Source organism: Salvia splendens, chromosome 7 (genome assembly GCF_004379255.2).
Source record: "Salvia splendens isolate huo1 chromosome 7, SspV2, whole genome shotgun sequence".
NCBI classification, from domain to species: Eukaryota; Viridiplantae; Streptophyta; class Magnoliopsida; order Lamiales; family Lamiaceae; genus Salvia; species Salvia splendens.
The window spans coordinates 5,291,543-5,413,438 of record NC_056038.1 but is presented as its reverse complement, the minus strand read 5'-3'; the positions used below and the strand labels follow the sequence as shown (position 1 = coordinate 5,413,438).

General features: G+C 35.8%; 14 protein-coding genes, 1 non-coding gene and 1 pseudogene across 21 annotated transcripts in view; 5 read left to right on the top strand and 11 right to left on the bottom strand.

Moving 5' to 3' along the window:
- The first annotated feature begins 449 nt into the window (after positions 1 to 449).
- On the top strand, positions 450 to 7,917 carry LOC121811099 (DDT domain-containing protein PTM-like). The gene is made up of 11 exons (XM_042211897.1): positions 450 to 626; positions 909 to 1,762; positions 2,189 to 2,869; positions 3,039 to 3,337; positions 3,443 to 4,233; positions 4,404 to 4,686; positions 4,835 to 4,959; positions 5,037 to 5,485; positions 5,571 to 5,599; positions 6,040 to 6,552; positions 6,642 to 7,917. The coding sequence occupies exons 2-11, from the start codon at positions 942 to 944 to the stop codon at positions 7,589 to 7,591; spliced, it is 4,941 nt and encodes a 1,646-aa protein (XP_042067831.1). The 5' UTR covers positions 450 to 626; positions 909 to 941; the 3' UTR covers positions 7,592 to 7,917.
- A 395-nt stretch (positions 7,918 to 8,312) lies between these two features.
- On the bottom strand, positions 8,313 to 13,177 carry LOC121811083 (BTB/POZ domain-containing protein At3g44820-like). Of its 2 annotated transcripts, none has more exons than XM_042211868.1 (5): positions 12,905 to 13,177; positions 12,287 to 12,468; positions 11,054 to 11,123; positions 9,554 to 10,762; positions 8,313 to 9,408 (listed from the first exon to the last, which is right to left on the bottom strand). In XM_042211868.1, exons 2-5 carry the CDS (start codon positions 12,334 to 12,336, stop codon positions 8,836 to 8,838), a joined length of 1,902 nt encoding a protein of 633 aa, XP_042067802.1. In that variant the 5' UTR covers positions 12,337 to 12,468; positions 12,905 to 13,177; the 3' UTR covers positions 8,313 to 8,835. The 2 variants fall into 2 exon arrangements, with proteins under 2 accessions (XP_042067802.1, XP_042067803.1); XM_042211869.1 differs by lacking the exon at positions 12,905 to 13,177 and having other exon boundaries at positions 9,554 to 10,566; positions 10,663 to 10,762; positions 12,287 to 12,897.
- A 679-nt stretch (positions 13,178 to 13,856) lies between these two features.
- Positions 13,857 to 14,051, bottom strand: LOC121742809. Its single transcript, XR_006038145.1, has one exon. It is a non-coding gene; the product is annotated as a U2 spliceosomal RNA (small nuclear RNA).
- Positions 14,052 to 16,072: 2,021 nt separating this feature from the next.
- LOC121742214 (UDP-D-apiose/UDP-D-xylose synthase 1-like) lies at positions 16,073 to 19,541 on the bottom strand. The gene is made up of 9 exons (XM_042135295.1): positions 19,086 to 19,541; positions 18,594 to 18,686; positions 18,374 to 18,481; positions 17,670 to 17,784; positions 17,452 to 17,585; positions 17,255 to 17,356; positions 17,084 to 17,176; positions 16,836 to 16,971; positions 16,073 to 16,758 (listed from the first exon to the last, which is right to left on the bottom strand). The coding sequence occupies exons 1-9, from the start codon at positions 19,353 to 19,355 to the stop codon at positions 16,646 to 16,648; spliced, it is 1,164 nt and encodes a 387-aa protein (XP_041991229.1). The 5' UTR covers positions 19,356 to 19,541; the 3' UTR covers positions 16,073 to 16,645.
- A 1,406-nt stretch (positions 19,542 to 20,947) lies between these two features.
- Positions 20,948 to 22,509, top strand: LOC121741748 (GDSL esterase/lipase At5g22810-like). Its single transcript, XM_042134631.1, has 5 exons — positions 20,948 to 21,185; positions 21,232 to 21,386; positions 21,473 to 21,706; positions 21,787 to 22,042; positions 22,153 to 22,509. Exons 1-5 carry the CDS (start codon positions 20,948 to 20,950, stop codon positions 22,344 to 22,346), a joined length of 1,077 nt encoding a protein of 358 aa, XP_041990565.1. The 3' UTR covers positions 22,347 to 22,509.
- Positions 22,510 to 22,563: 54 nt separating this feature from the next.
- LOC121742073 lies at positions 22,564 to 27,623 on the bottom strand (annotated as a pseudogene).
- A 59-nt stretch (positions 27,624 to 27,682) lies between these two features.
- LOC121742075 (magnesium transporter MRS2-11, chloroplastic-like) lies at positions 27,683 to 33,202 on the top strand. Of its 2 annotated transcripts, none has more exons than XM_042135108.1 (13): positions 27,683 to 28,268; positions 28,546 to 28,618; positions 28,775 to 28,845; positions 29,210 to 29,295; positions 29,410 to 29,500; positions 30,307 to 30,375; positions 30,851 to 30,931; positions 31,021 to 31,183; positions 31,294 to 31,339; positions 31,826 to 31,906; positions 32,007 to 32,089; positions 32,499 to 32,542; positions 32,649 to 33,202. In XM_042135108.1, exons 1-13 carry the CDS (start codon positions 27,873 to 27,875, stop codon positions 32,742 to 32,744), a joined length of 1,380 nt encoding a protein of 459 aa, XP_041991042.1. In that variant the 5' UTR covers positions 27,683 to 27,872; the 3' UTR covers positions 32,745 to 33,202. The 2 variants fall into 2 exon arrangements, with proteins under 2 accessions (XP_041991042.1, XP_041991041.1); XM_042135107.1 differs by having other exon boundaries at positions 30,851 to 30,955.
- Positions 33,203 to 33,289: 87 nt separating this feature from the next.
- LOC121742074 (SRSF protein kinase 2-like) lies at positions 33,290 to 36,984 on the bottom strand. 2 transcript variants are annotated; one of them, XM_042135105.1, is made up of 4 exons: positions 36,602 to 36,984; positions 35,027 to 35,995; positions 34,346 to 34,393; positions 33,290 to 34,197 (listed from the first exon to the last, which is right to left on the bottom strand). In XM_042135105.1, exons 1-4 carry the CDS (start codon positions 36,815 to 36,817, stop codon positions 33,811 to 33,813), a joined length of 1,620 nt encoding a protein of 539 aa, XP_041991039.1. In that variant the 5' UTR covers positions 36,818 to 36,984; the 3' UTR covers positions 33,290 to 33,810. The 2 variants fall into 2 exon arrangements, with proteins under 2 accessions (XP_041991039.1, XP_041991040.1); XM_042135106.1 differs by having other exon boundaries at positions 35,027 to 35,985; positions 36,602 to 36,735.
- Positions 36,985 to 46,839: 9,855 nt separating this feature from the next.
- Positions 46,840 to 48,144, bottom strand: LOC121741381 (agmatine hydroxycinnamoyltransferase 1-like). Its single transcript, XM_042134105.1, has one exon. The coding sequence runs from the start codon at positions 48,142 to 48,144 to the stop codon at positions 46,840 to 46,842; it is 1,305 nt and encodes a 434-aa protein (XP_041990039.1).
- Positions 48,145 to 50,364: 2,220 nt separating this feature from the next.
- Positions 50,365 to 55,165, bottom strand: LOC121811513 (aspartic proteinase 36-like). Of its 2 annotated transcripts, none has more exons than XM_042212392.1 (10): positions 54,671 to 55,165; positions 54,218 to 54,347; positions 53,872 to 54,119; positions 53,553 to 53,780; positions 52,180 to 52,342; positions 51,990 to 52,063; positions 51,805 to 51,901; positions 51,602 to 51,668; positions 50,984 to 51,055; positions 50,365 to 50,751 (listed from the first exon to the last, which is right to left on the bottom strand). In XM_042212392.1, exons 1-10 carry the CDS (start codon positions 54,898 to 54,900, stop codon positions 50,573 to 50,575), a joined length of 1,488 nt encoding a protein of 495 aa, XP_042068326.1. In that variant the 5' UTR covers positions 54,901 to 55,165; the 3' UTR covers positions 50,365 to 50,572. The 2 variants fall into 2 exon arrangements, with proteins under 2 accessions (XP_042068326.1, XP_042068327.1); XM_042212393.1 differs by having other exon boundaries at positions 54,676 to 54,831.
- A 4,308-nt stretch (positions 55,166 to 59,473) lies between these two features.
- On the bottom strand, positions 59,474 to 68,297 carry LOC121742305 (vacuolar protein sorting-associated protein 41 homolog). The gene is made up of 19 exons (XM_042135413.1): positions 67,967 to 68,297; positions 66,880 to 67,149; positions 66,601 to 66,780; positions 66,233 to 66,490; positions 65,393 to 65,525; positions 65,166 to 65,256; positions 64,123 to 64,225; positions 63,551 to 63,651; positions 63,376 to 63,469; positions 63,114 to 63,269; positions 62,975 to 63,037; positions 62,410 to 62,475; positions 61,908 to 62,108; positions 61,028 to 61,105; positions 60,832 to 60,951; positions 60,675 to 60,755; positions 60,499 to 60,584; positions 60,236 to 60,317; positions 59,474 to 60,159 (listed from the first exon to the last, which is right to left on the bottom strand). The coding sequence occupies exons 1-19, from the start codon at positions 68,201 to 68,203 to the stop codon at positions 59,725 to 59,727; spliced, it is 2,835 nt and encodes a 944-aa protein (XP_041991347.1). The 5' UTR covers positions 68,204 to 68,297; the 3' UTR covers positions 59,474 to 59,724.
- Positions 68,298 to 87,759: 19,462 nt separating this feature from the next.
- LOC121811097 lies at positions 87,760 to 92,115 on the bottom strand. Of its 3 annotated transcripts, XM_042211894.1 has the most exons (9): positions 91,984 to 92,115; positions 90,680 to 91,628; positions 90,186 to 90,301; positions 89,238 to 90,062; positions 88,873 to 89,149; positions 88,441 to 88,606; positions 88,261 to 88,366; positions 87,991 to 88,178; positions 87,760 to 87,909 (listed from the first exon to the last, which is right to left on the bottom strand). In XM_042211894.1, the coding sequence occupies exons 2-8, from the start codon at positions 91,466 to 91,468 to the stop codon at positions 88,061 to 88,063; spliced, it is 2,397 nt and encodes a 798-aa protein (XP_042067828.1). In that variant the 5' UTR covers positions 91,469 to 91,628; positions 91,984 to 92,115; the 3' UTR covers positions 87,760 to 87,909; positions 87,991 to 88,060. The 3 variants fall into 3 exon arrangements, with proteins under 3 accessions (XP_042067828.1, XP_042067827.1, XP_042067829.1); XM_042211893.1 differs by lacking the exon at positions 91,984 to 92,115 and having other exon boundaries at positions 90,680 to 91,681; XM_042211895.1 differs by lacking the exon at positions 91,984 to 92,115 and having other exon boundaries at positions 87,760 to 87,906; positions 90,680 to 91,681.
- A 9,949-nt stretch (positions 92,116 to 102,064) lies between these two features.
- LOC121742447 lies at positions 102,065 to 109,514 on the top strand. The gene is made up of 19 exons (XM_042135582.1): positions 102,065 to 102,273; positions 103,579 to 104,556; positions 104,637 to 104,723; positions 104,792 to 104,993; positions 105,129 to 105,237; positions 105,316 to 105,438; positions 105,572 to 105,653; positions 105,822 to 105,881; positions 105,982 to 106,034; positions 106,354 to 106,520; positions 106,834 to 107,047; positions 107,349 to 107,406; positions 107,514 to 107,570; positions 107,659 to 107,904; positions 108,426 to 108,493; positions 108,588 to 108,644; positions 108,729 to 108,822; positions 108,916 to 109,056; positions 109,161 to 109,514. Exons 2-19 carry the CDS (start codon positions 103,582 to 103,584, stop codon positions 109,254 to 109,256), a joined length of 2,889 nt encoding a protein of 962 aa, XP_041991516.1. The 5' UTR covers positions 102,065 to 102,273; positions 103,579 to 103,581; the 3' UTR covers positions 109,257 to 109,514.
- A 480-nt stretch (positions 109,515 to 109,994) lies between these two features.
- Positions 109,995 to 111,298, top strand: LOC121811309 (cyclin-dependent kinases regulatory subunit 1). Its single transcript, XM_042212145.1, has 4 exons — positions 109,995 to 110,132; positions 110,246 to 110,343; positions 110,419 to 110,479; positions 110,939 to 111,298. Exons 2-4 carry the CDS (start codon positions 110,291 to 110,293, stop codon positions 111,059 to 111,061), a joined length of 237 nt encoding a protein of 78 aa, XP_042068079.1. The 5' UTR covers positions 109,995 to 110,132; positions 110,246 to 110,290; the 3' UTR covers positions 111,062 to 111,298.
- A 2,365-nt stretch (positions 111,299 to 113,663) lies between these two features.
- Positions 113,664 to 115,396, bottom strand: LOC121740924 (protein SENSITIVE TO PROTON RHIZOTOXICITY 2-like). The gene is made up of 2 exons (XM_042133584.1): positions 114,931 to 115,396; positions 113,664 to 114,467 (listed from the first exon to the last, which is right to left on the bottom strand). The coding sequence occupies exons 1-2, from the start codon at positions 115,317 to 115,319 to the stop codon at positions 113,879 to 113,881; spliced, it is 978 nt and encodes a 325-aa protein (XP_041989518.1). The 5' UTR covers positions 115,320 to 115,396; the 3' UTR covers positions 113,664 to 113,878.
- A 5,959-nt stretch (positions 115,397 to 121,355) lies between these two features.
- The window catches only part of LOC121811531 (zinc finger protein ZAT5-like), a 1,116-nt gene continuing 575 nt past the window's right edge, over positions 121,356 to 121,896 (bottom strand). The window contains exon 1 of the mRNA XM_042212412.1: positions 121,356 to 121,896. This exon is cut by the window's right edge and continues 575 nt beyond it. Within this exon, the coding sequence (XP_042068346.1) occupies positions 121,489 to 121,896 (408 nt within the window). The 3' untranslated portion in view covers positions 121,356 to 121,488.

The window sequence follows — 121,896 nt, the reverse complement described above, 5'->3', positions numbered from 1 at the left end:
TGTTGTTATTTCCGAAGTAGAATCTGCATTCAATGGCGCTTATTAACTAAAAAATTGAACCGTTTTCTCCACTCACAAATTTCCACCAAATTTGTTGTCAAGTAGTACTATAGATTTTTTATACTTATATTAATAATTTGATGCACTAATTTTATGGGATAAATAATTGAGTCAATTTAATTTAGTGGAAAAAAGAGCACTTTTTAAGGCCACGGCCCACGAGAACTAACCATTGTTTTTATTTAAACCGAGTAACTTAAATATTGATACGATAAATTTGATGGCACCACCAATCCACATTACAAATTTTTAGATGTTAATTGTTACTTAAGCATATCATTACCGTAAATAATACTAATAATATTATCTTACCAATAAATCAAACTTCTGAGAAACTCCTTTTTTTAATCATTCAGCAGCAAATATTGACTCGGGAGTGCAGCCCGAGTTAGTGGCCCACCCGACTCACAACGAGTCATGAGTGTGGCGGCGAACTCGTGGGTTTAGGGCTTTACTCTCTCTCTCTCTCTCTCTCTTGTTCAGGAAAATCTGGTAAGGCTATTTACCATTGCAATCCCGCGATTTCATCTCGCCGCAAACTTCATCGCTTGTCTCTCTGAGAAAAGGTAATTACGATATAATTCATTGTTTATGGCGGGTGACTGAAACCTCTTTCAACTTCTCGGCCATAGTTTATACTTGTATTGAATGCTTATTTAGTGCATTGCTTCTTTTTTTTCCTTCTAGAGGAAAACCTAAAACTGTTAAAACAAAGGTGCAGTATTTTTTTTGCTTGAACTGCCAATGCGATCAGATGCATTGAGGTTTACTGTCGTTTCGGATTTGATGAGATATGTTCAGGAGAATTCCTGGCAAATAGATTTCATTGATGAGCTTTTTAATTTTAGGTTTTGGTCCAGGCGTTGAGTTACCATTAGTGTATGATGGAGACGGTGGTGGTTGAGCCGGAGAGTCGCCGGGGGAGAAAACGGAAGGTAAATAACGTGCAAACTGCGGCGGAAGACGTTGGTGGAAGAAAGAAGGTGATGCATACGAGGTCATTCGAATTGGTTGGAAGATATATGCTGAAAGAGTTCAAGGGGAGTGGAGTTCTTCTAGGAAGGATTGTGGATTATGATTCAGGTTTGTACAGGATAAACTACGAGGGTGATCTTTGTGAGGATTTGAACAGCATAAAAGTCAAATCACTTCTGGTGGAAGAAGGCGATTTAACTGATGAATGGTCTAAGAGAAAGGAAATGCTGAACCAACTTTTGTCGAGTAAAGATGTGAACTCGAACACTGCAACTGCTACTGATGCACGAGAGCTGGGAAAAGCAAATTCCATTGATTCATCATCATTGAGTGGAATGACCTATTCTTGTAGTGCTCATGATGGGATTGTCAAAGTTCAGAGTGATGAGGTTGGTGCTGATTCTTTGAGTGGTTCGTGTGAGGGTGCTCAAGGGGGGGAGACTAAACAGCCACCTGTTCCACCGCCAGATCTGCCTCCTTCGTCTGGTCATATTGGCGTTCCGGAGGAGTGTGTCTCACATCTTCTTTCTGTATATAGTTTCTTGCGATCATTCAGTGTGCGGTTGTTTCTGTACCCTTTTGCACTGGATGATTTTGTGGGGGCACTCAATTGCTCTGTTGCAAACACATTGTTGGACTCAGTTCATGTTGCTCTTATGTGTTTCCTAAAGCGCCAACTTGAGAAGATCCACACAGATGGTTCTGGGCTTGCATCAAAAGTTCTGAGGTACTTATTGAACATTTGCTATTTTAACTTATTTTCCTGAGTGCTCAAAAATTTGTTTTTCAGTTCTAGTTAAGTTCAAACTTTATTGTTGGAAGAATTTATACTCTTTTGACATTTGTACTGAATTAAGCATGTTGCCTAGTGGTTTTCTTCGGCTGGTTTATTATATTTGGAGTATTTTTCTCAGTATATGACTAACAATTCAGCTTCTTTATCTTGAATTAGTTATGCATTATTGACACCACCTGTTAGACTAGTTACACCATCTACGTTGATGTTCATGAGATTATTGTTTCACTTATTAAATTGAAGATGGTCATGTCTATGCATCCTCTGTGCAAGCCCCTTCACTTTGATGCTGCAACATTCAATTCACTTTGTGATTAATCTATTTTGTTGTTGTTGTTGTTGTTGTTGTACATTCAGGTCCCTGGATTGGAGCTTGCTTGATACATTAACTTGGCCAATTTACTTGGTCAATTATCTGATAGCAATGGGTCATAAAAATGGAGATGACTGGAAAGAGTTATATGCACATTGCCTGGAGAGAGATTATTATACTTTATCTGTAGGTAAGAAGCTGATCACTTTGCAGATTTTATGCGATGATGTTCTGGATACTGAAGAGCTCAGAGCAGAAATGGACATGCGTGAGGTAGCAGAAATTGCAAAGGACATAGATCCGGGCACAGAGTTGGGCGCATGTGAACCTGCAAGAATTCTTCCTGGAGACTCCAAAACTTCTGACTGCATGGACATAGAAGCTGCACAAAGAGCTGAAAACCATCAGACAAAAAAATCTCTTGATGATCTCCATACAGAGTCTCTAGTTGGTGGAGCAGTTGAGGACGGTAATGGTGATGAATGCCGCCTTTGTGGTATGGATGGAGTTTTAGTTTGCTGCGATGGATGCCCAATGGCTTACCATTCAAGATGCTTAGGATTGAACAAGATGCCTGTTTCCAATGTATCATGGTACTGTCCTGAGTGCAAAGTCAGTGAAAACGACCCCAAAATTCTGCGGAGGACAACATTGAGGGGAGGGGATGTTTTTGGTGTTGATCCAACTGGACAAGTCTTTGTCGCTTCTTGTGACCATTTACTTGTGTATGCATCTACTTTCATGCTATCTTATTGCTTACATTTCAAGCTCTCTATTAGTATTTCTTTTTGCAATAGATATCCATTTGAGTTATCTATTAATGCCATTTGTGTTCTCTCTATTTTCTCTTTACTATTAATATTACTTGATTTTTCCGCTCTGTAAATTTTTCAGAGTGAAGACCTCAGTTTATTCTGGAACTTGTCCAAGATACTATAATAGACACCATATTCCTGGAGTCCTTAATGTTCTTAATGCGAATCCAGATAATGCTTCTGTCTATTCAGAAATATGCCAGGGGATAATGCAATATTGGGAATTATCTGCAGATACCATACCATCCAATTGGAAATCTGGAATTGGTTTAGAATTTCCGAACGATGGAAGTGGCCCGTGCATTGCACGATTGGTTGATATGCTGGACAAAGTCCCTGAAACGACCGAGGTTCAAAATCATGCAACTTGTGCCACTGGTAATTCTGCTGAAATGACTGGTTCTTGTCTTAGAAACCGTGTTCAGCAACCTGTTTCAAGTGAGAGTTCTTTTGATAATGTGACAAAATCAAACTGTCTTGTAGGTTCTGTAAGACAACAGTTTGAAATCTTGAAAACAATGGTAGCCGAACCTGCTTCGTCTAGTAGTTTAATTGGTAGGCCTGAGAGTCCTTATGAATCAACCCAACAAAGCAACTCAAATATGACAGAGGCTGTTTCCTCAAGAAGTAGCAATATTAGTGCTCTAAGTGATGCTCCCTTAGAAGCCAACGGATCGCTTGTTAGCCAGGAACTTGATAATAAAATTGGATCTACTTGTGGAAGTCCAGCTCGTTGGTGCTCATACAAGGGCTCTTCCTTCAAAAAAACTGGTTACATGAATCACTATTTGCATGGAGATTTCTCTGCATCTGCAGCTGCTAACTTGGCCATTCTTTCACATGAAGGAAGTCAAGTTTCTGAGTCTCAACAAGCTGTTAGCATCAGCTATGCAGATCAGGTAAAGGCTATCTCTACAGCAGCTATGGGATTTTCCTGGCCCAATGTGGACAACAAACTTGCTGCAGTCCCTCGCGAAAGATGTAGCTGGTGCTTTTCTTGTAAGGCTTCTGTAACAAGCAAGAGAGAGTGCTTGCTAAATGCAGCTGCTTCAAATGCCACCAGAGGGGTGATGAAGGTACTTGCTGGTGTTCGGCCTGTAAAGAATGGTCGGGACGACAGACTTTCTGGCATCGCAGCCTATATTATGTTTATGGAGGAGAGCTTAAGTGGCCTACTTCTCGGTCCCTTCCTTAATGACACTTTCAGGAAACAATGGCGCAGACAACTTGAACAGGCCGCCAATTGCTCTGAAATGAAGATCCTTTTGCTTGAAGTAAGCATTTATCGATTTTGTATATGTCTGTGTTCCATATCTTAGGATATTTTAAATTTCATTGCACGCCCTTGCTGCACTATTTGATTGCCAATTTTCTGTTTTCCATGTTTTTTTGTTTGTTTCAAACCTTTATGCTTCTAGTTGAATAATCATGTATATCATCACAGCTTGAGGAGAATATGCGCCCCATTGCCTTTTCCGGAGATTGGATGAAACTTGTTGATTGTTTTTCTACTCAATCCTCCACTTCTGAGATTGCAACTGGATCAACTCAGAAATGTAGGCCAGGCAGGCGAGGCAAGAAACGACCTGATATGGTTGAAGCTGTAGTGGATGGTTTCCTGAATAAACCAACTAAGTTCACCTGGTGGCGGGGAGGTATAATGTCGAAGCTTATGTTCCAAAGAGGGATTCTTCCAAGCTCATTTATCAAAAAGCCAGCCCGTCAAGGTAACATTTGTAGTCCACCTCTACATAGTTATTAAAGAGTTTAATGCTTATATTCCTCTTTGTTTGATGAAGGTTGGGATGTTTTCTTTCTCTATCCGATAATATTTCAGATCCAAAATAGGTCACTAATATGTTATAAGTAAAGCAGGTGGTAAAAAGAAGATACCCGGTGTACGATATGTTGAAGGAAATGAAATCCCCAGAATTAGCAGGCAGCTCTTCTGGCGTTCCGCAGTAGAAATAAGTAGGAGTGTGGCACATCTTGCACTTCAGGTACCATTATATTCTTATAATGGAATTTGTATACTTGTCGTACCTTGGTACTTTACGATAAAGTTTTCTTGTCTCAGGTGAGATACTTTAATCTACATGTGCGATGGGGTGATCTTGGTCGTCCAGAGCAAATGCCCGGTGATGGAAAAGGCTCAGAGGCAGAATCATCCGCTTTTAGAAATGCTGTTATCCATGCTAAGAAGATAGTGGGACATGAAGTTAGATACTGTGTTGGATTTGGTTGTAGGAAACACCTGCCGTCGCGTGTTATGAAAAATATAGTGCAAACAGAGAAAATCCTGGAAAGTGGGAAGGAAAGATACTGGTTCTCTGAGACCTTCATCCCCTTGTATCTAATTAGAGAATATGAACGAAAAGCAGAGAAAGCCAAGTCTGTGAATGTGCTTTCCAAACTGCAGAAAAGACAGTTGAAGGCTTCCCGTGAAAATATATTCTCTGCTCTCTTATTGGAGATGGGTAACACAGTCAAGAGTTGTTGTTCGTGTCATCAAGATGTCTCCTATAGGTACTTTGAATTTTCTAGTTTTCTCGACTTTTATCTTTTTTCAGTCCTTATGTTAACTAGTCTGGTTTCGATGTTTGACATTCAGGAGTGCTGTGAAGTGCCATGCATGTCAAGGTATTTTTCAATAACCGATGTTCTGTTTTATAATTTCTTTCTTTGTGGGTTGTTATTTATGATGATAGAAAATGTTAACTCTTACTACCTGAAGAAACGAATATTGGTGCACATAGAGGTTGAAAAAAGAGAGATGATTACCACAAAGCTAAGCTATTTTACCTATCTGTTAAATCCTACATACTTAATGAGGAATTGCTCCACAGCAAATCAGATTCGGAATGAAGTTCTTTTTTAGTTGATAGTTTCTTCCTTTTTCTTAATTATCTACACTTCAACACGTATCCCAATGTGTAAATATTTCTTTATTATTATTATTTTTAGTATTATTATTATTACTTTTACAGTTGTGAATGAGAACTCTTCTGATACACAAATTATGTGGTCTTATTATTTGTGGTCACTCATGAAAACCTCAATTACCCTCTTTCATTTGCCAGGATTTTGTCATCAGCAATGTGCCACCACTTCAACAGTAAATAAAAGTGAGGATACTGACTTTGTAGTTATCTGCAAGCAATGCTTTGAAACTCAGGTGGCTACTCAAGTTGATAGTAGCAGTGAATCTGCCACAAGTCCTTTGCTCCCTCAAGCACCAGACGTTTCTAAGCCAGCTATTCCTAAGGATGTAAACTCAGTATGCCATGAAGAATCATTGATAAATAGTCCTGCAGTTACAACGACAAATGCTATTCCTAAGGATGTAAACTCGGTATCCCATAAAGGATCATTGATAAATCGTCCTGCAGTAACAAAGACAGAGACAAATGCAAGATCAAATTGGGGTCTCATATGGAGGAAGAGGTTTTCTGAAGACACTGGCTTTGACTTCAGATCAAGAAACATTCTTCTGAGTGGTAACACAGATAGGGATTTGATGAAACCTGTTTGCCATCTTTGTGATCAGCCATATACTGGTGATGCAATGTATATTTGTTGTGAATCATGCAAAAGTAAGAGAATAATTATTATCAGTCCTTTTTGTAATTTCTTTTATTGCTCCTAAATTATTATTAATGTTTTCGCGTTGTGCCCGTGGCAGATTGGTTTCATGCTGATGCTTTAGAGCTTGACGAGTCTAAGATTTTTTCTGTTGTGGGATATAAGTGCTGCAAATGCCGAAGGATCAAGTCTCCCGTGTGTCCTTACTCGAATCTACCAAAAAAGATTGTATCGAAGGGGAAAATAGAGCACCAACAAGCTTCCAAGCTGAAGATTCCTGCAATGGCCTTTAACCGTGATATGATCCTAGCGCATCTTGAAGAAGTTCCAACAGCTTCCAAATTACTCCAAAAGCCTAAAGCCATCATTGTATCAGCAGCAGCAGCAGCAACAAATAATCCTCTTCTCGCTTCTCTTGATAAATCTAAGCAATGCACTGATGGGAAGTCAGAACTGAATAGTGGATGGAAAAATGCAAATGCATCTGATCCTGAGCCTAGAAAGTTGCCAGTCAGGAGACATGGTAATCGAGAAATAGATGTCCAATGTCAGGAGGGTGCCTGTCCGTTTGAAGCATCTTTGCCTTTTGAAGAAAATGCTCTTAATTCCACACTGGAGATGCTCATAAGGAGAAGTACAAGACAAGAGACCAAGTTAGCAACCAAATCTTTCAGGAATGAAGAAGTAACAAAACCTACAGAGGCAAATCCTTTAACCCCAGTGCAGGATTCGTTATCCATGCAGCAGTTTGCTTCTCAAGATTTCTTTGATCTTGAAACCAATGTGGGTGGCCATGTGAATAGCGAGGAGCCCTCTACAGTTCCCAAAAATGGAATAACTGAAACATTCCATGATCAGGAAAAGCTGATTGCGTCTTCAGAAACATCTAAACAGATAGTGTCTTGTAAACTGTGTTCTAAAAACGAACCACCGATAGATCTTTCTTGCGAGATTTGTGGTATAAATCTTCATAAAACTTGCTCGCCCTGGTATGAATCATCCTCGAATGAGGATGACTGGAGGTGTGGCAGTTGTCGCGATTGGAGCTAGCAGCAATTTGGTTCATGCATCAGCCTATTATGCACTGATGATGAAACCGTATGCTTGATCATGTTGCCAATTTATTGGGAGACAAATGACAATGGAGATGCACTATGGCCACTGATTTTTCTTCAAAGTTGATGGATAAAGCAGGGTTTTTGGGTGCTTATCCTAATATTTTTTGACCTTTTACAGGTAATTGATACAACTGTACATTGCAGTTGCCCATTTTTGTCAACAAATATATACACAACTATCTATTCATTTAGATTAAAATTGAGAAGCCTAATCTGCTGTATTTTTGCGTCTTCACTGCACTTTGTAATACTATAACATTTGGAATGTTACATATCCCCTTGTCTCATTCAAGATGTCCACCTTTTCTTTTTAGTTTGCTTCACTCAAGATGTCTACTTTTTATATTTGGAAATAAATCTCTCTTTCTTCTCTCATTAAAATATTCAACTATTTTTTTCTCTCTACTTATTCTACTAATAACTCCTAAATTTTTGTGCTACTAAAAAATGTGGACATCTTAAGTGGGACGTAGGGAGTACTATTCAAAATTTGAAAAGTTTTGAGTAATTGAATATGCAACAAAGCAAAACAAAGTATTTCACTGTCGTTACCGGTTATGATGCAATGAATAGTTCTTTGTGATATGGATACTAATTTCAAAACCATCGATCACACTCAGTTGTAGACTGATAGTGCTCGAATCATACAAAAAAATACCAATAATTGTTTCGATTCGACACAATGAGCGGTTTTACCAATAATGCTATAATAAAAAAAACGAACCAAGATTCTTGAAAAATCTATGCTTTCAAACTATACATTCAACCTGTAACTGTATCACATACATAAGATTCAAACTATACATTCAGCTTTTGTGAATGCTGTGAAAACCGGGGAAAAAACTCTAGTAGGTAGTTTAAAACTCGATATCATTGACTGCATTGTTACATAAAAAAAATTAAGGTAAAACTCATCTGCTAGAATTTTTTCCCCAGCCCAGTTCACCATCTAAAGCTATGTCTTGCTATGTCTAAAGAAGCTTTTTTACCTTCTCCAAACTATGGACAAACACTGTCTTCTCAACATTTGCTTCACGCACTGCAAGAGAAAGAAACCGAGCTTACCACCTTGTGATTGACAAGCCCCTACTCCCATGGCTGCCCGTTCGCTGCAAGTAAAGCAGTCTTGCCCAGCTTTGTCAGAGCACGAATCAAGATATACAGACGTCTAAATACTCAAAACTGGGAGAAGCTTTTTCTATGTCTAGGGTTCTTGATGGATGGTCGTGCCTGCTCGACTGATGCTCTTGGAGTTGGTGTCCCACTCCCAACGACATCTTGTTGGGCATCTGAAGCCTGAGGAAGTAGTTTGCATCCAGTCCCTCTAGGAACAAGGCGTGGAGAGCTAATGTAACTGTTTGACTTGGTTGCCTTTTTCATCTCTTCCTTGATTTTACTGAACTCTTCTTCTAGTTCACCAACTCTAGACCTCATCCGTTCCATATCTACTTTCAGCACCTGGTTCTCACGAACGACTGTTACCCATCCATCTCGATGGGCCCTTTGCCCAGCAGCTTCGTTAGGAATGGCCAGAGAAGCTGTGGGGGCACTTTCAGCATCGAGAACATTTAGGCAGCCAGCTAAGGCCGTCCGCAGTTGCATCTGCTCGAAGAACAAGACTTGTAGTACGATTCTGAGTGGAAGCCTCTCGTTTTGAGATGCGTGTGCGCAAGCATCGATCGAGAGTTTCTGAAAATCAATAATGTTGCAGAGCTGCTCCCGCTCTTTATCCGAAAGCCAGGGATGTGCCTGCAGAATTTCACGAACATTTTTCAAGAAATTAGACATACCGGAAAGGGGCATAACTCCTTACTGGAGAAACAAGAACAGACGAAATTTCTAACCTAAATGAACACAAAGAAACATATAACTATGCCAAGGAGGTCATTCAAACCTTAATGTATATATCCAGTGCTCGGTATAGCCCATCGTGCAAAGATCTCAAAGATTCTGGCAATGCTTCTGCGAGTGCACGTAATTTTCCAGGTTTCAAGTTTACATCGGAAGCAACCTCTGCCACATAATTATCTATCAATTTCGCAACTCTCTTGAAACGCCCAGATGATGGTGATGTGTCAAGGTCGGCTGATAATGGAGATATTGAAGCTGCACTCGGCTCAGAGGATACAAAATGGCGAATCATCCTTTCAACACAATCGGTGTTGTATAAAGTATCAGAATCAGAATAGTTAGGTATCAGTAGACCATCCAGGGTTGCCAAATCGAGCTGTATGCCTATTCTCCTTTCCAGAGAATCCTGGCATGTATTGTTAACCCCCAAGATCAACGCAACACGTAAAAGTCCCAGCAGAAAACGGCAAAAAGATTTTCCCTTCTTCTCGGGCAGCAGTTTGATAACACTTCGCAAAAGAGCATCTTGATTGACATTAGCAGGTGTCATGCTGAAACTAGCTACTGTCCTCGACAGACCACTCTGTCCTCCCTGCCATCGGCCCAACCCTGGAAGATACTTTTTACAATAATACATTATGGAGCGTGCTAAATTCTCCAGACTTATTCCTTTGGCTTCCATTGTCTGAATCAGCCTCTCAAACAACTCGACACAGAGATATGATACATCCTCAAACCACCAGTTGGATTCATTACTATGGATCTTTGCACCGGTATTTATCCCGTTCCACAGAATGCTCCCACCAGGACTTTGTAGGCTACCATACATCATCATAGGCCATCCAAACAATGAGGGATCCGTACAGATCATTACAGACAATGCATTGATACATCTACTTATAATTTGAAGTTTGTCTGCTCTTGGAATAACTAGTTCACAGCTCTGGAGAGCCAAAATGCAATCCTTCCAGTCTTTTAAGATATGCTTATGGAAATAACTTTCTGACTTGGACAATAAATTGTCTTCACCATAATCATCAGTCATCGAAAGATAACCTGCAGCACAGTACAAAATTACTATGTTCTTGGGTGTGAAATCTACCCTCCCACCATAGCAGAATTTGACCACAATGGAAAACGTTTCGGCACCACCTGGAAACTCTTCAAGAGGTACTGTCAATGTCATATCAGTGGAACTTTCACAATCTTCAAAGATAGTTGCTATCTTCCCACATCTTGAAATAAGAGGAAACTGGAGCATATACACTTCTATTAGAGTCCAAATATAATATTGCACAGAAGAGAGTTCTCAATAGAAGCCTAGGCTGCCAAAAGATGCTACCCAAATGATTGTGGTTAAGTAAATCAAAATCCACGAAATATGATTCTAAAGAAACACACACATGTTTCCTGATATTCTTAGTATAAGATACTAGCATATAAACAAATAGGAAAAGAAGAACTAGTTTTCTTTGCACATCCAATGCCAACCTATAAGCAAGATACTTGTCAATGGCTCTCCAAAATAAATAAATAAAGATACCTTGTGAAGATGGAACTTTACTTCATCCACCACTACTGTTATATCACTTTGCAAACTTGAAATGTAGTACCTGACAGAAAAAGAATTCATAGTGAGAACATTTCACATCAATTGCATCTTCTTAGAAAATAAAAACGATACAAGCTAATACAAGACATTTTTTATACAGATGAAAATGCCAGGCTAAGAACAAGTATATTTTATTATGCTTGCCACAGCCTTCATCGTTTCACAAAAGTTATGATACACAGGATAAGGTAGTCAATTTTTGAAAGAAACTGAAGTATGATAGAATGGTATACAGAGGAAGACCTGATTTGACGATTAACTCATCCGATACTACCCGATGTACATTTTAGCCACAAAACTCACTCAAATTGACTATCGAATAGCCTACCCCCTCCATATCACATGCTAGAAGAATCATTATTCAGCATACATGTACATTTCTTCCACTAGGATCATACTATCATCCAAATAGCAACAAGAAAGGCCAGCATTTTTCATATAATAATACACAATCCTATAGACTGAAAGAAAGGTATAAGCTGAATAATTTCACATACATGCTCCTAGTGAGGAATGTACATGATTATGCTCAACCAGAACAAACTGAAAACCATAAGAGTTCACAAAGGGTGAAACTGATGCAGTGCATACAATCTCATAGTTAGACAATTTATGATTGCCGCCGCTTTGAGAAATAGTAATAGGTTAAACCACAAGAACATTGCCAAAATGCCACTGAATCAGGTGTAACTAGTCCACTTAGCTTTTATTGGCCAAAATCTCAACGAAGTTAACAAATACAAAAGACGACCCTGCCTTAGAGACACAGAACCATTGATTGCATGATGCTTAATTTGACTGTGATTAAATCGACTTACGCATTCCGCTAATCCTAACTCGATGATATCTATTACAGTGCAATCCTTTCTTGAGCTTGTTACCTCTATCATTCGTCCAACAATAATTCTGTTTCCTTTTTGTTTGTTTAGAGTGATTATCTCTAACCGTACTTTCAAAACTCTGATTTTGTTAATATTTGGTGATTATAAAATACCCCAGAAAAAAAAATGTCACCTGCATATGATGAATTATAGTGTAGTAGTAAATAACAAGACTTCACACATTAAATTGCTCGAGTAATTACAGAAAGAGTCAGCCAGGGAGGTTTGGAGCTCTCAGTGATCAAGAATAAACAATTGGAGAGAGAGAGAGAGAGAGAGTTACCAGTGATCTCCTTCACGATGGAATCCAGAAGTTTTCCCAGGAGGAGCCATCAGTCGGTAAAAGGCTTTTCTTCAAGAAAACTCCTCCCTTTTCTCCAATAAAGGCATCAATTCAATTCAAATTCATTCTCCCCCTCTAAACAATAAAGCCAGAGGGCTACCATCATGTCAATTTTGAGTTCACTTCAGAAACATCAGAGATTATCATTATTCTCACAGCTCAGCAATCCATTAATTTAAGCAGCCATCAATAAACAATAAACCCCACCAAATGTAACCAAAATAAAACCCACCAAAAGCAGGCCACCAACCATCACAACTCACAACCACAGATTGAATAATCCCAAGTTTTTAAAAGATCGAAAAAAGAAAAATTTGGAAAAATAAAGGACCAGGATTTGCTCGGTCAAATTAGAGTCATTATTATGATTAGCGAAAACAAACAGCAATTATGGAAAGCCCAACCTACATTCCTAAAGATGCGGCCACTATATGGGACATACTTTACTCTATTAAGACAGGATCCAAGACAAGAAAACGGCTTGAATAAAATACTACTCCATGATAGAACCAAAAAGGAAAAAGGTATCGATTTCTCTCAATATTCGTATATACTCACATTTAAAGGGTAATATTTTCTAGTACTTCCTTTTCAGCACAAGATGTGTTAAATGACGATGCATTAGTTTAAAAATGTTGTAATAACATGATTAAAGGCGTAAAGATGGACAAAGAAACATGGGAATCATAATATCGACTGAGAGCAGTGGGAGGTTTGTGGTGTGACATGTGCAAGTGCAGTGGGCATTTGGTCGAATAGGTGGCGTGCAAGGGACGGCACACAATGGTCCAAGATCACAGGTCATTGTTCTAGTGCGCAACTTGGACAATATTCCAATTGTAGAATGTCAAAATAACAAGCTTGTGCACATTCAATTCAAACTCCTTCGGTTTATTCTACTGTTATTGAGCTAACCACTTATCATAATTTTGTGATATAGTACTACTAAAAATCTCATTTGACCCATTTGTTTTCAATGGAACTGTACTGACAACAAGAAAAATAACTCATACATTAGCAACATTAAATTTTTCAAAAGAAGTATTTAAACAATAATGGTCTATTCATCCTTCCTTTATACATTCGATGTGGGAATAAAATTTCCATAAGCTCCTCTACATCTAATGCTCTAAAAAAGCTGCTTCACCTATGATATGAATTGTGGTACAACAATTCTAACATAGCCAATCTCACCGAAATGTTATTCTATCAGTGCACAAGTTTTCTTGGAGCCATCTCGCTTAGACGCGGTCCGACTACTGTCCGAGACTCTTATATTTATGCAGTTCATTATTGCAACCACTTCTACTATGTTCTCCATCATCCCTTCGCTTAAATGATCTCTCCGCCTCCTACATCTGCTCCTCCATGTCTAATTTGTCAAGGAGTGTGGTTGATTCCCTTCTATCCAAATTGTTGGAGGAGAAAAACTCATCTCCTCCAACTCGTTAAAGATGGCTATGCATTTATCCAAATTCAGCATTTTCTACATAAATTTCATCTCCAATTGGTGGGGCGCGCCTGGCCAATGCAATAGTGCAACGCAAAGGCGACGCATGAAGACCCAAGTAGCAAGCTACTTTAATGGATCTTACCCTCAAAAAATAAATTTAATATCGTGTAGACCAATGGTCTACATATCAGATATTAAACTGATAAGAACAGATACTACACTTGATCTTAGCCAAAAGGCCGAGAAAGGTATGAGATTTCCTAAGACTGGCCCATGGTTTTATACTATGTCATATGCACTTCCTTTTATACATTCGATGTGGGATGAACTCACTTATACAAAATTCCAATAACCCCAAACAGTACACTACATCTTATCTAAAGCTGCTTCAAAACTTCACAGAAATATAATTCCAGTAACCTCAATTAGGATTATCGTACAACAATTCTAACAAAACCCATTTCTGAATGGGACCATGTTAACCTCTATGAAATCTGGCATCAAATTTAGTTTTGTGAGACATGATCAACTGGAGCAGCTTGCGTATTGTCTTCTCCGACATGATCATACCGTCTCCAATGTACCTCAGACCTAACTTCAGGAACGGAACGGAATCTCTCAGCATTTCTTAATTACATCATTGCTAATTTTTAATCCAACTTTATAGCATATCACAAATGAAAGTAATGTTATGGTTGAAAACAGTTGAGGATGTTTTAATGGCAAAATTTGGTGGTGTTAAAATTGCTATCGTATTTACAATCGTGTGAAAACTTATAATTTTGGATAACATTATGTAATTTTCCAACAATTAGTGTATAAAAATGGTACTACAATTGATGGATCTAGCTAGTAACAATTCAACAATCTACACTGTCATGTGTGATTTACTGATTTAAGAATTCTGGAACATTCGCCACTATCTTCGAACTATTTACAGCTCAAATTCAATACAGGAATACATATACCAAAAGAATGTAAGTTGGTGAATCCAATAGTATATGCTAGTTGTTGCAAATTTTAATAATGGTTGTTGCAAAAATTAATTCATGGGTCACCCTCGACTGAATGAGTTAAACTACATAGTTAGGGTGACTGATTTGGTGAATGTTTTCAGGTAAGTATAATGACATTAAATGTTGATCTGCAGCTAGTGCCCATGCTGCTACAACAAGCTCAGGAAAATTCTTTGCGATATTCCCCGCAAGTCTCTCTCATCACAATCACCATGATCAACTCAAGTTTGCTTGCACACCACATACAAATGCCATCAATTTGTCATCACATATGTTCAACATCTATATACCCACAATATAAACACTAGTAGTATATGATATTTCTAACACAAATATTCTTTTTTGCACTGTACAAGTTAGAGATCGAGTATATGATATGAACAAAAATCAAGTGATGATCACGGTGGCTTGCTGCAACCCAGAGAAAATTCGATAAAAATTAGTATGTAGCAAGGGTCACAAAGTTATAAAAAGCATAATTATATCATTGTGCGGATGTTGTAGTAAAAAAAACACCAATTGGAACTTGAGAGAAAGCAAGTACTACTACTTGCATAAGGAATAAAATATCGGGCACAGTTGTCGAAAACAATTAAGTATGTTTTCGAATTACCCTTAACTTCAATATATATAGTTACCCCAAGTTCAACATGTATAATGCCGAACAAATTATGTACTAGGAGTAATATCCAAGTATTTTCTGAATTTGCAAGCAGTTGTAGTTTAATGAAGTATATTGCAGAGTCTAACGGCCCAAGTGCAATGTATGCAATGCTTATAAAATGTGTATTTTCCAAATTATATGTATATGTAATACAATTGTCAATCGCCACATTTTACCCTTCAATGCTCTATTTGTGTGTAAATAATAAACACAAATTAATTAAATCTCCACCATCCATTTTGTTTATTTAATGAGGGATTGCGTTAGTGTGCTAACTAATTTACAGTAATAACTAATAACTTTCAATTTTGTGTATTAAAATTATCAACACAAAAACATAATTATATCAATACAACATGTAAATTTAAATATCAATACAAAGACATAAGTTTATCAACACAAGAATATTGATAAATATATGTCTTTGTGTTGATATTTTTAACATACAAAATTGATATTAGTTATTACTATAAGTATTTGATCACTATGAAGTACAATTGAATAAAATGGTACTCAACTATATGGGGTATTTATTTTATATGATAAGCCGAGCCTTTCTAAAAAAAGGTCTGAGCTTCGCCTAACTCATCTTCTTAAAAATAACGTTTCAGCTTTCAATAAAAAAAGATTTGGAAATCCAATATGTGCATGTCATTCAAAATCTCTAACTGTGTTCACTTTAGAGGCTCTAAAGCATATGATCAAAAGAGAAAATTTTGTTGGAGGGCAAAGAGACCGGCTGGTCGTGTAATGGACCCTGAGATATCTGCGATATATAATTGTGCATATAAAAAGTCGGTTAAAGACTGCACAGATATGCCAAGAAAGGTAAATAAAAGCTTACTCGCGCAACCCTGAAGAGTACTTCAGCAATACACTACATCACCTTTTTGTTCACTCTTCTTAAAATATCAATGCAATCTTTGATCGATTTTCTATATGCACCATCAGAAATCACAGCTGCCCCAGAGTATTACAAGACACTACAGGTCTCTTTGCCCTCCTTTGAGCAACTTTTTTCCTCTTTTGATCCTGCTTGAGCATATTAACGAGAGCCTTTACAGGGAACACAGTGAGATTTATGGTGTATACAACTCAGATGAAACCATACAATGATCATTCGAAAACAAGATACAAACAGGCAGCACATCTTAGTTTCATACTTCTTAAGTCGTTGCCGGTTTTGAGGTAGCCTTCTTTACAGCTTCTGCGTACGTCCGGTGTTGGTAAGTAAGAGTCGACTCGAGCAAGTCCCACAGTGATGTCTTTGGGTTCCAACCTGAGAAACACAGATACAAATTTAGGAGAAGAGCATCTCTAACATGAACCAGTTTTGGTAAAACAACAGTACACTACCAAGTTGTCTGTTGATTATGGTCATGTCAGGAATTCTCTTGTCACTGTCATCGTATCCTTCACCATAGAATTCTTTCGAGCTTATATCAATCGTAGGTGCATCCAGTGGAGGTTCTCCACTAACCTTTGAGTAAACCTGTGTGTGCATTAAACAGGAGAGAGATATTAAGAAAATTATCCAAAGTCACCTGAAAGAAAAGACAAGTGCATGAAAAAGGCTTGACAGTAAAAAATGTGTTTGAATTTACCTGAGTCATCATCTCAGCAAGCTGCCTGACAGTAACTTCATTGTTAGGATTGCCAACGTTAAATATCTGACCATTAGCCCTGGATGGATTTTCCTGAGAATTCACTTGATTTAACAACACTCACACAGAAAATGTAATACACGTCATTCAGAAGGCATAACTAAGACATACAATCATCAAATGGACAGCTTCGATGGCATCTTTGATGTAAACAAAAGTTCTCTGAGATTCACCTCCATCCACAAGCTTCAGTGGTTCACGCCTTAAGAGATTCTGGGCAGACAAAAAACCAGCAAAATGAAAAATGACACAAGTTCATACCAGTATATAATAGGAAGAATGTTCATGACAAAAAAAAACAGTATTACATTGCTAAAGCAGGCAAGAACTCTTGGAACACCCTCACTTGGACCATCAATTCCAGGTATAAAGTCCATCCTGGGACCAATCCAGTTGAAAGGCCTAACAATTGTAAATTCAAGACCATTTTCTGCACCCTCAGCTGTAGAACAAGAATATAAGAATACAGTTAACATGACACTTCAAATTTACTAATGTCCCACAAAAATATAGACACACTGTTCACCATATATCAGTCTCTCAACCAACTGCTTTGCACATGCATATGACCATCTCTGTTTCTCAATGGGGCCAAAGATGCAAGGGGAGGAATCTTCCGATAGAACATAGTAAGCAGGATCCTGATGCAAGAAGATGGTGAATGTTCAGAAAATCCATCCAAGCAAAACAGAACAGCCCCATTGGTTATAATTTGGTAAAGCACTTTGCAAGAAGCAAGTGAACAGAAATAATTGGACATAATAGTAAACAATCAAATGAGAAAAGAGCTTACATTTAGCATCTGGCTAAACTTATCTAGAAGAGCAAAATTGGATGTTTTATCTATTAACTTTATAATGTTTCTACTTTGATCACAATTACTTGTGCATATAACATTACAATGATCCCACGTAAAAATTATTACACAAATTTTCAATAAAAGCTTTCCAGGAGTTGACTAGCACTACAGATGGTAGGTGTTAGGACAACATTTCCCATCACCTACAACTGACTCAAAGTTGCAAAAACAAAGCTTAGATTTCCAGGGAAATGTTTTACTCATAATAATTTAAATATTTTTATGATGGTAAAACAAAGAATCACATTTTAGTGGCGATGTTATTCAAATTGCACAAAGTCATTCTTAAAATATGAGACACAAGATTTCTTGATCTAAACTGGTGGAGAAAAGGCACTTCAGTATTGGAGGATATGAAAGCAAACTCTCACCTGTCGCAATGGGCTATCTTTGGGTAAAAAGCAACCAATTGTTTTCCCATAAACTTCACAAGTGGAGAAATGAATGAGGCGTTTTCCATTTTCCGAGCAGTATTTAATCTAAACCAAAACAATCAATCAACTTCAAATTACAGTGATCCATTTGGTCTACTTTTTACATGAAAAATTAGAAAACCAAAAGCGCAAATCAGTTATAACACGAAAAACTTACTATGGGGAGAGCATCAATGAAGTTGCTGTAGATTGTATCAAGAGGGCGCGTATTGTAGTCTGCTGGAGTGCATATAGCAGCGAGATTTATAATCTGTCACATCAGAATATATATAGAATCGGTTTAGGGTTAATAATTAGAATTAAAGCATGGATTATACGTATTTAAACAACCATAGACAAATACGAGGATTTAAGAGAATCATCATTTTCGAATACTCTCTGCGAAGCTGAAAAATAAGAAAGAAACAAAAAAAAAGAAATTAAAATTTACATAGAGATCTTAGTAGACCGCTCTAGATTTAGTAAGTAGCAGCACATAATGTCACTTCAATTACTTGCTACTATCATCATACATCTTCCTACATTGAAATCAACCGGGAGAATTCCAGTGCAATGTCAGTATCTTAAGCAAAAACTACTTAAGCAGGATCTACTAAAGCAAACCTAGTTAACAACTAAAAATAAAGAGAAACAAACGATGGAAAATTACAAGATCCGCCATCCGAATGAGGCCTTCGAGGCGAGAATCGTTCTTAATGTTGAGGCGGTGGAACTGAATGCGATCCGCCCAGGGCAGCGACGACGGCTCGAAGAGGTGCTTGATCTTGTCGCTATAGACATCGACCGCCAGAACCTTGTGCTGCGTCTCGGCCATAAGCTTCTCGCAGAGGTGCGAGCCGATGAAGCCGCCGGCGCCGATCATGCATATGGTGAGCGGCTTGATCGGATTCCCGTCGAGATCTACTCTAGCGCTCGCCATTGCTTGCACCGACAGTTTGTTCGGCGGTGATCGAGATGGATGGGTGATTGCAGATAATGCGCGTGAGAATGTTGGGGATTTACGGTTTATGGATTTGTTCGTTGCTGCATTATTCAGCTTCAAGATATATGCTCTACTGCAGGAAGTGGGACCTACTAAACTTATTAACTTCTTGCTTAGTCGATTCGGAGTCGAATTTCCACCGATTAATAAGATATGCCAGCCTCCATTGTGAGTGCTGCTAATGGCTAATGATAATTATTACTGATCATTTAATGGAGTGCAAAATTAATCTTCGTTCTATTTAATAATACTACAAAATAATTTAAAATACATACATCCTAATTTTAATGGAGTATTATTGTCGGATAGAGTTAGTTCCCTGATGGATGATGATGAGATTAACTGATTAACAAATTTGATGAAATTGTCATTATGTGTCTTGCATATGTAATATACTGATATTCATCATAATTCGAATTGGGCTAAATACATACTTCCTAATTACTCGTACTAAAGGAACCCTATACTTGTATGATAAATGAATTATACTAAGAAACAAATAAAGTGATTCTGGAAGAAAATTGATCACTTTTATATATATATTTGGATTTGTCAAAATCGATTTTGGATCGGACTAATCATGATACGACACAAATTGTAGTTAGATGAGAGATGTAAACCAACCTTGTTCGAGTTACATATCATATGAATTTACTTTGCAAGTTACAAATCTTGATGGACCCTCAAAAAAACCTCAAGCCCGAGTTTTTTTCATGAAATAATAAAACTGCAAACCAAACAATCTATCAACAAATTATATTCTCCTTAGGCTTAAGTAGTTATAAAAGCTAACCATATCTTGACTTGCCATATCTATCGTCATCCAAAGTAAACAGGTCCATAACAAACAAACGTCAAACTAACCCCATTGAATGTGTGTGACAAATAGGATTGATTCGAAATATACGTTCATCGAATGCAATATCCATCCATCATTTCTAACGCTGAACACCTAATATTTTGTGAAAAATCTGGAGTATTATACAAAAAGGTGTAAAGATAGAAATGAAGATGATGTTTTAGTCTTGTGATCTCTCCAAGAAGGGTGTTTAACTATGTAACATGTGGGTGCCTAGATATCTCATTAAAGAATCAAGAAACTCCCACACACCACCTAACAGCCCTTACTTATTTAAAGAGTAATCAAATGAAGCTTGCCCTGTATAACTAACTAATCACTCGAATTTCTACAACTTCCCCTTAAGAAGTACTAGTAGTACGTACTACTACTATTTGTTTAATTCAAGTTCATCTTACACAAGTAGAAATAGTGGTAAAGCATGTCCAGCTCATTGCAGAGCACAAGAAGACACGCCACTTAACTTAGTTACCTTCCCTCCTTAAATTAATCACCTTTTGACTAACAATGCCATCTTCATTCACAAGCCTTTTAATTTTATTTTATTTTGCTCAGTTAAGATATGCATGGATTTTGAAGTGGCACACGATCTTAGATGTAGCCATCTCAACCAATTAGGCCTCTTTAAATACCACCCAGAAATTCCTTATCAAACATCTGCAAGGAAACCATGAGTATCAAAAACATCTCAAGTTTTACTATCATCTACATTTTCCTCGTTACCGTTGCAAATGCACAGCCTTTGGTTCCTGCACTCCTCATATTTGGGGACTCAGTTGTTGATGTAGGCAACAACAACAATCTTCAAACCATTCTCAAAGCCAATTTCCCGCCTTACGGGCGAGACTTCATCAAACACAAACCAACCGGTAGATTCTGTAACGGGAAGCTTGCTTCCGACTACACTGGTAAACAATTTCCATAACCACCTAAATCAACTACTTTTGTCAACAGCTGCTTTTCCTACTAACAATGCAGCTGAGAACCTCGGGTTTACCTCATATCCTACGGCCTACCTCAGCAAGCAAGCCAATGGGAAGCATCTCCTGATTGGGGCTAACTTTGCCTCTGGCTCATTAGGCTACTACGACACCACAGCAAAAATCTATGTAAGCATAGTGAATAATTTGCATGGTCTATTGATGTAAAAGGAAAAAACAATCTGACTTCATCGAGTTTTTGATCTCCTACGTAGGAAACGATCCCATTAAGCAAACAGGTGGAGCTATACAAAGAATACCAGAAGAAGCTCACAACACTCGTGGGACAATCCAATGCTACAACCATCATAAATGGATCGATACATTTCCTTAGCAGTGGAAGCAGTGATTTTGTTCAGAACTACTACATTAATCCTCTTTTATACGAAAAGTACACTCCACTTCAATTCATAGACATTCTCTTGCAGTCTTACACCAAATTTGTGCAGGTTTTCAATTTCTGATGCTTGAAACACACAGATCTAGCCATACACATGAGATAATAAATAAACTGTGCTTATGAATTTAGGAGTTGTACAATTTGGGAGCAAGAAAGATTGGAGTGACAACATTGCCCCCACTTGGATGTGTGCCTGCAGTTATCACCATATTTGGCGAGGACAGTAACGAATGTGTCGAAAAGTTCAATAAAGTGGCAGTTTCATTCAACAAAAAGCTCAACTCCACTTCCCAGAAACTGCAGACCAAGCTATCTGGTCTTAATCTTGTAGTTTTGGATATCTACCAGCCTCTTCATGACCTTGTCAGGCGCCCTACTGATTACGGTGAGCACTTGTAGGGGCTAGTCGCATTTATAAAACTGAAACACAAGATCTAATACTATTCTTTGAACATGTGGAGAAAAGAAAATTAGTGTTTTATAATATATTTTCAGGTTTCTTTGAATCAAGAAAGGCATGGTGTGGGACAGGGTTGGTGGAGACATCTATACTGTGCAATGCAGAGTCGGTTGGAACATGTAGGAATGCAAGTGAATATGTTTTCTGGGATGGCTTTCACCCCACTCATGCTGCTAACAAGATTTTGTCTGATGATTTGCTGACTGCTGGCCTCTCTCTCATCTCCTAATTTGAGACATATTTTTTCTATTTCAAGACTGTTTTTCTAAGTTGGCAGTTTCAATCCGGTCTGTTGTATTGGTCGTAAGTATTGTGTGATGTTCATGTATAAATAATACTACTACTGGGAGTGTAATCTGTTTTAATCTACATTTATTTGGTGTTTGATGCAATATTTCTTCATAACCACCAGTAATAGTAATTTAATTTTTAGGGGACTAGTAATGTATCATAACTTGTGCTACTCATTTGCATATAATACATAATTAAACTGTACACTATTTTGCATTCAACATGATACTGATCTGAAATATGTGTATTGTGAAGTTAACCTCCACGCTTTATAGATGTGTGAGAAAATGTGAACATCACGTAGCAGCAATGGTGGGCAACAAGCCATTGTAGCGAAGAAACGCATCTGGTGTTGGTTCGCGACCTCGAAACTCCAGGAAGACCTGATAGATTTAGTGTTAGGTTGTTGAAGGATATTAGGACTTAGAAGAGATAAATGGTCCAATTATGTGGAGGCAGCATGCATAAGTAGAGAGTTTCCCAGTAAAAACTAATGAAACCATTTGTTCAAATACCTCATTTGGGGCCTTCCCACCTCCAAGGGCAAGAATGGTTTCACGAAATTTACTGCCCATTTCTCTAAGAGACTGTCACAACACACATTATGGAGCTTATCAGACATGGTGTGAGGTGTCCGTATGTATTCATGCAGAATATGATAAATACCTTTCAGAACTTAAAGACAGAAGATTGCCATAAATTAAGCACCTGGCATATTTAGCTACTATATATGTATGGAATACTTCACCTGATCATTGTCCAACCCAGCCTCCTCAAATGCGGAGAAAGCATCCGCGGATAATACCTCTGCCCACTGGACACAAAAACATTTGATTGGAAGAGAGTGAGAGATGTTTCAATCTGATTTTATTACTATTTAAGTACGAAACTGATTTTATTACTATTTAAGTACCTAGCACTTATCCTGTAATTGTTAATAGGGCCGGACTATTGCGAAAATACCACTTAAAACATCCACAAATGAATCCAATTACCTGATAACTGTAATATCCTGCTGCGTATTTATCTGGAAATTGAAACTTCAATGAGAATAAATTTCTGTAAACAATAAGATGTTAAGGCCGTATCAGACACAAACAAAAACAAGCATACTAACCTGCAAAGATATGACTGAAACTACAAAGAAATCTGTCTTCTGGCAGCAACGGAATAGGATGAGTCCTCTTACCAATTTCTTGATCCACGTCATATATAGATTCAAGTCCACCTGGAACATAGGTTGAGTGTAGTTCCAAATCCACAGAAGCATAACGCAGCTGCAGATCCCACACCATGTCAAGTTATTGATTAAAATGCAAAGGTGCAACAACACAAACACACTCTTTACCTGACGAAGCAGTAGGGTACCTGCCCTAAATGTCCTTGCCCGAAGAATTCTTAAGCATGTGTTTTCTGGTAGAGGTTCTCCACTTTCATAATGCTTGGCGATGCCCAATATGGTTTCCCTGAAAATAAAACATTAACTTTGTATTGATAGGTCATAGATATAGACGAACTAATTAGAAGTGTCCATGATGGCTCATAGATAAGGAAAGAAAGGGAGAAGTGTTTCACCTCTGGTAACACCAGTTCTCCATAAATAGAGAAGGGATCTCCACAGCATCCCATTCTATCCCTTGATTGCCGGACACTAAGCCTTCATCTTGTTTGGTCAGCAAAAGCTGAAGTGCATGGCCAAACTCATGGAATACTGCCTCAACCTAATTGACTGAGCGGTTAATCAACATGTCGAGAAAATGTGACCCTCTAAATGGGATCTAAACTACAAGAGGCCTAGCAGTCATTGTACCTCGCGTATGGTCATGAGACTTGGCTTATCCTTTGTTGGTGGAGTAAGATTGCAAACAATATTTGTAATTGGCAACCGGGGACGGGTATTGTCACTTGAACATACACCACTCCTACCAACAACCAAATCAGCCCATGCACCGCCACGTTTCTCTGAGGGACGAGAGTATGGATCAAAGTAAAAGTACGCAATGGGAGCATTTGAAGAATCTTTCACTTGGTAGAAGCTGACATCTTTATTCCAGACCTTTCAAATTGCAATGCATAAAATGTTCTGCCTCCATAAGTAGAAAGCAAGTTCAAGAGTTTTTAGAAGTTTTACCGGAGCTGTGCCATTAGCCGGTTCAATGTCTACCCCAAATAGCTTCTTTGTCAGGTTGAATAGCCCTTCCATTACCTTTGGCAATGGGAAATAATGGCGCAGCTCTTCCTGCACAAGTTGAGAGATTGAAGGAAATAGAACAAAGATCTAACTACTTGATTTATTCACATTTAACCATTGTACGTGAAACATATCCCGCCTCGGAAGTTAAGTAGGCTTGAAATCTTAAGGTAAATTTGACAGAAATGTGGAGGAGAAGCCAACCTCATCGAAGTCATATCTTGATTCTCGAAGCCTTTCACTCCAGAAGTTAATATCCCATTGATTCAAATCATTTGCCTCTTGAGCACCTTTCTCTCTAGCATAATCTCGTAGCTCTTCCAAGTCTAAAGAATTGTATCAAACCAATCAGGAAAAAGTGCTTGTTGCAAAACATGACAAGCTGAATCTACTCACCTTGAATGGCAGAACCCCAAGAAGCCTCATGAAGCTTGTATATAAGATCCTTTGCTTTATCAACAGTGGCCATTTTCATCTCTAAACTCACCTAATATTTGAATTCTGTTTCAGTCTTTCTCGAGAAAATAACAGCAAAATGGGTCAAGCAAGCATTCTAGCTACATCAGTACCTCAGCATAGTTCTTGAGCCCAAGAAGTTTTGCTTTCTCCAATCTGAGTTCCAGAACACGTTCAATAATAGGTGTGTTATTCGGAGGTCCATCTGACGCACGAGTAACATATGCACGGAGAATTTCCTCTCTTATTGATTTGTTGCAAGCATGTTGTAGCACAGATCGATAAATTGGGCCATCCAAGGACCATCTTCAGCTGTGGCATTCTCATATCCCTAATATTTAAAGAATCACAAGTATGAAATGCAATCAAACTATAGCAAAATCTGCTAAAACTTGGAACTCTTATGATACCTTGTCAGTGGCGGTCTTTGCAGTTATACTAAGGGTGGTCACAGGCAAGCCTTCTATTTCCCTTTTATCTGTAATAACTTTTTCAAAATTTTTTGTAGCATCTAGAATGTTCTCTTCAAAATTTTGAGCAAGTTTCTCCAGCTCCTGAAGGTCACAGTGCAATGAATTAGATGAGTAGAACCTCAATTATCATATTCTCTGACAAATATGACAAAAAAAAAAGAAGATAAAATCCTATTTTCTTTTTATAAGAAAGCACCTGCTCTATTTCATTGAAACGTTCTCTACTGGTATCTTCGAGAGAAACTCCATACAAAACTGCTTCTTTCAACTTCACTGCATAAAATAGAGCTAATAATGAATCAAGGTAGGTTCAAATGCAAAACAGCACTAGCTATGTTCAAGACTCATCATTCAAAGAATGCCCCAAACAAGCTCACAGTCGACTACTCGTTTGCGTGCATCGCTCAGATTTTCCCAATCTGGAGAGTCTTTGATGGCCTTGAAGGCCTTGTATATGAGCTTGCTCTGTCTTAATTTCAGCTGGAACCCAACCTTCTTTGGCTGCAAATGATATGAACATAAGGAAAAAGGGCTTTTTCTTTTTTTGTTCTAGAATAGAACTTAGATTCCGTGTTTGTTCTAGACTTTTTTTTTGTTCCGGATTTGGGAGAGACGCATGACCCTCATGCGTCACCTTTTAATGAGACGCATGACGATTATGCGTCTTTTATAGAGACGCATGAGGGACATGCGTCTCTCAATTTTTTCGAATTTTAATTGAAAGACGCATAAGGGTCATGCGTCTTAGGGTAAAACGCATGACACTCATGCGTCTCTCCATAAAACATCAAATGGCTTTGTAGTTCAGTGGTAAGAATACCATATTGGGGCTGTGGAGACTTGGGTTCGAATCCCAGCAGCCACACCACAATTTTTAGGTTATCCTTACTCCAATATTTATTGAAATTTATTAATAATTAATTAATGCATATAACTATTACTAGTACTTTTAGTTTTTGTGGGCAATCCAAATGAGGAAACAAGACTATTGCATGTGGAAAAACAAGACGATCCAAGATCAATGCGCATCATAGCTATTTGATATTTATAGTACTCAGCATCCAGAGTAAAAAACTATCTACAAAATCTGCTATTACTAAGTGAAAATTAATTAATGACTTGGGAATGAGTAAAACCATAAAATGCTAAAAACTTAACCTAGTGTGGCTGCTGGGATTCGAACCCAAGTCTCCACAGCCACAATATGGTATTCTTACCACTGAACTACAAAGCCATTTGATGTTTTATGGAGAGACGCATGAGTGTCATGCGTTTTACCCTAAGACGCATGACCCTCATGCGTCTTTCAATTAAAATTCGAAAAAATTGAGAGACGCATGTCCCTCATGCGTCTCTATAAAAGACGCATAATCGTCATGCGTCTCCTTAAAAGGTGACGCATGAGAGTCATGCGTCTCTCCCAAATCCGGAACAAAAAAAAAGTCTAGAACAAACAAGGAATCTAAGTTCTATTCTAGAACAAAAAAAGAAAAAACCCTAAGGAAAAAAGAAGGAAAAAGTCACCAAAACAAACCAAGAATCACATACTTGAACTAGTTGAATTGCAGCCCTGAGCTGAGGGCAATCCTTGACAGAGTTGAGATGATTCACAATCCCCCAAACAACTGATAACCTATCTATAATCTTCTCGAGAGGCACAACCAGTCCTGGCCATGTCGGCTCCACTGTTTTCTCCAATTCATCCAAATCCTTCTCCTAAAATTTTAGGTCAACGCACAATCCAAAAAATGTGAATCGTGTACTGGGTAAGATATGAGAATTGACCAAAACATGAGAGGAAGTTGCAACTCACGAGTTCGATCAGCAAGGTTTCAATTGCGGGGCAGATGTGATTTGGCTCTATCACATCGTACGGCGGGAAAATGAAGTCTTGGAGCAATGGATTCTCAACTGCTGCCATCGAAGATAGTTTGATGAAGCAAAATTTGAAGGTGAGTCAATGAAATTGAGGATAGATATTGATCAACCCGGATTCCAAAATAGCACTCCTACTACTATAGTTTAAGTTGATTAATTTTGAAAGAGGCGCCGGCTTTGACTGTTATTTCATCATTCAGTTGGATATTGGATATTGGATATTGGATATACTGTGTTTTTATTGTTATTGACAAGTGGAAACCTTTTTCGCCACAGCCACAACAAAACCATTTCCAACCACCACTTACAGTCTCTCTCTCACTAAAACATCTCTCTACCAATATACACACAGCTACAGACTTCTCGTGAATCTAGACTTTGATTGGATTTTTGCGTGGATATATAGCTATATACACGGATGTAGCGTCGCAATCTCAATTTTCCTTGTATTCGTCTCTCTACAACAATGGCGTCTCCGACTCCGCTCTCGTCGCCGCATTCTCCAAATCCCTTGCAATTGCCGCTACACTCCCCTCACTTCCGCCTTATCTTGGCTGGAATTTCGCTATCGCAGTCGAAGCAAAAAATTTCGCGCCAATTATTGTTGTGGCAGCAGCAGCAGCAGCCGCGGAGGAGCTGGGATCCCCTGCGCCACGTCGGAGCTAAGGAAGTTGTGATAAAGTGTTTCGCGGAATCGGCGGAGGAAATTGAAAGTTCAGGTGAATCTGTGTTGGATAAGGATGGGGAAGATGGGGTCTCTGACGAGGAGGTCGGTATAGTTCAGGATTTTCCCAACGGTGCTGCCATTTCGCAGAGGACCTCGGATTCTCTCTCCCTTGGGATTCGCGAGCCAGTGTATGAGGTCAAGCCGCTTTGTCTTCAGAGTTTCTGGTTGTTGATTTTGATATGGTAAATAGTGAATATTGGAAGATAAGACTTCGACATTTTGGGAAGATGAAGAAAATTGATTGAAGCGTGAAATTTCTAAAAATAGATAATGAAGAAAAACGAAGTTTTGTGTAGCTTGTCTTCAATAATTGTGGTCGAATACTAAGTATAGTAGTGGAAAACAAACCTGAATTTGATTCAATGGAAGGACTTGTTTTTTTGGTCTATGCTCACTCATTCACCCTCAACAGGTTGTGGAAGTGAAGTCTAGTGGAATCGTATCCAAACGGAAAATTAGTAGGAGACACTTGTTAAAATCAAGTGGTGCGTACAAGTTTTTTTCATGGCAACCTGGTTTTCTCAATAAACTATAAGAGACATGTTTATTCAACATTTAGTACTCCAGTAGTAGTAAAATTTCCACTTGTAATCTCTTTTCTGATGAACTCTGTTTCGCTTCTGTGGAAATATCTTTTTCAGGTCTCCGACCTCGAGATGTTAGGAGCGTTGATCCATCGTTGTGGTTAACCAATACAATGCCTGTAATATTGGTAAAAAACTACGACCTGCCATTGTTCACTTGTGTAATTACTCATATTACCTTGTAATCAGATTTGCATTCAACTTATTTTATGTGCAGTGTTCTTGCCTAGGCAAGAGCGCTTAAATGGAAACCATTATTTGGCATTAGATTTTGGAGGATGGAAAATGTTATGAAACTAGTTTGTCTGAACTTGAATATACATACTTTGCATTGTTTATTCTGCCCGTCTCACTGATATAAAGGTTTGTTTATTTCTGTTTGTTAATATCAATGAAACAGATTACTTTTATTTTCTGTACTTTTCAACCTTTTTTGAATTCTCTAACCAATTGGTTCATAATGACTGTAAACCTTATTTCTAATTCAATCAGGTGCGGGAATATGCAATTTTGCTGAACTTGGGATCTTTACGAGCAATTGCAATGCAAGAATGTGTTTACATATTCAATTATAACCGGTATTCTCTCTCCCCCCCCCCCCCCCCCACACCTTCTATGAACTTTTCTTGTCAATTCTGTATAGGTTTGCACACAATCTCAGCTAAGCAATATGTTATTTTTGGAACTTACAGGAGAGCAGGAAAAGCATTTATTGATGCGTTGTTACCCCGCCTAAACCCGAAAAACATGAATGGAGGGCCCTCAATGCCATTTGTGCTTGAGGTAGATTTCCTCATGAATTACCTTTCTGAATCAGAGCACTTTGCTCTTTGCAAATAAAAAATTCTCCATGAGTACTTGGTCCTGTGGATTACAGAGCCATTCTAAACCCCATTGCCTGTCCTATAAATATTAACCCCATTTGATTTGTCATTTACACTAGGAGTTTAGTTAGGCCAGTTCCTACCGAGCTCAATCTGAATCTGTACATAGACGTATTGCCTTACACAAAAAAAAACTTCTGGATACTTATCCCATGATATAGAAAAGTTAAAAGGATGAGTGGTAATTTCTTTTATGACCAATGCTAGTTGTATTCTTTGACTGGTTTAACCAAGCGTTGCTCATTGCCCTTCATTTCTAACAAAGCTTTCTAAAAGGATGAATGCACAAGTTTTTCACATGATGTTTTCCAACTTTATTGAATATTCACGTGCAATGGTTCAGAGGTTTGAGTTGATTCAATACAATCAACTGTAGATATTACCACAGTCCCAGGTCTCCTTGAAGAGTCATCTGTTTAAGGGGGTTATTGGCTTTTTTTTATGCATGGTAGGAAATTGTTCACCTGACAATAGTCTTCTCTCTTGGAGGGGCATTAATTGAATCATGGCACTGAAGCAACATTTGACAACTTGAAATCTTGCTTGAACGTAAAAAGTCATAAAGATTCTTTAGCACATCTATAGGCACTACTAAGTCCTACATGCAGCTTGGTCTGGGTCATCCTTTCATTACATAACAATGTGCTTTAATGGTAGTTTATATTTTAAATAGCCTGACAGGTTTTCATTGTGATATTCTTTCAGGTAGTTGAGGCGGCACTACATTCTCGAATGCAACGCCTCGAACAGAGATTAATGGATTTAGAACCGCGTGTAAGTAGGAGAAATAACTGAATATTTTCGGATTATTTCTTCTCCTTCTATGCTGAAACCTTTTAGGTGGTTCTTCTATTCATCCCTGCCCTGCTTCTAGTGTCAAAAAATGTATGTAAACTTGAATTGTTTCATTGCAAAGAACATCATCGAACAAATTTACAAGATGCCTGATTCCTGTTACCAACTTCCTGGATAACGAATACCTAAACCTTTATTAAGATCTTGGTGCTTGAAACCCCTTTTCTCATCACACTAGTTTTGTGCTACAGCAGTTCTGATTCATAGTTGAACTACAGAAGGAGCCAGAAAGCACTGCTTTCTACTGCCAGCTCAAACATAGATATTTATTGGAATTGTTTTACGAAAGCAAAATCTACTTATCTTGTGCTTATATAGGAATATTCCAAGCCCACTTTTATTTACAGCTATGATGGATTGTCTGTAATTTCCTTTACTATTACTCTTCTTGCAGGTCCAAAATTTGCTTGAGGTTCTTCCTAATCGATTGACTGCCAACATACTGGAGGAACTTCGAATTAGCAAACAAACACTAGTACAATTTATTCTGGCTATCTTGGTATTGGCTAAAATGTACTGATCAACTCATAACTAGCTACTCACACGCTTTTTTGGTGACTAAAGGTAGAATTGGGCTCAAAGGCTGGGGCTTTGAAGCAAATGTTGCTTGATATCCTTGAGGATACCCATGAAATACGGAGAATATGTATTATGGGAAGAAACTGCACTCTGTCAAAAACTGACGGTATGGAATGCTCTGTTCCCTTGGAGAAAGAGATAGCTGAGGGTAAGTCTTGTACAGTTAGATTCATGCAAAGATGAATTACATCTATAAGTACAGACGTCACTTCAGTTTGTACAAGCAGCTGTCTGAGTATTGGTCCTTGTGTTTCTCAGAAGAGGAAGAAGAGATTGACATGCTGTTGGAAAATTATCTCCAAAGGTAATCCCGTGGCATCCTATTATGAAAGTGTAGGGGACTTCTCATAATGGAAAGGTAAATAGATAAAGGAGGAGACAATGCAAATACCGAAGTATAGATGGCTCTACTGGCACTTCTTTGAATCTTTTCCTAGTGCTACACCTTATGTCTATAAATTGGTTGATCACCCAGGGGCCGAGGGAGGGGGGGTCTCTTTGAAAAAATTTGTTCAAGAATGTCCCATTATTGTGCTCAGGAAAGGAAACACTCCCTTGTTGTTGTCATAGCTAAATCTTTTAGGGGAAAGAAGAGACTTTTCTTTGCCCAAGTACTTCCCTTTCTCTTGACTGCATTCATTCTGCTGAGAAACCTTAGAGATGATATGCTAAGTTTCTGTGATTCTATGATTTGTTAATAATGAGTGGGTCTCTGTAGAAGTTGAGGTTACAGTAGGTGGTTCTGTTGTACTTTGGTAGTTAGCAGACTGATTATTTCATGTAATGACAGATGTGAATCTTGTCATGGTCAAGCAGAGAGGCTTCTTGATTCAGCAAAGGAAATGGAAGATTCAATTGCTGTTAACCTGAGGTTTGTTATTTGCCATTGCTTCTTCTTTTTCTTTGTTGTTTTTCTATGCCAACACCAAAGATTCCTGTAATTGTATATGTTAATCATTTTATGAAATCAGCTCTCGGAGACTTGAAGTAAGCAGAGTGGAACTGCTCCTTCAGGTTGGGGCATTATGCGTCGGAGTTGGTGCCCTAGTTGCAGGTATTGGCTGATAACTAGTTATTTTAGTCATGCATCATCTTGGCACTGTATACTCCTGGGCATTTAATAAATAATTTAACGGAACTGGTTTTCTCCTAGTTTGCCAAATGATGTTGAACGCTGGAGGCTTATGATCAATTCGAATGCTCCTTGAAATCCTCATTAAGTTTAGTTACATAAGCACATGATATGTAAATGTTGGTGAAGTCTATGAACAAGTGTGCCTCTGTATTCAGTTTCATAGCCGTTTAGAAGGTGAAACTGACCAAGAAGCCTAAACAAACAAAATCTCAGTTCAAGATACATATGTTGGTTGCTACATTTTTTGTTATTGTCATAACATGAGATAATTTTGCATGCTACAGCATTTACTAAAAAATTCATGCTAACATCACACCAAAACTGACAGGTATATTTGGCATGAACTTGAGATCTTATCTCGAGGAACGTGTGGTACGATCAACTTGTTCTCCCTCATTTTACATTACTATCATCCTCTCTCAGGCACATACCCGCTTGCTTATCATATTATTTCATCTGGTGAAAACTTGTATTGCAGTTCGCCTTTTGGCTAACAACAGCAGCAATTTTAGTGGGTGCTCTGCTGGGATTCTCTCTCATGTATGCATACCTCAGGCAAAAGAAGATATTGTAAACATTAGAGAAGGCCCACGTTACACTATTGTTTCCAAGCACAATTTTGGTTGATATGATTGGGGATACATACAAGGTTATATGAAGGTGTTGGTATTTATACTGTCAAAGAGCCCCTACAGTCCTCAGATGCTTATGCAACGCAATGTTCCATCCTCCGGTGGTAACTCGACAGGAAGCATGTGACTACTGAACAAGAGGATTCTGACTAATTCATTGGTGAGGTGGCTGTGGTGTGTGTGTGTGACTACCTCTTTGAAGGCAAGGTCGCAGTCCATAGCTCGCTCTATTGCTTATTCACGTTCATGGTCCGATATTTACCTCGTAGCTAAATAATGTTAGTGTTGATTGTGCACATTATGTTTGTATGAAGCTTAGAATGAGTGATGATGCAGGAAAAAAGAAAAGATCAATTGTCATCTAAAATGCACCATATTAAGCCACACAACTGTTCATCTACTTCTCTACTTTTTAGTGACTTTTAAGAAACCTGTTGGTGTGCTGTTGCTATGTTTTGTTGCGCAGTCAAGCAGCTTGCAAATCACATAAAGGAGAGACTGAAATTATGAGAGCTCAATTGCTTACAATGAATAATAAGATACAATGTCAATCAAGTTACAACTCTTCTGGCAAGAGGTACTATTATTTTCTCTAGCTACATATTGCCCAGCATATAAGCACACACACACACACCACCACCACCACCATACACAGTATTAGACTCAGGAACAGGCAGACACCAACGAAGGTTAGCCAGAGAGCAAAATTAAACCAGCAAAATGTACAGATAAGACCAGTCATATGACAGCCCTAGTTATCGAAGTAATCAAATAATCATACCACGGACAACAAGCAAAAACCCATGCTCTGTCCGCCTGGCTGTGTATTAAGTGTTGTACACTTGTACTGTGTTATAATAGCTTTCCCGTTATTTTTCTCACTTGATCTCAACAATTGGAAAGAGAAACACTGTCCACATAATTATAGAGGCCACAAGAGTATGGCTGCCCAAGCAAGCTTCATACAAGATCAACGTGTAAGTGACTGAATACGATACCAGATCATGATCAGTTGTTCTTTATGGTAGTCCTTGATGATCCATCAATAGCAATATTTCCCACTCTTACCTCCATTGCCTCCCTCTCATCCTTGTCCCTCTTCTTATCGGAACTACCATTTTCTAGTTCCTTGAGTTGAGAGGTCGATGGGGCTAATTGACTAGGGCCACCACTTATCCATGGATGATTAAGACATTGGGCGGCTGTCAGCCTTTTCTCAGGCACAAAATCTAGTATCTGGATAAGGAAATCAGCCATCTCACTAGCATCGTGTTCACGGAACTCATATTTCTCCGAAAGCACCTTCACGAGAGGCCAAACTCTCAATCTTCTAATATGTCTTAAATCTCCAAATCTATTAAAGAAGTCTCGAGAGTAACGTCCGCCCAAAGCAACCTATTTTTTAGGTCATGTAGAAAACATGAATTTGGAGTAAATACACGGCCAAGATTAAAAAATTGACTGAACATATAGATTTAACAGTTTTTAGTTTCGGGCCAGTAGCCGGTGGGATAAGCAACTCAACAGCCAGAATTCTCCTCACCTTGCGTGGCATCATTCCAAGAAGTTCCATCATCAGGGCCAAATGATCCTACAAAAAAGGGAACAATATATAATCAATTAGCATCACAAATAACAACACATGTAGATTAAGACTATGAAAGTCAATGGTCAGGAAATGATTTCAGAGACTTGGTGCATCAACAAAAGACAAAGATCAGGAGAAAAAGAAGAAAAGTAAGCACCATCTTATCACAACAGGAGATATTCATTAAGGCACCAATTTACATATACACAGAAGCTACATTCCTGCAACTTCACGAACAGTATACTTTCATAATTCGTACGACACGACTCTAACAAAACTAGTTCAGAAAGCAACGAGCCACGTAAAAAAATATAACCTGTAAAATAAGCAACTTAATGGACCTACACCAGTCATACTCAAATCGAGAACAACCATATAGAAACCAAGGAGTTGAAAGCAACTTTACATTAGAGTTTGTCCAATTGAGAGCAAAATCAACAAACCATGCTAACTGGTAATGAACAAATGAAATAGTTATCACAAATCAATCTGAACCAATGCAGACAGTATCAGAGAAGTTAACACTAATCATGGTATGAAACATAATAGGATCAAGGAGACACCAGTCAGAAACCTACAAGCAACGGGACATGCTATTGCTGAAAAAAGGGAAATAAAAATAATATGAAAGCAAACCTCATCACGATCAAAGTTTTCACCACTGTGTGGGTCAAAAAGGACATCGCCGGTGGCCAGCTCAAAGCAGATGCAAGCAAATGACCACATATCAGCTGATGTTGAGTACTTAGATCCCAAAATAACCTCCGGGCATCTGTACTGTCTTGTCTGAATATCACTGGTGAATTGTTTGTGTATCCAACATGCACTTCCAAAATCAACCAATTTGCACTTTAGATCAACCTCAGCCAAGAGCTTCTGCCTTGCAGACCGGCTACCCCTCTTGATATCCTTAGTCCCAGTATACCCATCACTAATTTCATCATTGTTTTCTGCTCCAAGAATTGAAGCATCACATCTTCCCTCTCCATTGGATTTGTCACCTTCATGAGAATCTTCAGGCCCACTTGCCTCATTATCTAGCTCAGCTTCCTCAGAAGCTTCATTCCCAGCACATCTACTCACTGCTGGATTAGCCTTTCTCCTGGTTTGCGTTTTCTGGTTTTTAGGTAGGTCACTGCATGACCCTTTAACATCTTTTGAAGTCTGAGATTCAAATGCAATCTTTCCCTTACTGGTAGGGAGGATGAGAGGTGCCTCTGATTTAGTAGGATCTTTAGACGGATCGATCCTGGAAAGAAGCAATATGTTCTCTGGTTTCAGATCTGTGTGTATGATTGATAATTTACGATGCAGATAATCCAGTCCCACTAAAATGTGGAAACAAATTTCTTTAACCTTGTGAAGGGGAAGCCCTCGGTAAGCTGAATACTTAATTAAGGTTAGAAGATTGTCTCCCAAGTATTCAAAGACCATACACACATGCTGACCATTTGGCCCTGAATGCTTAAAGTGATCCAAAAGTTTCACAACACATTTTTTATCATCTGGATCTCCCTCATCAATCTCTTTTAAAATAGTGATCTCATCCATTGCTGCTTCAGTGTAGTGTTGTGCGCTCTTTTGAACCTTCAGAGCTACATGTATCTATCACCAGATTCATGAGTATAAAATTATAAATTTGCAAGTTACGAACGATAAAAATATAATAGAGGTATGAGTTTTTGGTAAGGTAGGATTTTTTCAAAATTGGTTTGCATTCCTCATATCTTTGCAAATAACTTTTCCTATAATGTCACTGAATTAAAGCAGTGATACCAATCAAATCAAAATATAATCAAGCATCCACCTAACTCATCATCTAACACATCAAAATGCTTGCTTTTTTAAAAATTAAAAATTGTTCAAAAGAAAGATCGGGTAAATGAAACAATATATTACACCTTCAATAACAGAATGACAAAAGGCATATGGCAAACAATCATGAGAATTCATGTGCCGTAGCCGAAATTGTTTCCCTTTATTTTCTGGAATGAAACCAAAACAAAAGAATAATTAACTCAAGACAAAAAAGTTATTTACGCATTAGATAGCTGATAGCATAATAATTGATTAAACATCATCACCAAATTTACAACAAAACTTTTTTTATAGAACAAAAAAATAAGAAATCAAATTAGCATATCGCAGACTTAAATTAAAGTTCAAAATCGGACTTATAACTAGAAAAGTAGAGGGAATGGAGAAAATTACAGATTTCTGAATGTCCCAAGCTAGCCAGACGGTGGAAAAATGGCCCCAGCCAAGCTTGCTCTGAACGACATATCTTCCATGCTTAAATGTATCTCCGATCCGCACGGCGTGATATCCGCCGCGCCTGTAGTCCTCCGTTCCCTCATCCTCCGACGTGTAGTCGCTCGTCTCGCTCCGATCACCGCTGTTCCTCTCGCGCGCCGCCTCTTCCGCCATCCGCGAATCAAAAGCAATAGAAAGCTGCAGATTTCAATGCGATTAACCAGAAATGGCAGCTCTGATTAGGGTTTATATTGGAGTGAGGAAGACGGATAGTAATTTCACTCTTTCGCTCTGTGTAGTTTATAATTTGTTTATCATGTTCCAACTTCCAACTATATAATTATCTTCAATCATATTAATAGGAGTAGTAATTTTCACAAAACAGTCATTAATAATTTATACTTTCCTTCTGCCCAAAGTCATGTAATTGTGATCATTTTTTGGAATGTTAATCAGACCAACTCTTTTATGTTCAAAAGTTGACCATCAAATTATTAATGCTGATCTTTTTATTAAAAAAATTTCGACCATAACTTAAACTTTTAGATTTTTGGTTAACTTATGGAATCAGTGCGATATAAAGTTCACATAAAACTAATTTTATAGTGTATTTTTCTTAGTTATTGTATTTTTGTATATCTGTATCAATCATATGACATGAAATTATATGTTTAGCATATTTTTTTTACAGAATTTCGATTTGTTAAGCTAACTTATAGGAGTATAACTTATCAATCCATTCGGTCCGACCTAATATAATTTTAGACTGAACTATATAAACGGTACTTGATCTTTCACTTTCGCACGTAAATGGTATATGATCTTTGTTTTATATCATTTTTTGTATCTATAAATCATATTTTTGGTAGCTGATGTTATATTCATCCCAAAATGCCCAATAAACAAGTACATTTTTTCATTTATGTCATAGAGGATATTTTAGGCATACATAAAATTACTACCAAAAGTGATATTATAGTATCTTCTCTCATTCTCCTCACTCTTTATACTATTATTATTATTTTAATATTTGAATTAATAATTAATTTATTTTTTAATATCATTCAAATATACTTAATTATAATTATAGCTATAATTATATTTAATTATTATGATAATATTATTATTATAATACTAAAAACTAGTATTAATTAATAAATAATTATAGTATAATTATATAAATTATGAATCATATAATATCATGTAATAATAATAATTATTATTATTATATTTATTTTACATTAAATTGGTAGCTAATCAATACAACCTTAATAAAAATAAAAATTTAACATTGTGAATTATATTCATAGTGATATAAAGAATTGAATATTTTTAGTGAGGTGTTTCAACTTTAAAATGAGTATAAAATAATTTAATAAAAAATACTCAATTGATTTAATTACTTTAAATAATTAATTTAATTAGATATTTTGTTCTTGATTTATATTACGAATGCAATTAGATGTATGTATAAACACTAAAAAGAAAGAAAAAAAATAAGGGAAAAGAAAAAAGAAGTAAGAAGAAACATAAACTAAGCAGAAAAAAAAAGAAAGAAGAAAGGAAGATAAAATACTAAAAAGAAAGAAGAAAAAGAAAAAAGAAAGAATAAGAAACTAAAGAAGAAAAAAAGAAATAAGAAAGGAAGAAAGAAAAATAATCACATGTTTGGTACTATTTAATTGAAATTTCCAAAATATTCTTCATAACAAAAAAATCACATGTTTGGTACCTAGAATTATTTTTGTCACAAGGTACCAAAAGCGATATAAAATAAAGACAAGGTACCTTTATGTGCGAAAGTGAAAGATAAGGTACCATTTACGTAGTTCACTCATAATTTTATACCGTAACAAGTCGATCATAATCTACTAGTTATCTAATTTATTTCAGTCTAATCAGCAAAGTTTAAGATTAAATTGACTTTTCATATCACGTGTTAATCTTTGGCTTTAGATCATAGCAATTTATTTTGACATGAATTTGATATCTACAGTGTACTTAAAGCATCTCAACAAGGAAAGGTAAATGAAAGAGGTATATTATCTATTTACTTTCTCATAAAGTGTAATATACCTTTTCAAAAAACAACACATTCCAAAGGGAAAATGTATGTAGAAAGGTAAATCATTGTGATATGGTAGTTAATTAAATAAAGGTAAAAATAAACCATACGATTTCACAAACACTCCTATTTGATCTAGAAACTAAGGAAAATTGTGATATATGTAAACAATTTTTTTCATAATATATGAATTTAAGACGCGTGTAGTTAATTAAATACTAGTACAGTTTTATATTTTTTTAATCTGGTATGGGTAAAATCATAATGTTTGATTAAACCATTCATTACGAAGATAGGGGTATAATCTTTGAGCCAACATTTTGGAAAGACTTCGTTGAAGAGATTTAATTTCGGTTCAAAAAATTCAATATGGAAAGGTTACTGTCCACAAAAATAAAAAATATAAAGGCAAAGTTGATGCAAAACGTTGAGAAAAGAATGAATAAAATTGCTTTAAACTTTAAAATAAATATACGGTGGTGGATATATAATAATGATATGCTACGTTACTTATGTGAGCTTCTTATGTAATCATCTCTCTCGTTTGACGCACGTTTAGCATTGTTCATTTCAATTAATATAAAACATTTAGTTTGATTCTAATGTATTAAAAAATGTTATTGAAATTATTTCACAAAATCCATAAAAATCAAAGTTTGATTTGTTATTTTATTAGTTTATTTGAAATTATAGAAAAACGAGCAAATCGAGCTTTGATTTTTATGAATTTGTGAAATTAAAATTTTCAATAACATTTTTAATATATTAGAATCAAACTAAATATATAAATCGAAACAAATAATGTCAAACGTGCGTCAAATGATAATGATGCTTACATGATATATACAACATATCATTCCTCAGTGGGTATATTCTTATATTCTATTTTATATTGTAAATAAAATAATCTTTGTCTTTGTGTTTTTTAGAATTAGGGATGAGATGAATTAAGATTTGTACCCACGTTTAATAGTAGGCAAACTGTGGTTATCATTTCTATATCATGTAGACATTGATATCAAGATTTTGTAAATATCATGTGACTCTCATATTCAACGGGAAGCATATATTCAAAGGAATATAAATGAATAAAATATATAATCTTTTACAATAAAAGACAATATTCCATTCATCTCTACAATATAGTCTGATTTTGTCAATTTAGCCCATCTACCAAAATTTATCCATTTTTGCTCTTGTAATTATTTTACACTATTAATAATGTAGGTCAATACAATTTACAAACAATAGTTTAACTATATTACATCAAGTATAGAAAATCGTCTGACATTTAAAGAGAGTATTTTTTTTAATTGCTATTCACCAGATGATTATTTCATAAATTTCATGTGCTAATTTGTAGATATCTACAAAATGAGAGTAGTATAAGTAGTTGGTGGGTGGTCGCATGAGTAGTAGGCCCTACCTTATGGGTTGGGTTAAATACAAGAAAATGATAACAAATCGATTAAGCTGTGGACCGAGTTCAATTATTCTGTTGCGCATGCGACTTTACGAATATTAAATATTTTGAGTTATTCAACTTTTCTTTAAATGCAGCACCTATTTTCATTTTCAGTGACTTCGACAGTATCATAATCATATATCCTTTAATAAGGTTAATAATTGCCCACAATTTTATACCCCATATTTCGATTATCGCATTAATGTTCCCATATTTCAATTTGTTAGTGTAAATTATAATTTCTAATATTTTGAGGTGTTAATTTGGTGACAAAATGAAAAAGGTTGAGATTATTTTAAATGTTTCAAAAGTAGTATGTTAGTGTATCAAATTAGTTAAGACTTTGGGTTTATTTAAGCATAACGGGCCCAATGGTTTGCTACTATTATAGGAGCGCAGCCCAATAGGCCTTCAACCTTACTCACCATCTTCTCAACACATTTTTTTTTATTGTTTCTGCATTTACAGTATACGATCTTAAATACCACTCTGATTATTTTATTTTCCTTTGTGGTTAATAAATATGCATTAATTAAAATAAATGAAGAAAAATTCCATAAACAAAGGCCGGCAGGCAGCAGAGTTAGCATACCATAATAATTATAAGTGATTAATCTAGAAAAAAATAAATTTAAGAGGCCATTAGAGAACGAGAACAGATTAAATTATAGTATTTCATTTCCCTTTTCTTTACAAATATTATGTTTCAACTGTAACGTTTTATTTGTTTATGTACACCAACCATTATCTTTTTTACAAAAGCCAATACATATGTTTGCACACCATTGTTCATCTTGTATCCACGAATTAATATGCAATGAGTTATTGTTAGAAAATTTCAACAATCTTTTTTCTTAAAGAAGAGTTTTGCAACCATAGCTGTTGATTGACATATTAGAGTTTAAGTGGTGTTTTCCTCGTATTCATTATTTGTAATTGTTTTCATATATCTAACTCATTAATTTTGGGTCATTAAAAATAATTGGTGAAATTCATTATTTAAAACAATCTCAATGGATAGAAGTGAGACTTTTAATAGTAAATTATTATTTTTGATACAATTATAAGGTAAAAAAAAGTTAAAATAAAACTTAGATCATTATTAAAATTACTGATAAATTAAATTAAATTTCCAAAATTTGCCAGACTCAGTAATAATTTTGTCCCAATGTTTCTATCCCAAAGCATCTGGTTTTGATCTTTGTAGTATGGTTTGATATCAACTATTTATTCACTATTCAATATCATATTGATAACAAATCTCCCAAAATCATACTGATAAGGATTAATATAGTTTCACTCATTACAAAAGAGAATCATATTGATAAGCATTAATATAGTTTCAGTCATTATGAATGGATTGATATAGTTTGGAGAAAATATTTAAGAGGCTAATATGGTCGTACAAAAAGGATTTAGAAGACTTGATGATTTGACCCAACTAAAAACAATTCACTTTTCAATTTCTAAAGATGATTTGACCCAACTAAAAACAATTCACTTTTCAATTTCTGAACTTGTGCAAAATCATGTAATATATATATGGTCATCTTCTAATGCTTATAACACTATAATCTAAAATTAAGATTAAATCTACACCTTTAGATTTTGAAATGAGTGGATGAGATTAAAGCTCACAAATTTCAATAAATAGTAGACAATATCGTCATTATGTTATCATATGATCATTTTCGTGAGTGTTTTTTTATATCGACATAGTGTATTACAAATATCAACAATATGACATGAGAATATCAACACAAGTACAAGAAAATATCAACACAGTTTTATTGATATTTTACCTACATTATATTGAGATTTTGCATACACTATATTAATTTTTTTTTGCATTTGTTGATAAAATCTGTTTATCAACATGTACAAAAATTGAAATATAATTTATCAAATTTCATCACCCGAACATCATCGGAACATATGCAATTGAGATCTCGTCGGAATCCTTATAAAATTATCTTTAATTTGATATATTTTTTGCGAAAAAATAATTTAAATCGAGAGAGTTATGTAAATTTAAAGTTTTAAGATGATTTTGGTGAGAGAGAATTGACATTAATAGCCTTTAAATTTATTTAATATTTTTTTAATTTAAAATATAATCCATGTGGCATTATTTCCACCCATAGATCTCCTAATTTAATGACTAAGATTTTATCTTAATTTTGCTAATTAGTTAGCAATTGATAACTCCCTTATAGAGTCCCATTATTCACAAATTCACTCTTAAAGACCGAACTAGATATCAAATTAGGGCCCTTAGATCTAGGGTTTAATGGATGAGATTAGACCATGCTATATTAATTTCGCTCCTTCATTAGGTAGACAATTTACTTCAATGCAGGGGTATTTCGGTCAAAACATATATGAGCTCATCCCCTAACCCATCTCATCTTCTCTTATTTCCTCCGTCTAAATCTCTCCTCCATCCATCTCTCTCTCTCTCTAAACAAAATTGAAATCCCTAGAACTCGTCGTCCTCAACGCATTTGGCCCTCCTTCGCGGTACCGCTGCCGTTGCCGGCGTGAGACGGCATGTGCTGCCGTCACTCTCACGGCTGTCACGCCCTTTCAGCGCCGTCACCTGACCATAGTCGCAGATGCGTCGTACCAGCCACCATCGGTTTGCGGTCGGAGTTGTCTGGCTCCACCTCTGCCCATTTCCACTCGAAGCTACGTTGTCGTCATCTCCTTCATTGCTGCTGTCGAGTGACCACCATGGACAGAACTGCCTCGCTGCTGTTTCTGAGTACAAATAACTCTTGGATCCTGAAATGATGGCCATAAAAAAAATGCGATGAGCAAGTGAGATTGGTGCGGAAAATGTGACGCATTTTGTTTGATTACTCAATCCATTTGTTCAATTATTAGGGCAGAGTTTTGGTTTTCGGAAGCTGAAGGCTCTTCCGTGGACACTGCAGAAACGAAGTATTTGTAGAAGAATTTGGAGTCCTATTGGATGAAGTAAAAACCTAGTATAATAAAGTATTAACTTTTTGGAATGAAGTAATAAACCTACTGGAATAAATTATGCTATTATTTACAGTGAATAAAGTAAAAAAAATCAATGAATTTGAAAGAAACATGTGTTGAATCATGTGAAAACCTATTGGAATGAACTAAAATCCTATTTGAATTAAGTAATGACACATTTGAATGAAGTAATAAACCTACTGGAATAAAGTAAAAATACGTTCATTTCCAATTTATTACTTAATGGATGGAATGGAGTAATACACTTACTTGAATGAAGTATAAACGTACTAGAAAGAAGTAAAAATATATTCATTTTCAATTTATTACGTATTGGATTGAAGTAATAAACCTATTGGAATGAAGTAAACACCTACTAAAATGAAGTATACCTACTGGAAATAAGTTCTGCACTGGTATTTTTCAATTTATTAGTACAATATATGTTATACGTCAATATTAATAGTCATTTGGTTCTTTTCATTTCTAATATTATTCAATCATTATATATTAATTCATTTAACCAAGCTATTACTTAATGCAGATAGTTCCGTCACTTCATCTATTAGTTTGTAATTTATTACTTCATTTATTTGTTTTCTGACAATATAATGATACATTTATTTGTTTGTAATTTGTTACTTCATTCCAGTAGTTTTGATACTTCATTTCAGTGGTTAATTACTTCATTACATGTGGTTATAACTTCATCAAGTACGTTATTTAGTTCATTACAAATATAATTTTTCGCAAACTATGCATACAACACGGTTCAATTCATATTACTTCATTACTTGATGTTATTACTCCATCAAGTGCGTTATTTAGTTCATTAAAATTATAATTCTTCACAAACTATGCATATAATACAATTATGTTCATATCACTACATTATTTTAGGTTATAACTTCATCAAGTGCGTTATTTAGTTCATTACAATATTAATTCTTCGCAAACTATACACACAACACAGTTCTCCAACTGCTCTTCTCCACTCCCCAAAATTCCTTCAATCTACAGCGACGATTTTCACCAGAAACCCTTCTAAATCAAACCGGATGACGATAAATTGTTCTCAAAGCTTCTCTAGCCCGAATCAAGCAATATATGCATTTTTAATGGATGAGATGAGATGATGTAGTGAAAATTTTCGCATTCATTAGGTAGTCAAATTACTTCAACCGAGGGTATTTTTGTCAAATTACATTTATAGTTTATTATTTCATCCAGTAGATTTATTACATCATTCTAATAGTTAATTACTTCATTCTAGTAGATTATTACTTCATTCCACTTTGAATTTGAATTTGTTTAACCTTTTTACAAAATTTAAAGCGAATAGACTCTGAAATGTTTTCAAAATGAAGTATTTATTCTTTATTATGATGTATGTCAATGCTGATGAAATTATAACCTCATTTAATAATGTAATGGAGTTAAGTAATAACCCAATTGAAGTTCAATGAAGTAAGATCCTATTGCGATGAAGTGGTATACTTGTTGAATGAAGTAAATGCACATATGAACGAAGTAGTGATCACTCTTGTTCATATGCTCAAGAATCCCTTAAAGTAATAATCTAGTTGAATGAAGTGATAAAACTATTTAAATGAAGTAATAGAATAGAATAAAATGAACTATTAATGATCTAGTCAAATGAAGTAATATGAGCTGCTTCACCATCCCCACCTCCAATTGCACCAATCAGTTCACAATCTTTCATGACAAAATATGAGCTGCTTCAGCACCCCCTTCTCTGTAAAAAAAAACACACTGCCATCTTTATTCTCTCACTAGTCTCTGTCTAAACCTTTATATACTCTTTTACTTATATCCGATTGTATCCAGATTCACGAAAATGCCGCCGCCGCCGCCGCACCACTGCCTCCTCACGCCGCCGCCGCGCTGGCGCTTATCTTCGTATCTGTCGTCCTCTATCGGAAGATCACCCGCAAGAGGACCGTTCCGGCAGATCTGATGATGCCTCCGTTTCCGCCGCATCGCTTCTCCTACTCGCTCCTCCGACTGCACAACGATGGCGGCATTGTCGGCTGAACGGCGATGGCGGCTGAACGCCAACAGCAGCGGCAGCGAGACCTTCTCCGAGACAGCAGCGGCGTCACAAAAGGAAGGCAACGGTGAGATGAAGGAAGGATGGAGAAAGATAGATTTCATCTTCCAAAATGACCCTTTTATCAATAAAAAATCAGATAATATGTTATTATTAATAAGCATTAGATGTGATTAATAGATGGATGAGATTTGGTCTCTAGTTCGGTCTTTAAGAAGGGTTCGACATTGATCACAACTCCCCCCTTATATATATATAGGCAATCTTCTTATATGTTACTCCTAATATTTTCTACTCTATTCTTTTATATTATAGTATTATCTAGATTCTACTATATAATTATAGAGAATTCTCCTACATAACATTTCTATTATATAATATCTAGTTATTTCTATAAAAAAATCAAGTTTATTTAATTTCTTTTATTTCAGCATATTTCTGACCAGCAATTCAAAACCATACCAAACATAATTTGCTCAAATAGTCAAATGCATGTCACGATATCAATGCAAAGTCCAAATCGATCTCTACCACGTTCAAATAAACTAGATATAAGTTTGCCGTTTTGTTTTTTAAGTTGCAGTGTGCCAAATTGCCAATCAATTTGGTATGTAAATAATGTAATGATGGAAAACAAGAAGTAAGTGTGATTTATAACTTTATTAATTTGTAATTTTGTTCAAAAGATGTAAGACGTTGCAATTCGTGCAAAATAATCGTGAGATACCATAAATTAATCATCTACATTATATCAAGTTGCTTACAACAAACACTAATGTAAGATATATAAAGATAATAACTCAGAGATTGGTAAATTTGCTGTGTTATTTTTTATTATTTTCAAGTGAGTGGAAAGATATTGCAAATCATATTTAAATTTAATAACTATATATTATTAAAAGATTCATGAGATGTATCAAACCTATAGAGAAACAATATATATTGAGTCAACTACAAAAAATTGTATCTGATGAATGTTATTTACATATTTGCAGTATCTCGTGAAAATTAATTACACTAGAGAATTATGGTGAAAGAGTTTATTATATTTGAAGTACTATTTTTGTACTGGTCTCAGTCTTTTTTTCTCCCTTTTATATTTACATTTTTTTTGCTTTAGATGGCAGTTTGGTTAACAAAAATTTCAGACTGCGTTTGCATTCGTATCTAGAAATTAAAAATTTTTAAAAGGGGCTCTGAATTGGAATAGTATCATTTGTACAATTTTAATGAGCTATATAACGGTAGATGACAATACAAAAAGATACTCCAGCAAAGGATCTTACCATATACTAGTACTTAACTACTAATTTAAATAAGTAGTGGTAGGTAATACTTATTCTTCTATCTTCTTATTCTTTATTTGAAAGTTGAAACTGTTTTCAACTTTGCATGCACCAGATCTTACTTCCCTACGTGGAGGACACAACCTTCAAATAGTAGCTAGAAAATAGCCTTTTTCAAATATCACAAAGTATTTTTCATAACAGAAACAAATTGTTGCAATTCCTAACACAAAGTTACAAGTAGAGGGTATCAAGCTATACCTTACAAGTGGTATACATTATCCAAAATATAAAACCCATTATGAATGTGCAATATTAATTCTATTCTAAGGTATAACAAATTTCTTTGAAAATTTTGTAATTTTCTTGAAATAGAGGAACGAAAACGTCGATACTTCCATCGCCGGAGAAGGAGGGGAGAAGGAATATGATCCCCTCTATGGGCGAGAAGGAGGGCAAGAATATGTATGGCGTTCCACTTCCCAAATCAAGATCATAAAATGGGAACCTTAACCAACTATTAACTTCCAAATTAGGCCACAATATCATTTCTTCTGTGTCTGCGTTCGGAACAAGATCTTCCGCCTTCACCTCGTGATTGGCAAAGTCGATGAACGATTTGAAGTAGTCGTCGTTCACATTCGTAACTGCCTCGTGCAAAATATTGGCCGCGTAGGGGAGAGGCGCGTCTAAGAGGTCGTCCACTTTGGCCTTTGCAAATGCCCACAACACCAAATTCCCAAAATATTCATTTGGAACCCTAGGGTTTAGTCGCGCCCGGCCGTCCACTGAGATCCTCAGTTGGGTGGTCTCGGATTCGTTCAAGCCGCGCGCCTTTGTAACAACTCTCCATAGATGAGCCAAGAGGCTCTCGAAAGTGCTAAAAGGCTTCTTCGATCCATTCATCGAAGAAGCCCTAGCTTTGACCTTGGAGAGAAATTCCGAGGTGAAGTGAACTTTGTGTGCCACGATGTCCTCCACATTATGATCTATCAAAGGGTACACTTTCTTGAAGTTTTTAGATATGTATTCCGCCCCTCTATGTTGAAAGTCAACTTTAGGGGGACTTCGAGGGGAGAATATTGTACGATCATTAAATGGCAATGATGTAATTTCAAGTCCCCTCGAAGCTAACCCCCATGCTACCAAAAAGTTGCTTGTGGCATGACCATCCGCCACGAGGTGGTGGGCGGTGAAGCCCACCACCATCGAGCCACATGAGAATCTGGTGAGCTGAACTTGAAGGAGCTCTACCACGCCCTCCAAACTAGGGTGCATGCTTAGCAAAGACGCGGAAGGGCTGAAAGTGACGGATTGATCTAGATCGCGATCAACCGATGCCTCCACAAACCTAACACCCTCATCATTCAAAAGAATGATAGGATCGCCATTGCTATCTTTGCTGAGCCTCCCGGCCCACCCACGATACGCGGCCAACGCCTTCCTTAGGCCTTGCTCGATGGTTGCATTGGGCGGGGTTGGAGGGCGATATGCGTAAACGACAGCTACATGTTGATCGTAGGTCACCTTATCGAAAACGGATAAAGGGATATAGTCTGTCGTTGGAGGAGGGTTGCCTACATACAAAGGCTTAATAAGCTTTGAACTTCCTATTTTGATTTTCATGGTTGCCTTGGGAATTTATTATTAGGCAATGATGTTATAATTTGGTTTGAGCTTTGTGGATGATGTATTAGGGGGTTTATATACTAGAGATATATGCACTTTGCATTCTTTAATCATGAAACTCTATGCTGTAACTAAAATACCAATAATCAATTATATTAATTTGTTATGATTTTAGGCATGGAAGATTGGAGGTCTGACCCTCTTGAAAATTATCCTAATTTAGACAGCCAACGATTTGCAAAAGTCATCCCATGTCTTGGTTCTTTGTGTGCATCTGTTTCATTTAGTTTGGTAGAAACTTAGGGTTTTTATATTATTAATGTTTTGACCTGTGAGCAAATAATGGAAATATTTTATTACGTGAATGAAGGCCAGAATTGAGGTCTATTGAAACGAGAAAATTAGATAAGGTGGAAGAAGATGATAAGTGATTAAATATAGTGTAGGAATCTTGATATGGTTCTAGTTTTTTATATTACACTAGTTTATTAATGACTACTATGTTATAATTGGGTATATATGGATCAACAAAATTTGAATTATAGTGTCAAATATAAATAATAAAAAAAGATTAAGCAAAAAAAAAAGTCACCATTCATGTAATTTCATGCAATCCGGCAATAATAAGAGAATGCACCTAAGACTGCTCCCACTGTATTAATCATAATTATTTTAATATAACAATAATATGTAGATGACCAACTTATCTTTTTGTAGATGAATCACTTAATAAAATAAAATAGAAGAAAATTAGTTGTTATAACATATTAATATTCTGTTGCTTCACTGTGAAATTAAATTTTCAACATTAAAAGGTACGCATGTCATAACCATATATTAAATAGACCACTAGAAAATTGACATTTGCTCTTGCAATATACTAGTATAACATAATAAAGAAATTGTAGTTATATTGATTTAGGTCTTGGTAGTGTCTGAGGCGTTTTTATTTGATAAAGATATATGTATATAGTACATGATTGTTACTACATATTTTAATTAGTAGTTTGAACAACTATCCGATTGAGAAAACTAACAATATTTCAAAGCGTATTAGGTTTATAATAGTATTACATTTGAAACAACATTCCCAATCAAAGAGGTTACTTTACTAATTAAAATAGCAATATTGTTACAATTGGGAAAGTTTCTATATTATCCTTCCTCTTTGACCATTTACCTCACTAGTACTAACAGTTAAGTAAATGTATATATATAGTCAATAGATTCAACTCTTTTTGACAAAGAGGGTAACCCACAATTAGTCACACATTTAAATCCTTAGTGCTCTTCATAATATTCACAATAAGAATTTAAGTAGTCAAATTATTCCTTGAGTTACTTTATTTTGATGAGTAATAGTATACTCTCTTATAGGAAACAGTCCTTTAAATGAAGGATTAATAATGTATGCTTTGACAAAATATCAAGGCCACATATATATAAAAATTGGGTGGAAATAAGAAACTAAAAATAACATGGAAATGTTCGATGAATATGTTGCATAGTACCGACACATAATTTGTAAACAAATAAATAAACACCGACGACTTTCAGTGAAGAGCATTGTGTTTCCTACAAAATTAAAATAATATTTGACTTCATATGGTGAGTTAATGGGATGCCATGAATGGACAATTCAGATAATTGGACATTAAATTATGAATGGAATGGTTTAATTACATGCTATTATCTAGGAAATAATTAACACAATATGGATTGTTATATTCAATTGTCAAATTATATATGTAGAGCAGGCAGTGTTATGTTCCCTTTCCTCTGGGAGTATATAATGTTCACCCTTTATTTTGATTCTTTTATTCAATTTTATTGAAAAGGGCTTTTCAAAAATCTCAAAAGTAATTGCACTCGATTAATTTATTTTAATTTTTCCAGAATCATATGCATTCTATTGTTCCCTTATATTTGTTGAATATGTGGTCGAGTGATATAAGACTCGTTCATCCTTAACTAAATGGTCAGAGGATCGATCACTGCCTTTGGGTATGGAGCAGCCTTAATTCCTTGGACCAGCAGTCTCACCGATCGAGGTGCCTACAAGTAAGTGTGGGGAATAGTCACTAAGCCCGCCGGTCCCTTGGTAATTACCAAACAAAAAAAAAAGAGAATGAAAAACACCATAAGCATTATATTAGCCAATAAACTGATAGATTAGTAAATTAAAGCATCAAAATTATACATTACAGAAATAACAAATGCACCTGTATAAAAGAGATGTATTCATGAATGGCTTTTGTTCTGTACAACAATGTTAAGAGTATTTTCTGTACTAATGAAGTAAGAAACTGAAACAGTGCACGAAAATTGCCAAGTACTATAACCTAGCTTTTACCAATGCCTATAATATAGTAATCCGATATGACATAAGAAATACTATATGTATTCAAAAATATGTATTGGTACATCATAAAAATGATGGCAACAGAACACCAAAGAATATACTGTGCAATAAGAGTCCTATAGCCATGTTTAACAACAGACTGCAAGGCTTGCAACGTGGTGAGCTATTGTTGTCAAATTGTCCGGCATTGACAAACTTGGTCGGGCCTGTGTTGCTTGTGGAGACGTTCACAGACGACGAGCCTACACACATGGATTCGTATGAGATGAAGGAGTGCGAGAGGAAGAATCATAGGGTAGATTTGAGAAATTATCCCTCATGTTAACTCCCCAAAGTTGAGGTAACAACAATATTAAGATATCGAGTTAATACAGGATTGGGTAGAAATCAGGTAAACAAGAACATGATGAACAAAAGGCAGTATGCAAAATGCAGAATTATAGTGTTATATATGAGGGTGGTAACCAAACTTACAGTCATAGTTTGCCCATCCGATTCTTTGGCCAGCCAAATCGTACACAACGATTTTATCTTTCAAGACAAGGTCTGCACAAGTGATCGAAAAAGTTTTGTAAAGTTTTAAGAGTCTAGATATTTGAACAGTCTTGACAACATTAGAAATGGAAAAAGGGAATAAAGCTTTGCAATTGAAGTATGGCCATTTTTTGGACTTCATTACCTAGACCTTTCTTAACGCTATAGTTTTGCTAACTAAACTTATTTGTACTTGCAACCTGAACTTCTGATTATGTCCAAAATTTGCATCCATCATTGAACAATGAGGTTATTTTCATTTGGTTCCTAAGTGATGTAGTCTTTGTGTGATACTACATGACAAAAATGTTATAAAGGGAAATGATAGATAAGTTAAAAGGGCTAGTCTAGAGGCCACCTATCACATTAAGTTGGCTAATTACATGCATTTTACTTTATGTGAGAAAGCAATTGACCATCAGACTAAGGGGCTATTATCTGAAAACAGCAGTTCCCCTCGAGTCATATAACCTCAAAAAGGTTAGTAATTTATTTTCACAGAGTTGTGAGAACAATGAGCTTAATGTTGAAAGCAGTAGAGCTATGTATGATTCATACCTCCTAGAATTGTTATTCCTTTACTCTGAATTTTCTGGAAGCCAATGCACCATACAGCAGCACCGCCCTACATTAGAATTTCGAAAACCATCGATAATAAGCAAAACCATGTCGTTTGACATAATGCTCATTTCTTAACATACTGATGCATCAAGTATTAACTGCACTAGTTGCTTCTAGAAGTTTACTTAGGTTAGACCTACAATTGAGTTTTGCTGCAGAAGGTAATCCTCAGGCCTCAGAATCATTGAAGCACCATTAGCAAAGTTTAAACTAACTTGAGGGAAAACTTCAGAGGCACTGGAGAGAAATAATTGGGAAAAATGAGATGTGTTATGATGAAATATATGGAACATACTATAATAAGAGTGCACTGGAGGATAAATACCTGGAGGTGGCTAGATAGCACTGGTTCCCCTTGGAAGAAACAGGGCGTACATTTGATGAAACAGTTTGCATAATCTGCAGGCGAGTTTTGGGCTCTGAGTTGCAAATTTGAATAACAATAGTAGACTAAATGATGGATACCCGCTGAGCATTTATTGAAAGAAAGTGAAATATTATCTCCAGGTACTTACGGCACTGACAAAAGGATCATAAGCCTCTTCTGCAAGGTATGCCAATGTTGTTCCTGAATCAATAATTGTTCCTCCATTGTTTGATGTTGAAAATACTGATGCATCAATGGCTAGTGTCTGTCCATTCACAGAGATGCTTTGTAGATTTACGTTGTAATGTGGCCTGAAAAATTGGAAGCAGAAAGAATTCATCAAACCAGTATGAGGTCATCGAGAAAGCACAACTAAGTGGTTGAATTATCTAGTACACATAAAACCAAACAGTAGCACGTATATGTATGCCAACTGATGAATCACCCTTAATATGTCCTTATGAAAATATAAATACATTGGACTATCATCATAATCCATCTATAGAACTTCAAAGCACAAGAGAAGACCTACAACAAAACAACTCTAAGCACAAACTTCAATCGTTTACACCATAATGTCATAATAATGGCAAGTATAATTCCACACATGAGAGGAACTTCCCGGGCAAGTTAATAACAGAACCGACCTGCACACTATATTGGCTTCCTACATAGAACTTCAATATGTAATGATAATTTTCCTGCAAATAGTTAAATAGATGAAACTAGCGACATCCTAACTCTGTTCACCCCAATTATGCCTAATTGACAGATTTAAGGAATAAGCTTGGTTAAGGTGGAAGTTCGTCAGCATGTTAGAGTGATATACTTTAACCCTCCTGCTAATAAAAAATGGTTACAGAAACAACTATAGTACAAATAAAGGCTATTTTACAGGCAGTCTCTCTTTAGAGCTCTTACCTTGCTGGCAACATATATGGGTTTAGGAAAAAGCATAAAGAGATACCAGAAAACTTGAAACAGAACATATCAGTTTCAAACACATCATGACAGAGTTACCACTAGACCACATTTAACAGATAAAACAAGTACTCTCATATAAACATATCTCATTTTTTCTCTTTGCCAATTTTGGCTTGCATCACGGAACCTTGACAAACTCTTACCAATAAAATTTAGCTAATATTTGCTATCGAAAGACAACATGGTTACAAGTTGAATATAAAACTAGAGTGTGAAGATTCCAACACAGAAAAATCACTGTTCATTTTAAACTTGGTTAGACAATGAGATGGCATTCTTGAGTATGATGCTCATTCATACTAAGGTGGCACATTAATCTGCAATGCATAATTTACAAAGTTCAGTGTTTGGATGACGTAGTGAGAGAAAGCCTACTTGAATGCCTGTAACTGAAGCTCAACAATCTAACTATATTCATAGCGGAAATTGAACAGTTTAGAAAAGATATATTGAAATGTCTGGGTTGTCTTTTCCATACCCAACAGGATGAGAAAGAGCATACTAGCTTGAAAATTGTTGAGAAGAAGGGATACATACTGTGATGGTACGAGCGGCGTGTAAACTAAATTTGGCTCCACAATCTGGCCTAGCACCAGAATACCACCTCCACCGTTTCCTCCATTCAGGCAGTGAGAAAACGCATTGGGTGTAATACCCTGTGAAGAAAGTTGTGAAATCACAGACAAGCCCTGCTGTCCAAAACCAAATATACCATCAACTGCTCTATCTGGCTTGGTAAGATCTCCCGTCTGTGATGTGCTACAGCTGCGACATAAACAGACAAAGCGCGCCTCCACGTCAATCAAACAAGAAAACAACAGAAGTCCATGTATAGAGAACATTAATCAGAACTCACCCAAAAACAACAGATGCTGAAGTGTTGGTAGTCACTGAGTTCCCAACTACAGTATCGAGATATATGTAGTCTGATAGATAATATCCCGAGGTGCCACTACCATCACCATATTGGAAGGTGTATCCACATTGATTCTTACTTGAACAAAGTGAGTCACCGGACTGCTCCCCTACTGCACACCTTCGGTCTGAGCATGAAATGAGACTTGCAGTCGATGAGCTCGATGGATCGAAAAACTCGAGCTGTATCTGTTAAAAGTCAAAAGAATTTGATCACACTCACATCCTCAGAACTATTTAATCTCAAGACAACGCAAATAAGAATCTAAACACACACACAACCCTACCTGGAGTCCACTGGAAGTAGGGCAACCGTTGCAGGGAGTGCAACCGACCCAGAGCACATCACTTCCTGTATCTATCTGTACATAAAATTCTTTTGGAGGATTTCCTAATTTAACTCTTGTAAAATACAGCCTACAAAACAAGATTCAACACCAAAATCAAACATCGAGAAGGAACTACAAAATAAAAAAAATCCTTGAATCTGTCGCAGTCAATAACTTCGTCTGACTTTAATTACATTTACCAACAAATCAAGCTGCCTAGAAATCAAAGATTAAACAGGTCACACCAATCAATTTAGTAACACATCAAGCTTCCAAAACATCACAATTGTAACCCAAATCAGCCATCTCCGACGACGGAATTGCTCAAAAAATCAACCTTCAACTTCGCTCAAATTGAAAAGCAGATATATGTGCACATGAAATCAGCAATCCAGAGAATATAATATATACCCTACAAGATACGGATCATAGGTGCCTTGAACTGGGAAATCAACGACGCCGGCGGCGGCGGGGCGTTGCTGCAGGAGTCTGCCGTGCCTGGCGCGGTCGATTTCTCTGAGTCGACTCAGCTCGACCCCCTCGTGATTCGCCCTCTCTAGAGTCAACGTCACGCCACCAGCCACTGCAACCGACACCGCGAGGAACGCCGCCACCGCGACTGGAAAATTCATCGGTAGCATTTTCGGTAAACTAAAAAGGTTTGTGAAGTGCTACTCGGCTTCACTTCCAATCTACGCGGCTGTTGTATGTTGGAAGATTGGTGTCACGACATTTATCCGCGTGTGTATATCACGATGTTTATGAGAGAGAGAGAGAGAGAGAGAGATTGCGCGAGACACAACAGCCGATAACTGAAATTTGATTTTGAAATTTTTTGGATTACGTTGGGATTTAAACGTCGGCAAGCCGGGTGCAGCACAGTCAAAAATATGACTTGGTGAATGCTTTTACATAGGCATTGCACTTTCTTTCTACTCCCATAATATATTTTTATTTAAATATTCAACTATTTGAAATTCTTTCCTGCAAAGACTATTTACATTTGTACAGTACTTAATAAATACCTTTTTTTATTGATGCCATTATTTGACGCCAAAAGGAAAGTGAATCAGTTTCTTAAAAATGTAAATTAGTACTGAATCGGATTAAATAAAAAAATTGAGAATAAGGAATGATTGAATAAACATCAAAGCAACTTCGGTCATACAAAGCAGGCAAACCAACTTCGTTCTAATTGTTTCGATCCAATTTCCGAATGAATAAGTTAGCTCTTTTTAAAATAAATTGAAAAGATGTCCTTATTCACATTCGATTTTCAGGTAGTGATAAAGTCACAATTTTTGTCGAAAATGTGCACAAATTCATTTAGTTCAATGATAACAATATTGTTGGAAATCAAGATCGGAGCAAGATCAAAACTATTCAAGAACACGAGGATATAACGTGGTTCGGCATAAGCCTACGTCCACGGATAAAATGAGAAGGAATTCATTGATGATCAACTATGGATACAATGAAGAAGAACACTCTCATATCGAATACAAACGGGAACTATGAACACTCATATTCTCTCCCTCAATCTTGCTCGAAACACGACCCTGTTTCGAGAGCACATAGCACATATTGCAATTGTATTCTCTCTGATATGAAGCTACTCTCTCTCACTTGCTAAGCTCGCTGCACACACATATATATATAGAAGATGTTGATCAATGTAACTGATCAACTGTCAGTCGCATTCCCATGCAGCTGCTACCTCCACGCTCCATGCACCTGAGCTCATTGTTGTTCCGAGTTACCGCTTCTTGATAACTATCAATCGGTTGTAACCGCCGTCAACCGCTAACCGCTACTTTGATCACTCTTGAATTCTTGTAGTGTTTTAATAGCTCAAAATATCTTAACAAACATAATGCACTCATGATTTTTACCATAAATTTTCTTTTTAACAATGGGTCACATCCGAAGGGTAATTGTCATTCTTGTTGAGGGTGATAGTGTGTCCATGAAGGTTTTGTGAAAAAAATAAGTGGCCTAATTTTGTTAGTAGGAATAAAAAATTCTGAACGATATATAAAGTTTACAAAATGGCATGATATCAGAGACTTCCATCTCTAAAAAAACATAACTAACTATTTGTCTATTTCGATTTATTGAACCTGCAACAATCAAACCTATTTTATGTATTGTAGAGCGATCACCGTGGTTCATGCTTCTGTGTATAGTATTTTTATTTGGGGCTTCTGTGAATAGTATTTTTATGAGCTCATAATTTATAGTATTACTGGGATCTTAGATTTTCCTTTGTGATATAATAATATTCCTTAAAAAGCAAATTTTATGAAGAGTAGGACAATAAAACTAATCTTTCGTGCGTGTTTCTTTTTCAGTGCTACTAAGAGCATTCCCACATCTGTGCTCTTTGGATGTGGGTCTGAACCCACTTTTATTACTTTTTTATTCACTGTTCATCTTCAAGAGTACAACACCCACATTCATGTTCTTCCGCAAAGACATGCTCAAGGGTCCCACCATTCCATTATTTAATTTAAATACTTCAATTACTAAAAACATTTCCACAATATTAAAATGCATTAAAAATACCTGAAATACTATTACAAATTACAAAAAATTAAAATTTATATAATTAAAATCCTAAAAAATAAAAATTACATAATTAAATTCATAAAATTAAAAAAACTCACTACTTGTGACCGAATTTCGCCCAAATGGATGATGAGTGTGTATTTATAGATGATTTTGGGATTAAATTCATAATTTCAGTTAATTTGGTGGCTGTCCCATAAACAAAAGCATTCAAATAAATTGTGCTAATGACCTTTTTCTCGCATCCATTTTGAGATACTAAAGCAAAACTTTTGATACCACTCTTTATAGAGATTCAATCCATTATTTCAACTTTATTTCTTGCTATCTGACTCTGCACTTTTCCTACCTCAATTATTTCAACTTCCTTATTTCAATACCCTTTCATTTTTATTCATGTGTTGTTACTTGTTAGCACTACAATTCTTTATATTACAGTTATCTGATGGGAAAATTAATCATACAATTATTAGTGAGATGCGAATCTTCAACTGCAACTCAAAATTTATTTTATTTCTTTAAATCACAACCGTTTGAATTATTTTGAAAGTTTATACTATATTACCTGAAAATTAAAATTAATCAAATTAAATTTCTTAATACCAAATATAACTACTGAATTAGCCACATTGTACTTAAGATGTAATTATGCTTGATTTACTTGTTAAACGAGAGAAGAGAAGTACTCATATTATATACTCCATTTTTCATTTGATGAAGTGATAAGAGATTACATTTAAAATGGAGTATAAAATTAGAAAGACAAATAAAAAATTTAGATAAATAAGAATAGATTATTGAGGTGATGATACATATATAGGACCTAAGATTAAGTAGATGACTAGACTCACTAACCGTATTATGTAACCCTAGATTAAGAAAATGATTAAAATCACTAATCGTATTAATTATGTATTGATGGACTAGCAATCAATAGAGTCATCGACAACAAATCAAACCTTAATTTTGAAAAAAAATATTTCTCTACCAAAGTAGGTGGCCAGTGCGTATCTCCCCTACTAAAACTTTTAAAATGAAGGTGGATAATTCACTATAGCATAGAGAATAAACCTATCTAAGGTCGTTTCTACACTAGTAGACGTAATCCACATAAGTCCTCAAACTAATTAGTCAATTGCTGCAAATAATCATAATATCAAAATTCTTACTTTTCTAACAACATTAACAACTGTTACAATATCATCAAGTATGTTAGAGTTACAAAACGTAACTGTAGGTGCGCACAATAGTAGATATGTGATTGATTAATTAATTAGATTTTAGTTGCATATTTTGAATTCTTGACATGATGTTTGAATGGGTTCTCCTCTAGAGATAAAAATAGATACTACTACTAATATTTATAAACAATAATTGAGAAAGACCTTAAGGAGAAGTTGATTATTAATGCGCTATAATATTATAGACTTCTAGTTAGTATTTCATTTCAAAGTTTCAACCAATTTCATTTCTTTCCTTTGACCATACCTCTCCTTCCTTTGATTATATTGATACGAGTACCACCTATTAAATTTGTTAAGTTCTACTCGAATATAGTCTTATATCTGTATAATCTCGAAATCTCTCTCTTTCTGTTGAATTTCAGTTTATTCATGTCCCCAATTTAGAAATAAAAGTCACTCCATATTTGTGCATTTTCACCAACATTCACTTCCTACTTTTTGCCCATAGCCTTAATTTATGTCACATTAAGTAATATCGAAATAAAATATGAAATGATATGTAACAATAACACTGCTTTTAGATGGTTGTGCATCTCTAATACTTTAAGTTACAATTTCAATGTATCCTTTAAATGGATGACTGAAAGTTGGAAGTCTAGATATTAATCTATACTTACTGCATTCTTTTACTATATTATTCTAATTTAGATTTACAAATACTTATGTTTTTTTCCTTCCTCTCTCTTTTTGTGTGGGGCATGAAATTTGTGAATTCTCATCTGCATAACCGATGAATCCAATTCGATATGGAAGGAAAAGCATATAAAAGTGAATGAATTGAATCTTGTTATCTTGTTTGCGTGGCCTTGCCACATCAAAATGCTATTCACTTTATATTTTTTTTACTTTTTGTCTCATCTCAAAAGGTTATGCCCTTCCTCTAATGTAATAAATAATAATCCTTTCCCTTTAAGTCGCTCATTTCTATGCATTGCTATTTCAAAATATTTCGAATTAGAGTTTTTGGGTAGTTCCATTTCTCTCAAAATTCCAATATTAGGATAGACTGAATTTAACAAATATATAAGGGAGTGTTCTTTGCGTCACGCCTCATGTACGCGTCTCACTAGCTGCATTTGAAGAAAATATCTTTCTACTTTGACTATATTAATGAGTATTACGTCAATATAATCTACATTTATTCTATTTCCAAAAATTCAATTGTTTCGCTAAAATCAAAATGCTCAAAACACAATTGTGATACCCAAAATTTCAGCAAAAAAAGGCAAAATCAGCAATAAAAATGCAGCAAACACAAAGGCTAAAATTACAGCCAAAAACACAAATGCAGCAAGAAACAAGCCTAATAAAAAGCGCCCCTCTTTCCTCGGCGAATCAGATCACAGCATGCAAATGGACTACTTTATTGCCATTTATTTATTTATTCAAATAATTCAAAATATTTGAATTTAAAAAAGTTACTTTCACCACTTCAAACTATAGTATCACCAAGAACTTTACAAATATAAATAAAATTGGGGAATACAACTTTCTCACCAGAAAAAATTTTCAACTGGAACTACACTCTATGCCGCTGAATGCGGATTCAATCTTTAAAAAAAATGTCAAGTAGTAAAATGTTAATGACACACAAAGGCACAATTCCTCACATATACAAGGATGAAAACAATTAGGGTCAGGCTCATAAGATGTTTAACCAGCAGCAGTTGTACACAAGATGCAACGTATCCTAGCATCATCGACACTGTCATCATCGTCATCATTGTCATCACCATTGTCACTATAATACTGGAGGTTGTCCCGGGGAGGGGGGGTTGCTGGCTTCGTTTGTCTGCTAATCGAAATGATGGAATCCGAGAGACATGTCTCGTGGTATGCATGGCAGCAAAAGAAAGCATATATCGCCACATCCTGTATGGAGAATGGATCGAAGCAAATGCAACACCTTGCGCCGCACCTGCTTTTTGACTTGACCTCTGTGGTTCTGACGCTGACATATCTCTTGGCTGGATGAGAGGCACTGTTTTTATTGTTGCTTTTGTTGTGGGACTCGTCTTCTTCGTTGCCCAAGTATATAGCCCGCCTTGCTTCCTTGTAGCACTTGATCAGCAAGTTAACGCAATCTGCCTGCACATGTATCACGGGTAATATATCAGTCATGTTACCTGAGTCGACCCTTCGAAATGCAAGTGGATATTATTACCTTCAGAATCTCATTACATCCATGTCTGAGAGAGGTTTCAGTCCTGTAGTCAGTGATGATTTTCACCAGACGGTCTCGCAGCCTGAAACAAAATGCATTTCACTTCAGTGCTTTAGTAATTTAATAAGAGTAGAAGCGAGTACCGGTGGTTAAGCACTTTGACTACACACGTGCAGTTCAACTAATGGAACAGATAAATATGCGTTTATCCATGGATAGACCCCGAGCCCAATTTGAATAAAGAAAATTTGGAACCAACTTACCGAGGTATCTCCAAGCCATTGGGCACCCTGTTTACAATATACAGGGGATCAAGATTGCCAACAGTATGCTCCAATAATACCCCAACCTGCCAAAGACGAGACCAAGCAAAGAACTTATAGCTTTTCTTGGAGTAAACTCGTGTTTCATTGATTAGCAAGCTAACTTTACAACTTACCATCTCAGGTTTGTTCATACACTGCTTAATCAGCTCTTCCCAGAGTTCATCATCGTGTTGATTACTTACAAATTCTATGGCCTGCAAAAAATATTGGATACTCAATCTCAACTCTGCTTCAGAACTCTTTCAAACATACGAGTATCAAGGTGGGCACCTCTTCTATATCACCCAATTTATTAATGATTACTGTCAATGCTTGTTTTGCATTTCCCATTCTTCCAAGGATGAAAACTTGCTCTTTCAAAAGTCCTCTTTTGACACAAATTTCATGAGCCTGAAATTAAATTTTCATATTGGTCAGACAAGAAGATAAATCGGTCAAAGAGAAAGTATTCACTTGCAGAGTATACCTTTTCCAATGTATAATGCTGACTACTCCGTAGAAAGGGAACCAGCATTTTTGGGTCATAATCAGCATACAGTTCAACCTGTTGACAACCATCAGAAATGGAACCAAGTTTTAACAAACAAATTCTACTAACGAAAAGTCACATTATGTGTCATCACTTATCAGGCAAGCAAGAAATAAAGCAGAGCAGAAGCCCTTTAAATATGCAAGTAAGCATAGAGAAACAGATCTACAAGGACCCAAAACTCCTTCCCGATTTACTTTACATCATTCATGATGAATGGATTCACGTTATCAGCAGCAAACATTTTACCTCATGGCCAAACAGAAAAATCAACCAGAGAAGAACCAGATTCAGAACACCAGTAAAAATTGAAAACCAAAAGAAGTTGGATAACACATAACAACAAGACAAACTTTGCCGCCTACCCACAGTAAAACTCATAAATATTAGGGGGACCAGAAGTCCATTCAGGGTAGTCTAAGATCCTTCAACAGAAATATCACCAGAAGCGAAGTGATAATTAATGACGGCAGAGGAACTAGGGGGCTAAACTAAAATCCCGAGTCAAGTATCAGTAATAGACCCTTTCTTATTTGGTATCTCATTTTTTATCAAACAGCAGGGAAGCCTACAATATCATCTTTTGCAAAAATGTAATCTCTTTCACATTCCACATGGTTTTAAGTATTAACAAAGTCTGTCGCTTCATTGGGAGTCTGGCGAGGACCTTGGAGGAATGAACCTGGCTAGGCTGGCCTTCAAATTCACTCTCATCCTTATGATGAAAAGTTGATTAATGCCAATGACAGATTACTGATTAGCTACTATGCTTTCTAAGTGAGCATGAACAATAATATATATAAACACACCCACATACCTGCATGTCATGGAAATCCCTCCCAGCATGAGGATTTGACTCAAACAATGAATGCAAGTAGAGATGTAAAAACTGTCGGTAATCACACTTGGTCTTTGCAGCCACAAGTTGTGAAACTACATCAGATGGGCTTACGATGTCCCTGTGATGGATAAACAGTGAAATTGCACGTTTACAGTCTATCATCATCAGCTGGGCAACCTGCAAAACCAGGTGAGATCGATCAAAAAATGTGACGACTAAAACCATTTAGATCAGGTTACGGGTGTGGTTTGGAATATTGTATGCAGTGCATGCATTCACATACAGTATGCAATGGCATCCGTCTATATTCAAAGTATTGACTGTAAACAAGCAACCTTTCATAACTTTACGAAAGAGGGTTCTATCTTTATTCATAAGAAAATGAACAAGTTCAAAGATGATTCAATTTTCATTCTAAGCCAGGCATTTCTGGCTAATGCAGCTAACATGAAACAAAATCACACAGTGGTACAATTACCTTTTCACGAATGCCATCATGCAAATTGTGCTTTTCAATGAAGTCGAACAAATTCGGCTTCATAAGCTGAACCAGAAATCAAAAGAATTGTAAGGAAGCGCTATGGACAATAAACCAGAAACTATAGCAAACTGGTTATAAATTAAAGGCTAAAGTCCAATTTTGGTCCCTTACATTTGCCCTAAAATTCTTTTTGGTCCCTAACATATTGTTTTGGTACCTTTTGGTCCCAAACAACTCCCAAACAACTCCCAAACATATTGTTTTGGTCCAAATTAACCATTTTCTGTTAAAATTAACAGTCAAAATGTTTAATCAATTTAATAACTTAATTATAATCTAGGACTAAAGTCCAGTTTTGGTCTCGTGCATTTACCATAAAATTCTTTTCGGGTCTCATACATTAAGTTTGTGACCTTGTTTGGGACCAAAAGGTACCAAAACAGTATGTTAGGGACCAAAAGGTCACAAACTTAATGTATGAGACCACAAAGAATTTTAGGGCATATGTAAGGGACCAAAATTAGACTTTAGTCTAAATTAAATATAAGGGCAAACCAATTACATCGGCATACAAGCTGAACGCCTTCTCATATTGTCCATCAATCACATACAACTCGGCCAGAGCCTGAGATGAAACAACACCGCATAAGATGTAAATACACCAATGTCTGCAGTAATTAAAAAATATCCCAGATAAAAACCTCTTTGAGAGCATCAGTTGATGATGAAGTATTTAGCTGTGGTTCTATAGCTGAGATAACAGGCGAAGCCGAATATATATTATGTGGCCAGGTTCTGATAATAGACGGGAGATCTTTGTGGAATGATGGATTCGTCGCCAAAGCAACAAGAGCAACCTAGAGAAAAACATATGTTTCAAGCCGCAACTAACTGTTTGACATGACCCAAAAACAACTACACAGATTTAAGATCGAATGTAAGAACAATAAAAGAGTTACACACCTCGTATGCAGTGTCGCGTAACCTTGGATTTTCTGTTGGTATGTATGGAACCAATACAGGAAGCTGACGGAGGTGAGCGAAATGGAAAACCCACCTACATCAAGCAATCATTCCATTATCAACTGAGCCATTGCAAGGTATATTCATGCAAATGTATGTAAATATTTTATAGTACCTTTCCCATGCAGCTGATCCTCGCAGTAGTTTGGGACAGCGAGAAGCCGCTTCAGCATATTTATGTTCCACAATGAGACTGTCAAGATATTTTAATTTTACCTGTTTGAATCAAACAAATTATAATATACATCTGGAACTAGTTTTTTTTCATAGGAATGAACAAAGCACTAATATAGCCAACTCAAAAAACTAACAAGGTTTTACAAATCAGCTTATATAGCACCCTCAAATTTTCATTACAGAGGATGCAGTTCTGATCTACATAGAAAATTTGATGGTATATTGAACAAACATAATTTTTGCTGCACACCAAGTTCTTATAAATATTTCATTATTAAATTACTGATGCATAAATCTTATACACAAGTCAATCAGTAAAGAAATGAAAAGGGAAGTGCAAGATTCAATGCAAATATAGAATAGAACAATAAATTACCAAAGTAGGAAAACATTGTTTATTGAACATGGAGGAAGCAAGGAATTTCCAATCACACGAATTGAATGTAGGAATTATACAGACATATGAATCTTGATATTTTAAATCCAGGGATACAGGAATAAACATACTACCTCCTCATGAAGCTCACTTCGACCCTGACCAGCTTCAACTGCGGCCAAGGCTTTCTCATGACGCCCATGCTGGAGTAGCCAAGATATATGATCTTCAGTATCCCTAGCATCCCAAATTTGAGTAAGCTTATCTAAACGGAACCATTGTATGTGAAAAATCGTATCGAGTTTATAAAACACTCCCTCCATCCCACCATAAGTGAGGCGCTTCTTTTTTGCACTCATTTTCGATCTTCTTTTTTGTTTCTCTATATTATTCTCTCTCTTACTTTACTCTCTCTCCACTTTAACTATTTATTATCATTTTCCCAAAATGAGTGCAAAAAAGTAGCGCATCACTTATGGTGGGACGGAGGGAGTATAATATTGTCCATGTTTCTTTAGAGATAGACTTAGGAAAGAATTATAGCTACACCAGGGGAAAATGGTTATAAGACAATATCTTTTTGAAGGGAAAAGAAAGAAAAGTGGAAAGTAAAGGAGAATCAGTCAGGAGCCTACACCCCTCAACAACATGCAACCACAAAAAAAAGGCATCATAAAGGAGATAATTTCAGAAAGTAACCTCCCTTTACTGGCCATCTCCTCCCTCCCAGATATAAGGTTCTAAGAGCTCAACATCCTTAGAGTCCCAAGAAACTACCCAGAAATATATATGCAGATTCAACAAGAACAAGCACCGGCGAACTATTTTTGAAACGAAGGGGTAAAGTGAGAATATAACACTATGCATCAAATGTTTCATACTTGCTTGCAACCTTAGGCTTCTAGGAGCTGGTAAGGCTAAGCTAGCAGGAGAAATACCCATGCTAAAACTGACAGCTAAATAGCACATTCATTTATATTGCTCAGTTTAACTTTTCAAATCACATCCTTCGCTTGATTATTCTAGTTTGTCATGTTAACTGAAATTCAGCACATATCCATATTTTTCAAAAGAGAGAGTAAAAAAGAAGCAGAAAGGGTTCCCTTTGAAACTTAATCTTATACTTGCATGAAAAAACAGAACCGATGGTAATATCCAATTCAAGTCAGATGCGGACCTAGGCTTAGCAATGACTACATCCTTGGGGGAAACAATATAGTACAAGGGTTCATTTCCAGCAGCCCATTGACCACCTGAATAACTGCTACCTGCATCAAGTGCATATGTTATCAGCTTCAACATCATATCTTGTTCATCACTATTATGACTACAGCTGGTAAGGAAATAGAAAAAGATACAAATTTTCTCTACAGAGTTGCAACAGCATGTAACAAATAGCTTTACCTGAGAATGGAGAATGTGCAAGGGAATAATCTTTGGCCTTGTAATGCTCAAAGCCATGTATTGGCAGTGCATCAGTTGACAGTTCATCATTGTTCTGAGTGACAACTCGCACTTCAGGTCTCTGAGCATTTCCCTATTATATGCAACAAATCAGTAATTTACTTCACAAGGCAATGAATGGTAAGCATTCACAAAGGGATTTATCTAGAGAGAATGAAGACAGCCTTTATATCAAAAACTACGCAGTAAATCTCCCAAAGATCAGTTAACTACAATCAATTCCAAAATGGCAATGTTAGGAGAGAAACTCATAAAATAAAGCTCTATCTGAAACATCGCATTTTATTCCCAAAGAGAGGAGGCAGTAAAGTGCAATCAGATATGATAAGAAAGTAAAGTGTTTGAACTATTTATGAATCGGCTCGAACACCAGAAGAAGAAATATGCACCAGAAGGATTTCACCTAGGGAATTAATATACTCTATAATATTTACAAAGCCATACTTTGAGAGAACTTCCAAGCACAACTGAAGTCCTACACGTTTAAATTATCAATATAATTTTATATTTGCAACTGTGTGGAGCTAAAGATACCAGAAAAAATATGAATCATAATTTCTAATAAAACAAGATGGAATCAAAATAGAACAAGGAGAAAGAAAAGATCATCTACCCTCTCCTGCGCATGGAACACCCACCAAAAGATGAGAATAAATCATCTTCCCAGAAGAAGTTACCCTCTAAATTGATGCATAACCCATATTACTGAAGGGCATAAAAATGATAAACGAGTAAAAGTAAATCGACCAGGAAACTCAATCAGGATACTTGAGGCAATACCTGACGTGAAGGAGTAGCACTGCTGAAGTCCTTCTCCCCATCTTCTTCCACAGGGACATATGCTAGAATAACCAAAGAATCACCAAAGGGCGCAATCCCAGAAATGAAATAGCTGGTTTGAAAAGACGCCACAATATCCACCTTGTTCAAGCTAGACATTTGCAAATTCTTGTAAGTGTCATTAGCTCTATTCTGATTGTTTCTTATTGATACTATTTTAATAGATGTTCCCCATCCAATGACTAGCAAATTGTCATCCTGAATGAAGATTGAAGTGTAAAGTATGTGTAAGTACTTTGCTATAGTTTTTGTTTCTTCAAACCATATCCGCCTAATTTGGCTTATCTCCATAACCAGTATTCACTTACCTGCCAAACTAAATGGGGAAGCAGCAGCTCGGGACGTGGGCTTCCTCTTGGTCTTTCTATGAATGTTAAACGTTGATCATTAGCAGCATCATAAACTTTTACACCAGCGTCATTAGCCCAGGCGATGAGACTATTTCTCCACTTTACTGAATGAATTGGGCCTTCACCAGAGTGCAGGACCTATGACAAGGAAAAAATTCAAGAAAGATTAATGTTTTAAATATTTTCCAGGGTTATTCGGGACAGCAGCGAATTAACAAATCAGGAAGTAAAATAAACCTGGTCTCGATAACCTATCCATTTCTTCACGTTATAATATAAATGGCCAGCTAAACCTCCAGTAACAAATCTTCTGGATGCTTTTCTCACATAATCCGGGTCTAAAGCAATTGCCTTCATAGGACGATGATACTCAAATTTCAATCTTTCCTCAGTAAAAAGACTATTTATTACAACAGAACCATCATCGGAGCAGCTTCCAATATATTCACCTTCGATATCGAAGCAAAGATCGTTAACTGCAGCAGTATGAGCAATGAATTCTTTAACCTGGAAAAGAAGAAATCGTTAGGAAAGCAGCAAACAACTCATGGTTTGAGAAATATAAGGGTAACAAATGAGGGGGGGGGGGGGGGGGATTAAACAAATCCATATCCACCTGAAAGGGGAATACTAACTTACTCATGGAAACACAGTTGACATATGTACAAAATGGTAAAGACTGAAGATACAACTGTTCATTCTAATTCACGTGCATAGTCTCACTCGATTAATTGCATTGAGAAATAAGCTTGATATTACATGTAACTCTGGAGGCATTTTTGCAGTACATTTGCTACCTCAAATGATACATAATCCATTCTATTGATAATCTATTTAACTACCAGAGCATCTTAATCTTATACTAACAAAAGCAAATTTATTAGCATTCCATTGAGAATCCTGAGCTACCCAACCATTTCAAACCAGTGCATTTAAAGCATGAAGTGGGACATTTATATCAACAAAAAACAGGGAGTCCAGCACTTGCAATACAGATTAACTAATATAGAAATTTTGCGCATCAAAATATTGTCTCTAAAAATTGCAAAATACCAACTTCTACAATAGCTATCAGAGCTGTGGGTATAGCTTCTTTACATTCCAGCTTTATCTACTCAAAACTTCAAAAACTACTTCAATTGACTCTTTGATCATCACAACAAAAAGAGGACACGTCAACACCAAGATCTCAATTTCAATCCAGTCTCCCCGGAAGATCACAAGAGCCCCCAATTTCAAGGCAAAAAGAAGAAAATCTTATAAAAACAATGAAATTACAGAATTCAATCGAAAAATAGGATCATAAATTCGAGCAGAGACTCACTTGATTCCCGAGGAAATCGAGAATGTGGACGGAGCCGGAGTGAGTGCCGAGAGCGATCATGCGCTCGGAAACGGCGATGCACGAGGCGGCGTCGCTCTGTAAGAGAGTGGGGACGCTGCCGCCCATACGCTGGTACTTGAGGCGCGGCTCTTCCTCTTCCTCCTCGTCAGAGTTGTCTTCTTCAGATTCCTCTTCTCGCTCGTCATCGCCCTCGATTCCGTTCTCCTTCGCCCACATTCTTGGAAATTTCAAGTTTATAACTCTGAGAATTGAATGAATGATTGATTGAAGAAGTGTATTCGACAGATGAAGAAGAAGATGCTGGTCAGAATTTAATTTAGTTTTCGAGAATTTATTTTTAAATAGAAAATGGGAGTAGAATTAGGTATCGCATATTTTATTTTAAAAGAGTTCTATATTCAGATTATTTTTTGGTCAAAATTTGTAAGATAATTAAAAAAAGCTATATTCAGTTTTTAATAAAGCATCACTGTATGTATAATATGATCTCATAATAACTAATTAGGAATATACATCCAATAATTACAACAATCGTAGCATATTTACTTAGAAATAATAACAATATTAGTAAAAATAATTTATCAAGGCATACGAGTTGGCTATCGAATGACATAAGCACACGTAGATATATGTTAGACCATATTTTAGAAAAAGTGAACTACAAAAATGGTATTGAACAATGTAGGTTACATATTTGAGATACTTCATAAAAATAAAATGCACTCGAGGTACCTAGATAAAATTTAAATTCATTTAGAACTTTTGACATTCTCTATGCATCAACGATAATTGACATTTTTTTATATCACATTCTCTCTTTCTTATTTATTTTATTAATTTATAATCTTTTTATTCTTTTCTCTCCTCGCTCTTCCAATTTTTTTATGATTTCTTCTATCTATTATTTTCTTATTGTGTTTCTTTCTTATTTATTTAATTTAACTTTTTTTAAAATTACAAGTTATACTTCACGTATAATTAATAGTTTGACACACTGAATGAAAAATAATAGGAGTATACAGCGGAAAAAAACAAATTTCAATTTGTATTATTGTTTAGATATAAATTCAATTATTTGTATACATTTTTTTCATCAAATTTCAAGATCGTTATAGTTAATACATTATTACTATTAGTTATAGATATTTCTAAAATTATATTAATATTATTATTTATTATAATTATATTTTTAATAAAATTAAAATGTGATACAAATTTAAATTGATTTTTGTTGTATATGATTTTCATTCATTATTTTTAAATATTGATTATTGGCGAAGTATAACTAATAAATATAAGAGAGATAAATGAAATAAAAAAGAAAGAAAGAAAGAAAGAAAGAAAATAGAGAAAAGATAAAGAGGATGGTAAAATCATAAATAAATTGGAATGTTGTGGAAATATGAGAGATATAACTTATAAATATATTTTATAAAAAAAGAAATAAATACTTTAGTTGTACTAAAATACCCAAAAATAATGAAAAAGTACTCAAAATGAATTAGAATATTGTCCAAGTACCTCATATGTGATTTATTTTAACGAAGTACATATTATATTATCCGGATACCATTTTTGTGATTCACTTTTTAAAAAATTCCAATAAATATAATCATTATTCTCTTCGTTCCACTATAAGTGAGACATGTTCCTTTTTGGGGCCGTCCCATTATAAGTGACACATTTCTTTTTATGGCAAAAAAACAACATTCTATCTCTTTCTAACTTTATTCTCGCTCCTACTTTTTCTTTCTATTTTTTGCTCAGTCATATTTTCTCTGTTCATTTAATCACTAAACACCACTATCTTAAAACTTGCTCCCAAAAAAAATGTGTCACATGTAACGGTGAGAATACAATTCATAGTATCAACTATCAAGAATAATGAGTGAGAAATTTAAACTAAAAAGTTTACTAATCCAAAATTATTTGTCCAAATTATTTCCACTAGAAAGTAGAAATAAAGCATATATGCTGAGAGGTCCACCGCAGCCAAAGAATGATTGGTACTTATGGCTATTTAACCATACCATAACATGTGCCATAACTCACAAAAAAGCAAAACATTAGATTGAAATACGATGATGAGGTGAAGAAAAATACAAGAACTAGTGCAGGATCTGTCTGGAATAGTTACTTATCATGGCTTTGAACACTGATCTTGATTGCAATAGTGGGCATATAGATATTGCAGAAACAAAAAACAAATACTCCCTCTGTTCCATAGAATAGGTCATTTAGGGGCAAAAGTTTTAATGTGTAACTAGTAAAATAATAGAGAAAAAGTAATTGAAATGGTATAGTGGAGATGGGGACTATAAATAATAAAAAAAAAAGAGAAGGAGAAAAATGTTATTATAAATGGATATATGAACTATTTATACGAGACAGACGAAAAAAGAAATATGATATATTTCTATAGGATGAAAGAAGTAAATAGTAGTAACTCAAGGGTTATATTTTTCCAATTTTTGAAAAAGGAGTTATTAAGATTTTGTGCTTAACTGACCTTTTTACGGCAAGTTGGTTATGCTATAAAGAGCATCTGCAATAGCTGGATGTCAGGTAGGACTAGATGGATATCCGTGGGGGTGTTCGCCGCAATAGCGTACGTCAGGTAAGACGTCCCGAAGTAGGACGAGCTCTCGTCCACGCTCGAAACCGGACGTCCTACCCGACATCCGTGCTCTTGTCTGCTATTGCGCGAACAAGAGGTAGGACGTCCCATTTTTTTTACTTTTTTTTTATTTATACTCAATATTTACAACTCATTCCGCTTCATTTTTTTATATTTGATAAACATCAACAATTAAAATGAATTAATCGTATTTTTCAATTTGTTTTATTGGCTAGGGCATCGGCTAGTCCTAGTGCTAGGCAATTATTGTGAAGTGGGATGTCCTAGTGATGTTGCAGTGTAGGTGTGATGTCCTAGTAACGTGGCAGGAGGTGTTTTTGTGATGTCCTAATGCTAGGTTATTAGAATGTCCGTCCTGCTGTGGATGCTAAAACGATTGGTTTTTGCCTCCTCGCTAGATTTCCACTTCCGTATTAGACTACTAGAATCATAATGGTTCCCATATTGATAGAATTTTACTTGCTTGTTATTTACTCAACTAAATACTCTCCGTCCATTAATAATTAAGAATAAGTGGCTGTGTGTATTATATGGATTTTGATGAAAATTAGCTCGTAGATATTATCAATTCAATTTTAATAAATTGTGGCTCTTGGACTAGTGGTTATGGAAACATTCTGCATATGTAACAAGTGGGTCTGGGCCAGATGGGTGGATTCAATGGGCCAATTTTATAGGCCCAATCTATATAACACTAGGACCCCAAAGCCTTCAAAGTTAATTGGCATTCCACATGCCTTCTCGTATTAGTATTAATCATTTATATGAGCACGCGTTAAAACAAATTTGATATTACTACTATACAATAATTTATTTAATTCAAATCACTAGTATACTTAACTCTTTTTTTAGGGAAAGTATACTTAACTCTTAAAACATAAATATCTTGAAATCCCATCAACAACAAAAATATTTATATATGTACTCCTACAATATTATTTTGTTTAATGGATAGTCTACGAGCATATATTCATCGGTTAGTGATGGGATTAAGATTAAAGCCTATGGTTTATCCTTGCCCTTTCTATTATTCCACAAATTTTAAAGTTTAATCAAGAAAATAATCATGCAAAGGTACCGTAGTTTAAAAACTCTTCTTTGGGTGAGATCCGATTCCAAACAAATACACATAAAATATAAAGCCATATAGCTAGCTAGACTTATGTTTTTGATAGACGTGGTTGTGAATTGAGCAGGGGTAGATTTTATGGATAAAGATCCAATCTTAATTGGACGGGTGTTATATAAAATCAAAGTTATGCGATGTAACATCTCAACTAATTTAATTGATCCTTATGCATTGAATAATTAAAACAAATTATTATTAAAGATGGATATCGCGCGATAACGAACGAAATTGATAGATAGCAAACTTTATTAATTTCGTACGGTATCGTTCTCGACCTGCCCTGCCCTGATTTGTTTTGTTTGGTTTGGTCTCTTCTTTGTTTCTAATTTGTTTGATTTGAAGATTAACCAAACTAGTCAATTCCATAGTAAAAGTTTTTGACAAGAATCAGAAATTCTATTACTCTGACTTAATGGGGAATATTAGAATGAAGAAAAGAAACAAGATGAAGATTCAATCAACTATATTACAAGATTGAGATTAGTATGGTTGGTTTGTAATTAATTTAAAATTCTATGCAATACACATGAACACGCAATTATAAGAAAAATAAGAATATTCTCCCTATGAAGTTCGTTTACTTTAGATACTCCTATTAATATTATCGTTGTATTAAAATGATAAATAATGTGTAATTCACACAGCAAGTTGTGGTAATGCTTCCAAAATACTTGTGAATGAATGTGGGGATGGAAAATATAGAATAATTTATTTAGTGATAAGGAATTCCGTGCCTAACTAATTATACATACATTCTCACGTCTCTACATAAAATATGTTCCAAATAGAAGAGGATCCTATGCAAGTTTATGTATATGGACAATCAAGAGAGAGTGACATGACCAAATTTAGAGGGAGAAGATAGTGCCACACTTCCCGTCAGATTCGGAAGATGCATCCTCTCATTTTTTCATTTCAATTTCTATAACAACTTCAATTCATTTATTTTATTTGTCCTAATATACTACTCCTATGTAGTAAAAATAAGTTACGAGGATTTATTGAGTTAATAAATATTTCATTTTTTCAGTCACATGTATACGAGGGGGAAACCTTGCTATAAGGAGTAGATACAAATTAAGGTTCATAACAAAAACAAATCCAACAACTAATTGGCCATAACAACTGATCAACATCAAGTCTTCGTAATAATTTGATATGATCATAGCAACTAGATTTTAATCATATGCCAATAATCATGCCAAAATATGATAACTACGCACTAGATATATATATAAATTGTATTTTATAGTTTAAAAAATCGATAAGCTTAAATTGAAGTCACTACATATAGCTCTTTCTTGCAATTGGTTGGAACATGAAAATGAGTTTTTGGAATCGTTTTATTACGTTTGGGCAATTATTGATGTTTATCCTTAAAAATTTGGCGTTGCAACTGTTTTTGGACAATAATAAGTTTGTAACTGGATAGAAAGGCAGATAGAAACAAAAGAAAGCCATATATTAAGAGTCAGCCCTATTTATGATTAAGTAGTGATAAAAACGTACATATATACATAATTAAACTTTTTAGATATTTTATATTTAAGTATAATCAATTTTAAATTAATTAATATTTTATATAATTATCCTTCTACGATAATTTAGCAAAAAATCAATTAAAAATATTTGCATACTAGATATTACGGGATATATGGATATTTATCTGTAGTCAAATTGGTACAATTCGAATCGATCAGCTCAAATCCTTTTTGATGATATCTTTAAAATATAATGCGTACAATTTAGTAAGGAAATAATATATAATTAATAATAAAAATATTTTAAATAAAATGGGTCCCTATAATTAGGAGTACAATGTATTTATGCATATCTATGTTTATTATATTCGATTAGAGTTGTGTTTTCAAATGATTTAACTTAATAGTAATTATTCTCATTCGTGATTTTCATATAATCTAAATATCTAATAATGATTTGGACACCTGTTCATGATTTGTTTTTAACTCTAGGCGATAGGATAACAACGAAATGAATAGTCATAGTTACACACCTCATTAAAAAAAAAGGCGGTGACGGATCAAGTCGTCACAGCGCAGTGACTCTAATAAATCTCGAAGACATATATTGTTGCATGAGAAGAAAGGAATTTGATTGTACTCCTTTAGAATTTAGATACATACAAATATCCTGGTAATTATCACCACCCTATTATTCCGAAAGATAAAAATTACTACTCCTATATTAATATTACTGTACTTCTCAAACTCTGCCATCATCCTTTTCCTCCCCACAAAAAAGCAACAAAACATCTCGTTAAAATCCTCTGAAAAATGTCCCAACAACATTCTAGTACTACAAATCCAGAAGCTGATCAAACACATGAAAATCCCGAGGAGGGCTACGAAACTCCGACGTCGGAGGAGCACAAGATTCCGCCGGTGTGTTTGAGGCGCCTTCCTCCGGCGCCAAAGAGGTGGAAGAGAAGTTACATGTATAGAAGAATTAGCATTGGGAAAGTGGTGTTAAGTGGTAAAATTGTACCGGAAAAGGAAATTAATGCATTCTTCTCTCAATTTGAATCACCGCCACCGCCACCGCCACCGCGGGTATCTGAGCCTGAACCAGTATCTGAGCCGGAGCCAAACCACAGTTAAAGTTCCAAGAAGATACGTTCTGATATGTGATTTTTTTAGTATTTTTTAGAAGAGAGGTATGCATATTATTAGTAGTTATCTATTTAATTTATTTTATTTTTTTTGTGATTAGTTATAGAAACTGGTATATATTTTTCGGTTTATTTTCATTAAGTGTGAATGTTTAGGAACAGAATTATATATGCATCGACATTAATTTGGTGTGATTAGTTACACTCCAATTACCAATTACTACTTGCTACATCCTCTATATATATTTGAAGAAATTTGTGTAATTAGCATATTTTTCATTTAAATATTGTTAGTAATTTCTTTATTTTTTCTTTGCCGTATGTGCTGATTTTAGGAATAGTTTAGGTCATGATTGAATCCGAGTTTTGGAAGGGATAAAGCATTGTTCAAACTTCAAACTTGGGGAAATTTCCAAAATTACCACCGATTTTTGAAAGGGAAAACTTTAATGATCTAAAAAGGCAATTTAATTAAGATTACAGTTTTCTATTTTTTTAAAATTAATTTTAGAGGTGGTGGATATGGTTATATACGTCCGAGTTTTCAGCTTGAGAGTAGAGAGAATAAGTGATCATAAACAAGACCTACGCAAGAAAGGAAGAAAAATGAAGGTAAGGTTTGAAAAAACAGAAGCACATGCAGGAACGGAATTGGCTGTTAGTTGGTGTAGTATTATTACCTTCCACGCGTTACATCGGATTCCTATTTCGTTAAATCCAAAACCATTCTGTTTCTGGCTATATTAATAGTATTTTTAAGGAAACTGAATTGAACCACACCTATGTGTGAAAGCATCATCTTAATTCATATAAGTAACTGTAATTTTATTCAGATAATATGGTTAAACATTGAAGTTTGATTTAAATTATTTTCTCTATATTGTAATTTGAGATTTTTAAGGTTGGCTTGATTTTACATTCAGTTAGTTAACTTAGTTATATATACCCGTTTCTTGCAATATATATACCCGTTTCTATAACTAATCACAAAAAAAATCCCTGCTCCATATTTTTAAGGCTGGCTTGGTTCTACATTGAAGTTTGATTAGATTAATTCCTGCAATATATATATGTTTTTTTAATTTTTTTGTGATTAGTTATAGAAACGGGTTAGTTGCTACTGATGTTTTTAATTTTATTTAGTGTTTTGTTTGTTTTTAAGGAACTCTTTAGTTTCTACATAGGTTGCGATGATACATATTGCATGATTTTTTTTCTAGTTATAATATTACTATATTTTCACTTGATTGCTAAGCTTATTTCATAAGCATATAATATGGTACTAATACAATCATACATGAAACGATGAATATGAATATATAACTAAAAAAATTATTTTCATGATATTTATCGTTCAACAATTGTTGGCGATACTAATAATTAATAAGCTAGTGCTTTCAAGTTTTAACGATACGAAAATACTAAGTAACACACACGTGTAAATAAGTTTTCTTGATAAAAGTTTTCTAAAGTTTGGTCGTGTGGGTCAATTGTGATGGCCGTACGTTTTGAAAACTATAGCAAAAAATAATTAAATATGTACGGTATGATATGCTTGTACATGTTATATAATCTATTTATCTATAAAACATAGTAATTCATTTTTCTGTTTAATTTCATTTCAAATTTATTGCTCCCTCCCTATTAGAAAGTCCTGCACAAATTTGAAGAAAAGATATTAATACCAAAATAATAAAATGTAAAACTTGTTTTTATATGTTAATTTTTATACTCTAAGTGAGATGAGATTGATAGAATGTAATCCCTCCGTCTCTTAAATTTTTTATTATATTTTTTCCATTTTCGTTCGTCCTAAAAAATTTATCACATTTCACTTTTACTATTTTTAGTAATGGATCTTATATTCCACTAATTCATTTCAATTTACATTGTATTATCAAACTAATATATAAAAGTAGAATTCACTCTCTATTAACTTTTTCAACTCACTTCCCATTACATTTCTGAAAATTTGTACCCTGTTAAAATGTGACAAAATTTAAGGAATGAAGGAGTAGAACATATTAGTCATATACTTTATAGAATAAATGAACTATAACTCTTAATGAGAGACGAACTAAAATTGATAAACAACTATATGGGGAAAAAAGAAGTAGTAGTACTTATTAGTATATATATATATATATATATATATATATATATATATATATATAAATATATAGTGATCAAGATATAACTAATTTTAAGTGTATAACTAGAGAACAAATCTCAGCCACACATCTTAATACTCCAAATTCATCCTATGGCTTAGCTATTTTTACATGTTTTAAATAAAAAGTAATTAATAATGGCATATTTGGAAACTAAATAATTTCTCATTTCCATTTCCTCATTTTACAACCCAATTTGGCGCTCCGAACACACGTCTACAAAACTCAAATTCCTCGTATCCATCCATGCATTTCCCATCGCTCTCTGCATTCATCCATCAAGTTATAGGGAGTTGCAATGGTGAGCAACAGAAATATAGAGAGAGCAAATGTTTTGAAGAAAATCGGCATTGATAGAAGGTTGCGAGGTGAAGAAGAAGAATCAATGGAGGAGTTGCATTTGTATCAGTAGAAATGGGAATGAATGACTGAACTGGGGAAGGCGCGAGAGTGTTTATATACATATGAAAGCGGTGGAAAGTCCACGTACGTATATATACAAAGATACTATATGATATTGCATTGTATTTTGCCCAACTTAATTGGACTTGGACTTAACCGTCGTCAGTTAGGTCAATTATTAGCTTAATTCCAATTTCATTCATCCTAGCTTAATAGTATATAGCTGTCTCTGTCGGTGAGAACTCATATTTCTCTCATGTCATTGTTAACAAAACACATCACTATTAGAATGATTTTACTTCACAGCTGTTAACAAAACACATCACTATTAGCATGATTTCACTTCACTCTTGTTTACAAAACACATCACTCTTATTGTGATTTTACTTCACTCTTGTTTACAAAACACATCACTCTTATTGTGATTTTACTTCACTCTTGTTTACAAGCACATCACTCTTATTGTGATTTTACTTCACTCTTGTTTACAAAATACATCACTCTTAATCTGATTTTACTTCACTCTTGTTTACAAAACACATCATTCTTATTCTGATTTTACTTCACTCTTGTTTACAAAACACATCACTCTTATTCTGATTTTACTTCACTCTTTACAAAACACATCACTCTTATTCTGATTTTATTTCACTCTTGTTTACAAAACACATTACTCCACTCTTGTTTACAAAACACATCACTCTTATTCTGATTTTACTTCACTCTTGTTTACAAAACACATCACTCTTATTGTGATTTTACTTCACTTTTGTTTACAAAACATATCACTCTTATTCCGATTTTACTTCACTCTTGTTTACAAAACATATCACTCTTATTCCGATTTTACTTCACTCTTGTTTACAAAACACATCACTCTTATTCTGATTTTACTTCACTCTTGTTTACAAAACACATCACTATTAGCATGATTTTACTTCACTCTTATTAACAAAACACATCACTATTAGAATGGTTTTACTTCACTGTTGTCGCCAGCATCTAATCTGTAAAGTATAAACAATCAATTAAAACAACTTGGTAAAGCAAGTGGCTTCCAAATCATCACAACAATATAATCGTGTTTCTTGTGAATGAAGTCTAAGTAAATTTAAATAAGCAATCAGCTCAGCCCTTGCACGAATGGTAAAAAAAACATGAAATAAATCAAAATCCAATCTATTCACAAATTATAAACATTATCACTCAATGTATAAGGAGAAAATTCTATTCGTTAAAATGCTAGTATAGTTTGACATCTGTCACCGTTCACATTCATCTTGATCGAACGATCCAGGTCTCTTGCTGCTCTTCAGCATTAACAGTCCATACAATTTTCGGAATTCCTTAGGCATTGTTTCCTTCCAGGCGGCGCCACCGCCTTCCTCCGTAACAGAGTCACATCTTGGCTGCTTCAAGGCTGTGATCACATCTATTTTGCGGCGGGTGGTGTTGAGCTCGGCGGCGGAGGCTGGGGAGAGGAGGAAGAGATGGGAGAGGAAAATGAGTGTGAATTAGAGTTGGAAAATTGAAGGAGACGGTTGGAGTTGATTATGGTTTCCAAAAATACCCTAGTTAATTATTTTTTATTTAAAACATGTAAAAATAGCTAAGCCATAAGATTAATTTGGAGTATTAAGATATGTGGTTGAGATTTGTTCTCTAGTTATGTACTTAGTGGACACTTGCCCTAGATCACTGCTCTATATATATATATATATATTTAAATTTATTTTATTGCAATTATTTTTATAAATTTAATTTTAAAGATAAATTGAAAAAATATAATATAAGTTAATAAAAAATGAAGATAAACATACTTAAAATTAATAATGAAAATAGTAGTGGGATTATGAAGTGCGGCTTCTATTTGGGTTGGTTGTAGTTTGAGTTTGAAAAATGGTAAAACTATAGTTCGCGTTAACAAATAAGATCAGTGTAGACACTTAGTTCATTTTGTGTTCAGATGATTTCAAAACATAAAACTTTAGAGTTTGTGAGTGTTAAGAGAAAAAGGTAATAAGCTCATCACTGCACATTGTTAGCAGTTACATTTTGTTGTAGAACCGTCGCCGCTCCTCTTTTAAACATGCACCACCACCACTTTTCTAATCCAAAACCAAATTAAAACATAATTCAACAAAATGGCACCGAAAAGGCGGCCTGGGAGGGCGGTGAAAGCGGTGGTGACAGCCAACCCAAGAAAGTGGTGGAGGATGTAGAAATCATGGTATTAAATATGCCCGGTCAATGGATTTTGACCAAATAATAAATATGACGAGACATTTAATTTTGTGAAATTAAATGACATAGCTAGTCGATCTACATTTTACGTAGATAAATGTAGTATATTCACTTTCTCAAATCCGATTTCCGGTGAGTGAGAAATAGTGGATTAAAGTTGGGCATAATTAGCTTTTAATTAAAGCTTGGAGTTGGAGCTTAGGGAATAATTAACTAGTGTTAATTATCCCACATTGGAGGATTAACACATCTTCTAATGTGTATAAATTAAGTGACTTTATGTTACTTAATAATTATAGTGGACCAAGATGGGTGAAAGAGCCCACACGCGCGCGCCGCCGCCGCCGCCCGCCCGCCCGAGCCCGTGCACGTGCTCGTGCTCGCGGGCCTCAGGCCCGGGCCCGATCTCGATCTCGATCTTGGACTTGGATCTTGGCAATTGGTCTTTGGGCTTGGCCCAAACTATTCTTTTTGGACCACCGCCGAGTCAGCAATCCAAGTGGCTTGACACGTCGTCAAGCGAGGCACAGTCACGGCTGCCACGTGAGAAATCCACACGCTCCACACACGGATGGCACACTCCTGCCACACGCTCGTAACCGTCGGCGGTTACATATATGCCATGATGAGCCTTCATGGCTGTTGACCCACAGCAGTGGACTGAGCCTATAAATAGGCTAGCCACTCCATGCATTACACTACATCATTTACAAGCATTACAGCATAAGCTCTCTCCCTCTCTGCATTGTCTTTCTGTCGAAGCTCTGTCCTCTCCTACATCCAGTTCGCCGGAGCTCTACTGATTGCGGTGCTGCATCAATAGAGACGTAGCCGTTTTACCTTTGGGGACGACACGCCAAACCGAAGAGCACTACCGGGGCGTATCTCGTCTTGCGGGAAGAGGCCTCCTCGACTCGGCTCAAACTTTTTTCACGGTTACTGTTTCGTTTTTACATTTGTAATCTCATTCTAGTTCAGTTTCCTCTTTTGTATTCCTTCTTTTGGGTTGTATTACGCCCGGCTCTTATCTCTTGTAATCCAGAAACAAACAATCGCAAGACGAGATAACTTGCCTTTGAAGGGATTTGGACCTTTTAAACTGAACTAAAAACTTTCGAAACTTAAACCTTTGCTGGAGATGTCGACTGAATCCAACACTGCTGCTGCCACCACCACCTCCGCCATTCCCTCCACCATGGCGACCACTGGACCGGTCAACACTTCATCGATTCCCTCGATGATGCCAACCCCCGGCTTCCCAGCTGCCTCATCCACCGTCCCTTGGGTTTGGGACAACCCCTTCGGGGCGTCCACTGGTTCCACCTTTGGTGGTTCGGTTGGTTCCACTTATAGTGGTTCCTTCGGATCCTTTAATGGATCGAGTGTTGGTGCCTTCGGGCTCAATACTGGTGTTGGATCTTCCGGGATCAACACGAATGTGGGGGGCACTATGCCCAACACGAATGTGGGGGCACTATGCCCAACACGAATGTGGGGGCACTATGCCCAACACGAACATGGGGGGCTCTATGCCCAACCAAGTTGTTGGCTCCTTCGGGGGCAACGGAATTGGTTCCTTCAATGGACCAAGTGCGGCACCTATGGCACCAAGAATGATGCCACCCGCCGAGAAGCCACCAAAGTTTGGAGGATCTGACTTCAAGCGGTGGTACCAGAAGATGTTGTTCTACTTGACAACATTGGGCGTCGCCAACTTCCTCACGGAAAACGAGCCGCCAGCGCCAAGTGATCAAGAGACTAGGCTCGAAGTCATGGCGGACTACGAAGCTTGGAGAAAAGGAGATTATCTTTGTAAAAATTTCATTCTAAGTGCATTAGATGATAGTTTGTACAATGTATACTCCAATGTAACCACATCTAAACAAATGTGGGAAAGCCTAGAAAAGAAATATAGCATAGATAATGCTGCAGGGACTGAACAGGTCGTAGCGTCCAAGTTTATGGACTACAAAATGGTCGACTCTCGACCTATCATGGAGCAAGTCCAAGAGCTCCAAATGATCATCCACTCCTTAGTGGCTGAAGGGATGACCTTGCCCGATAAGTTCTTAAGGTGCACGATCATTGACAAGCTCCCTCCAAGTTGGAAGGACTTCAAGAGTTATCTCAAGCACAAGCGAAAGCAGATGACCCTTGAAGACTTGATCGTGAAATTGCGCATTGAGGCCGACGTGCGCAAAAGTGATCAAAAGGCTAAGGGCTTCACCCCAAATGAAGCCAAAGCCAACCTGTTGGAGCGGGGCGGTCCCTCCAACAAACGCCCTCGCCCAAACCGTCCAAACGACAAAGGGAAGGGAAAGCAGCCTTCAAAGAAGTTTGAAGGCGACTGCTACAAGTGTGGCAAACCAGGCCACTTTGCTAAAGACTGCCGCAGTAAGAAGAAGAAGTCGGCAGCCCACGTCGTTGAGAAGGAGTTCAAAGACTGGGATGAAAACGACCTCATTGCTGTGGTCACCGAAGAGGTTAACCTTGTGGATAACAAGGGTGGCTGGTACATCGACACCGGCGCTACTGCTCATGTCTGCTCAGATAGGAGCAAGTTTGCCTCCTACACTGCTGCTGAAGGGAGGAAGATCAACATGGGGAATCAAGCATCGTCCGAAGTCCTCGGCGTTGGCAACGTGATTCTCATGATGACGTCTGGCGTCACAATCACTTTGAAGGATGCGCTGCATGTCCCGGACATCCGCAAGAACCTAGTGTCAGGATCAATACTAGTTAATAAGGGGTTTAAACTTGTATTTGAGTCTGATAGGTTTGTCTTGTATAAGTTTGGAAAATCCCTCGGAAAAGGTTATGTAACCGATGGGCTTTTCAAGCTTAGTGTAGCAACTCGCAGTGTTGCAAAGCCATTGGCTAATAATAATAAAGCATCTACTTCCTCTTATTTGACCGAGTCTTCAAATTTGTGGCATTGTAGATTGGGACATGTAAATTCAAAAGCCATTAAAAGATTAGTAAATTTAGATTTACTAAAGGCTAATGAAGTGGATAATCAAGATAAATGTGAAATTTGTCTTGAAGCAAAAATTACTAAGTTGCCGTTTCATTCGGTTGAACGAAACACAAAACCCCTTGAATTAATTCACACGGACGTATGTGATTTAAAGATGGTGCAAACAAGAGGTGGTAAAAAGTACTTTATCACTTTCATAGATGATTGCACAAGGTATTGCTACATTTATCTTTTAAGAAGTAAAGATGAAGCAATAGAAGCGTTAAAAAATTATAAGAACGAGGTTGAGAATCAACTTGGTTGTAAAATCAAAATGATTCGAAGCGATAGAGGAGGCGAATATGTAGCCCCGTTTGAGGAGTTATGCAACGCAAGTGGTATAATTCATCAAACAACTGCTCCATATTCACCACAATCTAATGGTGTTGCAGAACGCAAAAATCGAACTCTAAAAGAGATGATGAATGCACTGCTTTTAACTTCAGGATTACCACATAACATGTGGGGGGAAGCTGTTTTGACAGCCAACTATATCTTGAATAAGATCCCTCTCAAAGGAAAAGATGTCACTCCTTATGAGTTGTGGAAGGGAAGGAAGCCATCCTACAAATACCTCAAAGTGTGGGGGTGTTTGGCAAAGGTGATGGTTCCTCCGCCCAAAGAAGTTACAATCGGACCTAAGACGGTTGATTGCATCTTCATTGGATATGCACTTAACAGTAGTGCATATCGATTTGTTGTTCACAAGTCTGAAATATCGACTATCACAGTAGGAACAACAATTGAGTCAAGGAATGCTGTATTTCTCGAAAATACCTTTCCTTGCAAAGACAAGGAAAAAGTCTCAACCAATTCTGAGACAAGAATTGAAGAAGCCACTAGTTCTAAACAAGTGGAAGAAGAAGCCACTAGTTCTAAATCAGCAGATGCGGAACCTGAATCGCGCAAGCGTGCAAGGCCCGATCCAAAAGATACAGTACTAAGACGTGGTAATAGAGTCAGAACACCAAAAACTTTTGGTCCTGACTACATTGCTTTCATGTTGGATGAAGAACCAACATCGATAAAAGTAGCCTTTGCTGGCCCAGACGGGCTGCATTGGAGAGAAGCTGTTCAAAGTGAAATTGATTCAATTTTGCTAAACCACACATGGGTGTTGGTTGATTTGCCCGAAGGTGCTAAACCTTTAGGATGCAAATGGGTTCTTAAAAGAAAGTTTAAGGCCGATGGAACAGTTGATAAGTATAAAGCCCGATTAGTAGTAAAGGGTTTTAAACAAAAGGAAGGACATGACTTCTTCGATACCTATTCACCTGTAACAAGGATTACATCTATACGAGTGCTTCTCGCTATTGCTGCATTGCACAATCTTGAGATTCATCAAATGGATGTAAAGACCGCGTTTCTAAATGGTGAACTAGAAGATGAAATCTATATGGAACAACTAGAAGGGTTTGTAGTACCTGGACAAGAGAAAAAGGTATGCAAGCTCGTAAAGTCCCTATATGGATTGAAACAAGCGCCATTGCAATGGCACTTGAAGTTTGATAATGTGATGTTATCAAATGGGTTTAAATCAACGAGTGCGACAAATGTGTCTACATCAAGAGCACTAATAACGGTCATGTTATAGTGTGTCTCTACGTTGATGATATGTTAATCTTGGGTAGCAACACTCAAGTAATTAACGATACAAAGGCCATGTTAAAGAGAAACTTTGACATGAAAGACATGGGTCTAGCCGATGTAATTCTTGGAATGAAGATTCTAAGAACGAATGATAGAATCATCTTAACACAATCACATTATGTTGAGAAGATATTGAATAAATTCAAAGCCTATGATGGCACGCCGGTTAAGACTCCAATTGAACTCGACGTTCACTTGAGCAAAAACAAAGGCGAGCCCGTTGCACAAGAAGAGTATGCACGGGTCATCGGGTGCATTATGTACTTGACTAATTGCACTCGACCTGACATTGCTTGTGCCGTGAACAAGTTGAGTCGTTACACGAGCAATCCAAGCAAAGAGCATTGGAGAGCTCTTGTGAGGGTTTTGAGATATTTAAAACACACTCAAAATCTTGGGCTACACTTCTCGAGATACCCCCCGGTACTTGAAGGGTACTGTGATGCCAATTGGATATCCGATAATAGAGACTCACTTTCAACAAGTGGATATGTCTTTACTATTGGGGGTGGTGCCGTATCGTGGAAATCCACAAAACAGACCTGTATAGCCCGATCAACAATGGAATCGGAGTTCATTGCCTTGGATAAGGCTGGTGAGGAAGCCGAGTGGCTTAAGAACTTCCTTGAAGACATTCCATGTTGGTCTAAGCCAGTGCCACCAGTGCTGATCCACTGCGATAGCCAAGCAGCTATTGGAAGGGCAAACAATGGCTTCTATAATGGTAAGTCTCGACATATACGTCGACGACATAACACCGTGAGACATTTGATCACAACAGGGGTGATTACAATTGACTATGTGAAGTCAATAGATAATCTAGCGGATCCGCTAACCAAAGGGTTAAACCGTGATCAAATGAATAAGTTGCTAGAGGGAATGGGTTTGAAATCCACAAACTAAAAGAACTATCACAGTGGTAACCCAACCATGATGACTGGAGATCCCAAGAACTTGGTTCAAAGGGACAACTAAGCTATGAGAGTTCATGAGAAACACTCAACTATATCTATTCCCTAGAGAGCAATAGAGTGTTGGAGAGCTTGCCTAGTGGTAAAGGCTAAGTCTATGACTTTTAATGGTTATTAAGGATCTCAAAGAGATGGAATTCTCAAAGAGACCAAGTATGGCAAGGTACTTGACTAAGAATCACCTATGTAAGTGCGAAGTGTGGTCGCTTCATAAAAAAATGCACTTATGAATCCAAAGTGGTGTCCAAGACCGCAATGGACACAAAACGTGAGAACGGATGAGGTTGAGGTGTTTAAGCGTTAACACCATTGTCTCGGTGCACGTCGTGGGGGATTAGTTCAAAGCATCGCGCTACTAAGCCGCCTGTGTATCCGATGGTGTCGACTATGGAGGGTTCAAAGTCAACAACTACCTATCCTTATGCTTATATACCTCTCGAGGGTTGAGCTTGTGTCTGCATGCATATGCATTCGGCTATTTCCACTCATGTGGGGGATTGTAGAAATCATGGTATTAAATATGCCCGGTCAATGGATTTTGACCAAATAATAAATGTGACGAGACATTTAATTTTGTGAAATTAAATGACATAGCTAGTCGATCTACATTTTACGTAGATAAATGTAGTATATTCACTTTCTCAAATCCGATTTCCGGTGAGTGAGAAATAGTGGATTAAAGTTGGGCATAATTAGCTTTTAATTAAAGCTTGGAGTTGGAGCTTAGGGAATAATTAACTAGTGTTAATTATCCCACATTGGAGGATTAACACATCTTTTAATGTGTATAAATTAAGTGACTTTATGTTACTTAATAATTATAGTGGACCAAGATGGGTGAAAGAGCCCACAAGCGCGCACACGCGCGCGCCGCCGCCGCCGCTCGCCCGCCCGAGCCCGTGCTCGTGCACGTGCTCGTGCTCGTGCTCGCGCTCGCGCTCGCGGGCCGCGGGCCGCGGGCCTCGGGCCCGGGCCCGATCTCGATCTTGATCTTGGACTTGGACTTGGACTTGGATCTTGGCAATTGGTCTTTGGGTGGTCTTTGGGCTTGGGGCTTGGCCCAAACTATTCTTTTTGGACCACCGCCGAGTCAGCAATCCAAGTGGCTTGACACGTCGTCAAGCGAGACACAGTCACGGCTGCCACGTGAGAAATCCACACGCTCCACACACGGATGGCACACTCCTGTCACACGCTCGTAACCGTCGGCGGTTACAAATATGCCATGATGAGCCTTCATGGCTGTTGACCCACAGCAGTGGACTGAGCCTATAAATAGGCTAGCCACTCCATGCATTACACTACATCATTCACAAGCATTACAACATAAGCTCTCTCCCTCTCTGCATTGTCTTTCTGTCGAAGCTCTGCCCTCTCCTACATCCAGTTCGCCGGAGCTCTACTGATTGCGGTGCTGCATCAATAGAGACGTAGCCGTTTTACCTTTGGGGACGACACGCCAAAACGAAGAGCACTACCGGGGCGTATCTCGTCTTGCGGGAAGAGGCCTCCTCGACTCGGCTCAAACTTTTTTCACGGTTACTGTTTCGTTTTTACATTTGTAATCTCATTCTAGTTCAGTTTCCTCTTTTGTATTCCTTCTTTTGGGTTGTATTACGCCCGGCTCTTATCTCTTGTAATCCAGAAACAAACAGAGGAAACTGTGGAATTGGTGGTCACTCCACCGCCGGCAGGGGAATCATCAGTAGGCGATGAGAGGAGAGTGAAACTAGTTTCCTCTTCCAAAACAGCCAACGAAAATGTGGAGGTCGTCACGTCCGCCCTCACCGACGACAACGACACCGCTCCTCTGCCGCCTCAAGATGACGACGAAACGCAGCGGTTTGAGCCGGAAAAGGCGGAAGAAGGAGCGAAGAAAGCGGAAAAGAACAAGCGGAGGGGAAGGGTACAAGACGTACCTATTCAAGGTGATGAAGCAGGTGCACCCGGAGATGGGGATATCGGAGAAGGCGATGGTGATTCTAAACAACTTGATGGTGGACATGTTCGAGAGGTTGGCGGACGATGTCGTCGAGGGAGATTCAGGGGGCTGTCAAGCTGGTGCTGCCGGGGGAGTTGGGCACCAAGGCTGTCACTAATTACATTTCTTATGTCACTGCTCATAGCTAACCTAATTCCACTCTAATTATGTATGTGTGTCTATTTTCCACTTAATTGTTAGGTTTGTTTAGATAGTTAACACGATCAGTGAGGTTGATGTGTTTAGGGGAGTTAACTTAGTAGAGCTACTTATTTTCTATATGTACCATGTACTATGTAGTGTTATTTCATTGCTCGTGTACATTTTGCCTTGCCAAAGTGCGTCTTGCTTTTGGCATTGCATTATATGATTTCATGCCAAAAATCTTTTTAACCGACGCAACAGTAATTACACACTGAACTTAATCCTAATTAGCTAGCCTACCAAGATAATACAAATTTTAGTTATAACTTCTAACTGTTATACCATTTGGCATGGTTCTAACTTCTAAGTTAATAGGATACTCCTATCATCTAATTGGGCCGGGGGTGACCAAATTTTTTTCATAAATTAGGAATCAATTTGAATTGGCAGTCTTTATATAACTGTTATAAATATATGTATTTATAATAAATATATAATCATAAAATATGCATTAAGGTATTGCTCATGTAATCTTTCCACCTTTTGGCAGGTAGCAACTCTAAATTTTTTGAAAACTTTGAGCTTAAAATTGAATTGATGGCTTTTAAAGCTAATTAATTGCCTTTTTGGTTGTGATTGGTTTAACCCTTCAAAATGTCCAACAATGGCCAAAAGGCAAAAGTCATGACCTACAATCTATATTTGTAATTTATAAATTTGAACTGAGAAGTCATATCATTTGATCAAGGTTATAACTAATTTGGGAATAACCCAATGTTAAAATGAGTATCATCATCGATAAATAATGATTAAACTGATTTCATATGGAGTAATAAGTATACAAATGTAGGAGGAAATGTATTTGGAGCCTCAACTGAAGGGAGCTGGAATAACCAGCTGAACCGCCTCATGGATGACCCGACCTTGTAATTCTTCAAAATCGTCTGCTGAAGAAAACACAAATCCATACAAGTTCAGTTCCAGTGTTAAACGGAACGAATATCTCATCTTAATGGAGATATGGTTACCAAGTCCAGGAAAGATTTGCGCGATTCAAATCCTTTGCAGTTTATACATGCATCTTGAGTTTCCTTTTCGTTACCGGGCGAAGTAGGCGCAGACAGCCTCTACTGCCGGGGCACAACACATTGGACACTTTCCCTTAGACTGGACCAGATTTTCTGCACAATTTGTACAGGTGCACATGTGCCCACATCTGCATAAACAACACATAATCATCATATTTCACATCATCAAGATTACCATACCTAATTGTGAGGCAGGTTAATCTTGCATACCTGTAGAACAAGGAGTCAATTTTACTGTGCTCACATAGGCAGCAAATTCCTCTCTTGACATGATCCCATTGAGATTCATCATGAACCTGGTTGTCCTTGGCTACATCTGCATCACATTAAAAGGTTAAGTGGGCAGAGACAGGAGGGAAACAAAACAAGCTAATATTGGGATAACCTAACCTCCTGAAGAGACTGGCCTATTTAAAGCTGCAGAGACCTCTTGATGAAACGACCGCTGCAACTCTATTTGCATATCTATGCAAGCTTCCAGCATACCTTGCATATTGTTCAACCCTTGTTGAAGCCTAGCCATGTCCATTCTTAACTCGTTGATGACCTCCCATTCCTGACAATCATGTACAGAAAGATATGTCAGTGGCAGGAGTAAAAGTATATGATTCAACAAACGGAAGGACCATGGTTGGAAAGGAAGATTTTATAGCATGTCAGAAGCAAATCCAACGAAGTCTGAATTTTTTTTTTAAATCTTAATAAACATACACAAATGCCATCAAGAAATACTTATGCATGAGGGAACAAGAGCTAAAATGAAATGTATGTATGCAATAACAGAATGGAAATGAATTTTGAACACTAGTTCTTTAAACTTACTGTTCCAAACTGCTGATTTAAGTAATGGCGTGCCGAATCTGTAGCCTCCAAATCATCATTCCAAAGTTGTTGTGATGCCTCAAAAAGCGTTGAAGACTGCATAAATGGGTTTCTCTCCGCACTTTCAGATGGAGCCAGAGATTGCTCATGATCTAGCTGTTCAGGGTCTTCCTCAGATTGAGGATAGGATGCATTCTCCAGCCTTTCAACATGAGACAGTAACACCTGATTCAGGCTCTCACGGAAACTGCTATCAAGAAGACTAGATACACGTCTCCTGAAGCAAAAAACGACAAGTTGTTAGCCCAAACGCCTTCATTAAATGTGGGATATCATTTTGAATAAAAAGTGATTATATAGTGTACCGGCTGTAAAGTTCCCGTAGTTCCATACTATTAGCATTACCATCATCAGGAAAATAAGTTGTGTCAACTTCTCTAACAGATTCTCCGGCCTCACTATAAGGCATGTCTAGCCAACTGTCAATAGCCTCTTGAAAATCATGGCTCGGCCAGTCATGAGTTTCTTGCATCTGGTCTTGCTCTTCAACATTGTCACCAGATGGTCCAGGAAATGATTGATCAGAGTCTCTTTCAGTAAATGCAACATTATTTACATTCTGCCTGATACTTTCCTCAATCTCAGTTACCGACACTTGAGATTCTTCATCCAAAGCATCATGTGAATCAAATTCCTCATTTATGTTTCCTTCTAATGCAGAGGTACTATCATCTACTGCACGAACAGAAGTTTCAACATTTATGGAATCATAAGAGGGTCCACTGCAATTCAAGTCTGCAGATTCGAACTCAGATTCATTACTAAATGTGATGTTTATATCTTCATCTTCAATATGACTACATGCTCCATGCTGTCTTGCTTCAGTTGCAAAAACTGACTCCTTTACACTACTAGCCCTTTTAGCACAGACTGACACAACATCTTGACTTCTTTCATCAACCAAAACAGGTTCCCCCGCTTCATCAATTTGTACTTCAAGTTCTTGCATATTCCTGTTCCCATCTGCGGTGGTACCTTCCAAGTCTGCAGCAATCTGATTTCCAGTATCTCCCCTTTCAATGCAAGCAGACTCAGCTTCGCTCTTATTTCCATCATTACAACAAGAATCACACCCAGAACTATTTACTACAGCAGAACCAGTATTGTCCAACTTGGAGAGGAATCCTTCCCTGTATAAATTTTAGTTAGCAAACACCTCAGACCTGACTTTAAAAATTAGATAAGAGAAGTTCTGTGACTTGTTCCAAGACAGAAGACGCAGTTATACATCTTAAATGGAGAGTTAAAAATACCTAAGGTCGGAAACTGTTTGTCTTTGTCTAAGAAAACCCAGTTCGGTGGCAGCCTTTGAAGAAGGTCTTTCCTCCCCCACTAGTCCATTTCTTAGGAACCTACCTCTAAGAAGTGCCTGCAAAGTGGTTCAAAAATTAGTTATAGCACATCGGATTCTAAAAACAGTCAATTCCTAATCAGATATGGAAAAGTATTCTGTGTTCAGAAAGAACAACCTCAGCGGTCTAGCATATAGGCTGAATCATCTATCTTGCTATTTGTCGAATGTAATGAATCAATTTTGTTTCTAAGGAGAGGTTTTCAGTTGAAATGTGGCATGGAACGTAAAGAACTCCAAGTAAAGATCGAAGAAGGCAAATGACTATCTTTACAACATTAATAATTCATTGCAACACACGAAGATGCAGGGTATCCGAAAAGGCTAGATAATTGAGTAGGAAAACTTCCATTCAGTAGGAAACCACCTACTGCTTAGACATAATATATCAAATACCTGAATGCGATTACGGTGAGCAAAATCAGACACGGGTTTCTGCTCTGACAGGCTTAGAAGTTCTCTTTTTCTTTCGCTTTGAGTCTTCAAGAGAAGGTCGTGAAGAGTTTGTCTCCCACATAACCTACGAAGGGGCCTTCGTGCACCAATCTCTGGATGATTAACTACCAAACCACCACTTGAATGGACAGTTTGAGACCCAAATTCAGCTGCTCCCGCTCCAGATGAGGTGCAGAGACTTCTCGGCTGAGTAGTATTTTCTGCCCGTTCCCAGAGAATTTTTACCCTTTCAGATTCAATACCACTGGCGCATTGTGGTGCACGGTTTTTACGTTTGGATCCATAAGATGGATCACCCCTAGGACAACTATTCATCCACCCTTGAAAAATTTGCCTCACCCTTTCCCTTTCAACTTCTCCCAACTCACTAGATTGCTCTGATATCACACTGTTATCATCATCATGCTCGGTGTCTGAACCACTAAAGGCTTGGTTTTCAGACTCATAAGAAACTGGAGAGAAAGCATCACCGTTCTCACTCCCATCTCTGACAGACGTGCGTATGCTTCTGCACTCCGAATCAGAACCGTTGCTCTGTAGCCTTGACCTGTACGATTCACTCAAGACATGTTCGCCTTCAATCTGCCGCCACATCTGCAAGAGCGTGGATGCCCTTGTGCTACGCCTACAACGGTCATCATCCCATCTGCCTGAATCTCTTTTCTGCGACTCAACGATGAAGGACCGAGGAGCAAAATCCGGAACATTGCGTAAACCGGCAACAGCCATTTCCAAACCTGTCGTCACTGTTAATGCAACTCACAGGTTTGGTATCTCCCACCTCAATTAAACTAGTCACTATTTTAAACCACTTCTAATAATCACAGCCAATAATCATCCTCAGCTATTCCACCAACAATCACACAATCAAACAATGCCTGCAGAAGATCTGCGGAATGACAAATTGACAATATGTCATTATTAACATTCACATACAAATTTCAAACTCAAACTAATAGTATTTACAAATTCATAACCGCCCTGATTTGATTACAGAATCAACATATTGAATAAGAAAAACTAATAGGTTGGTAACTTGCAGATCCATCTTCTATTCTTCTCCTCACCAACTCAACCCCCCACCCACCAACAACATCAATTGCTAAATCCTTAAACAAACAGAATTCCAAAATCCTCACCAACAAATTGGGAAATGCCAAAATTATGCACTGCATAAACAAACAAATAACTATACAGTACAAAATGCGATCAAAAATTCAGATACAAACAAACATAATCCTCACCCCAGTTTTTGGCAGCAAATGTAATAGTAAATGGCACGAGACAAATACTAATATAAGTTGAACTGAATTATGTTTCACGAGTTAGAGAGAGGGTGGAATTTATGAAATTAAATAGCAACAGCGAAAAATTAGGGGGAGGGGACATGGCCGCGGCGCCATTAATTAACACACTAAACTAGTTTAGAATCAAGTCATTAACATTCTTTCGTTTTCGAATTTTTGCCGTAACTCTAACGTCTCTTTCTCCTTGACCGCCGCGTGTGCTAAATTACGGATTTAGCCCTTCGGTGGCTTTATTTAACGGGTAAACAGCTGATTATTATGGTAAATTCCTTAAATTGAATTTAAATTAAATTACCAAAAATAGGGGTTGGGACACGGTGTGAGTTTTGTGGCTTCTTCTTGACATTTAGTATATCACCGAAAATAGTATGTAACCTCGGATTTTTGTTTGTTTTAATTTGTGTCGGAAACAAATGTTACTCTTCGAATGTTATGTATTGGCAGATTAAAATTTGGAATTTCTTATGAACTATTAACAATATTGAACTGTTAAAGTACTAACTTGGTATTTATGATCGCATACAAATATAACAATTATTACGACTTATGAGTGGTCACAGGTCATATTAGTAAAGGATTTGTGTGTAATTTTATAGCTCTTTGTTATAAAATTTGTGTTAGGCAATCTTAATCCATATCTTTTATTGTATTGTATTGCACCATTATGCAACATCTTAGGTTACATTTAGATATAATTATAATAGGTTTTTGAAAATTTAAAATTCGCAAAATAAATTAGTTACCATGGTATTTCATCCCTCCCCAACTAATTATAGTTTTCTTTTGTCATTTTAATTATTTCCTCAATAGTGAAAACTAGTTCACTTCTAGTATCCAAAAATTTTATTTTTAGGGTACGGATGGAGACTTCATGGAGTACATTCTAATTATATTTCGTTTACAATTTAAGCTTGAGGAACTTTAGGCTTTTAAAAAGAGAAAAGTTTGAATATGCATGGAACTTATTATTAAATTCATTTCTTTTAGAAAATATTTATACTTTGGTATAATGGGGCCATTTGATGGAAACTATAAAGCGATTCCTTGACTCCTTGATATAGGGAGATTATATCACAACTTCTAGTTATAATTATATGTGGAGGAATTTCTTCCTAATCCATTAATCACATTAATGAATAAGAGCAAAATAGTGCACACTAGGTTATGGCACAAATTTAATAAATATTAGGTAGAATGCATTGTGAAGAGATAATGATATTCCATTTTATTAAGTATAGTGTATTAATTATCAGTCGAAAATGATGAGCACAGGTATAATAAAATTATAAATAAGTGAAGAAATTGTAGATTAAGGATAAAAAAGTTGTATTAGAAAAATTATGATCATCTTGAGAAAAGTATATACGTTGAGGAAAAGTAGTAATTATGGTGCGAACGTTAATCCAATAATGATTAAAGTCGGACATGCAAAAAAATGTAATGTTTAGGGGGAATAATATAAAATGTGAAAGGCATTGGTGGGTGGGGATAATAAGGTGGTATCGCAAATGTCTGAGTTTCCGCAACACAAACCTTTATTTTATTTGATACACTAATCGACGTGCAGGCATCCCATAACCAAACACGTAATATTTTTATTTGGATAATCACATGATATGAAATACTACAATGAATGATGATTTGAGCCGCATTATTTTGTTTATTATGCCGTCACTTGTTGTCCATCTCTCTCATCCTTATTCCTTACAATAACAAGGATAATTAGAATATTTATAATCATATTTTTTTAAATCACACTTGTTTAACTTCATAAATTATTTTTGTTATACTTTTTACTCGAATTTCAAATATACACTATTAAAAGGAGGCGAAGTCTGAATTTGATCCCGCACCTCATCTGAAGCAAACTTATGTTAAATTATTTCAATAGCAATTTTGTTTTGCAAACATCATTTAAATAGTTAACGGTCAATGTTTATTTAAATTATGAATTTGGTGAAATTCTGATCAATCTCATAATCTATGAAAAAATAATAGTATTAAATTATAAAGTTTTAATTTTTTTTTAATTGTTTCATCCATATATAAAATCTTGTCTATGACGTTTAAAATGATGTGTTTCACTAAAATAAATATTCTTGTCTTGCAGAGTTAATATACGTATTTTATTGGAAATCTTGGAATTAGTTGGAATTGCTTCTCAAGGTATTCTGAAACTATCAAGGGCCAAGGCCTTCTCTTTTTTATTTTCTTGATTATAGGCTTTTATATGTTTAAAAGGGAATCGGCATGCATTGCTTTGTATTTTTCAGTTTATGTGTGTGGGTTTTTCATTCAATGCGAATGGTTTGTATGTTTTGTGATATTATTATAAAATATGATATAATAATTTGATGCGTGTATAACTATATATTGTACCGAATCTATTGAGCAATATTGATTTTAAAGCGACTCTCTCACTAATGGTCATGATATATTCGAATCTTAAATTGATGTTATGGGCTTGGACTGAGTTCAACTTATGCATGAACAGAAAATGATTTTGGTAAAATTGCTCATGGGCCTAATATTTTTAATCAACCGACAATATGGTTCATCTTTCTAAGGAATCGGCCCATCGAAGTCAATTAAACGAGGTTTAGTTAAAAGGCCATATAAACTTTTGGTATGGAAAAACTAAGTGTTTTGTTTGTGTTTTTTTAAATGCAAGTTAATTTAAGGAATTAAGTATACATGAGTGTATTTATAGCGAATACTTTGCGATCACAAGATAATATATTAAAGGAATAATGTGAATCATATAAAGTTCTAGGTTGAAATTCTAGGATTAAAAAAAACAATTTATAATATTTGTAAATAAAACATAGTGTAATATTTTTTTGGGGCCAATGTAGAAATGATGTCAATTATTTTCATTGAAAATTTATAGAGTTTGACCAATTGCAAATATAAATTTTGTGCAGTTTAGATATTTGTTGTCACTTATTATTAATAGAAATTATTTTAGTAAGTTAATTTTTTTAGTTGAAATATGTCATAAATAATAAATACAGTTATTTATTAAATTATATCGAAATATATTTAAACCAACATAGTTCAAAAATAATTAAATATACTTAAAAATAAATCACTTATTATTTATTTCAAAAAATATATTAACAAACATGTCATTGCTTGCAAAGTAATATATATATTTTGTTAAATTATAAATTCCACATTAGTGAATACTTTTGTGCCCGCTAAATTCAAATATATTTAAAAATAATTAAAATACAAAAGTCAATCCATGAGCACAAACTATGCTCGCCAATTCAAAAGTTTATGAACACATATTTGCAAAAAGTTAGTGAGTCACATATTTGTGAGGACCACAATGTTAGGCGCTAATGGCATTGAGCAAGCACTTTTTATGTTTTGAGGGCACTTTGATACTCGATTAATTCTATGTTTAATGTGGGACAATTATTATAGTTTGCCAAAAAAATAAGGAAGGATTTTAACTACTTCATGTATTTCTTAAGTAAATTTCAACATTTAGATAAATTACTATTCAACTTACAATACGGAATAAATAATATTCAAACATTAATGCGATGCACATGTCGTAGAGTGCATACAAATTAAAAGATGATTTTGCAAAATGCTTTAGTGCTTGCTACATCCAAGTATATTCGTGTGTTGTCAAGCCACATGTTATGTTGTAAATCACACGATACATGAACTTAATTTATGACTAAATTCAAATAATCTAAGCTGCTAATATAAATTTTGGATATTTGGACTATTATAAATAGAACATTAAATGGATTTGTCCTATATTAGGTGGCCGATACGTAATATTTCTCATGTTACAGAGTTACACTACAACAAAAGGTTACAATAGAGCCATAAATTTTGAATGAGTATGACAATTATTATTCACTGAAGAGAATTAATTGTGTTGTTATTATATGTATTTCAAATGTGACATGATCTAATAAATTCTTGGTCAGATGTAATTTGTAAATGATTATTAAAGCATAAGAGAAATTGTGTTGCTATTAGTATATCAAATGTGACACGATCTAATTAATTCTTGGTCAGATGTAGTAATGTGTAAATGATGTATAAAGCATATTCTTCTTTCTATGTCGGAACGAACAAATGGAAATGTTAGGCTAAGTGCTACCAAAATTCACAAAATAATTAATTAATCTCCAACACCAACTTTTTAGTGGTTTTCCACAAATCAAGTGCGTTCCAACTAAAATGGGGCCTTTTTCTCTTAACATAACATAGTAAAATCTATCCTTCCAAATCACTTTAGTTCCTTGTTTATTCAAACCATTAATCGTTTCTTTCAAAGAATATCCGAATTTTATAATAAGCCAATATTTTGAGGTAGATAAATATACAAGAAAATCTTATTATATGTCTTATGGGAGTGTTCTGTTGGCAAGATTAAATCTCATAATTAAACATGTATCATGTTTGGTTCATAAGATTGAACCATTCAACTTAATCCTAAATGGATAGTCTCATGATAATTAGTCATAGCCTCCCCCTCAAACTAAAATAATCCCACAACTTAATCATAAATGGATAGTCTAATGATATTAGTCATGACAACCGAACGCCACCTCTATATACACGTGCGGGTGCACATAGAAATGTGAATCCCATCACTGCTATTGATGCTCTTGTGACAAGCCAATCACGAACAAACATGCACAATTATCTAAACATAAACTTTATCATTTTAAATAGAAAAAAGTGAATTCATGAATTGTGGTCGCCGCATATCCCTTGGAATAATCCCATCCTTTACAATACCATGGGAGAGAAAATCGCATATTCTTGCTGTCACAATCCCTTTTAAACTACATCTCTCCCTCTCTCCCAAACACACACACACACACATACACATATATATATGAGCAACTTGGATGCTATAGTTGAGAACTCCTTATGAACATGATATGTATGTAGCATTAATGGCAGTTAGCACTGAGCTCCACCATGTCTCCAATGGAGCTGCGATGTCGCGGTGGAGGAGGTAGTATTGCTTCTGCTTACGACGATATTTGTTATGTTTGAAATTCTTCGACAGGGCAACTTCAATCCTTTGGCATATACCTATATTTCGTTTTCGTAGAGAAGTAGTGTGAGTGAATTTTTTTTTTCGGTTTGAGGAAGGATGGAACTCGGCAACTATGGGGAAATAAGATAGATGGTATTTTCATAGATATATATAGTGTATTCCTTTGTTGATTAATGTTTGTTAGCGTTATTTATCTCAGAGTTTTCCTTTTTCTCGTTGCAATGTGTTAAATAAGAGATCGGAAGATTGTTTTCTTCTCATCATCGATAGGAGGATAGTATCTCTGTCGTTAGTAATTACTGATTTGTGACCTAATATTAATTGGTTTTGGCTTGAAATAATGGGATCGAATTAATGAATATTTTATTATCTTTATTTTTTACAATTTCATTTTTATTAATAAAACTTTGAATATAGTCAGTTCCAAAATCTACCAATTGTAATAATCTAATTAAAAAAAACTAGTATAAACAATTCAATACTGTAATTTTTTACCAAAAAACAATTAATTAATACAATAATCTAACAAAAGAACAGTAATGTTTAGGAAACATGTACATCCATATAAAATGATTAATATTTATATACGATTAAGTCATTAAATTCGACGGACAAATATACCAAACTGACAAAAAATGATTTCTTTTTATAATAATCGAATTTAATCTTTTTATACGATTCTAGGCTATTTGTTTTTCTGAAAAAAAAATAATTGCTTACCCAACAGACCAAAAGTGACCAAACAGGCCGGGCCGCCCAGTAGTGGGCTAAGGGGCCCTACGCAAAATTGGGCACAAAGTCCTGATTAAAATACACTATTGTCTCGCGACTCTCTCGCTCATAAAATTATAATGCTTGAAAAATATAAAATAAAAAAATAAATAATTAAATTAGTCAATATATATTGATTGAAATCTTTTGGATATCTTTATAGTACTATAAAAACTGCAAACACACATCAACGACATATAATTAAGAACATATACAGTTCAATAGTAAAATACCATCACTAAAAAATTAAAATAATATAAATAAAAATTTGAATGAAAAACATTGATTTATAAGTTGTGTAAAAATTATTTGTAAATAGCATTAATAATAGTAGAATGAATAGTGTATTTAGGGCAGCAAAGCAATGTTATCTTTCACGGACTTGTGAGTCGAGATGCAACAAAATAGTGTATTTACAGCAATAAAATAATGTATATTAATATATTAACAAGCAAAGTGCACAAGTTTAAGTTGGGAGTATGAGCAGAGACATGCCAACGGTGTGTTGGGTTCGCACTTGTCTACCCAGTAGTCTGCTGAAACCATTTGAGAGAATAGAAGGAAGTGAATGCACCATTGACCTTGTAAGGTGGTTCCAATTTCACGGTCTGCCGGAAGCTCACCGAGAGTCCGGAACGTAGTCAGTGGACCGCTGCAGATGGCCAACTGGTGAAATTGCACGTAGATTTCAAAATGTAGCTAGCACATTGCTGACTTCGATCTGTTGGAAATGCCTGAAAAATGAAATTTTACCTTCATCTATTGCTTTGCTTCACACTATATAGACTATAGAGCCATCCAGAGTTAGATTTGGGGACATCTAGGAGTCTCCTACAAGTTTCCTATATCAAATACAACACTCAAAGATTGTGATGATCAAATAAACAACTTATTGGTTGAAGAAGTAATTTATCAACTAAATTTCATTTTATTGTCCAATTCATAATGTTTTTAAAATTTGTTCTAAAAAAACTTTTAGCTCCTTTACATTAAGTTTGTTACTCCCTCTGTTTCTTCATAGTTGAGTCATTTTTCCATTTCGGGAAGTTTCTTCATAGTTGAGTCATTTCCATATATAGTAATTATTTTCTCTTTCTTACTTTACCTTCTCTTACTTTTTTCTCTCTACTTTATTCACTTTCTACTTTATTCTCTCCACCTTTTTATCTCTCTTACTTATTTTATCTATTTATTCAACACACTCAACATCCTTTTCTTAAACTCCGTACCGAAAAATTTCGCCTCAAATATGGTGAAACGGAGGGAGTACATTTTTGTCCCAAACAACATGTTTTGGTCCAAAGTTAACCTTTTTCCATTAAACTTAGTGATTTGACCAAATTAGTAGCTTCATTATGAACCTAATTATTCAGATTAACCTAATTAATTTAATATTAAAATTTAAAAAATATATTTTTACCTATAATAAAAATTAACTTACAATTTATAAAATATTTTATAAAAGTTAAATTAATTTAAAAATTTATAAGATATTTTACCTATATTTTTTACCTATGATAAAATTAAACTTGTGAATATTTTTTAAATTATAATTTTATTTTATTTTTATTATAGGTAAATTTTTTAAATATTTTTTATTATATGTATTAATATATTTTATGAGTATTAATATATTTTGATATGGGTAAAAAATATTTTATAAATTTTAATATTGAATTAGTTAGGTAATTGGTTAATTAGATTTATAATTAATCCACTAATTTGGTTAAATCACGTTTGTCCATTAAATTTAATGGTAATTGTTAACTTTTGACCAAAACATATTGTTTGGGACAAAAAGATAACAAAAGTGTAAATGACAAAAAGCTTTTTAGAGCAAATGTAAAGAATTAAATTTGAACTTTTAATCTAAAATAAATTATCGTAGCCAAAATATAGAAGATGGAAACAAATTACATATTGATATTGAATGAAGGTGATATGCTACATAACCTACAATTCAATTCACGGCTAAAAAGAGAAGATAACGATGAAATTGATAGGGGATAAAATGTTACTATCTCCAATATATATAAAAAACTGAATGAATAAAATAAATAATGAATTTAGATAATAATGTTAAAACCTATTACAAAAAGTCTTCACATAATAAATACCCAAAGTACGTTCAGTTACAATAAGATTTAATTTGATTCCCCAACTACATACACAAAATAAATTAAAAGATGATTTACAAAATTGGCCTCAAATAGAAAACCAAATGTCTTTAATTTTTTTTAAGAGAACTGCATTTATGACACGGTAGTTTTATTTTAAAATTTGTTTGGTATATAAATCAATTTACTAGGCCGGGAAAAAAGAAATAGCGACAAACTCACTTATACCGAGCGTTACAACTCAATGTGTGGCTAAAAGGAGAAGATAATGACAATTTGACAGCGAAGAGAACGTTGCAACTCACCTGCCAAAAACACGTCATATTTAAAAACTCGAAGACCTTATTTTATTCGTGATTGCATATAAAGCAATTATAAAATACTTCACATCATTTGTCGTCCTCCCTTCACATTATTTCCCGTCCTCCTCTCGACTTTCACAAATCTGAGAAGAGCTTTGCCCTAACCATTAAAACCAAAGAAAAATCTTCAAAAAAAAGGAGGAAACGGCCTCACCCCCAATCTGAAGAAGTTGTTGCTAGCTTGTGCTACATTTAAGAACTTGAATTATTTGATACAAAATCGATATCACCATTTCGATTTTCTAAGGTAAATTCCTTTTCATTTCATACTCGTGTTCTTTTTTTCTATAGTATTTTTTATCTATGCATTTGCATTCGTAATTTTTGTAACTAAGATTGGTTCTTTCGGTAAAAATAGGAATACAAGTTATTTTTATATGAATCAAAGAATTTTTTCCTATAAATAATCTAATTGATGTTTTTGTTTTATATATATATGTATACATTATTTTTTTCAGTTTGAATCTATAAGATGAACTTGTTCAAAGAAATTCTCCTAACAATTATTTTTACTATGAATAAAAAATGTTGACCCTTTTTAGGATTATGAAGGTTTGGTGTTGAAAAGTATGGCTGAGCAATTAATTTGGTTTCTATCTTGAAATCCTAACCCTACTTTTTATTTATACTGTGTTTTAGCATATGTTTATAAAGTTTATAAGATTATCTGTATTTTTTTCTTTGCTAAAAACACAATGTGCGTGTAATTTTTCAAAAGCGTGGCCAAATATTTTGTCACAAAATATAGAAAAGTTATAAGCTTTATTTCGTATAGTTGGATGTGGGAGGTGTTTTCAACACATTGACATGCATCGATGTTCTTTTAATAAATCCCAACTCTAATATTTTTATGTGGGCAAAACACATTTTTATGTACACTACTAATTAACTACTGTATTAAGTTTATTTCGATCATTTCATATATTTTTCTCAGTATGTTTTGTATTTTTACACAGATTTGCCTAAATTGCAATAGTTACCGTTAACCAAGATTTTTGTTGATATAAAAATAACTCGTATATTTTTTCTTCTTCTACAAATTATATTTGATGTAGATTGCATTCAAAATAAAAACAGATTATTATTAATCTATCTAATAATAACTGTAAATACTATAAATAGCCTTTTTGTACATCTATGCTGTTTGGGATTGAAAATGAAATATTAGGAAGCCTTTTTATTTCATATATTAAAAATGTTTTTTTTTCTGCACACAAAATTTGAAATGTTGTTAAAGTCGTGAAAATAATGATAGAAATGGCTAATTACTTAAATTATACTGTATTTATATTGCAGAAAAGTGATGGATGATTTCAATTGGACGTCAACTGATGATTCCCAAGTAAGAATAATGTGATTCCTATGTGTAATTTTCAAATTAATTATTGGAGTAATTGTTACAGTTAGGTGTGGGTGGGACAATGGTCCTCCTATGCAGGTGTTGCGAAATTTTAAAATATGTCATTGATTGAAAAAAATAGAAACAATAGAAAATAAAACATAGTCTTATGGAGTAGAATTTATAGTGATATGTTTTATTTATCGAAATAAATAAAACATATCAGTGCTAGATTTCATATTAGAGGGCCGATTGTTTGCAATTGCAGGAGTAAATGGGCCATCCTATTTGGGTCGTGGGTATGGATCGGGTTAGTCCGCATGCATTATTTCCTAACTTTTAATTGGTAAGATTTTATTAAATTCAAATCTAATAAACAATAAAAAAATTAAACGGAGATTGAGAAACCAGAATGCAAAACGTTGCAGAAAGGCAGAAACCCTTCCCTCCTCCGGCCTTCGGCCCTTCCCCGTTCACATCCCCACTGCGGTGCCGCCACTCTCGCCGGCCCCTTCCCCGTCTTCACTCCGAAAGTCCTCCCCATACCTCTGTCTTCCCTCCCCCCACTAATTATTTCAAGTAATTATTAATTTTCAGGTATGTCCGTATGTTTCAATCTCGATCCGAATACAAATTGTTTTGGAAGAGAAAATATCAATGAATTGAACCCCTCAAATCAAATAAATCAACATAAACGGTTTAGTGAATTCAAAAATGTTGAATTGCAAATAAAGACTTTCTAAGACAAGTCAGAAACAAGGGTGTCTACAGTAATCTGTTATAAAATTTGCTTTGCATCTGCTTGTTTCGTCAATTGAGTTGTAAATATGGCTTAGTACTTATTGGCCAGTGACTAAACATTTTACATAGACTAGCATGTCTGAAGTATCTTATGTAGATAGTCTACTCATCTCAATGTGGCCATTGTTCTGTAAGCCAAAATGGCTTTCATTTGTTCATCGGTGCAAGTTTGTAGTTGTTTTGGACATGACCTGTGACTTGACTTAACATAACAATTCATTTGACTCTGCGTATTTTTTGATTTGGTATCATTCGTCCAAACTCGCTAAATATTCGAACCAATATTATAGCACGAGAATATACTAAGTAAAACGGGAAATTATTAAGACTTGTGGTAGTGGCTGCCGTCTTGACCCGCCTCCCATCCTGGGTTAAGTTGACATTGTATAGTAGTTGCCTGTTGAAGGCTTTATAGTCACTGTCATATAGTTGGACTAAGTACTGGACTAATCCTTTGATTGTACGGAGTATAACTTATTTGTATGGAGATGTTTAATTGTCATTAGAATATTAGAAATTGTTTCACTGGTAAGTACTCTACTAATCTTTTGATTGTATTACTTATTTTGATGGAGATGATTAATTGTCATTATAATATAAGAAATTGTTTCACTAGTATACTGTGTTATGTTTAGATAACATGGTAAGGAATTTCTCATCTCAAATGCTTTTGGCATATAGTGTATGCTTAGAATAGATTCAGTTTGAGGACTACACATTTTATTTTTGCCAACCCAGGGCCAGAACTCTTTAGTCAGACGAAGTTACTTGAAGCCATTTTATTGCCAATCCTGTAACAGAAGAGTGAGATGTATCAACAAGTACAATTATTATTTTTTTGTGTGACCATGTAGTCTTGTGTCTGTATCTGTTGTTTTATGTGGTCCGTTACACAGTGTCAAAATACACATCTATGTGTGCATCATTTATTTTCATTATGAAGTTTACTAAGTAAAAATACGAATCTTAAAGTTTAGAATTGAGAAAGTCTTATGCTGTTCTCACATTATTTATGCATATGATTTTTTCTGTCGTAGCTTATTTGTATGAGTACCCTCATTTGATATTACTTTCTGTTACTTTTGCCTTTCAACTTTGAAGGATATGGATGCCAGTGACATAGTGGTATCATCCATTCGTGCTGGGATGAAGAGGGAGTTTGCCTTCATGATGAGGGCTCAGTCTGAAATGGGGGGGCTTCCAGCAGGCAGGAGAGTAACAAGGTCCCAGAGAGGCGGTAGTTCCAGTAGAGGCTATGTGGTAAGTGATAGTAAGATGAACAAGAAAATGAAGGGGCCTGCTTCTAAGAAATCAAAAGTGACTGAAGAAGAGAAGCCAGAAACAGAGGATGTCGTAAAGTTGGAGCCAAGTAATGTTTTGGATGGTGACAATGGGGTGGTGAGGGCTGTAGTTGACATTGTATCTGATATGGGTGACTGTTCAAGAAACTTAGAGGCCGACTTAGTTAATGTAATGGGATATGAAGTGGAAGAAAAATTAGCCGCAAGAAATTCAGAAGCTGATTCAGTTGTTGTAGTGGACAGTGAAGCAGAAGAGAAAGTGGGCACAAGAAATATAGAGGCTGACTCAGTTACTGTAGTGGGAGATGAAGCAGAAGAGGAAGTGGGCACAGGAAATACAGAGGTAGGCTTAGTTGCGGTAGTGTGCGATGAAGAAGAGAAAGTGGGCACTGATTCTAGGGAAGACATTATCCAGCCTTTGTGCACAGATTTACCTGTGGATCAGGTTGGAGGTATCGATAGAGTTTCTAATCGTGAAGATGATGGAATACTTAGCAGTGCCTCTGATTTGGGATGTGAGAGTACTGCAGAGCGCACAGGCATGATGTTGGAAAAGTCACTAAGGAGGTTTACGCGCTCGGCCTTGAAGCTGCAGGATGGGGCAATAGAGTTAGGATCAGAGGCAGGAGCTGTGGAGAGTATGACTGCAAGTCCTTCAAAGCTTGAAATGAAAATGTCAAAAAAGATTGGATTGAATAGAGCTCCCATGAAGTTAAAGCACCTTCTTCGGACAGGATTGCTTGAGGGTCTTCAAGTTCGCTATGTAAATGGGTCAAAGGTAATCACGTTTGGCAATTAAAATGTTCCATTTTAGCTTTTTCTATATGGTTGGTGGCATCTTTTCTTTGACATTTTCAGGGGAGGAGGCGACCTGATTCTGAACTTCAGGGTGTTATTAAAGGAACTGGGATATTATGTTCATGTTATGAATGCGGGGGGAAAAAGGTAAATTTGTAGATCGACTTGTGATGATTTGCATGATTCTTTCCACTAACTGCTAGTTGTTGGTTTAGGTTGTTACTCCTAATCAATTTGAAATGCATGCACGTAGTGGCAATAAGCGGCCACCGGAGTATATATTCTTGGAGAATGGAAAAAGTCTGAGAGATGTGCTTAATGCATGCAAGGCCAATCCTTCAGATCCGCTGGAATGTGTTATCCAGAACGCAATTGGCCGTTCAAATCATATAACTGCTATCTGTCTCAACTGCAGAGGTGATGTCCATGTTTGTTATTCTGATATGTCCTACCATGCTCATTTGCTTGAATAGGATATTAAAAATTGTACTCCCTTTTTCTTCTATTCTCACTTCCTCTTTTAATTTTCCTATGCCTTTTTTATGCTTTCAGTGTTGATTCCTGAAACTGGTGCTGGTCGAGCAATGCTTCTTTGTGACTCCTGTGTTCTTCTGAAGGAGTCTGGCTCCAGTCAAACACATATCGGTGATGTCACTGTCAGGTAGCTCCATAGTGTAGCTAGTAACTTTATCCTGTTGTCCATGTTTATTGATATGATATTTTATGATGATAATTTTAGGTCTCCTTTGGCTGGTTCACCAGCTCCTGCATCTTCTACTCGCTTGCCTGAAGTTGTAGATAGTGTTCTAATTTCTCCAAATAGTCAACCTCAAGTGAAGAGTCAGGGAAAGCTGACACGGAAGTAAGTACCAGTTGATTCTGTGCTACTGCGTGCAATTTCTTTGGATTCGCAATTGCTCCTATCTTCAAATTATGCATGTCTTTAGGGTAAGCTGTCTTTTAATAGTGCTGATTCTTGTGTTTCCACTTTGCAGGGATCTGAGAATGCATAAATCTGTTCTAGCAGAAGATCTGCTTCCTGATGGTACTGCTTTGTCATATGTTATGCATGGAAAGGTGAATGGGTACTACCATTAACATTCCTTCATAGGTCTCTTTTTTTTATATATTGTTTCCAGATTGCTGACGGGTACTATATAGGTAGTTCTGTCTTTCTGGAAATGACCTATGATTTTCTTGTTGAAATGATAATTAAATTTATATTCAATTATTACTCTGGAGCAGATAAGGCTTGAGGGTTACAAGAAAGATGGTTTAATCTTCTGCTTCTGTTGCAAAAAAGTGGTTTGTTACTTTTCATCTTTTTTGTTTGAAAGTTGCAACACATTTTTTTTTGTTACCTATAAGTCACTTGTAATGTTGCTGCCTCACTCTTTATGAACAGGTGAGTCCCTCACAGTTTGAGGCTCATGCTGGTTTTGCTTCGCGTCGGAAGCCGTGAGTATTATTTTTCCTCTTGTTTCATATTTTTATGGGGTTACATTCTTACTAACACACCTTATCTTCTGTATTGTTCAACACTTCCCGATCTTAAGGCTTATGCTGTTGTCTGAGTATTTAATAGTATATCAGAATTTCTTAAGCTGTTGTGCGAGTCATTTAATATATGAGAAATTTTGAAGCCTAGTAGTCTTAGTTAAGACAACAAAAAGATACGTTGGGTGCCTAGGGGACAAGTAAAATGCTAAACAAAAGAACAAGTAAAATGTTAAACATCTGGTTCTTTTTTGTTAACTTAGGGCTGCTTGGCGTGCAGGTACATGAGTATATACACTTCCAATGGGGTTTCTCTGCATCAGCTATCCCTTGAACTATCTAGAAGTCGTAAATCATCAACTGAAGAAAGTGACGATCTTTGTTCTATTTGTGAGGATGGAGGAAATTTGTTATGCTGTGAAAATTGTCCACGAGCATTCCACTATGGTGAGGACATTTCAACACTGTAGCAATTGTATGTTATTGTGTAAATGTAATGAAACTGCAGTTCTTTGAAGTTTTATGATATGTTGATTTCTCCTACTACAAGAAAAACTAAAATATGCCAGTCACTATACTCTGTTTTTTTTAGTTCAGCTTTCCTTCTCAATCTCACTTCCACCTGGTTTTTGGATGATTGTTTTTATGCTGATGTTCATACTCAAAGATATTCATAACTTGCTGCTTGTTACTGAACCTGCAATCCTTCAATGTCAATCCAATTCTTAAAGCTTTCTTGGTCTCTTGGTTATTTCTGCAGAATGCGTTGGTCTCCCGAATGTTCCGCAAGGAATATGGTACTGCAAGTACTGCCAGAATATGTATGAAAAGGAAAAATTTGCAGAGAACAACGCAAATGCAATCGCAGCTGGTAGAGTCCCTGGTGTAGATCCACTAGAGGACATCACCAGGAGGTGCATTCGCATTGTTGGAAATTTTGAAAAATATATTGGGGGTGGATGTGTCATTTGCAGGTTGTTTATATTTGACATTTGTTTTTCTGCTTTCCCATTTCTTTATCCTGTACTGCTTATATTTGGAATCTACGTCAAACCTATTAGTGTTTTCTTAATGAGATAATTGTGCCTGAAATTCCCCTAAATGTAAACGTGCTTTTATAAAGCTGAAAATACATATGTATATCAGTATATATTAGAATTTTAATCTGGTTTTCACATAATCCTAACTGCTATTATGATATCCATTCTATCCCAAAGACCTCTGTGTTGGTTTCATTCTCTCCTTATCTATTTTTCATTGACTTGGTTATTGCAGAGTAGATGAGTTCAGCAGGTCGGGATTTAATGACCACACAGTTATGATATGTGATCAGGTAGTGCTCTCTGCTCGTATGTATTGAGAAAGGTTTAGAAGTCATGTCAAAATGCTTGCTGTGTTTGATATTGGGTATATGATGAACTATGCTTATGGTTTTTGTAGTGTGAAAGAGAATATCATGTCAAGTGTCTAAGGGAGCAAGAGATTGATGATTTGAAGGTTTGCACCATATTTAACTTTGTTACTGTTCCAGAAATCCTAAATGCAATAAGGGGCTTAGGACTAAGGCTTGTTACCAAAACTACAGGCACTTCCAGAAACTGAATGGTTCTGCAGCAAAGGCTGTAGCAGTATTCATTATATCCTTCAGAAGATGATTGGTGATGGTGACCAAACCCTTCCAGAAGCTGTTTTGAACGTCTTGGAGAAGAAAGGTGATGGGCAAAGTTCAGAGGAGAATCCTAAGCTTGATGTGAGATGGAGGTTGCTCAGAGGAAAAGTCTCTTCAGAGGACACCAGGGTTTGGCTTTCTGGCGCTGTCACTATTTTTCATGTGAGTTTCCTGAGTCATTTGCTATTGCATCCGTCTTTGTATGGTTTACAGTTTTATGGACCTCCTTATTCTTTCTGTCATTCCCCGTTAATATGGCCTTCCTCTTTATAATTTGGTGACTTGATTTGGTAAAATTATTGACACAACGTGTGGTAGTGTTTTCTTCCGTACACATAGTTGCCATTTCATTAACGTTACAATTAATGATCCTGGAAATCAATTTCTATACAAGTTTGAAATACATACATTCAGTATTTTATTTTATTTTCTTGCTGTCACCGTCCAGATGATAATTTATGCTTTTTATTACTATAATTAGTTGTATATCTGTTGCATGAACACTGTTAAAAATATCATTTGGCCATATATGAATGTTGGGGGATCGGCTAAACAGCATTTTTTTGACAAGCATGTTAAAAAATTGCTTCATTTTGTTGGTAATGTTGCTTTCTTCTGGTGGCATTGTTCTGAGCCTAAGTGAATTATTTGAGAGTTGATTATCATGACCATAATTTATTCAGGACCGATTTGATCCTATAGCTGATGCCAGCACCAGCCGTCTTGATCTTATTCCAACAATGGTTTATGGGTAAATGAATCTCTCAATAGTTCTCACGTGACTTATCTAAGTTAAGACTTTTGATTGGTTGGACATACCATTAGTTATTGCTAATTATATGCAGGAGGAAGTTCAAAGACCAGGAATTTTATGGCATGTATTGCGCCATATTGACAGTTGGGTAAGAATTATTATGACTTTCGACATGCTCTCTTTTTTCCTTGTTTTTTTCCCCTTTTGAAATGATCCATCAATGGCGCTACAGCTCTGCAGTAGTATCCGCCGCCATAGTGCGAGTTTTTGGGGAGGAAGTAGCAGAGCTACCTCTAGTTGCAACAAGGAGTGATTGCCAAGGAAAGGTGGGTCATTTGATAGATTCGAACAGGATAATCTTATTCTTATCATCCTTTTGCTGTCTCCATCGGAAATTGATTTATAATTTCCATCTCCAGGGATACTTTCAAGCGCTCTTTGCCTGTATTGAACATCTTTTATTGTCGCTCAACATCAAGGTTCTGGTGCTTCCTGCAGCAGATGAAGCAGAATCACTGTGGAAAAATAGATTTGGGTTTGAAAAACTTGATCAGGAAAAGGTCTGTTAATTACTATCTTGATCTTGTACATCATGTCACATGTTCAAGGCTAACATTCAAGAAAGACTTATTTCTAAATCCGTGGTCTCTTTTTTCCACTGCAGCTAGATGAATACAAGAAGAGTTACCCACTGATGATCTTCGATGGAACTTCGGTTCTGCACAAGTTGATGTCGAAGAATCAACTTCTTTTGGAGTGATTGTTTGAAGAGATTGTTTTTGCCCTGTATAGGGCATTACAATTATTTTTGGATGGTTTTGTTCATCTTATAGAAAATGATAGAGAGGTATACACATACCTAAGCTAGGGTGCAGCTCAATTGTGATTGGTCAGAGTAGTAAAAGTTATTTCTTTTCTATCGAATGCTCTAGTACCAACTTCTTTTGTAATTTCCATCTATTTTTGTCCAACTACAAGTCATTTTTTTCTAATTACCATCATCTTTCCATGTCTTTTATTTCTTCTAGCAGCATTTGATAAGAGTTTCTTTTTTTGAGCATCACTTGACTTTTGAGACTTTGCATAAATATATTAATATATTCGGAATCTCTTTTATAGTAGTAGTATTTTTAAATTACTTTATTTTTTGGAATTTTGGAGCAGTTAAAGAATTAATTTCTTCAGAAAGTATTCAAAATGGTGATTTTTTAACGTAAATGGTATGGTGCTGAATGAATTTTGTTTATATAAAATTATGTTTATTTGCTTAAGAATACATTGCAATTGCTCCATATATTTAATTCAGTGTAAATATTGAGGTGTAGAATCTAATATAACGGCATTTGTTGAGTTTAATTGGGAAAATACATTTTAATTACTCCATATATTTATTTCTACATGTATTAATAAAGCTATTTTCCCCCATTTGCCAGAACGTACTAATAAAAGCTACTTTTAATTAAACATAATCATTGCAATTGTGAAAGCGGGAATCTTTTGAGATTTGAAATTCAAATTAAAGTCCGTTATAATAAATAAATTCATTTCCTCGGTTTTAAAAGGTCTTTAATTCTGTTCCCGTTTCAGCCAAAGATCAACACGATTCTTCTCGCAACCGCTCCTTCATTTACTCAATGTTTGTTCCTCTCTCTTTCTCTCTCTATCACATTTGTAATCAGTCATCTGCTAATTGTTTGACGTATCCTTTTGTTAAATTGCTAATTTGTTTCGTATATTTATGAATCGCAGATCACAGTTGCGGTTATTCCGAGTTTTTATCGGAGGTAAACAAGCATGGGTCAGATTCAGTACTCCGACAAGTATAATGATGACATCTATGAATACAGGTAGATTTAGCTTATTTTTGTTTTGGATCTTCATTCCTTAGAAATTTTATTCTGTATATTTTGGAAATTATTCAGGCATGTGGTTCTTCCAGCGGAGGTTGCCAAATTGCTCCCCAAAAATCGCCTACTCACGGAAGTAAGTGTTATGTGTGTTTTTGTGTGCGACGGTGGGTTATCTGGATTATTCGAAAGCAGGGTTAAGAATTTAGGGTTTTGGACTTTTGGATTATTCGGAATTAGGGATGAAATCTAGGGTTCAGTGCTCAGAAACGTACCTCGAGTTTTTCGATAGGCTTAGTTATATTTTATTCTAGATTGCAATTAAATTCTTCTGAAGTTTCTGTCATGGTTTTAATTTAATTTATAGGTTCCGTTGGAGAAGATTTTGAAATTATTGTGATAAGGGTTTTATGTTGCTAATCCTTGTCATTCAAATACTTAGGAATTGTGCAATATGTGATTCTGGAAATATCATGCTGGTTTTTGAATGCTGTTTACCTATATCCTATGCAATATACATTACTTACTGTTATATTTTTGGATTAATGGTTTGGTCTGATGTACACATCTGATGGTGTTTTTTTGGGGGGGTTAGAATGAGTGGCGCGCCATTGGAGTTCAGCAGAGCCGAGGGTGGGTTCACTATGCTATTCATCGCCCGGAGCCACACATAATGCTATTCAGGAGGGCACTCAACTACCAGCAGCAGCAGAATTAGGCTCTCCCTATGTTCTTGCCAGCTCAACTTCTCACTTGATCTTTAGATTGCTAAAATGATTGATTTCCTATGCAACTATTATACCATCTATTATAATTGGTTCAGAAACTCTTGTTTCTCTAAGTGAATTGCGAGTGTTTAGTGTTCCACATATGTTAAGAATTTCATGCTGAAATTGTTTTTCAACAACTTGGATGTCATCACTCATCATAATTCATGGTCTTCTTCTTTTTGCTATATTGCTCCTGTTTATTCTGCTGGTTCATAACTTGGGAATATACCAACAGAGGTGCAATTGCAGCATTTCAAGGATTTGTATAAATGGAAACTTCACTATAACTCGAAAATATTAGGATGTTATCCAGTTTTGCATATCTATCTCGTTACTTGGAAATGTAGCTATTTTTAAAATACAGTAACTCTTATCATCTCATATTCCCGTCTTCCTCCATTGCTGCCTGCCTTCATCAAGTAAGAAACTGGAAGTAATATTAGCATGCATGCTCTAAATGTCTCGTGTGATTAATTAAATAGAAAACACATTATTTTTGAGCGGTGTGAAACATCTATCTTACTACTTAGATTATACTTATTTATTTATTTTTTTTTAATCAAAGACGCCTTTGTACTACTTAGATTATACTTACTACTTAGAAGTCATGTTGAAATTTCCAATTCTTTCAGCATTATATAAATTTGAGTAAATATTGTTCACTTAGGTCTCGCTCGGTTTGCAAGATTATGTCTCATGGTTAAATATGTACTAGTATTATGTTTGACTCGTTAAATTGAATTTTATAACTTATTTCTAGATAGATAATTATATGATAATAAGTTATAGCAACCGAAAGCCACCTTAGAATACTTAGGGCATCAATAACCCCGGCCAGGTTTTAGGCCCCAAGTCCCCTCCACGTCATCATTCATCTACAGTTGCGGCCCAGGCCCCAACTGCTCTAACCCTGCAAGCCACAACCCGGGCCGCAACTAATAAATGACACTATTCACAACTTCAACCTATTTTACACATAAAATAAAAAAACACCGGAAATTTATAACACGGAAAAGTTAATTTTCGATCGAAGATTGAAAATTACAACATAGAAATCGTTGAACAATTATAACATGAGAAATTCATACTTGTAAAAATTGAAAACGGCGAACAATTATAACATAAGGAATTCATTTTTAATTCAAAAATAATAAATGATACACTAAAAAAACTAAAAATTATAACATAAAAAAAATGCAAAAAAAATTTAAAAATTAGAAAATTGCATCCGGCTCCCCTCTTCTACATTTCCTCCCTCTTCTTCTCCTCCCCCTCCCTCTTCTTCCTCAAAAAAATGCATAAAAATTCAGAAAATTCCCCTACAGTAGCGGCCAAACCGCCTCCGGCCCTCATCTCCATCGCCGGCCAGGCCGGGCCGCGGGACCGTCACCGAGCCGCAAATGCGGCCCCGGGACCGGCCTGGGCCGTGACTCCACCTCCTCCATCGCTTGGGACGGGCAGGGCCTCGCGATTTGCGGCCCGGCCATCCACGTTAATGATGCTTATATAATCATTCCATAAAACTGATCTCAGGGAAAGGAAATTGGGTATGCTCACACTATTGATGCTGTCAGTATGTCATCATCTCTCCATTGCTACATCTTTCTCGATGTTATTCTTAATTTGAATTTATAGTTAGGTAGATGTTTTAATACAAGAAGATTTTAAAGAAATAATAGAGGAGGTGGATATCCATCCGAAAACAGAGAAGTGTACATTATACTAATTTATATAAAAAGAGAAATTTGAGACATCTCGAATCTGGATACACTTCCAACATGCTTATAATTTCAACTTTAGTAGACCAACCTTCATGCAAAATTGTAAATATATAGTATTGTGCAAACATGAGAACATATTAAACATATAAATGTTGACATTTTTATTAGCATGCATTAAAAATATAGTAGTAGTAGTAGTAGTAGTAGTATAAATTTTTTGCCAACTCTAGGATTTAACCGAGAGGCTGTATTCATTCATCAAGAAAATGCATCCTCTTTGCGTCCCAAGGGTTAAACAAAGTTCTCATAACAAATGGAGTGATATATCAATTGAATGCAAGAGGATAATAATAATAATGTTGACATTTGAAATGTTTCTTCGGCCTCAACATAAAATGTACGGCTCTGAGAAGACGATGCACATCGTTACAAGTTACAACCTATATATGAAGAGGCTAATCGATCACTAAATCAAAATTTCATCAATTTAATACACTATAGGCTAACTGTAGCTGATTGAAGACTTACGTAAATGGATTAATTGTTAAATTATTTTAGCAGTCAAAGTCCATGGTAGTAGTAGTAATTTCATCTAATAATTGAAGCTATTTTCTTGACGATCAGTAGTCTATAACATCGGCTGTTAGCATAAGTGCCCAGAGTCCCACTCCACCGTTGGTACTGTATCGGATTATAGGCTACGACATCATTTGAATGCCGAATACTATAAACGATGATAATAACAATACAAAAATAAAATCCAAACTACATCACCTCTAATCACTAGATACAGACGGTGATAATAACAATACAAAAAAACTCATGCGTATACCTTGATACTGATTTTTGAATAAAATCCACTCTTATTTTGTGTTTGTTATTCTCAAGCTACTATACTATGTGACATGAACTACTAGTATAATGTAACACAATTTATACATAACATTGGCTCAATGTGTCAAGTGTTAAAGAATTCTAAACAGACATCATGCAATGCAATTGCAAGCAACATAGACTTCTTTTACACTTACTACATTCGACAGATCAAGTGAGGGCGGTGACGGGCGTGTGGCCGAGAAACAACGAAACGTGGCCGATGAGCTTATCCTTTCGCGAGAAGGTGGTGCCGCAGGAGCATAGCCACTTGAGGTCACCGCAGTGCTTCTCATGCGTCCTCAAATCGGAGAGCACCGAGAAATGCTTAGCGTTGCATCTCTTGCAGACGTACATCTTGGGGCAATGAGTCCTCTTGTAGTGATTCTTAACGCATATCATCGACTTCAGCGGCTGAAACCTCGCGTGCCTCTTGTTCCACCGGCACCCTTCCTGGGGGCACGAGTACTTCCTCGTCCCCGTCCCCGTCTCCTCCCCCTTATTCTTCGCCGGGTTGCTCAGCGCCGCGCTCGACTTGTACTCGTCCCCGTGCGCGCGCATGTGCATTCGCAGGTTGGCGTCGCGCTTGAACCCTTTGCCGCACACCTTGCAGTAGTGCGTGTATTTCGCCAGCAGATCTGCCGCCTCCACCTCGATCAGCTCGTAACTCCTCTCCCCCTCCGCCGCCTCTCCTTCCGTTTTCACCGGCAATTCGATGGTGGTGTAATCGCCATTTCTGCCCATAGCGACATCACCATACCTGTTGGAAAAATAAATGAAATGAAAAATAATTATAACAATATCTCACGTCGGTGTAAAGAAGAGATAACTCAAATTACTAACTATATAACTCCCATGAGCTGGTTTTTGAAAAATTAAAACAACTGCCGCTCCTCCTATCACCAATTAATTTAAATATGGAACCATATTGATTTCTAATACTCCCTCCAATCCTCATTAGAAGTCCCATTTTTTACCGGTAGCACAAGTTTTAAGAAATTGTTTGATTTGTACATGTAAGTAGTTGAAAAAGTTCGTGGAATGAGAGTCTTGCTTTTATATTGATTTTATTAATATTGATTTAATAATACAATGTGAGTGGAGTAAATTAGTGGAATGTGATAAAACGTGAGTGGGATAAATTAGCGGAATGCGGGGCCCACTTGCTGAAAATAGTAAAAGTGAAAAATGAGACTTCTAATAGAAACGGAAGAGAGTAGTACCAAGTATCGTCACCGTGTGGATTGACGAAGAGCGTTTCCGTTGCGGCAGTGGTCTTGTTGTCCACGTCGAAGGCGGTTGCCGGAGAAGGTGCGGCGGCGAGGGACATCTGCTGGCAGGCGAACATCATTGAAGAGGCGGTGACGATGATCTCTTGGATTAAGGTGCCCATTGTTGATGCGACGATTGGTGACTCGGGGTGGTGGCTGAAGATGGAGGCTAGGGATTGCATCTCGTGGACTTTGTCTTTGAGAAGGGATAGATTGTAGAGAAAGGAGGTTTGATTTGTGGATGGAGATGATGAAGAATTGGGGTTCATTACTTGTTGAGAAGCTCCATATATTGGTGGGACATTTTGAGGGCCATTAGGGTAACAAGGATCAGTCATCATGCAATAACAACAGAGAAAAGGAATAAGCCTTCTTGATTTTTGCTTGGATTCTACTTTTTTTTTTGGCTAGATATGATTCAAATCTCTTCCCCTATTGAAACCTTAAATTTCTGTCTGAGGGTGGTATTTAAGGGTAGAAGATATATTACTCAGTTATTATTCAAGTTGACATTATGAACATCTAACTAAAAGAAGGTGTAATCTAGTGATGTTGAGTTCTACCATAGACTCGTGTGCCTGGGTCTTCTTTCCAAGGTTTTGAAAATCAGACCAGCAAACGAAGCTATCAGTTCATGGTTCAATCTATTTAATAATGGAGTATTAAATGTCAATATGTTTATAAGTTTAATATAAGTTGTAATATAAAATAATAAACAATAATTTTATTGAAATATCTAACAAAAAAAAGTTTCTAAATCCAAAGCATGATATCAAAAAAGATTATTTGTATGATGTTATGCATAGGATTTGCTAAATAATTTATTAAAATAACATAAAAATGATAACACGAGTGATCGGTTCATGATCAAGCTAATCGATTTTTCCATATCATAAAGATTTAATATTTTCTAGTGATTTTTATATCTAAATCGGACCGAACAATGCATTGATTCACAGTCGAAATGATCAAATCAGTCGGTGCGGTCCGGTTTTAAAAGCGTTGCGCTTTTAATCACAAACGAGTTGATATTGTCATATTTGCAATTGGTGTAGGAACACGAGGGTGGAGGGGATCGTAGCTATACGAAGCTAAGTCAACTTTGGAGCTTAAGTTCTACACCACTTGAGACCTCCCTTAAGTAAAACCTAAATTGCTTTCAAACAAATTTTTATATCATAAATTTAGGATAGGATTAATAACACCAATACTTAACTCGCAGGTTTTCTATTTTATTATTTGGCTTAATTTAAAGTTTTCAACCTCACTTTCTTTGGTATTGTTCGTGGATGGCGTCAACCATCACGCACGAGAAAGAGTTGAACTGTGGTGGCTATATTGACATAAATTACTCACCTTCACTATAACGGATGTTTGAATCTATGCTGACAATTTTGTTTCTTCTAAGATTTAGGGGCTTTTGGTTATTATACTATATAAATATTGTGTGAATTGAAATATGTTTATTACTCATCCTAGGTGAAAGTTTGGGCGAGACACATGCTATATTTATATATCATGTGTGGTTTCAGATATATATGTTAAGCAGAACACAATTTGTTTTCCTTAGGAAAACTACTAGCTCCCACTCTTTGTCTCATTTAACGTGTCTAATCTCTTAAGTATTTAATAAAATTATAGTATAAAAAATTATTATAAAATAAAATTTGTAATTAATTAATTGTTATCAACTCTTGTAATAATTTTTTTTTATCTAAAAGAAAATAATGAGTACAAAATTCAATTTAAGCAAACAACATTCAAGTTAAAGATAAAAAATATTAGAATGTCTAAAAATGAAAATAGTGATACAAAAAATGGTCGACTGAAATGTAGTGTTAGTTTTGGTTCAAAATTTAATTTAAGATATACTTAAATTTTTCGATGTCCACAATTTAGGGGTATACAAACGCGATAATGAAAAGAGGAATGGGTCTCACTTGATTTTTAAGAGATAAATTAGCCCATTAGTTATATATTGATTGGGCCTAATCTGGTTTCAATTAATTAGTGACCTTTTTTTCCCTCTTGTTATCAATATTACAACCGAGTCAATGTGTGTCACGGAACCCTCATCTTTAGCCCATAAAGAATTTGGATTATATGTTCCTAAGTTTGCATAGTTTTTATTTACAATATTTCTAATTTCATAACTATATAGCGTCACAGTTTTAGTGAAGAAAGATTAATCATGAATTTTGGCGTGGAGGATCACGAATTTTTGGGAATTATTTCAAAATAGACATTGTATAGAAGTATCTTTCTAGCCATTATAAATATAACACAGTTTCCTTCCCTAAAGTTACAATTACAAATATACTTGATACATCCGATTAAAGATATTAAAGCGACACAATCATTTCACCATGAATCTTGACATTCTAAAATACAGACTGACAATATCACAGAATAATATAGGGAGTAATTTTAATTATGTTCAGACGGAGAATTATAAAATATTTATTTATATTCTACCTAATTTTATGGAGTAGTTGATGGAGGTTTATGTTTTTATCAATATATCAGAATATTTTTGGAAGTTACAAATTATTGAATAGGTGGACTTTTGTTAGGTGCTTGCGTGCACAATATAATATAATAATGTTCATAATTATATATTAAATCGCTTATTAACAAATTTTATTCTGATCTTCCGCCGTATCTTTCGGAGATCATCACTCTTACTTGTTCCCACTTCCTCACTTTCTCATTCAATTATTTTGATTAATAATTTTATTTTATTTTTTAAAGAAATAAATTAAAAAGATATCTTAGTTGGACATGAACCATCAAGGGGTGGATATTGGAAAATATATTTCTCCATTTTCTATCATATTCAAACATTAAATTCCACAGTTAACATTACTTTTAGGTAACATTATGTGTTAGTATATATTGATTAGTTTGCCCAATTTGTTTTCAATCTTCATACATATTCTTTTGTGAAAAAAGAGACTTTCATTTCATTAGTTTAGCAAAAAGCCAGAATAGGTCCGGTTTCATAAGTAGAACATTCACTTTTCATTTAGGTACCTGATTTATTTTTGGGTCGAATCAAATTTGATTAGATTTTATATTCCTCATCTCAATTGTATTCATATGTATAATCCGGGTCAAATCTTACTAACAGTCAGAAACTACTCAAATTTTAAATATTCATTCATCTACTTGAAATACGGAGTAAATATTTAAATTTAGTATAAAAAAACTAATACAACATCACATTCTTTCTTCTAGGGGTTACATTTCTTTCTGAATTCGAGCATATTACTCTCCCATTTTGCAGGGTCCAATAGCATGTGTTATGTGGGCCAACATTAATTATAACAGCCTATATATTACACATATATTATGTACAAACAACTATACAATACACCTATAAAATGAGACAGATGGCAAGTCTTTAGAATATTATGCAACTAAAAAAATCTGTAATACTATAAGTATATACACCCTTTTTATGATTAAGTTTATTTTTTAAAAGTATAATAAGCCCACTTTAATAACGAATTATTAACTAAAAAGTGGCTGGGCTTTGTACTGTCCCTATCATCACTATTTCCAAAGTAGATACTGCCACAATTTAATTTAATCACTCCAACATAGACACGCACATGCACTTATAATATACTCCATATAGGACTTAGGAGTATAATACAATGGTAATATCATAGCTATAGATCTAACAATCATAATTCACAAAGTATTAGTGGTGTTTTAAACGAAAAATATAGCTATATAGAAAATATTATCATAATTATTTAATTAGTTAATGTACACGTTTTTACTAACTCACTATACTCATTTAGTTTGCTCACACACACACACACACATTGCTGACAAATGTCTACAACTCATTTGGTTTGATCAAATATCCTCACCTTAAAATGTTAAATAAAGATTAATTAGCTTAAATACAATCCACATATTTTGTCTAACTGCAGCATTTGTGACACCTATTACACAAGTAGGCATAGCATAAGCTAACTTTTCATCTCTCTCTAGTACAATTACATTCATTTTTTCGAAAGTAAAAATTCAGCACACCTAATTTATAATGCTTTGACAAAAATACATCATCAAAACTAAGGTCATAATTAAGTTCATCATTATATATATATATATATATATATATATAGGGTTGCGTTAAAGATAGAACCATTCTTAAGTGTAGAACCTAGAACTCTACATATTTTATTCATTGGATGAGGAAAAAATGACGGCCAAGATTAAAAATCATACATATTAGACTATGTTTTCACGACATTCCGGACTCAACATGTGAAAAAACTCACATGTTGATGGAAGAATGAATGAAACGAAGAAGAGTCCATGCATGCTTTATTTTTTCACTTCTCTGCATTCACCCATTAATAATAGTTTTGGTTGTAATGGGAAGTTGCTGTGCAAATCAACACCATTGGATTAAAAGATCTAACGACCTCCGTTTGGCATTTGTTCTACGTTTAAGAATGGTTCTACGTTTAAGAATGGTTCTATCTTGATCACAATCCTATATATATATATATATATATATCAAGCATATGCAATAAAATGGAAAGCATAAAATTGAAATACAATCAAGAAAAAATCTCCAAACCTCACCATCCCTAGAAAGAAGTGGAGTGATATAACTTTGAATAAAAGAAATATTAAGATTACAATTAAGAGGTGATTAATTAAGAGGGAAGAGTAGATGATTAATAGACAGGGCAGCGCCGACTAGCATGTGGGGATGAATTTCTTAAGTGGGCACATGGCTTAGGAAATAATCACATAACAAACACAACCAACAACAACTGAATGGGATATGTGATTAATATTGGATAGTAAGTAGTACTACTATTATATTTAAGTGAAAAATTTTACTAGTTAATTTGATTAAATCCATGATAAGATGGTTGAACCATATATACTATAGATTGATCGTGAGGTCATGCTCAATCTAATTGGTTGTACCTTAACCTTTTTATTAAAAAAATATGTATTTTTCTCTCAATCCAATGAGAATTTAATTTGTGTTTTCTTTAAATTTCTCAACTTAGATCGTATTTCCCAAAACATAACACGTTTGCAGAACAACAAAATTCACATCATTTTGTTTAAGTTGCGAAATAACAATGTCAGCATAATTGTTATTGATAGGTAACTTATTGGCATGCATATTTTAAAAAATAGATGAAGTTATTCTTTGTTTTGATTTTACTATTAATATATAATATGTGTTCATTTAATAAGACAAGTGTTCTTGCCCGCGGGCTAGTAATTTTTATTTTATAAATTTGATAAGTCACATTTAATAAGACAAGTGTTCTTGCGACTTGTCATATTATAAGTCAATAGCTATATAAATCTACTATATTTCATATTTGACGTCTCATTTAGTTTTTGTCTTACTAAATAATACCATTAGTTAGTTACAATCACCGGATTAGTGGATAATAGGTTTAGTTAGTTAAATTACTTAAATGCTTAATAGTTAGTTAAAGGTAATAAATTAGGTGCGTTTGAGAAATTAGTGATATGGAAACGCAAGTGAGATGCTGAAAGCTAGGCTATCTAACCTAAATATGTAAATATTTAAAGATGAATAAGTGATGGGTTGGTTTGCTATCTTTCCTATCCATTTATTCCTCGTCATATAATGGAAAGTCGAAACATACACTCAAAGAAAACCTCTTATTTTTAATCTTGTTATTTATTTTTTATTTGAAATATAAATTACAAACACAGCCTAAGTGGTGCTCCTCATGCTGCACTAAAAAAACGCAAAATAGTGACGGGATTAGTGACGCCATCCAATAGCTCAACAACTAGTGACAGAATTATTGACTGAAAAGTATCAGTCACCAATTAGTGACAGATTTATCTGTCACTAAGGAGAAGCAGTCGCTATGGTTCCATCATGGTAACTTTAGTGACGGACAAAATCCGTCACTAACTTTTTAATGACAAGTGTATTAATGACGGATCTGTCAAAACTTGATCTGTCACTAATCTATTAAGCGAAGAAATTTCACTGATTAGTGACGGAAATATTTGTCACTAATCAACGAGTTTCTTGTAGTGCCGTAAGCCTACCCCTTGCTCGAGTCGCTCTCCCACTCATAAATACTAATCCATCAATTAGTGAAATTATCGAAATTGGTTGTTATATATGATTGAAAATAGTAATAAACGATATTCCATTAAAGAAAATGAAGTACCTTTTGAAAGTAGTATTGTTACTTCCATTTCCAATTAAAATAACAAAACAAAAAGAAAACATGAGAAGATGCCACATCACTCAATTTTCGTGAATGAAAGGCAACCGTGAATAGTAACCACTTACTCACTCAAAGAATTCAACTTAAACTTCATCACTCAAGGAATAAAATATGAAAATCAACCAAAATGTGTATTCAATGAATTAATTATAACCGAAACAATAATGAATAATGGGACTCATAAATTTATAATAGTAGTAAAAATATTCACATGATCTAATGTCAACCCCAATTTTCCTCCTATCTAGTAGTGGCAATCCACCAGCGCGGCGGCGGAGAACACTACATGAGGCGGCGGCGGCTGTTGTTTCTCATCCTCCGGCGGCGCCGGTAGGTTGAGATCCAATGCCAACATATTCCTCGCCTTCTCTTCATGCGACGTCGTTTGGTCACCGGGAATCCTTCCGACAGCACTAGACGGCGCGGCCGACCTATGCCGCCGCATGTGGCCGCCGAGGGCCTGCCCCGATCCGAATTCGGAGCCGCAAATGGAGCACTCGTGCATTTTGGACTTGTTGGGATCATTTTGCGTTGATGGTGGTGGAGAAACAGTGGTTAATTTCCTCAACTCCTTTCCACCTTCTAATTCTTGATTTTCCGGCGACGGCGGAGACTTCTTCTGATCAGCTTCGGCGGCGGTTTTGGGCTTCTT

What these genes read in the sequence shown, in the direction of transcription:
- LOC121811309 (XM_042212145.1), top strand. Translation starts at nt 110,291, where the DNA reads ATGGGTCAGATTCAGTACTCCGACAAGTATAATGATGACATCTATGAA. An exon ending in GATGACATCTATGAATACAG is followed by an intron (nt 110,344 to 110,418) that starts GTAGATTTAGCT and finishes GAAATTATTCAG; the next exon opens with GCATGTGGTTCTTCCAGCGG. An exon ending in AAAATCGCCTACTCACGGAA is followed by an intron (nt 110,480 to 110,938) that starts GTAAGTGTTATG and finishes TGGGGGGGTTAG; the next exon opens with AATGAGTGGCGCGCCATTGG.
- LOC121811083 (XM_042211868.1), bottom strand. Translation starts at nt 12,336, where the DNA reads ATGGCTCCTCCTGGGAAAACTTCTGGATTCCATCGTGAAGGAGATCAC. An exon ending in TAAAGTTCCATCTTCACAAG is followed by an intron (nt 10,763 to 11,053) that starts GTATCTTTATTT and finishes TATATGCTCCAG; the next exon opens with TTTCCTCTTATTTCAAGATG. An exon ending in CACTGGATATATACATTAAG is followed by an intron (nt 9,409 to 9,553) that starts GTTTGAATGACC and finishes GAAATTCTGCAG; the next exon opens with GCACATCCCTGGCTTTCGGA.
- LOC121742447 (XM_042135582.1), top strand. Translation starts at nt 103,582, where the DNA reads ATGGATGCCAGTGACATAGTGGTATCATCCATTCGTGCTGGGATGAAG. An exon ending in ATCGGTGATGTCACTGTCAG is followed by an intron (nt 105,238 to 105,315) that starts GTAGCTCCATAG and finishes TGATAATTTTAG; the next exon opens with GTCTCCTTTGGCTGGTTCAC. An exon ending in CATATGTTATGCATGGAAAG is followed by an intron (nt 105,654 to 105,821) that starts GTGAATGGGTAC and finishes ACTCTGGAGCAG; the next exon opens with ATAAGGCTTGAGGGTTACAA.
- LOC121740924 (XM_042133584.1), bottom strand. Translation starts at nt 115,319, where the DNA reads ATGATGACTGATCCTTGTTACCCTAATGGCCCTCAAAATGTCCCACCA. An exon ending in CCACACGGTGACGATACTTG is followed by an intron (nt 114,468 to 114,930) that starts GTACTACTCTCT and finishes TTTTTCCAACAG; the next exon opens with GTATGGTGATGTCGCTATGG.
- LOC121742075 (XM_042135107.1), top strand. Translation starts at nt 27,873, where the DNA reads ATGGCGTCTCCGACTCCGCTCTCGTCGCCGCATTCTCCAAATCCCTTG. An exon ending in AATTTATTCTGGCTATCTTG is followed by an intron (nt 30,956 to 31,020) that starts GTATTGGCTAAA and finishes TGGTGACTAAAG; the next exon opens with GTAGAATTGGGCTCAAAGGC. An exon ending in TTGGAAAATTATCTCCAAAG is followed by an intron (nt 31,340 to 31,825) that starts GTAATCCCGTGG and finishes ATGTAATGACAG; the next exon opens with ATGTGAATCTTGTCATGGTC.
- LOC121741748 (XM_042134631.1), top strand. Translation starts at nt 20,948, where the DNA reads ATGAGTATCAAAAACATCTCAAGTTTTACTATCATCTACATTTTCCTC. An exon ending in GCTTGCTTCCGACTACACTG is followed by an intron (nt 21,186 to 21,231) that starts GTAAACAATTTC and finishes TTTTGTCAACAG; the next exon opens with CTGCTTTTCCTACTAACAAT. An exon ending in ACACCACAGCAAAAATCTAT is followed by an intron (nt 21,387 to 21,472) that starts GTAAGCATAGTG and finishes TCTCCTACGTAG; the next exon opens with GAAACGATCCCATTAAGCAA.
- LOC121811097 (XM_042211894.1), bottom strand. Translation starts at nt 91,468, where the DNA reads ATGGCTGTTGCCGGTTTACGCAATGTTCCGGATTTTGCTCCTCGGTCC. An exon ending in CTCACCGTAATCGCATTCAG is followed by an intron (nt 90,302 to 90,679) that starts GTATTTGATATA and finishes ACCACTTTGCAG; the next exon opens with GCACTTCTTAGAGGTAGGTT. An exon ending in CTACGGGAACTTTACAGCCG is followed by an intron (nt 89,150 to 89,237) that starts GTACACTATATA and finishes TTTTTGCTTCAG; the next exon opens with GAGACGTGTATCTAGTCTTC.
- LOC121742214 (XM_042135295.1), bottom strand. Translation starts at nt 19,355, where the DNA reads ATGGCGAGCGCTAGAGTAGATCTCGACGGGAATCCGATCAAGCCGCTC. An exon ending in TTGCTGAGATGATGACTCAG is followed by an intron (nt 16,972 to 17,083) that starts GTAAATTCAAAC and finishes ATGCACACACAG; the next exon opens with GTTTACTCAAAGGTTAGTGG. An exon ending in CATAATCAACAGACAACTTG is followed by an intron (nt 16,759 to 16,835) that starts GTAGTGTACTGT and finishes TGTGTTTCTCAG; the next exon opens with GTTGGAACCCAAAGACATCA.
- LOC121811513 (XM_042212392.1), bottom strand. Translation starts at nt 54,900, where the DNA reads ATGCTACCGATGAATTTTCCAGTCGCGGTGGCGGCGTTCCTCGCGGTG. An exon ending in CTACTTCCAGTGGACTCCAG is followed by an intron (nt 54,120 to 54,217) that starts GTAGGGTTGTGT and finishes GACTTTTAACAG; the next exon opens with ATACAGCTCGAGTTTTTCGA. An exon ending in CGGATGGGCAAACTATGACT is followed by an intron (nt 50,752 to 50,983) that starts GTAAGTTTGGTT and finishes CCATGTGTGTAG; the next exon opens with GCTCGTCGTCTGTGAACGTC.
- LOC121742305 (XM_042135413.1), bottom strand. Translation starts at nt 68,203, where the DNA reads ATGTGGGCGAAGGAGAACGGAATCGAGGGCGATGACGAGCGAGAAGAG. An exon ending in TCGATTTCCTCGGGAATCAA is followed by an intron (nt 67,150 to 67,966) that starts GTGAGTCTCTGC and finishes CTTCTTTTCCAG; the next exon opens with GTTAAAGAATTCATTGCTCA. An exon ending in AGCATTATACATTGGAAAAG is followed by an intron (nt 60,952 to 61,027) that starts GTATACTCTGCA and finishes ATTTAATTTCAG; the next exon opens with GCTCATGAAATTTGTGTCAA.
- LOC121742074 (XM_042135105.1), bottom strand. Translation starts at nt 36,817, where the DNA reads ATGGCGGAAGAGGCGGCGCGCGAGAGGAACAGCGGTGATCGGAGCGAG. An exon ending in AAAACTTTGATCGTGATGAG is followed by an intron (nt 34,394 to 35,026) that starts GTTTGCTTTCAT and finishes CCTTTTTTGTAG; the next exon opens with GATCATTTGGCCCTGATGAT. An exon ending in TTGGAATGATGCCACGCAAG is followed by an intron (nt 34,198 to 34,345) that starts GTGAGGAGAATT and finishes CCTAAAAAATAG; the next exon opens with GTTGCTTTGGGCGGACGTTA.
- LOC121741381 (XM_042134105.1), bottom strand. Translation starts at nt 48,144, where the DNA reads ATGAAAATCAAAATAGGAAGTTCAAAGCTTATTAAGCCTTTGTATGTA.
- LOC121811099 (XM_042211897.1), top strand. Translation starts at nt 942, where the DNA reads ATGATGGAGACGGTGGTGGTTGAGCCGGAGAGTCGCCGGGGGAGAAAA. An exon ending in TCATGCAACTTGTGCCACTG is followed by an intron (nt 3,338 to 3,442) that starts GTAATTCTGCTG and finishes ACTGTCTTGTAG; the next exon opens with GTTCTGTAAGACAACAGTTT. An exon ending in CAAAAAGCCAGCCCGTCAAG is followed by an intron (nt 4,687 to 4,834) that starts GTAACATTTGTA and finishes TAAGTAAAGCAG; the next exon opens with GTGGTAAAAAGAAGATACCC.